At 42.4% G+C, this 108,463-nt stretch overlaps 2 protein-coding genes and 1 long non-coding RNA gene across 18 annotated transcripts; 2 read left to right on the top strand and 1 right to left on the bottom strand.

Annotated features, from left to right (window-relative positions):
• The first annotated feature begins 3,827 nt into the window (after window positions 1-3,827).
• si:dkey-49n23.1 (semaphorin-3D) lies at window positions 3,828-83,655 on the top strand. Of its 2 annotated transcripts, XM_023954800.2 has the most exons (18): window positions 3,828-4,011; window positions 30,199-30,442; window positions 57,191-57,345; window positions 59,994-60,056; window positions 66,633-66,752; window positions 67,274-67,364; window positions 68,500-68,628; window positions 69,728-69,870; window positions 70,284-70,398; window positions 70,746-70,815; window positions 73,183-73,327; window positions 73,578-73,800; window positions 74,716-74,804; window positions 75,857-75,898; window positions 77,198-77,355; window positions 79,736-79,794; window positions 81,968-82,122; window positions 82,341-83,655. In XM_023954800.2, the coding sequence occupies exons 2-18, from the start codon at window positions 30,256-30,258 to the stop codon at window positions 82,821-82,823; spliced, it is 2,427 nt and encodes an 808-aa protein (XP_023810568.1). In that variant the 5' UTR covers window positions 3,828-4,011; window positions 30,199-30,255; the 3' UTR covers window positions 82,824-83,655. The 2 variants fall into 2 exon arrangements, with proteins under 2 accessions (XP_023810568.1, XP_078803094.1); XM_078946968.1 differs by lacking the exon at window positions 66,633-66,752 and having other exon boundaries at window positions 3,849-4,011.
• Window positions 83,656-84,264: 609 nt separating this feature from the next.
• Window positions 84,265-84,647, bottom strand: LOC144992123 (uncharacterized). Its single transcript, XR_013655920.1, has 2 exons — window positions 84,513-84,647; window positions 84,265-84,436 (listed from the first exon to the last, which is right to left on the bottom strand). It is a non-coding gene; the product is annotated as an uncharacterized LOC144992123 (long non-coding RNA).
• On the top strand, window positions 84,522-105,141 carry smpd4 (sphingomyelin phosphodiesterase 4). Of its 15 annotated transcripts, XM_078946960.1 has the most exons (21): window positions 84,522-84,661; window positions 84,975-85,054; window positions 85,142-85,228; window positions 87,554-87,690; window positions 87,777-87,852; window positions 87,938-88,046; window positions 88,206-88,258; window positions 88,401-88,543; window positions 89,304-89,436; window positions 93,097-93,168; window positions 93,266-93,355; window positions 95,755-95,892; window positions 98,509-98,663; window positions 98,771-98,861; window positions 98,958-99,055; window positions 99,159-99,322; window positions 99,434-99,639; window positions 100,383-100,613; window positions 101,508-101,639; window positions 101,726-101,854; window positions 104,456-105,141. In XM_078946960.1, the coding sequence occupies exons 2-21, from the start codon at window positions 85,016-85,018 to the stop codon at window positions 104,774-104,776; spliced, it is 2,604 nt and encodes an 867-aa protein (XP_078803086.1). In that variant the 5' UTR covers window positions 84,522-84,661; window positions 84,975-85,015; the 3' UTR covers window positions 104,777-105,141. The 15 variants fall into 15 exon arrangements, with proteins under 15 accessions (XP_078803086.1, XP_078803090.1, XP_078803088.1 ...); XM_078946964.1 differs by lacking the exon at window positions 93,266-93,355 and having other exon boundaries at window positions 93,097-93,162; window positions 95,755-95,844; XM_078946962.1 differs by lacking the exon at window positions 93,266-93,355 and having other exon boundaries at window positions 93,097-93,162.
• Window positions 105,142-108,463: the final 3,322 nt, after the last annotated feature.

The raw sequence follows: 108,463 nt of genomic DNA, 5'->3' as shown, positions 1-108,463 counted from the left end.
GGTCAGTTCAAGAGGGGCCCAAGTCCACAATTTTTCAAAATAGAGATTTTATTTTTTCTATGGTCTTCAAGGGAAAAGCTATCTGATTATGTGCAAAAAAAAGTCCCAAGTCCGTTGTTATGTATTGACTATGCTTGACATTTAAAATGCATTAAGTGCATTTTCCTGGACTTGGGCCTCTCTTGGATGGGTTTAGCTTTATCCCATAGATGGCAGCACTAGTTATCCAATATGGCAGCACCCCTGTTTAATTCAAGAAGGGTCCAAGTCCAGAGACTTTAGTTTGCTAGTCCTCTAAAATGATAAAAGTGAGGTGCTTCATATTATAGCATTTGTAAGCTATGAACTTGTGCTAAATCTGGGTAAAGTATTCATCATTTGGTGTAGCCTCCCTATAAGCTATGCAATTAAAATCATTTCCTGGAAAAACAAACCTCTTGGACTTGGGCCCCTTTTGAACTAACGGATTCAATTTAATATTGCGACACTTTTCGCACGGTGGATGTGAAAACGAAAATGCAATCCTCTCCTTGCATTTTTGCTTTAATTATGTCACAGATGTTAAAGTAGAAATGAAAAAGCATTTTGAAAGATTGATGTTTCATTTTAATTTTGAGTTATTTGATGCAGTTACATTGTGAAAATGAAAAAGCATTTCTGTTAGTCCATTTTAATTGTCAAATTAGACATTTCTAAATGAATTTTGCATCACATTTACCAGAGAACATTTTGTAAAGGAAATGTCAAAAACCGTTTCATTATCATTTTAATTAAGTGACAGAATGAGTTGTGTTGAAAAAGAAAAAGCGGTTTGGCAGATTGTGTTTTCATTTTAATTTGAGTCAACAAATACAGCTTCATTTTTAAAATGAAAAAGCATTTCTGGTTTTGAATTTTTTTTTAATCTTGCTACAGAAAAAACATGCTTCATAGGTTCATTGGGAACTCTAAATTGTCCATAGGTGTGAATGTGTGTGTGCATGTGTGTGTGATTGTGGCCCTGTGACAGACTGACAACCTGTCCAGGATGTCCCCTCCTTTGCCCGCAATTGGCCCGGATAGGCTCCAGCAGCCCGGTGAACCTGAAAGGATAAAATTAGAAGATTCGAATATGAATCAATGAATGAATGGTTATATAAATATTATCCACTAAATGTTTTTTTATCTCCCACAGATTTCAAAAGGATATCAATTTGAAATAGTCTTCTGGAAACCGTTACACATTCATTTAAATTCAAATTCAAATTAATTTTATTTATATAGCATCTTTCAAAGACAGCTCAAGGTGCTGTACATAAAAACAAAATCAAATGCAATAAAATATAATAAGATACGTTAAATTAGCCCCACACAATAAAATACACAAAGACAAATATCAGTGGAAAATAAATAAATAAATAAATAAATAAATAAATAAAGATAAACCAGAGAAACCAGAAGGCGCCGTCTGCCCTGTCCTCCTATTGGCAGGGGTGTCAGTATAAAACACAAACACCCCAGCCAAGGGTGAGAAAACACTCGTAAACAGTCTAATAAAATAAATGTGTTAAAATATCATAAAAAAAGTATACAAGTAAAATTCTAGATTAAACAGATATGTATATGATAAAATGTCATAAAATACAAGAATAAAAATTCTAGATTAAGCAAATAAAATGATAAAATTATGTGATAAAACATCATAAAACATAAAAAGATTGAAGAATATGATAAAATATCATAATTTAAGATCTGTTCATGTACCACAACATTTTGGACTGGTGTACTAAACTTGCTGGAAAAATATATTCTTCATTATGTTATTTTGTTTTGTTTTTCTTTGTTATAGGCATATTATCTTAGGTTGTTGTGTTTTTTTAATTGAAAACAAGAAGGCCTATTTACTCAATTTAATTTTTCTTCTAGCCAAATTCCATAAATGTAAATATACCTCCATGAAACCATCTTTACTTCTTTTCATTTGTGAAAACAAAAAAACTACAGTGACTTCTCAAAAATTCTACAAATTTAAAAGCTATTAAAACTTGAAATTTATTTAAAAATGTCATCTTAATAACTGGTGACACACTGAACGCTCTTCCATTTGGCGAAAGAAAGGCATTCTGTCTCTCCTCTGGACATGTCCCAGCCATCTCAGTCTGGCCTCTCTGACTTTATCTCCAAAGCCTCTAACATGTGCTGTCGCTCTGATGCACTCATTCCTGATCCTATCCAGGTCACTTCCAAAGAGAACCTCAGCATCTTCATATCTGCTGCCTCCAGCTCTGCTTCATGTATTTTCCTCATTGCCAGTGTCTCTAAGCCCACAACATGACTACTCTCACCAGTTTTCTACACCTTTACTTTCATTTTAGTTGAAACTCTTCACATCACACCTGAGACGTTTCTCCACCCATTCCAACCCACCTACACTCGCTTCTCCACTTCTTTTCCACATCTCCATTCCTCTGGACTGTTGACTCTAGATACTTCAAATCCTCCACCTTCTTTATCTCTTTTCCCTGTAACTTCACTCTTCCACTTGGGTTCCTCTCATTCACACACATGTGCTCCATCTTCCTGCAGATAACCTTCATTCCTCTCCTTTCCAGGGCAAACCTCCACCTCTCTAGCTTCTCCTCCACCTGTTCCCTGCTCGCGATCTTGGGTCTAAAGATGCATGGGCAAACTAAAAACTCAAGGGGGAGCTCTGGTTTTAAAAGTGAGGGCATTTTTTGTTACGTTTACTGACCCAGTGTAAAGTGGGAAATTAAAACGTTACAGAAGAAATGATGTGAAGATAGTTTCAAAAAAGGCAGTTGAACGAGTCAGAAGTCATGATTTAAATAGATCTATAGCAGGCGTGTCAAACTCATTTTCACTGAGGGCCACATCAGCATAGTGGTTGTCCTCAAAGGGCCAGATGTGACTTATTCATGTAACTAAATGTAATGAAAAATAAATGTAACTACTCCTTAATGTTAAATAACTCATTATTTATTTATTATAACTTTTTAAAGTGACAATTACAGTTGCATAAAAACGTATGTTTGCTTGTTACTCTACCATAAATCTTTTTACATTTGATTCTGTCAGGTTAGTTTATATGGACAGTGTTTAAGTCCTAATGTATAGTTGCCCATTCCGATATTTTAAGTCAGATTTCCCCTAGATATGACTAAATACACAACAATTTTTATTTTATTTTAAGAAAATAAAAACTTTTATGCTTGAGTTTGACACATGTGATCTATAGTAAAAGTAAATATGTACACAATGAAGCATCAAGTAATAACACAGTATTAAAAACATCCATATGTTAATCATGGCTCCAGATTTCCATTGTCAAAAAATCATGTTAGACAACAGCACAGTGTTTGATTAGCTTTTTTTTCTGTCTACATACTATCGGTTTCATTCTGCAAGCAAAAGTCTGGAAACATCGTTTTCCCCTCACTGCATTAAAAGAATGTTTCCCTTCAACAGTTGTAAACTGTTTCCCCAACATTGGAGACAATGCTTATTTTATCAGTAGTCCGTTAAATTTAACATTAATACAAATTAACAGTTCAATGCCTAAAACAGACCTCTGGGGTCCACCACAAGAGGTGTCCAGATACACTGACCAACTAAACTCACTAAACTGGACTGTTTATAAAAAATCATTTTTCCAGCATATTCACTAAATCTCAGTGAAAAGCAATAAACCAAATTTAATTTGTTTTCCTTTTTATTTCCTTCTCTTCTGCCCATATGGTTGCTGAATGTAATCATGTAGTGTAATAATTTTAAAGTTCAAAGAAAGGAGGAAAAAAACGTTTAAACTTGGGAATTAGGGGAACTTCCGAGGGTTCGTGAAGGCAGCATTCAGCAGCAAGACGACAGGAATAGACCGTCTGTGCGCACGCGCCCACTGGGATTGCGCTGCTCGAACCTTCAGGCGGGTTTGGACCTGCATGTCAGAAGCCTGTGCATCACTTGCTGTTGTTCAGCTCCGAACGAACCGAGCCGAGAGTCCAGAACCTGCACCTGGTGAGTGGCGCGGATCAGAGATGCGCTCCTGCGCTGTGCAGGAGGTCCAGAGGTTTTGGCTTGGGGGTGTTTTTGTGGGCATCTCGCAGGAGTTCAGGTCCTTCTGCCTGAAGCGCTGACTGAGATCTTCTTGAAGGCTTCAGTTTTTCCTGCTGTACTTTAAATAATCGCATTTCTTCTGGAAAGTTTGGGAACATAGAATGGAAAAGTATTTGAGGGACTTTCAGTTTAATCATTGAAACTTTTAGTTTTTGCTGTCAGTTGGAGTTTTGAGGCTCTCCTAGTAATAAAAATGCTTTTTGTTGCCATGTTGGAATTTTCTCTGCTGAAGTATGTGGAAGTGTTGGAGGTGGAGGTGTTGGTCAGTGCTGCTCTGTCAGGATGTGTGTCACGACTGCGACCATCAGATTCCCAGGGTGACATCTGGTTTAAAGTCTCAGAGTACAGTGTGGAACTGCTCCCACTATTGTCCCAGTCTTTCCGGTTGTGGAGGTCAGCACCCTCACTGCTGTACAGTCAGTCTCTCTGTGGGTCTGTTGCTTCCTGCCCTGCCTGTTTGTGTGTGCCGTTTCCCTACCGTTGAGCTTTGTGTCATTGTGTTTCCTCTGAAAAAGTCCTGCTGCTTCTGCTGCTGCTGTTCATCTCTGCTGCCACCCACAGAAAAAGTTTTCTTCATGAAACAAGAATGCGAGGGACCTGCGTGGAAACTGAAAATCACACACACGCTTCTTCGTTTTAAACTTTACAAACTGAACTTTGACAGTTTAAACTCAGTTTGGTTAAAATGAAGAAACTTTCTCACCTGTACAGCTTTTTTTTTGGTCAATCATAAGATACAACTCCCTCAAAAAGCCCCCCCACTCCCAACCCTTTAACCTGCCTGGACCTCTAGGACGTAAAACAAAGCATTGTGTGCACCATAGAGCGCTGTCTGGATGGGGAGGCAGCTGAGCCTGAAACAGCCCTAACATGGACAGGCTACTGCAGCAACAGATACAACAACTCAAGCTGAAATCAAATAAATCATAAAATAAGGATTTTGGCATTTTCAGCGTGTTCTTGTAATATTTTTCTCATGATTAAGGATGTATACAAAGAAATCTAAGATTAAAACTGAGTATTTTTTTTTTATATTCAAATAGCTGTGAATCAGGAGCCGATGGAAAAAGCTTGTAGGTTTGACGTAGGACATACAACGGCAGGACAAAGTCCCATCCGGGATCCCGCCTCCTCTGCAGTTGGTGTCAGTACAGAGTAAAACCAGTTACATTCTGTAGAAGAGGGATCAGGCTCTTTCAGTTGATCACATCCTCTAGACTTGGTAACATCTGAGGTTTTCATGATATTTCTTTTCCCTGCTCCTCATGTCTGACCAGCTGGCGGCGCCAATGGAGGCAGTGACCCCAACACCCTCCTGCCCCTCCTTCCCACATCATGTGTATGTTGTTATGTGTTGTGCGTTTGGTACAGTGGACGTCTGTTCTTTTGGGGCAGCAGTGGCTCAGGTGGGTAAGCAGGTCGTCCAAAGAATGAAGGGTCAGGAGCTCAAACCCCATTCCCCCTAGTCAAGCATCGCCGTGTCCCTGGGCCAGACACCTCTCCCCTCCTGCCTCCAGTGTTGCTCCACTGGTGTGTGCACGCTTTCGAATGTCCCGGTGATCAGAGGGGCCATAGGCACATACTGGCAGCCACGGCTCTGTCAGTCTGCTCCAGGGCCATTGTGGCAACATCAGTAGCTCACCATCACCAAGTATGAATGAGGAGTGAATGAAAAATGGACACATTGTAAGTGCCTTTAGCGTCTGAAAAAACTCAAATAGATTATTATTATTATTTTCTTGACCTAGACTTTGTCTCCCTATGTGAGCAGAGGGCACATCATCCCCTTTCCTTCAATGTGTTCTTCCCCTTCTCCCTACCTGGGCGTCTTTGCCGTAAAAATTCTGTATCAATGACGATAAAGGCTCAACCTGGAATTCTGGGACGCACTGACAGCATCTCTGCCACAGTCTCTTCAGATTCTAAAAAATGCCAAGACCACTTTTGTGTTTCTCCTATCTGCTCCCTTTAACCCTGGAAAGTTTCCCCTACAGGGTCAAGGAAAAGAGCATGGGAAAAGGTGATAAGAGGGAACCTGTCTGTCAGTTTGAATGGATCCTGGGAATACCTGATAAAGACGGTCATTTGATCGTGGTGTGTCGTAGCATGGAAGGATGGAAAAACATTAAAGGCAGGAAGGCCTGGAGACTGGGATTGGGAGGCACTGCTGGAAGCAGATAGAACTGAGAGGAGAACAGGAGGGACTGACAGGAAAGTGAAGGAAGAGCCGCTTCAGCTTCACACCGGGATGGCAGAGCCTTATCAGAACCCAACCACACTGTCTGAAGTCATCACAGCACCTTCTTGTGTCCGCTTAAGCTGACCGTAGATGACAGTCAATGTATAAAATAAACATTAAAAAAAGTCCCACTTCAGTCCCTGTTCAAATTTGTTCTCCGCATTTGACCCATCCCCTGGGGGACGAGCTGCAGACGAGCTGCATTTGGGAGGCAGTAGTGTTAAGGGTAGCCCAAGGACGATGATAACTATCATTGTGAAGCAGAATTCTAGGTCTCAAGCATTGAACTGGGTTAGTTTTACCCTACTGATAATGTGTTATTGCAATGGTAATTGCCCCATTACCATTGTTCATTCCCCTCCAGGAATCAAACCCTGGATCCCTGCCCTTCCACCTTACCAACCGAGCTACCCAGCCGCTAAACACATTGATGAAAAAGAAGAAACTGGATGAAAGTACTCAGCTGGGGTTTTTCTGGGGTTTTTGTAACTATTTGTTTCATTTTGTTTGGGTTTTTGGAAAATAGTCTGTCGAAGCATGAAAAAGCTCCAAAAAAGTTTCAGATCTAAGTTTGATCTCCATGTTTCTGTTTAAAACTGGCTTCAAATGTCTGGTAGAAATAAACTATGACTCAGATGTGTCTATCAAAAAAAATCAACTGAATAAACTTTAGTAAGTAGACAAGTGGAGAGGATCCTCAGGACAGAGACGCTGATTTGGAAAAAGAAAATCCCAAAAACGACAGTCTGGATTGTGAGCACACTTTTCCTCTGCCTCTCCCTGTCCTATTGTCAGGCCAAAGTTAAACTGGAGAATCCTGCCATGCTGTGATTCTGCTCAGATGCACCCCATCTATCTTCAGTGAGCAGTAGCCAATCATAGTTTCAAAGTTGCTCAGGGTTTCATCATGCTGGACCCAGGGGCTGATCCCCTTTTAACCTCACAACATTTCCAGGCCAGATGAAAATGTCAGAATGGTATGAACACCCACATGAAAACTGTGGACACAGCACAGTTCACAAGCCCAGAAAAACATCCCTTTCATTCTGTGTCACGGACTTGTTTTCCTAAATGAATTCCTTCTTGTCTTTAGCCCACTAAGTTCACCAAAGCTGAGAAAATCCCCACCTTCAGAAGAGACAGAGTGAGGGTTTTCATGAGTTTCTGCAGCCCATCCCTATGAGCACGACAGCTGCTGTCCCACGGGCTGGGCCAGGCCAGGCCGGACAGGGCCAGGTCCCAGGGCGGGCCACTGTGGTACTTTGTGGGTTAAAGGACTGAAATTGAGGGGAATTCAGTTTACTTGCAGAATACATGCACTCACAAAAATTCCCTGAAGTCTATTCATTGTAAGCAAAAAACTCAGAAGTTGGAATTCTACATCCATCCATTCATGTATGCATGGGTTAGGAGGCACACACGCATGCATGCAAGCATACACACATGTATGTACATACACATACATACCTACATACCTACAGATACACACACACACAGACAGATTTTTTAGATAGAGCACTTGTATGATAAAAATGGTCTAAAAATTGTTCAGTGAGTAGAATTATTTCCACTAAATGCATGTAAACAAGTCACTGATGATCAGAAAATTATGGTTTTTGGGATACAAACCAGTTTGATGTCACAGTTCTAGTTTGAAGCTCTCACTGAGAAACTCTGTGCAGTGGAAAGGGTTTTCATGTATGCATCATGCAGAAACTTTGCCCCCAGTTGAAGAATGACACGATGTAAGGATGAACTGAGTGCATTTAGTTTTCCTTTCTCCTCTGCAATGTTTATGGAAAATGGAGTGATAAATTAAGACATTGATATGTGATTTTAGGAATTCAGACACTAATTAACTCCTTCAGCAAATATGGACATTCGAAAAAAGATAAATAACCAGAATAACCAGTAGCTGTTCTTTTCATGCAAACGATGCGGCTGTGCAATTTATAAAAAATGCAAGCATTTGCGTGTAAAAGGCTTAAAAAGACCTTACTTTGAAACTTTTGTCTGAAAATATCAGAATCAGACTGCTGCTTTCAGAAAAACTTACATTTCCTACAATTTCCTATCCTGTCCTGACGTTTTATTTTTCCTCTAAGGTTGATTCCTTTTTGGTCAAAAATTCCCACACTTGTAGATTAGAATCAGGTTGAAGGAAATCACAAAAATGTAATTTGACCCACCAAAAATGTCCAAAGGAGTTTTTTACATTTACATATGAAACAAATGTATGACATGTTAAAAGGGATCATTGTAACTAATACACAGACTTAATGTGAACACAGAAGTACACATTTTTTTTTCTAATTGTTTGCCATGATGTTGGTTAGAGAGACAGGAAGCAGAGCTGGAGGCAGCAGAGATGAAGATGCTGAGGTTCTCTTTGGGAGGGACCAGGATGGATCAGGAAGGAATCCATCAAAGGAACAGATCATGGTGGTTGTTCTGTTGATCAATGCTGGGAAGATGATGGAGACGTTTGGACCTGTTGAGAGGAAGAACATTGATGATGTTGGTGAAAGGATGCTGAGGCTTGAGCTACCAGAAAAGACCAAAGAGGAGGTTCATGGATGTAGAGCAGGAGAACATGAGAAAGGGGGATGCAGAGGAGAGGGTTAGAGGGAGGTGGATGTGTCTCCGTGGTAACTCCTAAAGGGAGAAGCTGATAAGGCAAAGAATATTTTGTGATTTCATCATTAAAACATAAAACAGAGTTTTCAGCACAGTCTAGGCTTTCATTGTAAAAACTTGACAGGACCTGTCAAGGATCCAAGCTGTTGTTGTGAACAGCTCAAAGCCAAAATGTTACTGCTGCTGAAAGCAGAGCAGCCTAGTGGAGTGTCATTTTAATACATTTTGTTTCAAGACAAACACAGAGTCTCAAAGGAGCAAACTGAAAAGAGACGGGGTCACTGAGTGACAGACAGCGTGGAGCGGACCACCCAGTCGGGCTGACATCAGTGTCTCTGCCTCACAGGACACGACAGCAGAAGGGGCTCAGATAGCTGGGTCACGGCTGAGGATGTGCTGCTTTAAGGCTAAGATCAGGGTCCAGAAAGGGTCAGTGGCCCGCTGGCAGTTGGGCCTTTTCCTCAAAGCAGTTTAGCTTGAATTGTCATTTTTACCATGAGAAAGTCCCACAGCAAACATTACTGAAGCACATGGTCTACAGCTGCATCGGTGAAACACTGATGTGAAGCAGGACATGTTCCACCTCTGAGCTGCTGCGTAATGACACGTGATAGAAGCTGGTTTTAGGCAACTGGGTCACTGGTTCTACTGTGGAGGCGAGGTGTGGCTTGTGTTGCAGTAGTGATCTTTACAATATAAACTGTTGAAAAAAAACAAAGGGAACACCACAAAAACACATCCTGTAAATGCTTTTTTCTTTGTATTGCTGCCTTTGTTGACAACACAACCACACAAAAATGATTAATGGAAATTAAATGTATTAGTCTATGGAGGCCTGGATGTGGATTCATACTCTAAGTTAAAGTGGAAAATCTCACTACAGGCTGATCCAACTTTGATGTAATGTCTTTGAAACAATTCCAAATGAGGCTCAGTGTTGTTGTAGCGTCCACGTGTGTGCCAGGATGACGTCCAAGCAACACCTGGGTTTGCTTCTGATGAGCCGGTGGATGGTCTCCTGGGGGATCTCCTCCCAGACCTGGACCAAAGCATCCGCCAACTACTGGACAGTCTGTGGTGCAACCTGGCGTTGATGGATGGACCGAGACATGATGTCCCAGATGTGCTAACAGGAACGGGTGGGCCGGTCCATTACATCAATACCTTTGTTTAGCAGAAAATGCTGACACACTCCAGCTCCATGAGGTCCAGCATTATCTGGCATTAGGAGGAAGATGTTTTAAGGCTATAACACTCCACACTAAACACTTTACCCACTTTTCACAGACATACATAAACATTTTCACACTCTTCTCTCTTGTCTAAATTCTCAAACTTCAAACTTTCATTGAAAAATAAGTGCAGGATTATAGAATGAAAGCAAAGATCAGATCATAATCAAAGATTTATGTAAAGTTGGCAAACTGCAGATAATGGCATAGAGGAGATTGATTGACAAGGTATACGGCCAATGAGAACGCAGAGCACAGTATGCTGTAAGAAAAACATAAAGGAACAGAAAAAAACAGCATGTTTCATCGTTTCCAACTGTGTGAGTTATCATGGACTATAGAATGTAGACTATCATTTTAACATCATATCCGTAGCTTGGTTGAGCCTGACAAGGACACTGCTACAACTACTACCATTAAACATAATGATGATGACTATGACAACTGGATTAATGTAATAATCTTTTTATATTTTCTGATCATAATCAGAGTTAAGTTAAGAACCGGATAGTGGTAACTATGCAAAATTTAAAATAAAGTTAAGTAAAACACAATAGGGGTGGGATTCTATAATTCCCTTCTTTCCATTCCTTTACAAGCATTAAATGAAGCTATATATATGACATATGTATGGTTCAGTTATTATGTGAAGATGACATTGCAAATTGGAGTTCTTTGCTTCCAGTCTAAAGGTGAGCTGCTGAATCCTGAACCTGGCTGTTATCAGGCATTTCCAGTTTCAAATGAAGTAATTTTTTGTTGATCGGCTCTTTATGAGTTGGTGAAAGCTCTTCACAGCCAGACTTTTACAGGTTTACGCAATCACAGGTAAAGATGACAGAGATTTTTCAAACAATTAAAGTAACTCAAATCCTCCAGCAAACATTCCCAAAGACGACTCTGTGAACAGTCGGCTTCCATTGATTCATGTGGCTTTCTAAAAGACTTACAGATTAGATTCATAAATACGTTGAGTTGTTAAAATGAGACGTCTTTTCTGCACATCAAAAGACTCAACAGAGGCACACATGGACAAAGCGTCTGTCTGACAAGGAACCGGGACAGACCCTCTGAACTCTATTGTCTTCCATGTTTGTCTAGCCTGCAAATTAATAACCATGTATCAGATTTAAAACAACAATGAAGTTTCTCTGGAGTGGAACGCTTCCTTCCTTCCCTTCTGAAACCATCTGAGCAAATATGGAGGCTGGCGCCAAGTGACTCACAGCAGGCGTGCCCACAAACGCACAGTTAGACAACGATGGACACTGATGGATCATGGTAGAATAATAGTCTCTACCAGTGACGTGCGGTGAGGTTCTAGACTGGTGGAGCACTGACGTCATTAGTCAGAGTTTCAAACAAATTAACCCACAAAGTAATTTATTCACCATTTGATAGCCAACAGTTAAAGTGTGTGGTTTAAAATCTCATTTCAACATTTTTCTTCCGTTAACAAATTGTAACGTGGAAAAAAAATAATCACAATTTTTTTTTTTTTTACTATTCCTGTCCAGCAACTACGCAAACAGATAAGAGCTGAAGGCCTCTTGTGCTCGACACATTTTACTGTTACAACAGGTGGTTATAACTCTCTCTCTGATTCATAAGGTGTATATTTGTATAAACCCCTTTTAGACCAGACGGAAAAGTAGAGGAGGGAAGAAGAGACAAGGATGTTATGGGGGGTGAGGGGACAAGAGAAAGAAAGAATAAGGGGGGTTAAGTAACTACAAAAGATAATAGAATCATAAAGCAACAAGTTGTTAGAAGATTATAATCATTACTGTTAGTCTCCCTCCCCTCATGACCCTAATAAATGGTCAGAGGAAGAAGGAGGTTAGGTCGGGGACAGCTCCTAGACTGACCCCCTATTGGTGAAACAACCGTCCCTCAGTGTTGGGCCCAGGTCTCCCCAGCCCAGGGGCCATTGCTCGAAGACCTGACCCCCCAGGTCCCACATCTCAAACCCCACACAAAGAGAGACAAGCCAAAAAGAGCCTGTCCTTTGGGCAAGCCCAGCCCCCACCTGGCAGAGCTCTGGTCAGGCCGATTGCCTCAGTGGAAACCCCAGCCCATCAAACTACCAAGGTCACATGCCAATAGTGAACCCACCCCCTCCCACAGAAAGCCCCCCCAGGACAGGGCTAACCAGTCCGCCTTCCCGAGATCCCGCTGCCATGGTAAGTGTCCCCCAGCGTAACCGTAGACAGGAGCGGCGGCGCCCAATCATCCCACCGCCTAAGTCACATGTGTCATGTGACAAGTCAAGGCTCGCAGGCCACATCTGGTCCGCCGTGTAATCTTATCTGGCCCTTGATATCATTTATACCATTGTTATTAATGGCCACTACAAATCCCATAATGCAGCGCTTCAGCTGACCATCAAAATGTAGATCCACAGTCACCAGATCTCAACCCAATAGATCCCCTTTGGTATGTGGTAAAATGGGAGATTGACATCATTGATGTGCAGCCGACAAATCTGAAGCGACTGCGTGATGCTATCACGTCAATATGGATCAAATCTTTTGAGGAATGTTTCCAGAACCTTGTTGAATCTCTGCCACCAAGGATTAAGGCAGTTCTGAAGACTAAAGGGGGTCCAACCCGGTACTAGCTAGGTTTACCTAATAAAATGGCAGGTGAGTGTACTATAATGCAGTGGCGGACTGTGCGTTACACACCCTGGCCTTCATTAGTGCCAGGCCTAAATCACTCAACCCCTCATTAACCATTTTACGATGCAGAAACGAGCCTTACACTGCATGTGGAAAATTCATGTAGCCACAATAAATGCCTCTAAATAAACAGAATAAACAAAACAGGAAAAACATCTCATTATGTAACGGCAGCCAGCAAAAAACATTGAAAATAACCACATATATTTTGAATATTATTTATTATATTTATCATTTCACTCGTCAAAAATCATGTTATTAGAAGACAAAATGCATCCTCCTCTCTCTCCTTGTTATGTCACCCTGGCATGTAGATTATCACGCTTCAGTTCCATCAAGAAGTCCTTTTCTATTGCCATCAATACCAGTGCTGAGAGCCGAGTCTGTCCAGTTGTGTTTCCGCGTAGGTTTGAATTCACTTTAGAGACGAAAATGTCCACTCGACAGACGCATTGGACATGTGGCTGGTCAGCACCAAACACACAAATCTGTATGGCTGCTTCAGGATTCACTCAGATTTTTCTGACGATGAAGTCATGGAGATCAGTGGGAGATTTACAGTCAGTTCTGTTTTTAGCTGAGTCAGATCAAAAAGTGCAAACTGTGCAAGGCTGCATGTGTCTTCCTGAAGCCAATCAGAAGGTCTGAATACTGTGACGTTGCCTAAGCCTGCTAGAAGGCCCTGCTGACACCAACTCAAAATCTGATTAGTAGAAAGAAATGAATGACAGACATTGAATATGCATAAGGGGACCTTCACAATGGATACTGATAGCCTCTTTAGATCTGATTCTACCTGGTAACAAAGGACAGCTGAAATGCGATTGGTTGAATGCTCCGATGTCTGGAAGCAGCATAACATTCATAAATACAATAGAAGGAAAAGGACTGAGCATTTGGAATGATTTAATGAGTATGCATGGACAAAATATAATTAACACACAATTCAGATATTTTTTAGGCCTTCAGAGGCCTGCTATTATGTACATAAATGCAAAACAATCCATAAGTGTTTTTCCAATGGATTGAAAAACTTATTTTTTGTTTTTTTCGCTTCACTCTGTTCAAATATGGCATTCTTCCATTTTCTCTGGAAGCCAGCCTGTCCTTATATAGGAGTGGGGATCTTTCAAACGCTGTTTTGTGGTAACTGTTGCAGGAAATGTTCCACACACGTCCAGCATCTGTCTGCTCCCTGCTGGGCTCCGCTCTGTCTGCAGACAGACATGAGTCAGGAATCACAGCTTACCCATGCCGCCGCATGTAAACATCATCATTGTTTTGTCCCTGTCCTCTGAAGAGGAGTTTATTTTACTCTGCAGACAGTGCAAGACTTTATTTTTGAGAGCATTGTTTCTGCAGTTTTGGGCACTGGTGTTTGTTTGTGTGTCCCATTGTGTTTTTGATTCAACCACAGTTTGGCAGATGTTTGAGCAACCAGGAGATTTGCACTTTTGAGCTCGGACTTTCTGGGGACTTCAAAAATAGAATAATTGAGTGGGGGTCATTCCATGACAGATTTACAGACCCACTCCAATGAAAATTATGCTTTTGGTATTTCTAACATGTCCTTGTAGCATTTTTCACATGATGAAGGACATATAAATACAAAAATTTAAGAATAAAACTGCATTTCTGCATATTTTTTATCCAAACCTTCTGTGTGTTCAGTGTTCCGCTCCAGCTGTTCCTTCACAGTGATGTTCAATCCTGGGGAGTGCATTACTTAAAAACTAACACCTATCAGGTATGTGGCCAACAGAAACAGTCTAGAACCACTACAGTCTAGTCCTGTCCTCAACTGAATTAGTGTCTCAGGGTTTGGGGACAACTCTGACAGGAAAGTGGTGAGTCTTATCATTCAGGTGGAGAGAACCTCTTTGTCCTCAACACAGCATATGGCTCTAAAGTTTGAAGATGTTCTCCTCCATTCTGACTATAAGAAAGAATTTACAATCCTAAAATGAACCTGCGCCGGGGCACTGTCACCAGGCCAGAGGCATGGTCTGAAACCAGTTGGAGGGAGGGCCGTGTCCTGTGTCTGTAAAGATGTTGTAGTGGCTGGTCATCAGTAGAGTACGTTTTAAATCATGCCTGTCCTTCCACCACCTGCAGCATAAAGTCTATAAATCTGAAGCAGAATTTGTTGACAGGTGCTTGTAAACCAGCCTCTTGAAGTCATTCAAACTAAAAGCCTCATTTTGAAAACCTTTCAGAGGCCGACGGTTTTCTGGAACAACGTGAAACTTTCTATGGAAGTGATTGTGTAGCATAATTAAAAATAAAAGTCAAAACCAGAAATGCTTTTTCATTTTCAAAAGGAAGCTGCATTTTTGACTCAAAATTAGAATGAAAAAGCAATCCACCAAAATGCTTTTTCATTTTCTTTTTCAACACCGCTTATTCTGTGCCTTAATTAAAAGGATGATGAAAATGGTATTTGACATTTCATTTTCAAAAGGTTCTCTGGTAAATGTGTAGCAAAATTCATTTAGAAATGTCTAATTTGACACTTAAAATGGATATACAGAAACACTTTTTCAATTTCAAAATGTAACTCCATCAAATGACTCAAAATTAGACAAAGAAAAAGAAGAAAAAGAAAAAAGCATTTTGGTGGATTGCATCTGAAAGGTTCAACCGTTTGCTAGGTTCCAAGTGAAAGAGTTTATGTTTAAGTGTGGAAGATCATTACAGTGTTATGGTTTGACTGTGGGTTGGCCTGAAAGTTCAAAGCACACCAACGCAGCATCAGGTCTCCAAGTTTATTTAGAGCCTAAAGAGTCCTGTTAGACCGGCACCATGTGACTGCCTCTGCTTTTCTGAGCATAGACCTATAAATGTTTCTCTCTTGTCCTCATCATCGGAGTGACAGCTGTCAGCAGGCAGGGCTCAGGCATCTTTTCTTTATCTTGACTTCTTCCCTCACAGAAAAGAGGAGGACTGAAGGGGGAGATGGGGGTTGAAGATGAGAATGAAGAAGGACTGAAGGAATGAGACCATTTTGAAGTTGAAGCTTCACACATATTCACGCCTTTGTTTGCGTGTCAGGAGAAGTCGCAGGGTCTGCCTAGGTGGCGGCCTCCCTGCTGGTTGGCGGTCTTTAAGATGGTTCCCACCAGATCCATGAATAGAAACCTTTTCACTGCACACCAAGGCGCCTAATGAGGGGTGCACTCAGTGTGCCAGTTCGAAAGGCTGCTCTATGTGCTTGGGGGGGGGGCATCTCTTGCATGAGTCTGATTAGGATCATATTAAGGCTTTGTAGTTGCCTGATAAATCACATAATAAAACCAGTTTCCAACCATTTCTGTGATTGATCAGTCAGAGCCAATTTGTTCAAACTGTTGTTTAATTTAGTGATAGTTGTAGTTTATTGCTTTAGTTTTCAGTTTAACGTTACCTTTTTTATTTGTTTGTTTGGTTTAAGTGGGTTGAGCTTTGTGGAATACTCCTTCTGGACATATTAGTCAGAAAAGAATCATTTTAAAGTATTATTAAAAAGTACTTATTCATATTTCAATAACAATTTCCCATGAAAATGCTAGAACCAGCTAAGGATGTTTATTAAAAAGTATAATCCAGATTATTCTAAGATCAGTGTTATAAGAATAACCAAACAACTGAAGCCTACAAACCTATAAGGCAGCACTTACGCTAACTTAGTTATTTTAGGAGAATCTTCAGACATATTCAGGGTAATTCATATTATTATCAGTAGAATGTACAGCAGGAGTTTATGTCCAACCAGAACCAGGCCCAGTAGAATCAAAGGGCCACTATAATATCTTCATAAATAATATAGAACAGACCCACACGAGTTGACTAATGACATTCAACATAACTGATCACTTACCAGATTTACACTGTTTAATATCAATGTGAGAACGAAAACAATACTAGAAAATCCTTTTGTAAAAACATTTGTAAATTAAAAACAACTAGAAGGAGCTGCAATTACAGAAAAAAATACAGGGTGGAATGCTATATAGCTGAATGAAAATGAAACTTGAAGGATAATATTTGGCAAAATAAAATTAAATAAAGAAATGATCAAAGTTTTCCATAAATAAAGTGAAAACAGCATAATATCTAAAAAGATATTTTTGTGAAAAAAGCAAGTGCTGGGTATCGAACCAGCGAGCTTCTGCGCCAAAGATTCCCCCTGTAAATCCTGGAATATCTAGAAAAGTTCAAGGATTTGAAGGACCAAAAGTCATAGCTGGAAAAAGCTGCTAAACATTTTAATAGTTGAATGACTAAAATAGCTTAAACATTGCAGAATGAGATAAGTGCCAAAAAATGGTAGAATATACTAGAACAAAGAAATAAATAAATAAAGAGAAACAGGAAAACAAGGGGTTGAATGCTTTATAGCATTCTACCAATGATCTTCCTCAATAATGACTTATTCAGACCAAACTGGAACCCTGTGTACAGAGAGGATATGAGGACTCTGCTTCTGAAGGCCTTTTAGAAATATTTAGCTCACTTTATCATAAGAATTACCCAATTTATAACTTCACATGTGCAAATGTTGAATCATTATTCATGAAGTGAGGGGCATTAGTAATGATAAATCTTTTTCTACCCTGCACCCCATCCCAGTCTCCTGCAGCTGACCTGAACTTCACTAAGCCTCTTAAATAAAAGCAGCCACACAGTAAACTCCACATGGCTTACACTATGTCCATTAATGGCCTGGTCTCTTTTCTTCCTGGTTCAGACCCGTCTCTGTATACTCCGTTATTGCAACAGATCACATACATTTGGGGCGCCCCGCCTCCTGCCAGGATAGCAATTGGTTCTGTGTGTGTGCAGCAGTAGGTACTCTGTGGGCTTTTTTACACTCATTATTGAAATGGTTTGTTAGGCAGTAACAAGTCTGGGGTCTCTGCCGGGTGCTCCTTTATCCACCACCAACCCCAAACCCTCAATGCAGGGGCCGGACATAAAAGCAGCCATCCATCTAACTCGACAGCAGCCACACACAACTAACACTACATACGAGCTACCGCATGCACAGAAATGCAGAAAAGCTCCTAGTTTCAGACATCCACCCACACAGCCTCACTAAACTTCCAGATTTCAGAGAGGACAAACACACACACAGACCTCACTGCTCTGAACAGAAAGAGCTGCTTAACCGTGAAGCTTTCTCATTTCAACAAAAACCAGCCAGCCTTTTTTTTCTGAAGCTCCTGCTGATAAAAAGAAAAGCCGTGAGAAGAAAAACAAGCATTCACACGGCGGCTGTAGCAGGAAGCCATCAGACTCAGGTCTGAACGGACACAGAGGCTGTCTTCAACAGGCCACCAGCAGCCATCTGCACCATACTTCATGCTATGGAGGAAAGCTGAAAGGAGCAGTGTTGCTTCTCCGTAGACTGCACAGCTCACCGGTTCATCAACAGCTGTCACTGGGGCTTCTGTCGCTCAGAAAACAGCTGGAATGATGGGGTGGGGTAAAATGGAGCGCCATGGGCTGGAAACTCCAAACAAGTTCAGAGAAGCTGAAAATGAGGAATTATATCGAATAAGGATCTGCTTTGACATTTTTCACAGGCAACGTCGTTCAGAGGAGAGGATTCGTTTGTTTGACATTCATATTTCTCTGTGGGCTAAAAAGCTCCAAACTGTCAACCATGTATCACCCAAACAAACCCAGCAAGCAGCTGTACCCCTGGTGAAACAGCCAGAGCTTTTCAGCACCTCACTGTATTTTGAAATTAGAACTGCTCATCAAAAAAAAACAAGTCTGTCTGCCACTTTTTGCAGCAGTTTCATAAGAACATGCAAAAATACATCAAATACTAAAGAAATTTGGAAAGTATTGAACAGTGTCATTAGAAAACACAACGAGAAAACAAATTATCCAGACTATTCAGTTGGTAAAAATGAGATATGCAACAATATTCAGGATATGACTAAGGAGTTCAATTCAGATTTTGTAAAAATAGGGCCAAAGTTACCCGACAAAATAAACTGTACTAATAAATCAGAAAAGGAAACTGTCGAACACTGCATAAAGACGAATCCAAACTCAATCTGTTTGAAACCAAAAGAAAGCAACAGAAATTCTAAAAATCATCAAAGAATTCAAAAACAAAACATCAACAGACGGTAACGGAATTAATATGATGGTGAGAAAAAAGAACCCATACCACAGGGACAAGGATACCCCCGGCTCAGGTTTGATGTGATCCCCGGCTCTTGGCCTTGCCAGAAAGCTCAGGGATCCCTCTCCCTGTGTGGAGAGAGCACTTCCGGGCCCAGAAAACCAGCACCCAGGGAACGCGGCCACCGTTGCCAATGGCCCAGTTCCCCCTACCAGGGATGGGGTAGGGGACAGATGGTCCAAGGTGCCACCTTCCTTGCAAAATGCGTGTGTGTTTGTGAGGGTGTGTGTGTGTATGTATGTGTGTATATGTTGGAATTTATATTTGGAGGAGTAAGGGGTGTGTGTACTAAGGGGGTGCAGTTAAAATTGGCAGTAAGGGCACTGAGGGGACATCTCTTGATTACACACAGTGATGTCCCCTCACCCTCCCAACCAAGGGGCCCTAAATGTCTTACAAGCGTTACAAGCTACTTATAAGCGTCGACATACCTGTTTCCACTGTCCCATGTGATCAACTCTCTGTGTACCCCATTAATTTATGATAACGAACACCTTGCCAGGCTTATCCTTTACTTAATGGATAATACCTGTGGCGTGGTCGTTGGCTTTTGAGTTTATTCTATAAGGACTACAAAGTCGCACACTGACCACGTCACAGCGGCAACACGGCTGAACTCAGCTGAGTTCAAATAAAACGTTCATGCATTTAAACAGTTGGACATTGTTTTTTATTTTAGAACCTGGCAGTAGTTGTACATTAAAAATGAGATTAGGGCAATAAAAAGAAAAGGCTGTAATTAATTAACTGTAACTAATGCAGTAATAGGAGAAACATTTACTTTCATGATGTTTTCCCACATTTTGGCCAGATGCTCTGCAAAAGAGGCCAGGATTTGCTATCTCCAAGATTCCTTTTATTTAAAAAAATGTTTATTATTTGAGGAAAACTGTAAAATAATCTTTTAGTCCTCGTTTCATGAAGTATGAGTGCAGCCTTCTGCTCCACGGGTTCTCGACACGCTTTGAAGACAAACTGCTGCTGCTTTGACTCAGACGGTGAGGAAGCCCTGGAGTGTGACTGAATTTGAGGACATGGGCTTTCTGTAGGAATGGTGGGGAGGGGGCTGTCTACTATTTGTCTGTGGCCTCATGCTGTCATCTGGAAGTGCAGGACATCAGCTGTTTTCCTCTTCCCAGAAACCCCTGGAGAGGAGAAGAGGAAGAACTGGGACCAAATTCCTGAGGCCTTGGTTTAAAAACGGGGAGGGGGTCATGGAGGGAAGTTACAGACGGAGCTCATCCATAGTAGTTCAATCCTCACATTGATGCTTGTTTGTCTGGACAGTTGCAGTCATCTTTGTGGGAAAAACGCCCCCCACCACAGACGTGTGTGTCACATGACCACACAGTCTTCCCTCTGAGGAATATCCTACAGGCTTATTGAAGTGGCTGAACTGTTTATCAGAATCTTAGTGGACTGAAGAAACGTGGATGTTTTCTCTGCAAAAAGCCCTCATGAATTGTGGGGTTCCATGCAGGTCAGAAAGTGGTCCCCGTTTACTGTTTTCAAACCAGAAGACAAGCCTTCTCTGGCATCTTAGTCAGTGACGCAGAAGAGACTGGGAGGTCCAGCACAGCGAAGATTCATTTCTACAGTTTGTCTGATTTATACAGCAAAGGGAGCTGCAGGTTTTCTGAAGCCAGTTTTCTGAATTCAGTCCAGAAACAAATTCTTAAAAATGAGGTCAGGTCTCAGAGAGGACAGAAGCCGACCATCTCACCAACGGCAGTAAAAAGCCTTCATGTCTAAAGGTTCATGCAGAGCCTGGTTTCATGGATCGTGTCAGACCTGTAAGTATTTCTATCAAATGTGTTGAAAATGAGGGGAAATCTGAGACATAAAGGAGCAGCCAGGCCTCACCAGGCTGCTCTCCAGACACACCCAAGCTTGATGAAAAGCTATGGAGCTGAATTTATTGGCTCATTGGGTTTAAGTTTATGCCTCAGAGCTCCTGCACTCCTTATCTCAAAGTACAACTAATCTCAAAGGAGGATTTGAGGAAGTCCCAGCTCTCCTGCATCAAAAGCTTGTTCCATGAGGAATCGAAACGACCTGCTGAACTTTAAAGTTTGCTGTGAGCAACAGTCAATCATAACTAAGGAAGCAGAAACCTGCGAAAGAGATTTCCCAAAGACCCTCTCCACAATTCCTAACCTGTCTTAAGTATCATATGTATATGTATATCATATGTATCATATGTGCTGTTGGTGTTTCCAGCAGATGAAAAGATCATCTTTATAGGTGGACTAATAGGTCTGTCACAAACACTAAAGTATGATCAGCCAGTTGCACAGCCTTACAAAATGATGCTTCATAAATAAACTATAACCTGCTCTCCTCAGATCTTAACCAAACTCAGAAGTAGTTTGAGACACATAATTGTGTAAAAATATCTAAATAAACTTCATTTTTCAGTTACAAAGTATTTTGTCACACTGAACAACAGGGATTGATTGATTGATTTTTAATTTTTTACTTGTCCTGTCCAACAGCTGAGAAAAAAGATGAGAGCTGAGAGCTTATTGTGTTGGACCTATTTTACTTTTACAATAGGGGTTATGAATCTTTTACAGTAGGTGTATATTTGAATTAACCCCTTTTGTCACACGGGGGGAGCCTTCTTCCCCCAGTTGTGCCCATCTGCCTGCTCCTTCAGCTGGATCAATTGGATTTGAAGTAGGTGGAATTTTGGATCCAGTAGGCTCCTCTTCCCTACACGCCTCTCTTGGAGCCTCTGGAACATACGATACATAACTTTAACAAAAGCAAACAGTGAAAAGTCAAACAGTCCAATCAAATTTACATAACAGTTACTGTGACACTGGAAGCAGAATGTTGGAAAGAAGTGGCTTCACTTTTGTGTGTGTGCGCACATGTCTGGCTTTCTTTTAAGTAATCATGAAACTATAAGTTTTATTTAGGTTCCATATTGGCTAGATTTGAATTTACCAGCAGCAACATCAACATTTTCCCTTTCAACAGAATATGTGGTGACAGGAGTTTCTTCTGCAGCTAAAAAAAACAAGAACTATTATTATACAATAATCAATGATAATGGACTTTGTTTGCTGGCATCCTGCAGTGGGACTTACATCACGTCTCTGAGGCCTCCAGAAGGCTGCAGCCTCCTTTTCTGGAACCACAAATAGCAGACAGCTCTTTCCAGACATGGCCAAGAGTGCAACCTAACCCAAACAACCACAGAGTGCCGAGCAACATCACTTCAACTGAAACAGACCCATGTGCCAATGTCCAGGAAAACTAGATTGTAGATTTGAACCAAGGTGGAGTGGAGGAACGTGTTCCATGACTTTAAGATAAACAAGTTTTTTGCAAAAAAAAACTCCCTCAAAATTGGAAAAAAGAGTGTTTTATGAATAATATCCAAACTGTGGTTATGATTCCTATTTCTTCATACATAGTCCAATTTTTTAAAGTCACACTTTGTTCAGTTATAGATTTAGCTTTTGACACGGCAGTGCTGCAACATGAAGCCCTGTTAGTACTTCCTCATCCTTAATGCTTGTATGTGTAAAGGGGGAAATGAGCTGAAATGTTGCTGTGAGCTGCATGATTTTGAGAGCTGGACAGAATGGTGAACTCTTTTGGAAGGTTAAAGTTGTTGCCTTGTGACTGTGCGCTGTTTTTCTAGGTTCATTCATGTCTTCACCTTCAGCAGCAAAGCGAGTGACTATGGAGCAGTGATGGTCATAGAAAGATGCTTAAAGAACCTTCATACAGTGCGTAACAAAGAGGAGCAGTGAAATAGTTGGATGCAGATATTTGACCTTACAGCTGTTGGCCACAGACGCCAGCACAATGTCAGGAGCTGTTCAGAAAGATGAAGACTCTGTTTGGGGGGAAGACTCACTGCTTTTCCTCTCAGATGTCGAGCCAGTGCTTGCAAACGTTCAGGCTTTGCTTTCAGAGCTCAGTCCATTTTACAGAAGTGTTGTTTCTCATTTGACGCGGTCTTTTATAAACATATGATGGAAATGCATTTTCTCATTTTTCTTTATTCCTGCTGAAAGTTTCTGCTTTTTTAGTGGCTGTGTTTGCTTTGTGGACATTTGCACCTTCTCTTTTTACTACAGCCTTCTCAAAGGGATTCGGAGGAGTTGTGGAAGATTTTATGTCTCTCGTTTTTATTGTTTCTATCCACCTTAAGGCTTCCTTATGTTCTCCACCAGCCAAAATGTTGGATGGTTCAAAGTGTTTTCTTAACCCTTGTGCTATCCTAGGCACTTTAACATTGGGATTTGGGTCATCTAGACCCACTAGACAGTGCTCTGAACCTTTTTTCTTCAATGATTTGTGATCTTCACTGGTGTCCATGGATTACATGAAATCTTTCCACCTTTATCCCCCTTTGTCACACTCAAAAAAAGGAAATTACCAGCCAATTAAGTTAACGAAAAAGTAACTTGTCATTTCAACCAGAAAATTTTATGTTTGTAAATCTTACGTGAATGAATCATGTCGATTGTACATAAAAATAATCCATTTAAAAGTTACTAATTTCAATCATGTTGATCCAACATGATACCATTAAATTGGATGTATTAGTAATCGCAAGGAATTGTGGGATACCATTTTCTTTGTCTATCTGGGCAGATTGGGGTCTAAGTGTGAGTTTTTGTCCATGGGTTTTATTGTCTAGCTGTTTTACTCTGTTTTAACTAGTGATTTAAACTGTTAAGTTTATTTTTTTTTGCACCATGAGTTAAAGTTTGGTAGAGGATGAAGACCAACCCCCTTGTGTGGCAAACTGTTAATGTTCCAATACTTAACACAGAGTTCGCGGTAATTGAGCTCCTGTCTTGTGATGTGGGACTTTGCTGGGTAATGCATGTCTTTGATGTGAAAATTAAAAGACCCATTGGTTGTAACTTTGGAACGACATATCAATTACAGATGAATAAATAAAATTATAGAAATAAATAGAAATACAAGTTAAATAAACTTAATTTACTTATGTGTGACCAATTGAAGTGATTCAATTAAATTGGATCAACTTTTTTCTTTTTAGAGTGAGCAACAATATCAATTTAAAGTTGGGTGCAACTGCTCTATTTAAATTGAATCAACTTAAATTTATTAGTTTGAACCTAAATACATTAAGTTGACCCAACCTAAATTCATTAAGTTGAGCCAACCTAAATAAATTAAGTAGGACCAACATGATTCATTTTTGTTCAAGTAACGCAATCTAATCATGTGGAAATCCTTTCCATAATTTTTTTATGTTCATTCAAAGTGAACGTTTTTTGAGTGCATGGTAGGGAGAACACGTCCTATGGTCATCTGGAGACCATAGGATAACACAAGGGTTAAAAGAGGTTCCTGTTGGGTTGATGGATTCCCTGAATTGCCTTTTGTTTTTACAGTAAGAGACGCTGTTATAAAGCAGGTGCTTGAGAAGTGCTAATTTGATCCAGATGTAAAGATGAGACATAGGAATGTTCTGTACTTAGCTAATGCATTGGCTGGTTTTTGATGCTGTCAGTTCTGTCCGGACGTTGCTGTGTGCTTTCTATCTGCGCTTGTCTGGTTCTTGGTGTCGTTAGGAGCATCTGCAGGGCAGTGGGGGAGACCTGCAGATCCCCCTCACATTGACTGATGGTGGCCCTATTTCCAAGTCGGCATCCATAGCCAGTTTTGTTGATCATTTGAATTTGGGAAGTCATAAATTGAGGAAAGACGGCTGATTTTTTTCCCCCTTTAGGGCCATGACAGGAAAAGAGTCAGGGTTGCATATAAGAGAGAGTTATAAGGTAGATTAAGATTCAAAGGAGGAGGAAAAAACTGGAGCTTGTTATTGCTTAAGTAATAAACAGGGAAGATCAGTATATAAAGAAAAGTTAGTAAATCATGGTGAGGATTAGCTGTTTGGCAGGGAGAAGCTGTAAAGCCTCAGGGCTGGACGGATAAAGATGAAAACTATCAGAGGTGGGGAATAAGGAAAGCAACAAATGGACAGATGATTGAAGCTGTCACCAAAGACACAGAGTTAAAAGGATTGAACCGAGAGGATCAAGGGATAGAAAGTATGAGTAACAGGGGGGGAAAAGTAATATATGGAAAAGATAGCAGCCACCATATCTCTTTGCTAGTAAATCAGCCAAAAAGTTGAAATGAGATTTTTCTGGTTTTCCTCAAGTACAGCCACCTTTTCACCTTATATCATCCTGTAAACATCATAAAACTGCTTAATCCTTTCCACCAGGAGCGAGGCATGCTTTATTCTCCTGAGGGATGAAGGTCACAGAAAGCATGTGAGGCATTCAGAGAAGGGGCAGTAGTGTGTACAGTGCTGTAGCCTGACCCTACAGTACTGCTTTGAAAGTCTCCTGGTCTTTGAAGTATTACTGCAGTTTTATTGCACAATAGACTGGTGTGCAAAAAAAAAAAAGTTCTGTATAAAATGTTACTGTCTTTAACTTAAAGTAATGAGTCACAAAATGCAGAACATATTAGTTTAATTTGGCTACAGAGGGGCAGTTATCCTCCAGAGCAGGCAGGCAGAAGAGGAGCATCAGCGGCCCCTCAAAGGTGTCACAGCAGCTGTGTGGTAGATGCATGAACTTCACCAGGAAAACAGAATCCCTTTTCTCTGGATAGTTTCCTCTTTATTCAAGCACCAACTTTTTGTGTAAATCCTCAAACATTCCTACTGTGAAACAATAAAGACTTTTTTCAGACATTCTTTGGTCTTTATTTAAACCAAGGGGGGGTCAAACTCATTTTCACTGAGGGCCACATCAGCATAGTGGTTGTCCTCAAAGGGCCAGATATAACTTATACTTGTTACTAAATGTAATGAAAAATAAATTTAACTACTACTTAATGTTAAATTACTCATTATTTATTTATTATAACTTTTTCAAGTGACAAGATATGAATAAATACACACCATTTTTTAATTTTTATTTTAAGAAATCAAAAAAATTAAAAGCTCACACGGGCCACATAAAATGACATGGAGGGCCACATTTGGCCCCCGGGCCTTGAGTTTGACACATGTGATTTAAACAAACGTTTCCTTTCCTAACAGCAAAAGGGTCACACAAAAAGCTGCCTATTTGTTGGTTGTCTCATTTCAGGATTTTTTTTTTTTTTTGTAAACTAATAGTTTTAACCTGTCTGCATTCTTCCATTCAAGTAATTCAATTGAATTTCTCTCTTGTCTTAAGTATTACACAAGGAAAAAGGAAAACGACTGTTGGAGGACCACCAAGCCTCACCCAGTAGGGTTCTTTTTCAGTCCCAAGTATGCTCCATCAGGTGCGTGTGACAAAGTTTGGGTTTGCTCCACGTTAGACTCCTGTAGCAGACAAAAAACCACTGATCAAGCTGCTGAGTGTGCACAGGACCCAGAACCACCAACATGACATGAAAGGATCACAGAATATAAAGCATGTATTGAATGAAGTCATGAATGTTCACACTGAATATTTTCCCATTGATTACGCACAGTGTTTTGTCAGTGAAAAAAGCTTTAAGGATTTCCTTTTGTATTCGTAGTGTCTGTGTTTCTGACACAATAAAGAAAAACAATTCTTTTTAAAACAATTGATTTTTTAATAAACAAAGATTCCAACAAGTGCTCCGTGCCATTTAATGTGACATGGCTGGACTTTGAAGATGACTTTATGGATAAAATGAACGCAATAAGATCTAACCTTCTGTCTGTGCAATACACTGGCTTTAATAGATCACTTGCAATGAGGAAACATTTGGTAGTTTTGTCCTGGTTGATGCTCGGTTGAGTTATATCCCTAGTAAACTCCACAGCCTGCGTTTTAGATCCTGTTCCCTTTTCAATTTTGTCATTCATTTTTTGAGCATTTTATTCATCCTGATATGTAATTGATCTAACAAATCTATTTTAAATCACAATGAGTTTTAAAATAAATTTGATGAGAAAGAGAAGAGAACATTAGAGGGATGAAATGAGACACGAGGACGTAACACCATGGAGGAATCGAACTATTTAGACCAGGGGTCGGGAACCTTTTTGGCCAAGAGAGCCATAAACGCCACATATTTTGAAATGTAATTTCGAAAGAGCCATACAATAATGTAGTGTCTCTTTCCCACACTGAGGCACGGAGACTTAACCTCTTTTAAGGTTCTTTGTTCTTGTTATTGCAGACCGCAACAAACGCCGAACAATTCATTCAGCAACTCCTGAATCTCTCCCGCCGAGACGAGACGAGAGCGCGTCTCCCAACTTTATATTCACCTGCTCCCGCTGCAGCCCTCCCCTTTCCCTTATTCGGCCCATAGCTGAACCCCATTGGTCCAAACTACCTAACAACAGGCTGAGCGACAGAACTGAGAGCCAATCAGATCTCTGCTTGATGCGGTCAATGAACTCCAGAACTTTTAACGCGGCCCAACAGCCATCCAACTCAGTCCGCGACAATATGTTTAAAACTAAAATACAAGTGAATGTGTGCATTTGATGTAATTTCAACCTTTTTAAAGTACAATAAGTCTGTGGATTCTTTTTAATAACATTGTTATGCTGTTTCTAATAAATGATGAGTATTTCTCGTGGTAGTTTTGCTGATGGTCTAGTCTGGTTGATCCGTGGTGAGTTTCTGCTTCGTTCAGGCGTTGAGACTTTAAACGTGATCTTAGGTTGGTATGAATGTTCTGTAGATGTGACAAAGACTGCTCACATGCGGACCTGGAGCCAAACACACACTCACACGCTGCAGTGAGTGACAGGCAGCGGGTTTTACCTATTTACAATCCCTGCGCGATTCACCTGCTGCCTGTCCCCACAACACCTCAGCCCCACCCTCTGCTTTCTTCCTCACACATCCCCTCCCCGCATCTGCGCGCTCTTTCTCAGAGACGGGAGCGCGCAGTTTTAGGCACGGCAATTCACAGATTTCCGGGTGGTACAAACTCTGTGAATTAATAGACAATTTTAAACTTATACTAGTGCTGGCGCAGATTTGTCTCTCTAAGCACCGCTACTACTGCGCGCCTCTGCCATCGCATCGCGCACGAGAAGGACTGGTCTAATGAAGAAAAAAAATTTGAATTAAAGATTTGTCTGTGAGCCACATGTGACCATCAAAAGAGCCATATATGGCTCGCGAGCCTTAGGTTCCCGACCCCTGATTTAGACTGTTTTTAAACCTTTTTCTTTTCATCATCTGGACAAAAACAAGTGGGAAGACGTGAACTTTCCCATCTGAAGTGATGCTTTTTTTTCTCATGACGATCACTTTCCTCAGAGCGAGAAAAGACCGAGGTCGCTGCAGGCGCTGTAGCTGTTCCCATAACAACACTGGACACTTCGAACAACACCACTTCGGGAAGAGTGACACAAGCTCTGAAGCCTCTGTATCGTTTAATCCTCACTACTTTAGATGCAAAGAACGCCTCAGCATCTGCACATACAAGGACTGCCATCCTCTGCCTGGCTGCCTTCACCCTCCCTGCTGAACCTGGGACATCAGAGTCATCACATCATGTCAATTACCAATATTTGATGGAACGCAACACCAGAGTTCTGCATAACACTAACATGTTACTTTGTCCTGGATTTTCTTTTTACAATATATTGAGGGCAAATGCACACAGATAAGCACCACAGCTGGACTGTGAGACATTGATCAGTGAGCAAAGACAGTAGTATCAATGGGTGTGAGATGGCGGAGATAGACAGATTCAGTTTGTGACATTCAAGAACCTGAAGCAGAGATGCTCAGAAGTAGCAACTCCAAGTCTTTAGTTTCTAAACATGAGTTCAGGTTAAGTTTTGGAGATGAACTTCATCCGCAGGCCTAAGTCTGGGTCTCCCTGTGCCGGTCCCCAGCTCGGATAAAATACAGGGTTGTGCCAGGAAGGACATCCGGTGTAAAAAAAATCTTTGCCAAACTCCTTGTGAGAATCAGTGAAAGCTGATTGGCTGTGGCGACCCCTGAGAGGATATGCTGAAAGATGAACAACGGAGAGGCATCAGAAGAGGAGAGTTCCTCAGAGATTTAGTTTAATTGTGAGGCACACACATGCTCACAGACATGCATGTGCGTCTGTTGGATGAGCAGAGAGGAAATAACAGTTTGTTCTTTGTCGATCTCCATGTTGACAGTCTGAGGAGGCTGCTTCCTCCCGTCAACTTTGGACAATTGTAATGATCATGTGACGTTAAGATTTCACACAAGGTTTCCATGTTCTGCAGTTCACAGCTCTTCAAGCGGATCTTTGTTTAGATGTTTTTATTTCAACCCAAGTACAGATCTACAGCTGCTGGTTGATTGCTTCATTTTAATTGAATAACATAGTCTACAAAGAAGAAACCCCATAAATCGAGGGTATCCAGCCCAGTCTTTGAGCGTTTTCCATTCATGCTTGTCTTGCTGCCTCTGTGTGTGACACCCACAGGTGGGAAACACCTGATTCTGTAGTCAGTAGTTAAGGAATTATATAGTGGAATATCTGAGACACTGAATGGCAGTTTCTCAGAAGGCAATGTTCTGCCTTACTCTTTGTTTGAGTTTGTCTTTGCGTGGTGCTCTCACCGACACAGTGGCTGTATCGGTCACGTGACTTCTCCTGGAGTGAAACGCGCACTGACATGGGCTTTAACTTTATCAGCTAGTGATGGCAACACCGACATGTCAGTGTTGCCATCACTAATTTGGATAGGATTTTCTGCTTTCTGACTCTGTTTTTTGCATGCCGCCTGCCCCGACTCTTGCCTGATCCCTGACTATCCCTGCCTCTTCTCTGATGCTCTCATGCTCGTTATTGACCTCTGTCTGCCTGACCCTGAATTAGCTTTTTGTGGATTTCTTGCTGAGCTAATAAACCTGCTGCACTTGGAACCAGCCGTCTGCCTGTTCTTGTGACAGGCATGCTGATCCAAAGATGTGGTGCGTTATTCAGAAATAGTGCCGGTCCATGGAAAAAAGAAAAAAAAGAAAAGAAAAAGAAAAAATTCCTGCAACCACTTGTTGGGTCTAATACAGGAATTTTCAATGGGGTTCAAGCTGAACTGTCTTTGCTTGTTTCATGTTTTGCATGTTTTGTGTTGTGAAAAAGCAGAACTAAATTACAGCTGATGTTACTGTTGTTTCTGCTCTCTACCACCAGCTGAAGTGCTGTGATGCCTTCCATCAGTCTCTCTGTGGTGCAGAAGATTGACCAGAGATGAGCGTAATTGTTGCTGCTGTCATGCAACCAGTGGGAAAACTGCAATCCAGGAGGGGTGCTCGTCTTCAGATGCTGCTGGTGTGTCTCTTGCCTCTCCTGTGGCTGCAGCCTGCAACAAGTAGCGTTGCTGCAGACGCCAAGGCGTGGAGACAGACAGGCCCACGACTGCAGATCTCATACTCAGGTAGGAGTGGGCGTCCTCCTAACATGACCGTGTCACATTGATTTCCTTTTCGCTCTCATTAAGCTGACTATGATCTCGTCTGCATAGTGGAAGTAAATGCAAGCGGACCAGGGCCCCTAGACACGATTAGCCGGAACCGGAAGAATGATTAGCCGGACCCCCCCCCCCCCCCACACACACACACACAAACACACCTACCCCCCCCCCCCCCCCCAACCACCACCACACACACACACACCTTTTTTGGGGCCAAAAACTTTCCGGCATGTTAGAGTGAGTCTATTTGGGAGTTGGCGTCGTTGGTGTGAAAGGGTTAAGAGACTTTGCAGATGGGGATGAAAGGCGTTGCTGTAAACACAAATAAACCACACCTTCAATCCTTTCTCTGTCTGTTGAGGTTTTTGTAAAAGAGGTGGTGAAAGAGACTTGGAGTATTTGTAGTTTAAAGTGACCTGACACCTACTTTGGTCATTTATCAGATTTAATTATCTATGCACAATTACAGACACACAAATTAGATGCATAAAATGAAAGACAACATGAAGATTGAACTTTCACAGTTGGCTTTTCTTCCTTTTATCATAACTACTTTGGTTTATTAAACTGTTATTTTTCCTTAAAACTATGTTTTTCCTAAAGATTGTCCTCACTCCCTCTTTAAGTTGATGAACTTAATTTGTAATAAAACAGACCTAGAGCTGGTAGTGGCCTGCACAGGGAGGTCTAGATGGTAAATGAAGTATTGGTGGCAGACAGCTCTCTGGGACAAAAACATCACTTCATCCCGACCCATCACAGCTCAGCGTTATAAATAAAGGGGAAAAAATGGTTGTCCTCTGGACAACCTGGCAAGTAATATTTGGTTGTCCTTCCCAATTTTTGGTTGTCCTACGATATCAATATTCAACAGCAACGAAACCTACTTAGATGTCAGTACTTACATCTTTTTTTCTTCTATACATCTAATATCAACTGCCTCTTATGATGGCCATTTAAAAAACTCTTCAAATATTAAAAACAAACATTTTACTAAATATTGAGGCATCTGGTGACACATGGTATTGCCATGTAAAACAAATACTGTTATGGTCAAATGAAAATACTTCATCTTACCCTATAATATATCAGAAAATTGATTACATACGACGGTTTCCCAAAAACTTTGAAAAATAGTCGAAAAATACCAAAATGTTGAATAAAAGACCAGGTTGTCACACGGACAACCATCAGGTTCATTTTTGGTTGTCCTCCGTGAAATCTGGTTGTCTCGGACAACAGGATAACCGCTTATTTCGAACGCTGCAGCTTCATCACTTCAGAGTGATGGGACAGCTGGAGACTCGCCTCATATCATGAGTACTGCCTAAATTAAAGAGCAACAAATTGTCAAACCTGTGTTGGGCTTTGAAATTGTTTTCCTTTTGGTGTTTTGTCTGCAAAACCAACCACAAATCCTTCAATGTTTCTTCTACAGAACCATTCTCAAAAACACAGTGTTTTGAACAAAATAAAAACAGAAGGCAAGGATTTAGAAATCTTGTGAATTCAGTTTTTTAGAACATAGGTGACACTGACATCAAGGAATGCTGAGTATTCTCTTCCATTGGAAAAGATGTCCAGACAGAGATGCTGGTCTACAAGTTGTCTCTTTTATCATTCCTTTGGTTTCATGATGCTCCAAGTGCTCCCACATGGTGAAGACCTAAAGTGCAGGCATATGGAGTCCCAAACTGTTCATAATTAAATAAATAAATATGACATTGTGCAACAATCAACCAATAAATCTCTCATAAATAAATAAAAAGATCATGAAATTGTGAAAAACCAGCACACAGATTTTAAATTAGCCATTATATCATTAAATATATTTCATTTTGCTTCAAAAACCTGTTCCTTTTTTTAAAACAGCATTTTAAATTATTCATTTTTAATCATGTTGAATATTATTATAATTCTATGTTTTTTCAGAACCTCAGATTTCAAAATCAATATTTTCCAAAGTAGCTTTATTTTTATTTCAAAGCTACTTCTTTTCTTCTACCCTTGTTATTGTTATAAGATATATGTGAAGTAATATTTATGCCACCACATTGCCAACAAAACGTTCTAACGTCTACATTTTAAAAATCTTTTTGATTTTGCAAGACAAAAGTTTTCACGTTTTGTCTCATCTCGCTTTTTCCCAGTCTTTGATTTTTGTTATTAAGTTTCATTTTAGCGTTTTTGAAAGCAAATGTTTGTGTTGCAGACACAAATATTTTTGAAAGCAAACAGTTTTTAATAGGAAAAAAATTTTTTTGAAAACAAATATTTAATATTTTCATTTGATACTTTGAAAGTTTTGTTTGCAATGTGGTGGCATGAATATCCCTCCAAAGATATGATGTGAGAATGGCATGGACGTTATGTTGCATCCTCCCTGGAACCTTTGTTACTGATTTGATGTTTTCCTCAGGGATAGTAGAGAAGCTGGCCGGGGATGTTGAACATACAACAGTTTCTGAAAACTGAATCACTATTTTCTGTTAAGGTGAGGGATCTCCTGTGTCAACAAAGATTGCAGGCATTATTAAGCCCATAGTCACATGCACCCGTACGGGGGATGCTGCAGGTTTTTGTGTTGTCCAGGTCTGGGGAGGGTCGTAGAGAGGAGTGGCCGCTTCTTAACAGGGGGGCAGGTGTGTCTGCAGTTCCCTTAAGGCTCGTGTCACCACCTTAGGGGACGTCATGAAAATGGAACAAACCATTGTTGTGGTGTGGTAAATGTGAAGTATTTGTGAGGTCACGCACTTGATACTGACGTTTGGGTGATGTTGTTGTACAGTATCCTTACGCCACACTCTAGTCGTTAGTGAATTGTGATTTCTGACTCCTAGGTGACTGTGCGAATGCTGCACGCACAGAGTCTGCATGTGATCCATAAATGCCCATAGGATGTCCACACAAACTACTCTCTGATTGGATAATTTCTTCATTTCTAACGATCTGGCTGCAGCAAGGAGTGTGCACGGATCACGTGAGAAGCAATAACAATTACCTTACAGAGATCAAAAGTAAAGGAAGCCGTGTCACCCTACAGGTAGTTGATTGGTTGCCTGTTGGATGTCTATGCCTTGCACAGGTTAGACTGTCTGTTTTAGGATTTGTATTTAAATTTTGCATGTTTGAATGAAGAGACTATTGTTTTGATGACATTAGAGTCCCTCTGGCCCTTGTGCTTTCCTAGGCACTTTACCATTGGGCGTTGGGTCATCTAGACCCACTAACCAGGGTACTGAACCTTTTTTCTTCAATGATTTGTGATCTTCACTGGTGTCCATGGATTACATGGCATCCTCTCCACCTTTATCCACCTTTGTCATGGTAGGGAGAACACATCAATGCTCATCTTGACCCCATAGGATAGCACAAGGTTTAAAAAACAAATGTTTTAGGTTTTCTGCAATGTTCTGCTGATCCTCCCAGACTCTTTGCCAAAGACTGCTTCACTGTGCCGTCGGTGCTAACACGTCTGTAACTCCATCCTGAAGAGAAGAGGGGGTTACTTTCAGCTGCGCAGCTCTCTCTTAAGACTGCCATAAGAACTTCCGTGCTTCTCAGGTCAGTCACCAGAGGATTCTGTTGAGAGAATGTAAATGACTTTCTTTAGGCAATAAATCAAACTGCCAACAGCAGCCCATTTTTTAGTAATCTAAGGTAAATGCGTTTACGGAGCTCCGCGACTTTATGATCGCATTTCAGTTCAAATCAAAGGCAGAACATGTATTTTTCTCCATATTTTATTGAACCTGTGTAAATTTCTTGAAGGTAATATGAGCACTTTAACCTTATCAGAGTTTTTAAAAACGACGTTGTGCATTTTTTCCCCTTCACAGTTTGTCAGTGAAACAGGAAAAGGGAGTAGCAGCTCCAGAAATGCAGCATTTAATGGATAAACAGTTGAGCATCAGTCACCCGGAAATCTTTCACTTGCTTGCGTAAATGCTTACTTGGAGATCAACAGCTCCACAGGAGTTTTTCCAAGCTGAAGTTTTTTCAGAGGCTTTTCATTCTGCTTCTGCTATCTATCTGAGATTTGACCAATGAGTGTCAACTGGAACAAGTGCATAGCATTGAGAATGGGCTGACATTTACACTCATTTTGAAGTCTGTTAGGAAAATTGTCCTCCAGCATCACAAACAAACACCCCAAAAACAGATTTATGTTATATGACTGAATCTTTGGCTGCGGGAGACAGGTACCTTCCAGGAAAGACCCTTTTAAATTTGTGTGGGTGAATCGTGAGACAGAGAAGCCAGCTCCCTCAGCACCCTCCCTCAAGCATGTTGACTAGTTAGAATTTATCATAATCAGGTATTTAAAATCTTTCTCTGAAAAACATGTGAAATGGAAATGCCTTATAACCTGCTCATAGTGTCAATCTGCAGAGTCTCAGGTTTTGGCCCAGTTAGTTTGTGTTCAGCTCAGTTCTAGCTCTTGGGTCAGCTTGGTTGGATCAGTTTTCCATCCTAAAGAGATGAGATGTTACAGTAGTATTGCAGTGAAGAAGTTCATGTTGAGGACCTCCGGTAAGACGGCGTAGAGCAGGAGTCCCAGAAACTACTACACGCCCACCCTTTTAACCCTGCCCCCTGAATGACACCAGATAGAGTCCCTTTTTTTCTTTTTTTGCATTATTATTTTTTTAGGCTCTCCACAGAAGCACGGAAAACCGAATCCCTATCCCTGGTATTGTTTCCTCACGTAAATAAAGCCTATTTGAATTAAAAAGTGAGCTAAGCTAAAAATTTTGCTACAGCAACCTCACTTTGCCCCAGTCATAGAACTTTAACGTGACCCCGCCCCCCATCAAAACGGCAAAAAAAATGACAACAAGGTTAGGTAAGGGAAAACATTGAGGGAAACATAGATTCAGAATGCCGGTATTGAACCTAGGAAATTGATCAGAGAGAACGAACAGTGGTGTCTACTAGACTAGCCTCCTGGAACCTCAAAAACTGGATTATAAGGAAAGAAGACAAAAACCTAAAGAGACTGCTCATACACTGACCAAAAACATAAATGCAACACTTTTGTTATTGCTCCCATTTTTTATGGTATGAACTCAAAGATTTGAAACATTTTCCACATACACAAAATAACCAGTTCTCTGAAATATTGTTCACAAATTTGTCTAAATCTGTGATAGTGAGCACTTCTCCTTTGCCAAGACAATCCATCCCATTTCGCAGGTGTGCCATATCAAGATGTTGATTAGACAGCATGATTATTGCACAGGTGTGCCTTAGACTGGCCACAGGAAAAGGCCACTCTGAAATCTTCCGTTTTGTTTTATTGAGGGGGTCAGGGGACTCAGACAACCAGTCAGTATCTGGTGTGACCACCATTTGCCTCATGAAGTGCGACACATCTCCTTCGCATAGAGTTGATCAGGGTGTATATTGTGGCCTGTGGAATGTTGGTCCACTCTTCTTCAATGGCTGTGCGAAGTTGCTGGATATTAGCAGGAACTGGAACACGCTGTCGTATACGCCGATCCAGAGCATCCCAAACATGCTCAATGGTTGACATGTCCGGTGAGTATGCTGGCCATGCAAGAACTGGGATGTTTTCAGCTTCCAAGAATTGTGTACAGATCCTTGCAACATGGGGCCGTGCATTATCATGCTGCAACATGAGGTGAGGTTGTTGGATGTACGGCACAACAATGGGGCCCAGGATCTCGTCACGGTATCTCTGTGCATTCAAAATGCCATCAATGAAATGCACCTGTGTTCTTCGCCCATAACATATGCCTGCCCATACCATAACCCCACCACCACCATGGGCTCCTCGATCCACAACATTGACATCAGAAAACCGCTCACCCACGTGACGCCACACACGCTGTCTGCCATCTGCCCTGAACAGTGTAAACCGGGATTCATCCGTGAAGAGAACACCTTTCCAACGTGCCAGACGCCATCGCATGTGAGCATTTGCACACTCAAGTCGGTTACAACGACGAACTGTAGTGAGGTCGAGACCTCGATGAGGACGACGAGCATGCAGATGAGCTTCCCTGAGACGGTTTCTGACAGTTTGTGCAGAAATTCTGTTGTTATGCAAACCGATTGTTTCAGCAGCTGTCCGAGTGGCTGGTCTCAGACGATCTTGGAGGTGGACATGCTGGATGTGGAGGTCTTGGGCTGGTGTGGTTACACGTGGTCTGCAGTTGTGAGGCCGGTTGGATGTGCTGCCAAATTCTCGGAAAGGCCTTTGGAGACGGCTTATGGTGGAGAAATGGACATTCAATTCCCTAGCAACAGCTCTGGTGGACATTCCTGCTATCAGCATGCCAATTGCACGCTCCCTCAAAACTTGCGACATCTGTGGCATTGTGCTGTGTGATACAACTGAAGATTTCAGAGTGGCCTTTTCTTGTGGCCAGTTTAAGGCACACCTGTGCAATAATCATGCTGTCTAATCAGCACCTTGATATGGCACACCTGTGAGGTGGGATGGATTGTCTTGGCAAAGGAGAAGTGCTCACTATCATATATTTAGACCGATTTGTGAACAATATTTCAGAGAACTGGTTATTTTGTGTATGTGGGAAATGTTACACATCTTTGAGTTCATACCATAAAAAATGGGAGCAATAACAAAAGTGTTGCGTTTATATTTTTGGTCAGTGTATGAGCCATTTAAGAGATTCGCCACATTCTGCACGTTTACCTAAGATTGTGCATGGACAACTGAAGCTTTATTTCTGTGAACAACCCACAGACATTTATTTGGTTATTATTCATTTGATTTTATTACTGTTACAATGATAAAGTCCCCTGCCTGTCGTGAAAGTACGGAGCCTGTGTCCTGACATTAAGATATAAAAATATATCTTGTTCCCACAGATTAATATCTTGTTCCCACAGATTATCTTGTTCCCACAAGATACTATTGCGATCCCTCGAAATACTATCCCGTTCCCTCGAAATGATTAACTCGTGCGAACGCAATAATTATGTCGTTCGAACGCAATAATTAAACTTGTTCGAACGCAATAATTATTCATTAGTCATTCACGTGGACATGCTCTCTGTACGCCGGCAAAAGTCGCTTTCAGCGGTAACTTCCGTGTCTCTGTGACCCATATTCGTTCAAAAAAGGAACATGAAAAACAAAAATGATCACTTTATTACCGTCATAATGAATATAAGAGAAATATCAAAAGATTTATAACTAGGCTGCTTTGTCATACGATAGCTCCTGCTAGGCTACTACTAGCTCCGCCGCAGAGCTCTTTGATGTATGCCGGCATTTGGGCAACTGGCTGGTCGGTTGACAGACAGCTGATATTGTAGTTTAGGGTCCAATAGGAATAATAATATTCAGGACTTGTCTTTTATTAACTTTAGCAGTCAGTCGCTTTACATTCGAACGCTATTATGCTACATACTAACTAACTAGCCGATCATTTCCTGTTATTAATTTACGTCATAGATTTACAGCAGATACCTTCACATTTCTGTCTGTGTGTGTCTCATTACATTGCATTGAAGACACGGAGGATGTTTAGAGAACAGATTTATTTATTTTAAAAAGAAGAAAAGCATCCATTGTATTCACGTTCATTCACATCATCATCATCTGGTATGCCCTCCGTCATCTTGCTGCAAAACCCGCTTCCTGCCGCTACTTCTGTGTCTCTGTGAGCATTCAATAGGGGTAAAAATAAAAGCAAGAATGGTCGATCTGTTATTGTCTCGATGAAAATCTGAAAAATATCATATTAAGCTGACTGCTTTGCCTAATGCACTTACCTTTAGCTCGTAGCACAACAACAAAAGCACTACGTCACTGTTCCCAGCATGCTCAGCGGCCAATCATTGGTCTTGTTGTTAAACCTTAGTCACAGGGACACGGTGATTGGCCAATGATTGGCTGCAAAGCATGCTGGGAAACGTGACGTACTGCTATTGTTGTTATGCTACATGCTAAAGGTAAGTGCTTTAGGCGAAGCAGCCAGCTTAATATGATATTTTTCAGATTTTCATCGAGACAATAACAGATCCACCATTCTTGCTTTTATTTTTACCCCTATTGAATGCTCACAGAGACACGGAAGTAGCGGCAGGAAGCGGGTTTTGCAGCAAGATGACGGAGCCTAGCAGGAGCTATCGTATGACAAAGCAGCCTAGTTATCATAAATCTTTTGATATTTTTCTTATATTCATTGAGACGGTAATAAAGTGATCATTTTTGTTTTTCATGTTCCTTTTTTTGAACGAATGTGGGTCACAGAGACACGGAAGTTACCGCTGAAAGCGGCTTTTGCCGGCCTACAGAGAGCATATCCGCGTGAATGACTTATGACGTGAATAATTATTGCGTTCGAACGGATTAATTATTGCATTCGAACGACATAATTATTGCGTTCGCACGAGTTAATCATTTCGAGGGAACGGGATAGTATTTCGAGGGAACGGAATAGTATTTCGAGGGAACGGAATAGTATTTTGAGGGAACGCAATAGTATCTTGTGGGAACGGAATAGTATTTCGTGCGAACGAGATAATAATCTGTGGGAACAAGATATTAATCTGTGGGAACAAGATATATTTTTATATCTTAATGTCAGGACACGGGCTCCGTATGAAAGCTGTTTTCTCACGATCTTCCTCAACCACTTCTACTTGCCAGTGACCATTAGAAAAATCCAGTGTGCTGAACCACATGGAACCGTAAAGCACATCCAGGCTGTCGTCCATTCTTGGCAGCGTGTGCAAGTCTTTGATCGCAAAGAAATTTAAGCGCCAATAATCTATGCAAAAACGCCACTGGCCTCCCTTTTTCTTTACCAATACCACAGGATAAGGCCAGAGACTGCAGCCCTCCTCAACCAACCTATCAGCCTTCAGATTTGACACTTGCCGTTCAATTTCAGCTTGTTTATCCGGAGAGACCCTGTATGCAAGTTGTTTGATGGGAGCATGGTCACTTGTACGAATATGATGTTTGACCATCATGCAACGACCCAGATCTCTGTCGGAGGAAAAGAAGAGAGAGCAAAATCTCCCCAAAAGAGTGGAGAGTTTAGCTCTCTGCTCTTCAGTAATTGGGGAGTTTTTCAGAGTGAACGGCATAGCTGCTGGTTGGGGCTGAACAACATTTACATTAGGGACAGTTGGAGTTGGCGCTAAAACTCACCAAAATGGAGTCCCTGTTTCAACTCAACAGTGTTACCTGGACCTGGGCAACAGTAACTCCCTCTTTAACTGCTGTCACCGAATGCGCGAACACCAGTCCAATCTTCTCTGAAATATCGGGCTCTAATTAACCGTCAAAGTCCGTAGCCGCAAGACTTGTGCCTGTTGAACCGTTAACAGGAGACCGTTACATGGACTAGAGCTTCACTCAGTGGTGGAATAGTGACAACGTTGGCCAGAGACACGTTACAACACACAGGAACCATTTACTGACCTTGCAGCAGAGGAACACTCACATCCCATAACTGAAGCAGACCGCGTCTGAGGTCTAACAATGCGTGGTGCTTGACCAGGAAGTCCATTCCCAGGAGCCCAGCCTGTCTGGATTCACAAAGCACATATTATGTGTGTTCCTAACACGCAGAACCTAAACGAAATGCAATGATCATAGTGCCCAGGGTGTCCAACATTTGTACATTAACCGGGCGAGGGTTCAGCTCCTCAATGAAGGCACTGACATGCAAAACCCTTCACTTATGAGTGACATTGAAGCCCCTGAATCAATCAAGATGGGAACCTCTGCACCTCCAACCACCTCTCTCACATAAGACACAATGCAGTTAGCAGCATCAACCTCAATCACAGTCTTATTGTCATCCTGATGCATGCAGTCTAAAGAAGAAGAACTTGGGGTCTGGGTGCCGACTCCCACCTTAGAAACATCCCTGCAGTGTTTGCTGTCGTCCTGATGTCTCTGAGACAGAAAACGCACACCTTGTTTTCTGGGAACTGAATCCTGAGAGGCTACCCATCCTGGGCTGGGGGTCTGTGCTCTCCACCATCTTGAGTCAGAAGGCGATGAGTACCGTTGGCGCCTGGGACCCCGTACACCAGGCTGAGGATTCATTGGAAAGAAGACGTCCAAAGTTACAATACCGGGATAAAAGCTGCACGGGACAGAAAGAAGAGAGGGATTGATGTTAGTTTACCAAGCAACGAAAGTGTCAGCGGACCTGGCCATATCCAAGCAGGAGACGGATGGCAGCTTGTCGGCGGGACAGTGCGGGGTGCACAAGAGAGGCTTCAAGAACACTAAAGAAAATATTCACAAGGAATCTGCTAACAGAGCTGATGTAAACGAAAAAGCCACAGGCAGAGCTCATAGACTGAAGATTAAGGAATGTCGGACAATGTTAGATTTGTGTCTAGGGGCAGACCTCCATCTGGACATTCTGCCCACCCACCAACAGGGACAAGAGAGGAGAGATGGAACTTTTCTTCATGTGGAAGTCACAGTTCAGGTTAATGTTCAGGTTGGACAGTTTCTTAAATTTGTTCATGAGTGGGTAATTGTTTAGGTGCATTGATATGATTGTTATAATAACAAAATGTGTAGTCTGAGTATTGCCTTGCTGAATGTGAATGGGCTTGACTGAAGGCAGTAACGCTTGCTGAGGAAATGAAAGCTGAACATTTTCAAGGAGGTCCGTCTTGGTGATTTCGTTTTATTAACCCTTGTGCTTTCCTAGGCACTTTAACATGGGGAGTTGGGTCATCTAGACCCACTAGACAGTGCACTGAACCTTTTTTCTTCAATGATTTGTGATCTTCACTGGTGTCCATGGATGACATGAAATATTTCCACCTTTATCCACCTTTGTCATGGTAGGGAGAACATGTCAATGTAAGGGTGGGGTCATCTAAGATAGCACAAACGTTAAACGGGCTATCTTTCCATCCAGACGAGAAGTACAGCGCTGCAGCAACTTCCAGCGATGACAATGAAAAGCTGTTCATGCTCCGCTCCTTTTACTGTGAGGCAGCGCCGGGCAAGTTACGCCACAGTTTGTGAATGGATTGTAGAAACTTGGGGTGCTTGCACTGCTGTCGAAGTGCCGAAAAGCCGGCATCATTAATGAGAAGCCGCACGGCAACGTGACGGACTTTGACGATGATGAAAGGGAACCTGTGTTTGATAGAAGTTCAGCCCAGCTGTTCATTTCAGATACAGAAGATGAGGACTTTGATGGATTTTTAGATGCTGATTGATGACTGAAAAAATACAAAATAAATCACAACTAACTCAGTTTTACTCCCGCTGACTTTTTTAAACACACACTAGCATGCATGTGAAATACAGAAAAAGCACCCATAACTGAAACTGCACCCTATGGTCGTGAAAATACGGGTACTGTGGCTCTTTGCCTCATTTCATTTTTCGTTTTTTTCACCTCTTAAACCAAACTCAAATCCATCAGAAAGTAATAAAAACAAATAATAAATCAATTAATTTGGCAGAGTGGGTGTTTTGACACTATGTGTCTGGAGCAATGTTTTAAAATTCCATCAATTGTAAGTTTTTCGTGCAAATAGTCGATTATCAAAAAAAATAGAAAAAGAAGTTAGAACAGTAACACATTTTTACTGAAGGTCAAAATTTAATTTATGCTTCACACATTTGAAATGCAATGTATTTAGTGTGTTTATTGTGAAAAATGAATTACTTAGACACCAGAAGGATGCTCTGTCCAGATGTTTGTGTATTTGTTGTTGCAAGTGTCATTGAAAGAGGAATGTTGAGATACAAAGAATTACCATTTATGGCCAGGCGGGAATTTAACGGGAACATTTTAATTGGAAAGATCTACTAGGCAAGGTTGCAGACTCTCTGACTCTGTTTGCTCTTTTTATTGAGCTTCTGGGACTGGCGACTCTTGAAAAACCTGAAATAAAAGAAGTCTCAATGAATGGCTTTGAACATAGAATAGGATTGTTTGCCGATGACTTAATAGCGTACCTTGAACAACTAGAAACATCAAGTCCTCCTTTTATGAAAATATTAGAAACATTTGAACATTTACTGGATATAAAAGAAATATCCTCAACACACACATTTTTAAAATTCAACTACAGCCCCTCTGAATTTATTAGAAACTACTTTAAATTCAGCCGGAATATGAAAAGTATTAAATATCTATCTGGGTGTGGCAATAACATTAGACTTATAAAATATTAAAACATTAAAACTTATTCAGTAGTACAAGAAAAATATACAAAAAGACACTAGACTTCAGCTCTAGAACTGAAATAGTGAAAATGAACATTTTGCCCCGTTTTTTATTTTTATATTAAGCTCTACATACACAGGTCTCTAACACGCTATTTACAATGTGGGACAAGACAATAACCAGATTCACAAGGGACGGTAAAAAATCCAGAATAAAATATTGCACCCCTAAGGCTTCCAAAAAATAAAGGAGGTATGGCACTAAAGCTAAGAGAAAACTGTATCGCTTCACAACTACGATACTTACGTGTAATCCCTATCATACTGGAAAATGGAAAAATATAGAATGTGAAACTTTACAAGAACCTGTTCAAAATATTATTGGAGATAAAGCTTTATATGAGACAAAGAAAATGCATCTACATCCCATAACAAATCATACACTAACCATATGGGGTTCAAACTATTGCAAAAAAACAAAATCTAAAATAGTGCAAAAAATTTAAATGGGTAAGACAATTTAAACTAACAGAATATGATCAAACTTATAAACATTGGACTATAAAAGGAATAACAGCATGCTGCTTGTTAGAAAAGGAGGATGGGCAGTTGGAGATTTTTGAGAACTTGACTTGACTTAGTAATTTCACCCTGAAAAACTGGATTTTTTTAGATACTTACAAAAGAGAAACTAGTATAAGACTGTGATACAGACCGGCTCTTCTAGGGACGAGGGTGAAATTGTTCAATCAAAAATATTGGTACACTTTATAAATCTTTAATGGAATATGACAAAAAGACAACGTTAAAAGTAAAAGATAACTGGGAAAAAGAATTAAACACATAGATAAATGAGCAGGATTGCTTAGATACGTGGAGACACCACCATACCACCACTGGATCTCAAATATAGAGAGAGTTTGTCTGGATAAACCTTAAACAATTTTTCCCAACACCTTGAATAAACAGTTAAAAATGAATCAGAGCTGTTGGCGTGAATGTGGAGAAGTAAATGTAGACCATACTCATGTATTTTGGAAGTGTCAGAATGTAACAGGATTTTGAAAGATGTTGGGTGATAAAACATGCAAAGTGCTGGGATATACAATCCCTTTGGTACCTGAACTGTTTTATTTGTACACGTTCTCAGGAAACTCAATCCACCAAAGTGACAAATACTTATTTAAAGTTAAACCCAACACAGACATGACGGACGTGTTTGTTGCGTTTTGGCGACATCTCCATTCGTGTGTGTCAGTGCGCACTTGGGTTTGTTGGTTTAGGCCAAGGACAGACGTCTGGGCTGGTTTGCCGTTGTTTAACCCTCTCTCTCTAGGTTTCTGATGTTAGTTTTTAACGCTCATGTGGAAAAAATCCAACGCCAACAGTCAGACCTCATGTTCGGCTACGAGATGGAAAATGACACAAACAAAAGTAGACTCACAGTGGGATGCCAACAGTAAGTTACCCCACTCAGCCAGATGGGATTGTGATAGCTGCTCACTCAGACCTAAAAAATACAAGAGCTGGGCCGTTCATTTATATTTCAATTATTCGTGTCTGTGCAGCTCAGGTTGAGTTGTGTGCGCAGCTCTTCTCAGTGTCAGAAACATCCAGCATGTAGCTGCAGGGAATCTGTTAGAATTGATTTACATCCTTAAGCATTCACAGACCCCCAAGCTGTGACTCAGATATGAGGTTAAGAATGTAACCTCAGTGTGTGTCTGGGTGTGTGGGTGTGTGCGTGTGTGTGCACGCAAACATACTGCAGTCATGTGTGTGGGTTTGTGGAATGAGCAGCATCCCTGCAGGCATTGCTGTGAACACTGACCTTTAACCACACTGATTACCTTCTGTAGACTTGGGAGAAAGGGAAGAGCAGATAAGGAAAACAAAGATGACAAAATGATGCAGTACTATGTCAAGACGAAGAATTGAAGCGGTGAGCAGGATTTTGAAAAAAATGAAGGAGAGATTTTGGAAAGAAAGGAAGGTTTAGGAGTGTGAGGGATGTCAGTCGGCTGTGGCAGCTTGGTGAGGTTGATGAAGCTGTCAAACACCTGAGACAAAGCAGAGTGGAGGAGAAGCAGAAACCAGGACCAAACTGCTCTTTTCAGGTAGAGCTTTGACTGCTGGGAGCAAAAATGTGTTGACACAGTTGCATAAAGAGAGGATCTGACATGTTAGTTTAAAGGGAGATCATGCCTAATCAAGGTTAAGTTGAAGACTTCATTTGAGGCTTGTTTTACAACAATCTGATAGCAATTGAATAGGTTTGGATTCTATATTTTCCTTTCCAATCTGATTAAAACCGAGTTATTGCATAATGTGGAATCAAATTATTATTTGGTCCCTCTCCAGTCTCCAGCTGGTCCAGAGCGCTGCTACTCGTGTTCTGGTCAGAGCGCGTAAGAGGGACCACGTCACTCCCATCCTAGCTACCTTTCCTTGGCTGCCTGTGAATTTGAGAGTTCATTTCAAGATTCTTTTATCTGTTTTTAATTCTTTTAATAATTGTGCACCACCATACCTCTCTGAAGTTCTCTCTCCCTACACCCCAACCCGGTGCCTCAGATCAGCTGATCAGCTTCTCCTGGAGGTTCCATAGTCAGAACCTTAGAGGTAAACAAGTGTTATTATTCTGGGCACCAAAGCTGTGGAACGCATTACCACTGAGTGTTCGGCAGAAATCCTCACTGTCCAGTTTTAAAAAACTTCTCAAAACCTGTTTTTAAAGCCAGGCTTTGGACACATCATGAGTGTCATGATTATGATGAGCAGGAACAGACCCAGTTCCTGGAACCCAGAAAAATCACGAACACAGGAGTGGATGAAGTGATAGATTTAATGTCCAGGGCGAAACAATAATGCGTGGAAGAGTTCTTGTGGTTGATGGAGGAATTGGCGTCGAAACCCAGAGATGATGGAAGAGCGCGTGTTCCGGAGGTAGAGGCGGTGAGAACAGGATGAGGCCCAGACGGTGAGTGAGGTCTTCCTTTTATCTGTTGCAACAAGTGGCACATGTTTGGAGAAGCCAACGGAGTTGGGCTTGTAGGTAGATGGTGCGGCTGAGAGGACCCCCAGGAGTACCATGACAGCACCCTCCCCCCCTCAACGACTGCCTCCAGGCGGTACCGGATGTCTGTCAGGATGGGCCCGGTTGAAATCAGCGATAAGGGAGGGGTCCAGGATGAGGGAACGGGAGACCCAAGACCGTTCATCAGGGCCCAAACCCTCCCAGTTCACTAGAAACTGAAAGCCCTGACGCCAGACGCCCAAAACCCGGCTAACAGTAAAGGCGGGGGAGCCGTCGATGATGCGGGCGGGAGGCGGCAACGGCGGGCGCAGCAGGCTTTTTTTGACTGGCTTGATCTGGGAAACATGGAATGATGGGTGGAGTGCTGCCGGCAAACAGAATTGAACACAGGAGGGAATTGATAATTTTGTCTATGACATATGGATCGATGAATCAGGGAGTGAGTTTGCGTGACGTGGACTGGAATATTCCTAGATGAGAGCCAACCCCTTTTACCAGGTTGATAGGTGGGTGCCACCACTCTATGTCGATCGGCAATCATGTGATTACTCTCCTTTGTCCGTAGGAGAGCAGCCCTGGTATGACGCCAGAAGTGTCTGCACCGTTGAAGGTGGTGTTGGACCGAGGGCACCACCAAATCGACTTCCTGTAACGGAAACAGAGATGGCAAGTGCCCGAGGGAGGCCTCGAAAGGAGAAACATCAGTAGCAGTAGAAGGATGGAAATTGTGAGAGTATTCTATCCAAACCAGATGAGTGGACCAGTCAGAGGCGTTTTGCGCCTGGAAAGCCGGCTCCAACTCCTGATTAGTCCTTTCTGCTTGGCCTAACCCTAACCCTAACCAGATGATAGACTGACTGTGGCTCCCAGGGCGGAGCAAAGGCTCTCTAAACCTGGGAGATGAATTGCACTCCTCGGTCGGACACAATATCGGCTGGTATCCCATGGTAACAGAAGACGTGGTTCACAACCATGTTTGCCGTCTCCATGGCAGTAGGAAGCTGAGGCAGGGGTATAAAGTGGATCCTGCAAGCAGTTCTATGGAACAATCGTATGGTCTATGAGGAGGTAATGAGCAAGCCTTGGATTTACTAAAGACGGGTTTGAGGTTGTGATAGCAGGTAAGTACTCTAGATAAGTCAACGTGCTCCTGGCAATCCATAGCAGGAGGTGAGACTCAGGGAATGTCAGATTGGAGACAATTAACCATACAGAAAAAACTCCAGTTAGTTTCACATCGTTGTCCCCAATCAAACTGGGGATTGTGCAATTGGAGCCAAGGAAAACCCAAGACTACGGGAGTCTGAGAAGTTCAGGTGATGTAGAACTGTATGTGGTTGCCGGAGGAGATGAGTAGAATGGGGGTAGTACGGTGAGTGATGCGGGAGAGATGTTGTACTCCCAATCCTGCTGCCTCAACTGGAGAGTCCAGAGGTTCTGTGGGTAGTGACAGTTGAGACACCAGATCGTGATCAATGAAGTTCTGTTCCACACCGGAATCAACCAGAGCTTGAGGTTTGATGAAATCTGCCTGTAAACATAGCTTGACGGGTAAAAACGGGCCTGTTTTCTAGCGGGGGTTTTCTGCCTTTTAAACGGAGCTGACATTGGGCGATGAAATGATCTGACTTGCCGCAATAGAAACAGGACAGTTCTTCCCTCCTTTTCTGTCGTTCCTCTGGTGTGAGTTTGGAGTGACCGATCTGTATGGGTTCCTCCATGGTCCTCCGAGATGATTCCTGTACTAGGGAGGGGGATGGAGAATTAGGCATAGTAACATGACAGCTGGTGTTGACTCTTTCTGCCTGTCTTTCTTTAAGATGGATATCAGAACATATAGCGGCTGAAATCTTTGAACATTTGAGTTTCAGGTTGAGAGTATAAACGATCCTTGATGTCCGTGATCACTCACAGCACGGTTTCTCTGTTTCAGACTCATGTAGCCTCGTCCTCCTTACGAGGCTGATTAAAAAGCAGCTTGAATTCTTCCATAAATTTATCATAGGGTACGTGGGAAATAGGATGAGATGATAAAAGGCTTGAGCCCACTGCATGGCTCTGCTCCTGAGGGAGTTAACAATCAGGGTTATTTTACTGTGATCAGACTGATAGTAACTTGGCGCTTGTTGAATAATTAGCTGACATTGCAGAAGGAAACAGGCCTCCACCTCTCTGTAGAAGGTCTCTGGCTGCAGGCGGATGTTTTCCTGTGACCAGGCGGAAGGAGCGGTAGCCATGTTCCCTGAGGGAAATGGGGCAGTGGACATGGGAGTTATCGTTGTCATTTGGCTGGTCAAGTCCAACAAGGCTTGTGAGATCCCATCAATTCTGCGAAACAAGTCCTGTTGCGTTGAAGTCATCTGAGTTAAGGCATCGACTTGAGGACCAAGGAAGACTCCCTGCTTGGAAACCGCGAATCGTAAACTTTCCGGGTCAGCTCAGTCTTGAGTATGGCCAGTACGTTACGTCATAATTACGATGAGCAGGAACCAGATGGAGAGAGAATTGATGAGTGAACCAAGGTTGGCACTTGTGGTGAGATATCCTGTTGACAAGAAGGTAAACGTGAGTACATGTGAATGCGTCGATCAAGAGATAACATAAGATGACTAAGAAGCATGAGAACAGGAACTGCACCATAGAGGAACAACGAACTGGTGGAGGAAGAGCAGAGAAGGGAGGGGGGAAGGAAAGGACTCCCAGGAGTACCTTGACATTGAGACAGAGAGACTTTTAAACCTGAAGAAAGAAAAGGAAAACTTCTACAAACAGGTTATCCATGTGTGTCTTCAAAAGGAGCAGAGCACGGACTGAAATTAGAAGTCAAAGTGAGTCAATAACAACAATTTTGGAAAAATTTCAAACAACACATTTTAACTGTTGCCAATCAAAAGGTGAATAAATGACTGTATGGGTGAATTTGTTTGTAAATGTGACTGATGATGTTAGTGCTTCACTAGCCATAAACCTCACCGCACGTCACTGCTGAAACCTATCCTGGCTGTATCCTGCCTTCAGCACATAACATTCAGCAAGCCCTGCGGCTCTGGTTCAGAATGAAGTTGTTCAGAAATGTCATTTCTAGGTATAAATTGATTAAAATAGAGATGAAAAGAACAGTGCAGGGGAGGAAAAAACTATTTTGATAGAAAGTTAGCATGCAGGCAGCATCTTATCCTTTTGGTGATGGCTTAAAACTCAGATGAGAGTAAAACATAGGTTGTCCGGTAAACCGATGGCTTGGCCTCCAAATAAACCAACCACATTCTTGCAGCTGCTGCATATACCTGTCTGTCAATCTCACACTCTGATCTTCTCTCACTCATAAACAAGATACCCCAAGATAATTAAACTGGGGCAGGAACTCTATAGCTACTCGGAGAAGACAATGAAACCTTTTGTCTACAACTTGGTGGTGTTAATTCAAATTCAAACTGGCCAGGTGTATATTAAAAGTCATGGTTCCATGAAACCAACAGGACATGCCTCCCCATCTTTTTACAACAGTACTATTTTAAAAAGGCTGTAAAGTGCTGTTTTGGCGCTGATTAGTCCTAACAGCAGTATTGTTTGCTTTAGTTCAAATCTGTCATGTTAAATGTATGCAAATTGCCTTCCTTCAGCCCTGCCACAGCTCAAATCTGGTTTTCCTCTGATTTTTCCATGTCACCACAACTAAGATCATCCCCATCACCTGTGTCCCTCTGCATGTATAGACTTCACACAGATCTCTATGTGCCAAATCATAGTGGTGTTTACTACTTATCCAAACCAAGTTATGTTGCCAATAAGCACAGCATCGCTTTCGAACATAAATTCAAGTCTGGGATTATGACTTTGTCCAAAGGTCACAAAGCGAGTCGGTATGTAAAGTATTGCTTTCAGATGTGCAGATTCTGTATTTGCTAACTTGTTTAGCGTGTTCTGTCGCCTAGGAGATCACATCTACTGAATCCTTAACAGATTATGTCCTTTTCGCCACAGTAGAGTCATTGCGTCTTTGTTGCTCGTAGCGCTTCTTACCAACCACCTCACGACCTTGATTTAACCACTTTGGTCGGATTAATTAAAGATACATATTATGACTGCCATGTCCTTTCACAGAAATATCTTGTTTTCATGGATGACGTAACTTCTTTTGGTGTGAGTTTTGCTGTGATTATAGAAATGAAGGGACTAACCAAGCTACTGGGAGTAATGGGATGTTCTTACACAGGTGTGGAGAGCAGGAAGTGAACCTGCAATCTTCCAATCAGAGGTTAGCGCTTTAAGTCTTTAACTCACAACAATCCAAGTTATGATGAACAATCTGATGACCGTCTTTCAGGACTTTCTATGGAACCTTAGTTAGCGGCCACCAAAGAAGAACAAACTTGAGCATACATGCACCCACTTCATTATAGCAGAGTTGCTGCTTATCTGTGCACCATTGTTTTAGATCTGAGCACTGAATAATCTTCTATCCCACAGTCTAAAAAATGCTTCTTTAGGTGGATTGGTTACTCTAAGATGTGCATGTGGGAGCAAATGTGTGGCCCTGCTATAGACTGGCAACCTGTCCATTTTATGTCTTTTGATAAAACTCAAGCTTTGAGGATGCACATCGTTTTTGACCCACTCAGAAGAAAAAAATTCAATGGGTTTTATGCACAATTTTATCCTGCTTTTCTTTGCTACTTGTGTCTCCATCCATTCATTTTTTTTTAACCTGGCATATACCTTTCGGGATCACGAGGTCACCAGAATCTGTCCTGGCTAATGTTGGGCGAAGGGGGGGGGGGGGGGGGGGGAACACCTTTCGCCCAACAGGGTGTACCCTGGACAGGTCACAGTCTGTCCAAGGGCACACAATCACACACACACATATGAAAAGCAGCATTCAGCTGTTTAACTGATTTACATTCAGACTTGCTGAACTAAAAAGTTGCTCCCAAAAAAAAAAAAAGCTAACTTACTTTTGCTTCCACACACTTTTTCTGTCTCTCAGTTATTTGAACCTGGAAAGCCTCTTGTCTCTGCAGATTTAAATGCTTTTTCTGGACAACTTCCCTTAAAAACAAAAAAACAAAAACCTTCTCTTTAGAGGTGGACTTATGATGATTGTTTAATATCAGAGTAATAAGTTGTTTGACCGAAATCCTTCTTTCCGTATTTCACATTTTAATTTCCTCATTATGGATGAGATAACCTTTGCTATTTTATTTTTTCATTTTGTGGTTGACTTCTAATCACATCTGCTGCATTTGAAGAATGAGATATGAAAGAGTCAGAGCCGAGTGCCACAGAACCAGATGTTAGTTCCTTCTCTGCAGATCTGCCGCCAGCTCCACAACTTAGATCAATCTTCACTATTTTCATTTTTAGGTCGACACATACAAATGAAATCTTGTTGAAAAATAACTACACAACAGCACATTTACAGTGGGTCAAAAAAGTGTTTAGTCAGCCACCAATTGTCCCATTGTCGGATTTTTCAAGAGATTACTTTCAAGACCTGTAACTTAGAGGATCCTCTCTTCTCCACTCATTACCTGTATTAATGGCACCTGTTTGAACTGGCTATCTATTTAAAAGACTGCTGTCCACAATCTCAAACAGTCAAACTCCACTATGGCCAAGACCAAAGAGCTGTCTAAGGACACCAGAAACAAAAGTGTTGACCTGCACCAGTCTGGAAAGACTAAATCCGCAATAGGTTAGCAGCTTGGTGTGAAGAAATCAACTGTGGGAGCAATTGTTAGGAAATGGAAGACATACAAGACCACTGATGATCTCCCTCAATCTGGGGCTCTCTGCAGGATCATACCCTGTGGGGTCAGAATGATCACAAGAACGGTGGGCAAAAATCCCAGAAGCACACCGGGGGACCTAGTGAATGACCTGCAGAGAGCTGGGATGAAAGTAACAAAGTCAACCATCAGTAACACACTACACCACCAGGGACTCAAAACCTACATGCCAGACGTGTTCCCCTGCTAAAGCCAGTACACGTGCAGGCCCGTCTAAAATTTGCTAGAGAGCATTTGGATGATCCTGAAGAGGATTGGGAGAATCCTATGATATGATATGATATGATATGATGTCCTATGATCAGATGAAACCAAAATAGAACTTTTTGGTTACAACTCTACTTGTCGTGTTTGGAGGAGAAAGAATGCTGAGTTGCATCCAAAGAAGACCATACCTACTGTAAAGCATGGGGGTGGAAACATCAAGATTTGGGGCTATTTTTCAGCAAAGGGACAAGGACGACTGATCCATGTAAGGGAAAGAAAGAATGGGGCCATGTATCATCCGTTTTTAAGTGAAAACCTTCCATTAGTAAGAGCATTGAAGATGAAACGTGGCTGGGTCTTTCAGCATGACAAGGATCCCAAACACACTGACGGGTAACGAAGGAGTGGCAATGTAAGAAGTATTTCAAGGTCCTGGAGTGGCCTAGCCAGTCTCCAGATCTCAACCCCATAGAAAATCTTTTGAGGGAGTTGAAAGTCCGTGTTGCCCAGCAACAGCCCCAAAACATCACTGATCTAGAGGAGATCTGCATGGAGGAATGGACCAAAAAACCAGCAACAGTTTGTGAAAACCTTGTGAAGATTTAGAGAAAATGTTTGACTGCTGTCATTGCCAACAAAGGGTATAAGCTGTAGTGTCTTAGTTGAGGTGCACAGTCAGGCATTTAAAGATAAAGCAAATGGGCTATGGTGTACAGTTTAATCGAGAAGCTGAATGATTGATGAAGAGTCAATGATTTACATATGGACACTCTGATTAGGATCTAAAACAATCAGAAAGTCTTTTACTTCCAGATTGAAGTTCTTTCAAAAAGCTAAAGTGACGGGAAAGAACGGGTTAACCCCTATTCATGCCGAGAACTACACTCCATTACGTTCCATTTTTAAAACCTTTTTTTGCTTTTAGTGAGATCATGATTCTGTGACAGCTGTACCTAAGGTGAATATCTAAAAAAATAATTCCTTTATATTTTATTTGACCTTGGAATCTGTGCAACACCGTGGGTGTGGCCTCAGATTAAAGGGTCAGCTTCAGTTCTCAGCTCTACACGCATCAATTTAGGAATGTTTTCAGCAAATGTCAGGAGTCTTTGGTGTGGCTCTTATGGTGGAAATGTTTTTTTCTCATAATTTCCAGTCAAGTTCCTGCATACAGTCATTAATGAACTCTGCATATCTTATTTACGCTTTTTTGTACATTTTCTGAATGAGATCTTATTGGAGCTCTGAGCGGATATGACTTAGACAAAGATTATTGACCTTTTTTCTGATCCTTAAGGTAATTTAACAAAAACTCCAATGACAAACACACTTCAGAGCAGCAGCACACAGCTTGACTGTGGACTTTTTACCTGGTGCATTTTTTAAGGAACTGCACCAGAAAACAAAACTTTTATCCAGATACACTCAAGCATTTTTCATTGATTGCTGTTTATCCATTTTGTTCCTGTGACAAAGTAGTTGTATCGACTTGTCACCTGTCTGTTATAGCTCATCACTTTTAGACAGGTCATGTATGAACAACACAACCACCAAATGTTTAGACTTGTTTGTTGATTTTGTCACGTTTTTTACCTTTTTCTTCCTGGTGCTCAAAGAACAAAACAGTGGCCAAGGCGTTCACTTCCTGTTTAGGAGTTGGGCATAGGAAATGGAAAGGATTTGGATTTGCTTGCATACCTTTTGGTTGTAATGATTTGAGTTGTTTGTTTATGTTATTTTTGTCTTTTTTTTCCAGGACTTCTACTGTATGGTTTCCAAGACATTTCTATCTTTTGTTGTATATTTTCTATTTTGTTTGGTTAAAGAAGCTTCCTTCCCGGGCGTGGTCTGCCAATTAACTGGAATAAATCAAAGGAAGGAGCTCAGTGTGAAGGAGGATGATCGTGTGTGAGCTGTAAATAAAACCTTCATTTCCTGAACTTTAACATCATCTGCGTCCTACGTTAACCCTTGTGCTATCCTAGGCACTTTAACATTGGGAGTTGGGTCATCCAGACCCACTAGACAGTGCGCTGAACCTTTTTTCTTCAGTGATTTGTGATCTTCACTGGTGTCCATGGATTACATGAAATCTTTCCACCTTTATCCACCTTTGTCATGGTAGGGAGAACACGTCAAAGTAAGGGTGGGGTCATAGGATAGCACATGGGTTAACCAGGCCACTCCAGTCACACCACGTTGTTACAGTTCCTCAAAAATGCTGTTGCAGGAAGGCTATATTATGCTTTTGGAGCTGTTCACAGGTTTTCTGTTAAGTTGCGGATTCTATTCAAATTTCTTCAATCTGACATTTTCTGTTATTGTTTTACAAACATTTACTGATATGTTTTGTTGAAGATAAAGAAAATCAGTCTTTAAATCAAAGTTAGCCTCTAACAGTCTTGTTCTGGATTTGAACCGAATGGATACATCCAAGTACTCAGCTTTGTGTTTTTTGCCCTCAAAACACCAATAAGTCAATCCTCATACTAGTCCTACATAAGTCCTTCATCACACTAGTGTTTTCTATAGGGAGAGCCCTTGAAACTCTTTAGGTTTAAGTAACATTGAAGATTATGCAAACAAGGTGGGCTGCAAAGCCCAGATTTTCTTTCTTCATGGTTGGTTGGCTAACAGAACATGTGCCGTCACCTGGAACTTCCACTGAATGCAGTGAGATTTTCAGAGCTTTGATTTATTTCTTATTTTGCATTTTTGTGGTGCTGAAACATGACAAATGTAGCATGCAGCATTCAACAGCACAGCTCAGCCTTGCACTGGACCGGCACAGAGCAGGTGTGTTTCTTCACCTTATGCACATTGTTGGGTCAAAGTTCCAGGCGTATGCATCACAGACATTTTGACAGTCCTTCAGAGTTTCATGGTCAGTTTCCTTCACACCTCTTGGTAATTATTTCCAGCCGTGGCAGGACATGGATGCACGCTGTGCTGGGGCGTATAACAGCCACAGTAAAATGCAGAGAATTTCATGGTTAATTAGCTGATTTCACTGAAGCTGAATATTACAGCTTTAAAATGTACAGATCAATTACAGCAAACATCCTTCACTACAGATGTAACAGTAGAAAAACAGGTTCTTGCAAACAAAGACTTTAAGTCTAATAAAAATAATAAAATATATGTAATAAAATATAACAGTCTGCTTTCTCTTTCGGCTTTTCCCATCAGGGGTCGCCACAGCGAATCATCGTTTTCCACCTCACTCTATCATGAACATCTTCTACCCTAACATTAGCCAACTTCATGTCCTCTGTTAAGACATCCATATATCTCCTAAGTTAAAATATTTATAAAAAATATTTATAAAATATAAAATATTTATAAAATATAAAATATAACAGTAAAATGGTTTAATAAAGACAAAAACAGGTAAATCTGCAAATTCTTTAGTTTGGTCAAAGCTGATATAAAGAACTTTTTTTGTGGCATGTCTGAAGAACCAGCTAAGCAGGAGGTTCCTCGTTTACCTACGAGGAACAGCCAGTGGATGGTTTTATTGAACTTCTGGATGCTTCTGTTACGGTATATCAGGATTACCCAAATGCAGGACCAGACTCCAAGGTTGAGGGACGATCCAGAGTTCTTTTACATTTTTTGGCTCATTTCTTGAAACAAAAATTACATTCTGAAAATTCTAAGATCATTTAGCAAAACAGTCTTACAGTTCAGCAGTTCAGCACACCACTATAGCTGTAAAGCTGTAAAGAGTAATTGCCACCAAAATGGCAAAGATCCTTCTTAATTGCTTTGGCTCATTTCTTGATCAGACCGATCGTTCTCAACACTCTTGGTGCTTTTGTCAAAAGTAATGTGGATGGTTCGGCACAACACCATGGTTCACCTGCAAAAGCTCATATCTCCCCCGAAACAATTCACTCATTTTACAAAACTAAATTTCCTTCTCATTTAAACAGTCAGTGCCCCCAAAATACTTTGTCCCTTTGGCATTGTGTAAGCACTGCAGGTCAAAATGATTGTCACTATAGCAGAGGACCATTGAAATGTCCCTCATGTCCACCTTTCAGTCTAATGACAATGGTAACTGTACTGTTTTTGTGTAGCTAATGGAATACAATTTTGTATAAAACTGAAAAAAAGAAAAAGGATTTTAGGGTAAGAGTAGCCTCTTAGGTTTAACAGCACACATTGCACTCACACTGCCAAGGAAATTGTAACCATCATTATTCACACACATAAAGTAACTTTCATACATCAGAGTAAAAAGAAAATGTATACAGCATAATGTACTTTATAATATAAACACAAACAAAAAACAAGGAAAATGATATGCAGCCTACAGCGCTGTAAATAATGCTTGAGTTTCACAGCTAAAAGTTCTTCACTGGTCGCTGTTCCTCACCCTCCCTCTCCTGGCCATCGTCCTCACCCTGCTGGCCATCGTCCTCACGCTGCTGTCTGTCTGGCCACAGATTCCTGTCCACATCACAGCGTATATTCTCCCTTGTGATGCAACGAGGGATAAAACGGGGTGCATGTTGCAACCATCCCCACACTGATCTCCTGTAATATCCTCACACGCAGCATCCATTGCATGGAGCAGGGACTTCTGATCTTGAGCCCGATGCTCATACACTCGCTCATACACTCTCCACCTCCAAGCGGAAAAAACTCCTCAATAGGATTGAGGAAAGGAGAATAAGGTGGTAGGAAGACTTTGACCATCCTTGGATGAGTAGTGAACCAGAAATTCACATTGTCCCATACAATAACATGTAGTTTTAGGTGAGGCCCTACGAGACCTCTCTCATTTTCAGTCATCAAATTAAAATAATAATAAGTTTATCAAATGTTCCAAGGGATTCATATATCGTATTCATGGTATTATGTTCTTGACTAATTTTGACAATTGAACAGACCATTGTGCATGTGATGACTTACACAATGAAATGATGCTGACTCATTTTGGAGTGAACAACCATTAGACTGAGAATCAACAATCAGTTTAGATCAACAAGATCTATTCACTTGGAAATTGTGCTAAATGTAGGCTACCTGCACTTAATCATTTGCAAAGATGTACTGAGACATTGTGACATGTATTAAGACGTTTGCAATTTGATGAAATTAATGAGAAATACCGTTTTGTTGTGAACAATTGCCAAGTGGTTTGGAGGTTTGTCCATGTTGTTTAGAAAATGCAATTTCTGTTTCAAGAAATGAGCCAAACCAATGGAGAAAAACTACAATAACAAATAAGCACCACAAACATAACAGGACTTGAAACCAGCATGACACATTAGGACAAGCAGACTGAACTAAAGCAACACTCCGACACAGACAGCAAAAACGGACCCACTTAAATAGAGCACAAACAAATTAGCCTAAAGTGCAGACAGCTGTGTGCCACTCATGGAGCATCACAGGAGAGGGGGCAGAGCCCTCCAGGAGAACCCACATCCAACCTCCACAGAATACACAACAGGTAAAACAAAACAGAACAGAAGGTTGTGACAGCTTCTGCCTCTTTTCCTGCTTAGATCTGACCAATGGTTCAGCTGTAGTCTGGGAGGGAGGAGTCAATGGCAGCTACCAGGCCCTGCTGCTGGGTGAGGATCACGGCTGGCTGCTGGTGGGAGGGAAAGACCACATCTATCTGCTGAACCCAGACAGCGTGGATCTGCCCACACGGACGGTGAGGCCCCCCCTGTAGCTTCTCTTCCTGATTTTGAAGTTGGCTTAAGAAAATATAAAAACCCTGATCTGGTCTGCACCCCACACAACAGGTTTGAATTTACAGAATTTAGGACATTTTATTCCAAGCCTTAAAAAAAGAATATGCAAACAGTAACATATCTGACCTAATTCAGGCAAACAGTCATGTACAATTACAGGACTGGCACACGGAAAACAAGGATCTGATTCCCAGGAGCAGTGTTGCCTTATTGGGGGGTGTCCTGCCAAACTGAATGGTTTTGGTTCTAAATTTGTGGCAAATATTGCTTTTGGCGGGTTGACTCAATTTGGGCAGGTTTGGGTTGATTTGGCAGTTTTATTTCGCATCAAAATACTTTTCAAACAGGGATTGCAGATAGACCACACATAGTCCTCATCATGAGCAACTATAATAATCTTGTCTGTCTATATATGCAGTTTATATGTATCATTTTAGTCCTTATTTTCCCCAAAATCTGTATATTTTGTGTATTTCTTGTTCAGTTACAGCACAGACTGAAAGCAGCACACAGAGTGTAGCCTCACGGCAGATCTTGCAATCTCATGTAAACTGGGTTGAAGCTGTTCCTTTAGGGTTCTTAGCGTATGCTGATGATGTGATGACATTATTGGCATTTTCTATGACATTTCCTCACTTTCTATTTAATACTTAATATATTTCACATTTGTCTAATGAGAAAGGTGAGCTAGCTTATAGGGGCGAAGTTGAAATTCCATAAATTTCTACCACAAACCCACCTATTTTCTGAAATACTGAGTGACATATGGTATTTCCCCCCTATTTGTGGGGGTTAGTGACCAGAGAGACCCACGAATATGGAGAATCACCCCCACCCCCGCAGCTGAAGAATGTCCATCACCAGTCCTTACTCATTAAAAACCCTTCTCAAACATTTCTGATGCTTTGTAAAATAATTATTAAAGAACACTAGAATATTGTTCAACATAAAGAGTTTTTTTTTATTCAGACCAATAGACTGCACTATAGCGTAATTTATAACGCATATAAGGAGTGTCAATATGTCTCCCTGTACCTTAAAGCGAGGAGTCTGTACTTCCTCCTTCATCAGTTAAGTGTGAGAGGTCATCTTCTTCCGGAAGAGGCTTGTTTCATCCATCATTCATTCATCGAGATGATAATTATTTTTCGCGATTATCATCCTCAGCGTATCAGGATATTTTCCGGCAGCTGATGCCGTTTCTCTATGGAAGGGCACAAACTTCGGTTAAAGAGATTCAGAGCAATCTGGATCTAGAAGGATCCTTCACAGGGTGCAGTGCCATCCAACTACCGGCCAATAACCTGTCTCTCCACAACATGGAAGCTCATGTCAGGCGTTATTGCAACCAAGATATGGTGTATGGATCAATACTTGAGCATCACACAGAATGGCACTGTTAGACCAACTCCTGTTTGACAGAACAGACCCTTAAGTATATACCATGGCCCAGCTCTAATGCACATTTGATATGATCTCGCGGGCCAATTATAATTACACTGTGGGCCAAATTTGGCCCCCGGCATGAGTTTGACACGTGTGGCCCTTCAAGAATAAAAACGATGACAAAAAGGAAGAGATGCAGACCACAGATGTTGAGACACGAAAGCTCCTCACCACACATGGAGGGTTACATCCCAAATCCAGTATCCCGGGACTGTATGCTAGCTGGAGGGAAGGAGGCTTATCGTGGAAGCCACTATCCAGGATGAAACATCCAAGATGCATGAATACATCAAGCTCAAGTCCCCAACTGACAGTGTGCTCAGTGAATGTCTCAGGCAATGGAGAGCAGAGGATACAGTGCTGGAGGACAGATCCTCATGGGAGGACAAACCCCTGCATGGGATGTACCACCGGACCATAACTGATATCAAGTAGTCCTACAAATGTTTAGAAAGGACTGGCCTACAGGACAGCACTGAAGCGCTCATCCTGCCAGGTCGGGAACAAACCTCAGACTTAGATCTACCACACCAGACAAGACCAAAGCCCTAGGCTGTGCAAAGAAGCGCCTGAAACAATCCAGTACATAACTTCCAGTTCAATGCAGGGCCACTCAAAAATACACACACACACACACACACACACCCACCCACACACGCACACGCAGACACACATATTTACACCTAGGGGACAATTCAGAGTCCCCAAATAACCTTTGAAACATTTTTGAACTGTGAGAGGAATCCTGTGTGCCTATAGAAAACCCACAAATGTACAAGGAGAACATTTATGCTTCGCACGGAAGATCCCAGCGAGGATTTAAACCAGGGCCTTCTGTGAGGCTATTGTGGTAACTATCACACTACCATGCAGTCTTCTTCTTCTTCTTTCACTTTTGGCTTTTCCCACCCCTAATATGTTTTTTTTCAATTTCTTCAATTGATTGGTATAATAAGACATGAGATTTGTGTAGAATTTTGTATAATATATCAGTTCCATAGCAGAATATTCATTATAGTAATAGATTTTAATAAATTGCTTGTTTTCATACAACCTAAGTGAATACACCTATATATTCAGGATGTGTTTGGTTGAAATGTTGCCGCTTAAAGACCTTTAAATTGCGTAAATGTTTCAGGATGTTTTTTTTTTCCTCCATCAGATCTACTGGCCTGCAGCACAAGAAAATGTGGAACGCTGCAAACTGGCTGGAAAAAGTTTGGAGGTAAAAGGAAATTTCAGTGCTTTTAGAGCTGAAGTGGGTATGATACTTTGCAAAATCATGAAAGCGCTTGAAGTATGGAGCCCCAAATTGTTCTTAATTAAAAAAGCAAATATGACCTTGTGCAATCACACACAATCAACCAATTTATCTCTTATAAATATATAAAAAGATAATGAAATTGTGAAAAACCTGCACACAGGTTTTAAATTAGCCATAATATTATAAAATATATTTCATTTTGCTTTAAAACCCGTTCATTATTTTTAAAACACGATTTTAAAATTAATTTTTTTAGTCATGTTGAATATTTTTATAATTCTATGACTTTTTTCAGAAACTCGGATTTCAAAATCAATATTTTCCAAAGTAGCTTTGTTTTTATCTCACATTGCTTTTTTCAGAATGACTTATTTATTTCAGAATGAGTCTGTCGGTCAATCAAACCAAACAAGGCGGAGACACTTTTGTGATTGGCTACTCCTTTACTTAGATATAAGCAGCAGCAGCCTAACTTAATTGATTGAAGTTGCTTCAGCGAACGTGCACACCCCTCAACACTAGGTGGGAGAATGCACCTCAACACATAAACAGTGTTGCCAGACAGTAGTAGCCGCGGTTACATGGGCAAAATATCTTGATCGGATCAATGGTCGGGTTAAAATTCAACCGTGCACATGGGCACAGAAAACCTTTTTCCGATTAGAACAAACGTTCACATGGGTCACACTTTCGGTCGGAATAAATCATTTGGGGATGCGCAGTCTGCTCGGACACATGGTTCTCCTGAGTCGGGCAGCCGCTAACCCAGAGTGGCGGGACGGCTTGCAGTCCGAATTCTCCCACACATAACAAAACAACAAAACACACACGTAACAAAACATCGTCCCTTCCCCTCAAACACACATTAATAAATCCGGCTGCTCTGCTCAGAGACACAGTTCACTCGGTCCACTGGCACCCAAGCTCGGGTGCAGAGCTCCAGACGTCAGGGGGCACGAAGCGCTCCTCCCACACATCCCACTCATGAGGGGTGCAAAGGAAGGGAGAGGCGAAGAGCTAGCGGGGTGAGAGCGGAGCGGCGCTTTGCACGGGGCGTGCGCAGAGCAGCTGGTCGGTACCGTATGCGCTCCAAAGCTTTCTCTCAGTCTATGCATGACGTAAACAAGGGCAGTAGTGACACACGATCAGAATGAACCGTTTACATGCACAACGATCGGATAAACAATCGGTATAACCCACCTTCCTCAATTGGAAATAAATTTTGATCCTAACAAGTCTGATCAGGGCAGACTATTCCGAACAGTGTGTTTACATGACACATTTTTCTTCCGAACAGGCGTTCTTTCCGATTACTTTTGTCCATATAAACGCAGCTAGTGTTGGGTGGCTGTTGGAGTTCCGATAATCATCTATGTACTGGAGCTCCATGAACACACCAGGAAGAGTCGGTTAATGGCCCGTGGTCTGTCATATAACCTGCTGTTGGGGGTTTGCCGCCCCGCCTGACCAAAATTGTGTTCTTTAAAGCTTGACACCGCGGCCATGTGTGGGAGGAGCTACCAGCTAATGTTTTTGGGCTGATCGCTACACTGTGCAGTGTCTGTGTTTATCTCACTTACAATGCAGGAAGACACGGATGATGTTTTGATATTTTGAAGAGTTCTACATGGCAATCAAGTTTCCATGTTTGAGTTCATGAGATCATTCAGAGTTTCTGAGTCTGAACTATCTATTTTACTACCGTTAAACAGATAGGACCTGAACGGACCTGGGTGATTAATTAGTCCAGTAGGGAAAAAAACAAAACAACTTGTATTGTTGATTCTTCGGATCCTGTTATTTTATATATACCAATATATGCTGTATTTTCATGACCATAAGGCGCACTTAAAAGTTGTAAATTTTCTCCAAAATGAATGGAGCTCCCCATGGTGCGGTCCGCCGAAGGTGTTGTTGTGTGACTTCTATATAGAGGATGTAAGAGAGGAAAGCATGAGAACGGTAAGGAGGGCAGAGTGGACGTGAAAGAAAACACACACCCCCTAATAGTACTAAAGTGCAGGTATGTGCACTATGCAGAAAAACATTGTTTTTAGAAACCCTGAAAATGCTGTAAAAAGACACTTATGCTTATGAAGCACAGTTTAAACTGCAAGCCTCCGCTATCAGCTACGCGGAGAAACATGGGAGAAACAATAGAGCAGCTGCGAGAGAATTCAAAATTAATGAATCCATGGTTCCCAAGCTGGAAAACGAACTCAGAGAAGTTAGGAAGACTCAGCAGAGTTTCCACGGAAACAAGGCAAGGCGGCCCGAGATCAGCTCGAGCAATGGATTAACGATCAGAGAACAGCTTGGAGAAGCGTCTCTACAGTCACCACTCGACTGAAGGCGGTAATGATTCCAGAGGAAATTAAAATTGAACATTTTCAGGGAGGTCCTTTTTGGTGCTTTTTGTTTTATGAATTGGTGCCATCTTTTCATCTGGGCGACGACTACGGTGGCGCTGCAACTTCCAGTGGATTACAATTAAAATCTGCTCCTACTGCAGTGAAAAGATTGTGAACAGGGCGTTCAAAGTATGTTGCCAACGGCGTGGGAGCGATGGAGGACGGATGCCGAGCACACTTTTACTAAGACTGGGAGGCAGCACCAGGCGAGTTACGCCACAATAGATTGTAGATGCTTGGACTAACATGTCTGCTTGCACTGTTCGTCGAGCTTTCGCAAAAGCCGGCATCAGTGATGAGGAGCCGCACGGCAAGGAGACAGACTCTTACGATGATGGAAGGGAACCTGGCGTGTTTGATAGAAATTTAGCCCAGCTGTTCATTTCAGATACAAAAGATGAGGACTTTGATAGAGTTTTAGATGCTGATTGATGACTGAAAAAATAAAATATTTAAAACACAACCAACTCAGTTTTGCTCCCGCAGCCTTTTTTAAAACACATGCGCCGTAAAACCTGTTGCGCCTTTTGTATGTGTTAAATAAATAAAAAACACCCATAACTTTCAGACGTCTTTTGGGCTGGAAAACCGGGACACTATCTGGCAACACTGCACAGAGAACGAGAGTCGGGAGTATTTCAACGGGCACTTAAAGACGTGGACGACCGGTGTGGGTACCGGATGTTCTCGGGTTGCCGGATGTTCTCGGGGTCCTTCGGGGTCCTTCGACCAATGATGACGTCACACTATTTGATTGGCTGTAAGTTGCCACGACCAATGAGTTAACGTCACTAAGTTTTTTAAAAAACTTTATTGACAATTGCGGTATCATACATTAACAATGACATTAACGTTAACAACGAACAATAACGATGTAATCAATATTGCCTCGAAGATCAGTCACCATTGCCAAATATAAAATATTGACATAGAAAATAAAGAATAGAGGGGAAAAAAGAAACAATGAACATAACACACAAATAAATAAAAACATAAGTAAAATAAAATAAAGGAACATAGAAATAAATCTAAGTAGTCTAATACTAGTTAAGTTAGGGGTACTCGTGAAGTTTGTATTTCTGAACAAAACTAAGCAATTTCAAGCCATTCTTCTTTTTCATATAATGAAGTGATTGAAAGCAAAAACAGAGCTCTTTATTAAATGTTATAAAAGTGGTTTGGGCTTCAAAACTTGACCTCACCAAGATGGCGGTGCTCTCCTACCATGAGGAACCGCGTGATGTCTCCTCTAGTGATATAACTCATTTGAAGGACCCTGAAGGACCCCGAGAACATCCGGCAACCCGAGAACATCCGGTACCTACACCGGCACTTAAAGAAATCTCCTCTGTGGTGTGGTCCACACGAAACCGGTGCTCAACTGCTCTCAAACTAGTAAAAACCGAGTCGTCGATGCTTGCATCTTCTACAGCAAATATCAAGCTGAGCGTTTCATAAAAGCCATCCAAACGACTCAAAATAGTGTCTGCAGACAGATTGTGTCTCTCTTGAATCGCTAATGTCAGCAGAACTGTGCAGATGTTGCCGACATATGTCATCTTTCCAACTGGCACACCACAGAGCGGGTATCTAGGAAAACGAGCCGATTTCAATGGATCAGCCAATGTGCGTTTAGATCCCGCCCACTTTCACTGATTGACAGACTCATTCTGCTGAAAAAGCTCATATCGAAATAAATAAATTATTCTGAAAAAAGCAATGTAAAACAAATCAATCAATCAATCAAGGCTCTTGCGGGGGGGGGGGGGGGGGGGGGGGGGGGCATGCCCCTTCCCAGTGCCTAGAGCCGACCAAAAAAACAAGGGTCTTCCAAGCTTTCCGGTCTTGTGCCAGAAGCTCAGTATCCTTCATAGCAACCCCATAAGGTTTAACATCCCCTGCAATAACATCTGTCCACCGAGTACGGGGTTTGCCTCGAGGTCTTTTCCAGCCCGCAGCCCCTGGGTTAAACTCAAAGATGGCCCGCGTCGGATGGTAAGAGGGAAAACGGAGAACATGGCCGAACCATCTGATGCGGCGTTGCGCAACAAGGCAAGAGGCTTGGGGCTGGCAAGTTTGAGCTCTTAAGGCTTTGTTAGAGACATGTTGGGGCCACTTGATGTTCTCAATGGTCCTGAGAGCCCGGCTGTCGAAGCCATCTATTCTTGCGGCTAAGCTCTCATTTAAGGGCCATGTCTCAGAACCATAAAGCAGAATGGGAAGTATAGCTAGGTTGTAGATCCGGAGCTTTGTCTTGCGCGAGATGTTTTGATGACGCCACAATGGTTTTTTGAGAGACTGCAGGGCTGATGCTGCCAGTGCCCTTCTGCGGGTGATCTCTGGTTTTAGGTCACCGTTAGCCGTCACTATGGACCCCAGGTATGTAAAGCTCTTTACAGGCTCAATGACATTGTTGCCGAGCTGGAGAGGGGGTGGGTCTGGGCCGTCACCAACGTGCATGAATTTGGTTTTTGTCCAGTTCACCATGAGACCATACTTTTTTGCCTCTCTGCTGTAGATGCTCAGAGCAAGTTTTAGCTGGCTGAGGGATGTGCTGAACAGGATGGTGTCGTCGGCATACTCCAGGTCAGTCAAATGGTAATTGCCAAGAGACACTTCAGGGACTTGCTCACAGACCCGGGACATCAGCTGATCTATGATGCAGTTAAAAAGATCGGGAGCTGCCACACATCCCTGGCGAACACCACTGGAGATGGGAAACCAATCTGAGTCTTTGCCATTTACGCGGATACAGCTTTCTGCATTGCTGTAGAGCAGACCAAACAGAGAGACAATCTTGGATGGTACTCCAAGGGTCTTTAGGATATTCCACAGTGAGGTATGGCAGACGGTGTCAAATGCAGCCTTTAGATCTATGAACACCATATAGAGATGGCGATTTTTACAGAATTCATAGGTCTTCTCTATGAGTAGACGGACGGCAGAGATGTGGTCTGTTGTGGAGCGGTTGGGCATAAAGCCAGCCTGTTCGGGACGTCGGCTGCTTCTGATGGCTGGGAGAGCACGGTTGAGCAAGATCCTGGTGAAGAGCTTGCCAGGAATGGAGAGAAGTGTTATGTAAAACAAAGCTACTGTGAAAAATATTGATTTTGAAATCTGAATGTCTGAAAAAAGCCATAGAATTATAATAATATGCAACATGATTAAAAATGTATATTTTAAAATGCTGTTTTCAAACAATGAACAGGTTTTTAAATCAAAATGAAATATATTTAATATAATGGCTACTTTTATTATGAACAATTTGGGGCTTCATAGTGAAAGCATGAAAAAAATGGGGAAATTCTACATTTACTGCATAATATGTAGTTAAGTATAAACTGTTGAAAAAAAATGCAAAAATGTGTTTAAAAACCTTTGTTTAATTAGGAAGATGTGCAAATGTAAAATTACTCTATAACACTATTCCGTTGGTAGTATTAGATTAAGTCAGGAAGACATCAAAGGGTCTGGCAGGCAGGTATTTAAAAAAACTCGGAGCACAGGTACACCTTCTCTCCCTAAAAAAGCAGTTAGATGTGGGCCCCTGACACGCCTGTAGGACCTCTTTAAAAAGAAAAGTCCTTGAAGACCCCTGGGCGTCAAACTCACACAGCATAACTAGTCAAACTATTGCCTCTTCTGTTTTCTTCTGTGCGTATCTTCTGCATACTTCACCTGATTTCTGCCATTTACGTATTCAAATGTTTTGCAAGTTAAGGACATTGTTGCTCTCTTCTGCAATTTCTTCTGCAACTTGTGGTTCTGCTGCAATTCAACAAAGCTGCAGCATCTTTTACCATAGAAATACAGTCCTAACTTCTGCATACTTCATGCTATTTTTAAAAACTCAAACATTCATTTGTTCTGCTTTTTGTGGACTTTTCAGCTGTCTTTAAATAATTTTGCAATTTTTAAAATTACTGAAGTAGTTTAAGTTTTAAATATAGTGGAGGTCAACGGGATGTCGCCTTTTACTTCACTTTTTTTGAAATGTACTGTATCTCCTCCTAAACCCAATGTACGTGAATATGATGTAGATTCTACTTAATTAAAATGCGCCAAAGCTTAACTTGTCCAACAATCCAGATAAGAATCTGCGGGAATGTCCTTTTGTCCTTTTCAGAGGGACTGTGCCAACTTTGTGCGTCTGCTGCAGCCTTTCAATAAGACCCATGTCTATGCGTGTGGTACCGGAGCCTTCCATCCACAGTGCACGTACGTGCACCTTGGTTACAACTCAGAGGCAAGATATTCTTTATCTATGCATTTTTTCATTCACACCATACATCAGGTCTAGGCATCTGTCAATCTTCAGTTACAAAAGTTACTGTAAAAAAGTTACATTTCCCAACAAGTCAGCAATTGCAGAAGGTTTTCAGTCATTTTTGTGTCTGTGTGTACTTTTGTTCTACACTCTTTAGGATTAGCACACTAAAATGCAAAATGACAACACAAGTCTCCTTCCAAGTCTGTCGCAAGTGAACACGAAGCAGATAAAACAAAGGATTTGAGGCAGCGTACAAGATTTCATGCAAAGTAGTGTGAAATAAGTGTTCTGCTTTTCACTGGGGGCCGTTCACCCAACTGCATGCAGTGCTTCTCCATGAGATTAGACTCTCAAAAATCAATTGTGGACATCTGTTTGCTGTTATTCCATAATAATCCATCAGTTCCTCTCTGACCATATGGGAAGAGGCCAGCTCCATCTCATCATTTCATCACTTAGTGTGTGTGGTCCCCCCACCCCTCCACTTTCCCCTGCAGGAGCCGCTGTTTGTGCTGTCCGGTTCAGACGAGTCCGGCAGAGGAAAGTGTCCCTTCAGTCCCAGAGAGCCCTTCGCTGTCTTCCTCACTGGTAGGTCTCACACAGCTGCATAATGCAGAGGTCAAGCAGAAAATCGGAAATGATTATTCTTTCACTCCTTCGTTTTTAACGCCCACCCACCCCCCAGCAGTGAGGGGTTTGTGGGCCATCCGAAATATAAATCACCTGTTTCCCAGCGTCACCCCTCACATATTGATCCGGTCCTCCAAGATCTTTACTCTTAAACAGGCAGGGGGGGTGAAAGATTGACTGGAGAGTTTTGGAACAAGGATTTGGTTGTGTAGAAAACGACCAAAAAAATAGCCCCAACACAACCCTACCATACTCTAACCCTGATCAATTTTGGTGTTTAATATATATATTTAATTTGTTATAGTAAATATATAACAAATACATTTATGGTTTTTATAGAATTTAGTAACCCTGGTCCTTAGTCACATTAAATTTGATATAAATAACTAAAATGTATCCATTAAAATCATTAAAATCTATTTCATAAATAATTGAAATCAATTAGTTAATGACTAAATTAAATTTCATTGGGTTTTGTAATTTCGTAGAGTAAAAGTAAATGATAAAAGTATATGATAAAAACTATTTTTATTCGCTTAAACAGTTAAAATCTATACATTTAAACCATTAAATTAAATTGATAAAAAAGTTTTTTCATATAACTGTATATTTTTATAAAATTTTGTTTTTTCCATTTTATTTTATACATATATTTAAAAAAAACACATTAAATATCTACACAACAAATGTTTTAAACATTTATAAAATCATATTTTATTTTCACATTATTAAATTAGAATAACGCATAAAAAACTAAAAAGGAAAATGGGAAATGAGTGAATCTTAGTCTGTTCACGCAGGGGACATAAACAGACCTTTCAACAAAACCCAAAGGGCAGAAGTGCAGATACCCACCTTGGGATGGACCGTGCACCTACTAACTTCCATGGAAGGGGGGGGCAAACCCTTCGTCCAACCCTAACATAACCCAACCTAACCCTTACTGTAGCCCTTAACCAGCTGTGTTTTAAATGTAGAACACAAAATGACATTAAACTCATCTGATTCACATTTTCACAAGAAAACGCGGAAAGGTGTGCTCTTTATGGCAGTCCTGTTTACGTTTAATCTCTAATTTTTTAATCCTCTTTAGATGGCGAGCTGTATGCAGGCACATCGGTGGATTTTATGGGAGCCAATGCTGCGATCTTCCGGACGTCAGTCATGGGGAGCAGTCAGCATTACATCCGTACTGAAGCCTATGATCACAACTGGCTCAATGGTGAGATGCTCAGGTTAAGGGGTCATCCAAAATCTTTGTTCATCTTCTTTCTGGAGGCAGTTTTAACCCCATTAGACTCAAACACTGTTCTGCTGCTCAGGTACTGCCAACATCAGAGGTCCACACATTTACTACATATTTGACCCAATGAATGTGGGTCCACTTTACTTTTTGTTTGAGCAGCAATTAAGGACACTTAGATAATCATCTACTGCTGTGCACATTTGACAAGAATTGTATTAGTTTATTTTAAGCAATAAAAACAAAGAAAAAGGCAACAAAATAAGCAGAAAAGTCAAAACCTTTTTAAAAATAAATTGATTGGAAAATGAGGAAAATATCAGAACAGGATGCTGTAATCTTGACATCATAAATGCTCCAAATAATAAATAGGGCTGCACGGTGGCGCAGTGGTTAGCGCTCTTGCCTCACAGCAAGAAAGCCCCCTGTTCATGTCCTGGCTGGGGGACCCGAAACAGAACACCAATGGGGGACCTTTCTGTGTGGAGTTTGCATGTTCTCCCCGTGCATGCGTGGATTTTCTCCAGGGACTCCAGCTTCCTCCCACCGTCCAAAAACATGCTTCATAGGTTAATTGGTTACTTTAAATTGGAATTTGAATGAATCATAAATACACTTTATTGCTCTTATAGATATAGTACTTTCATGCGAAACATTGAATCTATTGAACGAAATGATTGTCAAATAAAGTTTGATTAATAGCATGAGAAGAATTGAATTTATAGTTTCCTGCTGCTATTATGTTTAACTTAACTTGTTTTTTACATTGTTGCCATAGTCTTTTTATTAACCTCTATTCAAAGTTATTACTACTTTGTCAGTCTAGGGGTAGATAATTTATCAAGTAATAAAGATGAAGTGCATGTAGTGTAAGGATGAGAGAACGAGCTGTGACAATACTTTTTTTCCAAAAATGATTAATAATGTTTTAACTTCACATTGTTTTGTCTATCTCTCTTCTTCATGTAGCACTTCTCTGATTATTTACGAATTTTGTTGAGCTAAATAAAAAAAAAAGGAATTCATTTAGCCAAAGCTACACTAACTCAAAGCAAAATGTCTGCTTTGTCTCCATCAGAGCCAGACTTTGTGAGCTCTTTCTCCATCCCTGACACCCACAGTCCAGATGACGATAAAATCTACTTCTTCTTCAAAGAGAAGGCAGTGGAGGCTGAGCAGTGGGACAGAAGGGTCTACAGCCGTGTGGCACGAGTCTGCAAGGTAGATAAGCAGCTTCAGCCTTCTGCAGCTGCGTTTCACAATCCATCTGTGATGCACCTTCACTCAAAAGTCTTATGGTTGTAGATATACTCATATCCTAAACATCATGCTGGTGAGAACATTAGGGCTCCCTGTTGAACTGTTTGGTCACAGTGTTGGTCTCTTCCACAAGCCATTATGATTAAGTAAAGACAATCTGACCTCATTGGAAAGATCTGGACTCAATTAGTTTATAGAAGTGTAACTGAAAAAGCTCTGTCTGTTTTGCTTTGTAACCTGGAGCTTTACAGGCTAAATTAATCTGGATTAATCCTTCGGAAACTGTACTGAAGTCAGCATCTGCTGTCCGTTTTTGTATAGTTCTGCTCTCATCCTTCCCTTTTCTGTTGTTTTTCATCTCCCCTTTGGTCCAGAATGACCTTGGGGGAAAAAGGAGTCTGATCAACCGCTGGACCACCTTCCTCAAAGCCAGGCTGGTCTGTTCTGTTCCCGGTCCGTCAGGAGTCGACACGCACTTTGATGAGCTCCGTAAGTGGCTTCTCTGCCTCACAGGATCTTTGTGGAACATAAACTAGTGATACCATGTCTGCCCAAAAACGTCCTTCCCTTTCTTGTCCGAATACATCTACAAGCTTTCAGCTTTCCTTTTTTGTGTTGTTTGAACCAATGCTTCTGTTCAGTCACAAGTGTAACAGATTTTTTCAAATTAAAACGAGAAAACAAATAAATAAATTCAGCAACAAAACAGGTTGGATGATACTTGAAAATAGATTGATAACAAAGACTGACCTCAAGGCTCAAAGCTCTTTCGCATGAAGGATTATCATCATAGGGATTTGTTCTAAACCTAAAGTCCATCTTTTCTGTGTTGATAGAGGACATCTTTGTTCTGGAAACCAAGGATCCTCAAAACCCGACCATCTACGGTGTCTTCAGCACGTCCAGGTGAGTGCTGGGCTTTATCAATGAGATTCTGAGTTGGGTTATTGTTACAGTTTCAAAACCCAACAAAGACCTGGATGAAACAGAATTTAGTGCTAGTTTGTGCTCAATAGAAACAAGTTTGGGACACAGCCCCCTTTACCGTCTGCAGGAGCCTCAGAACCATCGGTTGTAGCTGTGTACTGATGCTGTAACGTCCCCAAAGGTGTGTGGGGGTGTGGCTTGTGGCATCAGGATGATTGTAACCTCACTGCCACAGGAACAGAAATAATAACAACATGAGATAGATAAAGATGTTTTCCAATTGCCTTCTTAATGCAGAAGGACGGCTTTAGTCCATACAGCAGTGTCAGGTGTTTCAGTTCAATGATGGTATGCTGACGCTGAAACTCAACTCCAACATAAGAAAAAAGAGGAGCACAACTCAGACATGACACAACCCAACACAAGGCAGAAACGTGGGGAGACAACAAGGCACAACGGCTGACACCATGGCCTCAAATAGGACGGACAATTAAGAAATGTGATCATCATCAGCTAAAAACAGGTGAACTCATAACTCAGGAAACATAACCTTAAGAAAGTACCTGAAAAAGGGTAAGTGGCAAATATTGATCAAATAAACGTGAACAAAAACATTAAAAACTAAGAAGTCTGAACACAGATTCTTAAAAAAACACAGGCATTTTAGGAACGTTTTTTAAATGATTTGTTTAAGTTCAGTAGGTATTAGATCAGGGATGGGCAAACTACGGTCCAGGGGTCATGTGTGACCTGTTAAACTGGAATAAGTTATATAGATCCTTCCTGATGTTTTATTTTCCCTGTAGTTCTGGTTTCTCCCCATAGATGGTGCTCCACAAATACATTGACCTTTGTTTAGGAGCAGAAAGTTGTTCAGCATTTATGGAAGATTTGTTGTATTTCTGACATTCATGCATGTTTTCCAAGTCAGTCATTTTTCCGATTATTCCAAAGCCACATGAATGCAGCATTTCTCTGACTCTGCATTTTCCCTGATTTACATCAACCACTTGGCACTAAAATGAAAACTAAAGTCACATTTTCTGCCATGAACTGGTCCGTTTTGAAATATATCTTTTTATTTTTCATGAAAAAATGCTTTCACCAAGATGACATGTTATTTCTTTCTTTAATGAGGTGGATTACCAAAACACTGCAAAAAGCGCTTATTCTGTTTCATAATTAAAAACAAAAATGCAAAGAGGGGATTGCATTTTCATTTTCACATCCACCCTGCAAAAGGTGATGCATAACTCCCTCCTGGAAATGCTGAGTGGGATTGAGTTATGCCACACCTTAAAAGGAAAGAGCATTTTAAATGATTTTTTTCATTTTTAGTCATTTGATGCAGTTACATTTTGAAAAGGAAAAAGCATTGTTTAAATTAGACATTTCTAAATGAATTTTGCTACACATTTACTAGAGAACTTTTTGAAAATGAAATGTCTAATACCATTTTCATTATCATTTTAGTTAATTGACAAAATGAGCGGTGTTGATGTAGAAGAAGAAGAAGAAGAAAAAGCATTTTGACGGATTGCTTTTTCTTTTTCATTTTGAGTCAACAAACGCAGCTTCATTTGGAAACTGAAAAAGCATTTCTGGTATTGATTTATTTTTAATGATGCTACAGAAATGCTTCCATAAATCAGTTGCTTGCACACAATGTTAAAAGGGCAGAGATTTTATTAAGAAGACTTGGATCGAAAAGTGGAGAAAGAAAAAGTGGTTACGCGTCGCACAAAGAGGGCAGTTATCCTACACAACAGAGACTGAGCAACAGGCTTTGAAGTTTCTACTTCAACACTGTGTGTATTGAAAGTCAGGGAGTATCTGTCAATCAAACATTCGAGGTGGGGGCCAGCGGGGACTAAATGCTTTTACTGAACCATCTGATTGGGCAGATTTTAAGTCAAATATTTTGGGATAAAGATGAAAAAGAGAATTATTGAGAAAATGTTAGACAAGGTATTTATTTTGACCAACAGAATGACTGAGTGAAAGCTGTTTATTTCTCTATAGAAGTCTATGGGATTTTGGTTTTTTGGAGCCAGCAGATACTTCCTGTTTGAACGGGGGGGGGGGGGGGGGGGGGCACCAATTTATCCTTTATGGTTATTGGTCCATTTCCTCTTCCTTTTATTCCTCCAGGAAGTTCTGCTTTTCCTATTTTGTCCTTCCGTCTTTCTGCTCTTTTTTTTTCAATTGTCTCGCAGCTTCATTTTCATTCTGTCGACTTTGTTCACAAACTCTGATTCTGTTTTAGGATTTGGTGAAAATGAATGCTTCAGGACTTGTAGACACTCGTCTACAGCAGCTGTTAACAGCTCTGTGTCTCTCCCGTAGCTCCATATTTCATGGTTCAGCTGTGTGTGTCTACTCCATGGCTTCCATCCGTGCTGCTTTCAATGGACCGTTTGCCCACAAAGAAGGCCCTGATTATCGCTGGGTAGAATACAAGGGCCGCGTCCCCTACCCAAGACCTGGAGCTGTAAGAGTGCAGAGCCACATGAATTTTTACTGTCACTTCATGAAAGAATTTTGTTCCTGTTGGTTGGATACATGCATGGTTTATACTTGTGATGCTTTTCTGAGTTTTTTTTTTTATTATAACCAAAGTTTGTTACTGAAAAAAAATGTTTTTTCTTTATCTGACCACAAACCAAACCCTCCATCACAAATGCCACAGAGCCCTTTACTTCAGTTTCCCAGCATTCATTTTTCTTTTATCTGTTTGTTAGTGTCCCAGTGAAACCTACGACGCCCAGCACAAGTCCACCAAGGACTTCCCGGATGAGGTGGTGAGCTTCATGCGGCAGCACCAGCTCATGTGGGAGCCCGTTCTTCCTCTGGGCAACAGGCCCGTCATAACCCGGGTCGGCTCTTCCTCCCTGTTCAGGAAGGTTGTAGTCGACAGAGTTGATGCTGAAGATGGACCTTATGATGTCTTACACCTGGGCACAGGTGAGGGTGGTGGGGTTCAAGCCTTGAAGCTTCTGCTCATTTTAAAAGACAAATTTCTGTCGTTGTACTACTAAAGTTTGTACTTCTTCTCACCCATTTACGAAAATGTGAAAACATTTCCCTCTGCAGGATCCCTAAGCCATGATGTTATGTTTCATTCCTTGACTCTCAGAATTGTCTCCAGCACCTGATTTTGGCTCGGTGTGGTTATCAATAGGAGGGAAAAGTGTGTGGTTTCAGCTTTGGTGTTTGGTGTTTGCTGCAGGTGTCATCAGAAGGCCTTCTGTAAATCTTTTGTGTGGTTTGAGGAGAGTTTCCTTTCAGCCTTCCTCCAACTCTCTGGTCATTCTTGGTCGCTGGAGCAACGTACTTCCATCTCAAATCTTTAGATATCGAGAATGGCCAAAACAGCAGCAGCTGATCAACATACAATTGCTTGTGCTTCTCTATTTACTTTTGCAGTTTTTAACAAAGACATATTTGGTGTTTTAGAGTTTAGTGTTTAATGTGATAAACAAAAGCAGTTTGCCGAATAAGCAGAAAAATCAGCAGGACTGAAAGCTTGAAGCTAAAGATGAATCTTCATGTGAGTGTTGCTCACTTATATATGTTCTAACATGATGAGTTGAATAAAGTATAGGTTGAAAGATCATTTTGATAGGCTTTCTGTTCTATTTATTTTTTGACTCGGGAACCTGATTCAGGCCTTCTTGTTGAACGCTAACAAGACGGCACACAACCAGGCCATTTAAGGAAAATGAATCAAAAAGAATGCAGGTTTCTATGTAGATACATTGTTTGAAGTGTAAAGCAACAGCATTTTTCCAAAATATGTAGAGAGATTTTTGCATGATAGCACTGTAGATATCTACTATCCTGTCAATCAATGCTCTTCTTCCTCTGATGTTTGTCCAGATGATGGGAAGCTGCTGAAGGCAGTGTCTGTCAGTAAAGACAACGGGGTGACAGAAGAGATTCTTCTGGAGGAGCTGACTGTTTTCCAGGTTGGAGTCGTGTCCCCCCCCCCCCCCCCCCCCCGTAACAGCTTATGGGCTCGGTGGTTATTTTTTGGGTTCAAATGTCATTTTTGCAGAAAACTGTTAAAACTATAAAACCTTCAGCCCATTACTCATAAAGCTGCAGAGGACTTTTTTGGAAGGAAACTGGCTAGATTTGTTGCTTTTCCTTCTTTTTTTTTGCCAGCTCTGCACCAAGTGAAATGCCAGCCCAATAATGATGTTTGTTCGGCTGGGAAAAAATAGTCGCTAAATTGCAAGAAACCGTTTAATCCAGGATTTATGCAGAAATTTAGCAAAGAAAAGAAGACTGTTTAAACAGCACTTTAGAGTCAGATGAGTAAACCTACACATTAAATAAATAAAACCATTTTTATCAAGGGGCTGGTGTGCAACCCCTCTGTGCTTCATTTGCTACTGACAGCATGACGAGCAACCAGATCTGTTTCTGAGTCGCTCCCATTACAATCATCAGTTATTCATTCATACAATGACGTATCAAACTTGGGATAATTAGACATGAAATTAATTATTGCTTGAAAGGGAGTGGAAGGAAGCGAACTTAAATAATCCCACCCCTGTTCTACCATAACCATTTTATTACATGATTTATCATTATCCGGTTCATAACTTTATCAGACAGAATTAAGAATATCAATAAACCACATGACAAAGATGAGTTACTTAAAATATTATATAAAAAATAACTAGAAATCAACATGGCAAATGCAGATCATTTATCCAAAATATATGCAGATTATGTTACTTATAAAAGTAATTTATAAGATAAAAAAATTAATACTATATCAGTAATATAGACACAATACTGTTTCAGAAATCTTCATAGAAAAAATTGATCAAGTATCAAAAGTTAAAAATATGTGCAAATGATGTTTCATTAGGAAAAATCATGAATCAATTTTTTGTTCTGACCCCAAAGCCAAACAAAACTGTGAAACGTTGCCAGATTTTTCCTACATCCTTCATGTCCTGTACAGATTTTATTTCACATTATTACTTCTCCCTCTTCTATACCACAGAGTCCAGCTCCCATCTTGAGAATGGAGCTGTCCACCAAGAGAGTAGGTCCTTTTCTGTGCTTTCTGACAATTTCTTTATTGATTGATTCTTCTCAGTCTTTTTTAGCTTTTGATAAAAACTTTGAGTCAGCAGGCAGGAAAATGAGTTCATGACATGGAGGTTCATTGTGTTTTTACTGTTTTAATAAGAACCATGCTTAACTTGTGGTCATGCTCCTGCATTAGGTAAGAAGCAGCAAATTCTGACTCCAGAGCCAACACAACTAACTAGAACATGGAGAGAAGATATCACTAAGGTCAAATGTGACTTAAACCATTCCAATGCAGTCCAGAATCCAGTGAAGTACTAAACTAAACTGAAATGAAATTATTTTATTGATAAAAAAACAAGAAGAATAAAAATTTGTACATGACAGATATTTATAAATGTGACAGAGGAGCTAAAGGTGGAGGTGGGACTACACCAAGGATCATCATCTTGTTAGCCATGGGACTGGGTGGAGGAAGGTTTCAGATTTCATGTGTGACCAAAGAGTAACATCAATAATGAAAGGAAGGGTGTGGCAGACTGGTGAGAGCAGCCATTTTGGTTTAGATTAGGGCTGTCCAATCCTGGTCCTTGAGATCTACCACCCTGCCTGCTTGCCTTTCTGCTGATTAGTGGACTCAGGTGTTTCCTCATTCTGACTGACTAAACTCACCTGATCCAGGTAAAAAACAACAAGAAGTGCAAGGAGATATGGAAAGAGGTACAGGACCAGGATTAGGCAGCCCCAGTTTTGACTCTGACGCAGAGACAGGAAGCAGAGCTGGAGGCAGCAGAGGTGAAGATGTTGAGGTTCTCTTTGGGAGGGACCAGGATGGATCAAGAATGAATCAGAGGAACAGATCGTGCTGGATGTTCTGAAGATAAATGCTGGGGAGCAGATGGAAATGTTTGGACACATTGAGAGGAAGAACAGTGAGAATGTTGGTGAAAGGATGCTGAGGTTGGAGATACCAAGAAAGAGGTCCAGAGAAAGACGAAAGAGGAGGTCCATGGATGTAGAGAAAGAGGATATGAGGGAGGTTGGTGTGACTATGAAGATTATCCAGAGGGTTAGATGGAGGTGGATGATCAGCCGTGGTGACTCCAAGAGAGTATCTGAAAAGAGGAAAAGGAACTGATGAGGAGGACTGTTGACACTGGGAATGAGTTCTAGGGAGGGGCCCTGTGTGTCCACAGGTATCAGTTTATAGTGCAAACAGTCAAGATGTCCACCCTTAAGAAGCAACGACCAACAGAACTGTAATGTGTGTCTCTATGCTTGTCTGCTGTCCCCCCCACCATTTCCTCCACAGGAACAGCTGTTTGTGTCCAGTGAACTTGGCGTGGTTCAGCTCGGCCTGCAGAGGTGTGCACTGTACGGTCCAGACTGCGCCCAATGCTGCCTTGCCAGAGACCCCTACTGTTCCTGGGATGGACATACGTGCTCCAGATATTTCTCCACAGCCAGGAGGTATGTGTGTGTGGAGTGGGAGGTGAGGGGGGATTTTCTTTTACTCTTATGCTACAAACACATTTGACATGTGATGCGCATCCTTGACAGCGTGTTCCCATGGTAACCCAGGGCAGACAGTCGCTATCCATTATCCCTTAGCGCATGTTGGCCACCTACAGTTGGAAGAGTCCTGATGTGAAATGTCAAAGCGGTGCAAATCTGGTGAACTTTGTTCTAAGCTTTTTCTTTCACAGCTCTATTCTGATATATGAAAGACTTGGTTTAATAGAAATTCAAGCCGATCACAAACCCCAATTTATAATTTCTTCTCCATGATCAACTTTCAAATGATTGGCAATTCCATGACTGAAAAGAGACCCCCGCATCACTGATTCTACCAAATCCGAGTTCTTGATTGGTCAAAGTTCAACTGGTTTAACTTTCAAAGCGCATTGAATGGCCATGCGTTGTGGACGTAAAGCCTTAAAACGGCCTCCATCTATTCTCACCTTGTTAAGTCCTTGGTTCAGATCAACTCTGTGAGCTTTTGAACAGGTAAAGGTAACAATCCTCTCCTAATGGCTGCAGACACTGGATTTGTGTCTTTTCTGGTTTCTTAAGGCCCGTACACACCGGGACGAATATTCGCCAGGCGTTATTCGCCAGCGTTTTTCGCCATGTTTTTTGTGTTCACACCCAGGCGATTTTTGCTGACGATGAGCCGAACGAACATGCAATTTCATTCCCTGACATTAGATGGAGCTTAATGTAAACAGAAATACTCCTGTACACAAGGTGGCGCTGCGCAATTTTACGCTTCTTAAACTTACTTTTCCCTCAGAAGAAGAGAGCAAGTATTTACGCGCTTGTCAGAATCATACAAAGAAAACATGAATATTTCAAGCACCAGTTGCTCCAACTCCAACAGTTCGGGGATATTTTAGAATGTCCGTCATTATTTCTTCGCGGCAGTGTAGATGCAACTCGGCGTCTATCTTCTTCGCTGGTATGTGTGCTCAGCAAGGCAGTTTTGTGTTTGAGCGCCCCCAAGTTGTGTTTTACTGTAACTTCAGAAGCTCCAGACATGTGTGCAAAAGCGCCATTCTCATTGGTCGAATAGATTTCGACGCAACGCGTCAAAAAAAAAAAACGAACCCGAGTCGTTTTTTTTTTTTGACGCTTTGACGCGTGTCGTTTTTTCGCGTCGGTGTGCACACTCTCATTGGTGCCCTTTGTTTACTCACGAGGTGTTAAATGTCGGCGTTAAATGTCGGCGAAAATCGCGCGCGAAATTCGTCCCGGTGTGTACGGGCCTTTAGACCTCAGTGCTGCATTTGACACAACTGATCAGAACATTTATAGGATTACGTCATTGGTTTGACAGGAAGTACTTTAAATTGCTTTAAGCAATTTTTTATCTTATAGGTTCCAGTTTGTTCATGTAAGTGTCCGGTCTTCCTCACAGCAGAGACAGCGTCATGAAGTACCATAGGGCTCTGTGCTTGGTCCAGTCTTGTTTTGTTCAAACGCACATCTATCATAACATTATCAGGGAGCACAGAATCCATTTCCACTGTTATACTGATGATACTGAGATATATGGATCTATAAACCAGCAGAATTCTCCCAGTTTACAAGACGCTTGATAGATTTAAAGACTTGGAAGACTTTTAATTTTTGTTTAGTTAACTCCGATAAAACAGAGGTTGTTGTACTCGAACCCAAGGGTTTCAGAAAAAACGAAACTTTTACCTCTTACATGAATCAAATTTCTAGAGTGATCTTCTTTCCTCTCCTTATTTCTTGAATAAATAACGTCTTATTTTAAAATGACTTAAAGAAATGAGTTCAGACATTTGTTACCTCAGGATCTGACTGTTGTCATTCTTTACCAACAGTTGCCCCTAGTGTTGTATGCTCACGCTCATTGATAAGAATTTAGCTGTTATTTGAATTTTTGCTCTCAGTAAAGGTTAGAGCACTAACCAAGGTCAACGCACAGAGAAAGGTTTGTGATCTCAATTAAGAGTTTATTTGCATTTAAAGAAATGATGAAGATGTGAGGGGTGGAGCACTGAATCCTGCAGGTTCACTGGTTTTACTGAAAAATACACAAAAACGCACAAGCAATCTGGGAAGAAAATGAGCACTGATATCCCTTAGAATACTACGGTAAACATGTCATCTAAACATTTATTACATTTAGATATTTCCAGACTGTTGCCACTCTTTTTATAGATGTTTAGACGTTTTTACAAATAAAGGTTTATAAAGTCACATCAAAGTTTGGTTGCCTTAAAAGATTTACATTTCAATAAGTTAAATGTTAAATGTAAAACTTGTCAAGCATAAAAGTAAAAGGTACTTTGTTTATCTGATGTGTGTGATTACTTGTCAGGCGTGCACGGCGACAAGACGTGAAGTACGGAGACCCCTGGAGTCAATGCCAGAAGTACGGTAAGAACTGAAAAATCTTTGTCCTATTTGAACGTGTCAAATGAATTATAAAGAGTTTCTTTCTCTTACTATATGATCAACGAAGTCATATGGGGGGGGGTCATGGTCCTCTTATCAGAAGATTGCAGTTTCAATTCCTGCCCTGCCCGCCCATGTGTCACTGAACCCCACATTGGTCCTCGTGGCTTTCATTTCATTTAACCAGGAAGGTCCCCTTGAGATTAAAAACCTCTTTTCCAGGGGAGTCCTAGCCAAGAGGCAGCAATTTGTAGAACAGCAATACATAAAACACATAGCACAATTATATTACATAAAAATGTCTAGATTTATAAATAACTCTTGCATGTTAATGAAGCAGTCTCTAAGTCCTTTAGTTGCATTTTAAAAGCATTTAAAGGGCGCAGATATGTCAGCTTTCAGTCTTTCTGTAAGATGTTCTACGCAGCAGTAAAGAAACGTTTTTTTTTCCGCAGTGAACAGAATCAGTTCATTCGATCTCAATGAGTAAGGCTTCAGTTTCTCCTCTTGAGTAAGGAACATATATAAGGGGGTGGCAAACCAAGCAGGGCCTTGTAAATAAAAACGTACCAATGGGACTGCCTCCGAATCGGCCATTGCACCCCATCTAAAAGTCACAGTGGTGTATCATTAATTTACAGTTAGATATGAACCTCAAAGCAGGATGAAACATCGTGTCCAACATTTGAAGACTTGACAACGGAGCATTCATGTACACGATGTCACCATAATCCATCACAGGCAAAATGATTGCAGTGACAGTGTCTTTGGACCGTCATTCCTGCCTTTTAATTGTTTTTATCATTTACGTAACATAGCAAAACTGCGGGCCTTTTTATCTAACTTAGTCTTAGAGGTGGTTATCCATGCTTTGATTTCTTCTCGTTTAGATTATTGTGCTTCTCTTTTTACTTGTTTTAATAGATCTGTTCTTCACCGTCGTCAGTTAGTTCAAAACATGCTGCAAGGCTTTTAACAGGATCAGACAAAAGGGCACATATTACCCCCATTTTATCCTCCTTGCACTGGCTCCCCATCTAGTGGCGTATTGATTTTAAAATTTTAGTTTTAACCTATAGAGCTTTAAATGGACAGATCCCAAAATATTTATCAGACTTGCTCTGTCTCGACACCTCCAGCCGTGCCCTCCGATCCTCGGATCAAAATCTTTAAAGATTTTTAAGACCAAGTAGACCAGACCAGACTCTGGAATGCCCTCCCCCTGTCCCTTCGTGTGGCCGACATAGTCGATTCTTTTAAAAGTCAACTGAAGACACTTTTATTCAAAAATACTTTGAGCTGACTGTTTTCATTGTTAGTTTTATTCTATGTTTATTTTTCTTCAATTTAGTTTTGCTTTACATTATATTTAATTGATTGTTTTTCTGCTTTTACTGTATTGTATGTTTTTTATTGTTCAGCGCTTTGTGATTTTATCTGTGAAAGGCGCTATATAAATAAAACGTACTTAGTTACTTACTTACAAGACGCTTTTTTACTTCAATAGAAAGCCAATGCTTATTGCGAAAGAAAAAAACAAATTTCAGTTTTAATATCTTTACAAGTTGTTTACTTTGTGTAGTTTAAAAGTGAGGGAGTCATTAATGCAGACACCCAAACTCTTATATCCATGACCTACTCTGTGATGTTTTCTTCGAGGGTGGACACTACAGGAAGAACTTCGGGAACTTTATAGGTTGGCGCCAGTGTTTGGCAGTGGAGCTGGCATCAGTGTGTGAATGTGTGTGCGTGGATGAATGGGTCTGTAAAAGAACGGCAGTAAAGCTGAGCTGGAACTGCTCAGCCAAAAGACGTTTTCCCTTTCTGCCATCTGTTTTGTTTGTTCGTGCTGAGATCACAAACAAAGCCCTACCATGTAATCTGTTGGACTCTACATAAAAATCTGGGTTATTGCAAGGATCTGGATTGAACTGGATTAGAGCAATCACAATAAATGCATCTCTAAAGTTTTGGTGGTTGTGCTTTAACGAAACCTCTGTTAAAAATAGTCAATGTATTTTATTTTTATTTTTTTTTCATCAGGTTCTGATGTAACGCCCTCTAGGGGAGAAGCTGTGAAACCAAGTGTTTAGATTTTTAATTAAAGGTTCACCTTCTCGAATAATTTTTGGGTTTTTCCTGCTCCTGGATTCAGATTCTGTGGCGGTGAGGCCGGAAAAACCAGTGTTTGCAGTCGAAGGGAACTCCACCTTCCTGGAATGCTCCCCTCCGTCTCCGGAGACCCGGCTCGTTTGGTCGGTGCAGCTGTCAAACAGCCAGAAGCAAACTGTCGGTCAAAAGAGCAAAGAGGTGAGTTTCACTTTTTTGTGCCTCTCCGGTCTGGAGCCACTAAATTGCTAAGTGGCCAAGTGAGTGATCAAACCACTCGCTTGCATTGGGAAGTAGAGCGATTTCCCAGATGACTAACGTAGATGTGAAGAGACTTTTCAAAAACAGAGGAGAACTTTCCGTGTATTTTGTTTGCTTGTCAGAAACCCGAATCGCCTTTCATCTGTTTCTCCTCTCAGCTCCTTCAAAGTGAAGACCATCGCTCCCTTCACATGAAGAGAGGGTTGCTGGTTCAGCACCTGCAGCTGGCTGATGCAGGCCTCTACATGTGCATCAGTCACGAGCAGTCCTACAGTCAGGTTCTGGAGCGGTACCGTCTTCACATCATACCTAACCACCACGTCCCGCCTCCCTACTACCACCACCACCACCACCAGGACCTGTTAGTTCTAGGAAAGACCAGCTCAGCTGGGGGCGGAGCTGCTCATCCAGGGTCTCTGCTGCTGGGACACAGGAACCAATGGCAGCCCCAGCGTCTTCCTCCGAAGAGCTACAAAGACCTGCAGCTGGTGGGGGGCAACGGCTTGAGTGTGGACGAGTACTGCGAGCAGCTGTGGTACCGTGAGAAACGCAGGCAGCAGAAAATGCGCACTCTTAAACTGAAACAGGAGAGCAGGAGAGCCCGCGTCCGGAGGAATAACCCCCCTCTGAGCCCCATTTAGTCTCCTGGAGGAGTCAGGGACATCGTCAGGAGCTCAGATCCTGCTCATGCTGAGGACCAGACTGGCTGGCATCAGGACACCGTATTAGATCTAGGGCTGCAAATTCTGACTCAAAGGTATAATAGATAACCTTTTCTTTAACATCGCACAGGTTTCTACACTGATGACAAAAATTTCAGAATTGATTTCCAGTTGAACCTAAAGGTTTCCTCCCTACACCAGATAGATTCACTGCTTTCAGTCAGAGGACAACTTATACAGCGCAAACCTTCAGAAATGACGGTCAGACAAACTTCTTGTCATTTCTTTTAAACAGCGACAAGTTTGGAATGTTTAAGTTTTTACTTCATTCATTTACTTTTGTCATGTTTATATGGGAACTTTTTTGTGACTCAGCTTGAAAGTGCAGATAAAGTGACAGACAGACTCACCTTTATGTATTTATATGTAACTTAATGGCATACAGCTAAGCAGAAACAGTCTTTTTAATTGTTTTGTGGTTTGTTTATTCTGGAATTTCCGTGTTTCTACAGGACTGAGGCCTCACTGGGAACGCACACGTTAAATGGACTTTGCTTGAAATCTTGTGTAAACTACAGCTTTGTCACATCAATGACTATTAGAAAATTGTACCTTTATTATTATTATTTCTGGCTGTCCAAGTTAAAGAGAACATTTGTTATATGTATCTGTGTTATTTGTTGCTTTTTGTATCATGATGAGCCTTGTCTTTAGTAAAAATAAAAATAAAAACACGCCACAGCAATACATTTAACACACAAACTTTATGTGAAATAATCCACTAGTGAATAAATAAGAATAAAAAACAAAATCACTCCTAAATTTGTGTGTTTTTTCCTTTTTCAGCACCTGAGTATTGATTCATTTAATGGCTTACACGACAAAATATTACAGCTTCTTCCATTTTAGTACAGAATAAATAATGTTAAGAAAACAAATTACTCGTAAAGGCATCTGCAGAACATGTCATAATAAACAGCATTGATAAATCCTCCATCCATCTTCTGTTCGCACTTGTCGGGGTGAAGCTTTTCCCGCTTGCTAATAGGGCAATGGCAGGCCACGCCATGGACAGGGACATCATCACTCCATCATAGGGTCACCGACAAACAGCCTACCGTACAGGCTGACCCATATCCAGTAGACTGCTTGAGTCTGGGTGAGGACAGTTGATCTAGAAAGGCAGCTAAAAAACCTGAACACCCCTCACCCAGTCCACACTCAGACCTGATATCTTAGCCTTGGAGGCCAAAGACGACCTTGTGTTGGCAAGGCTGAAAGCTCCCTTGGAAGAAGAGGGAGAAATACCAGGAGGTGGTGGAGGAGCAGGTGTTTGCCAGTAGACGTGGACAAAAATCAGAAATGATTAGGAAGATGTTTAAAAAAAAGGTATCAGATCAAGAATGGTTATTCTGACCAATAGAATAACTAACAGTTGTTTCTTTCTTTATAGAAGTCTATGGGATTTTGGCTTCTTGGAGCCAGCAGGTACTTCCTGTTGCTCAGTTCAGTTTCATACGCAGTCAATGGAAATCATCTACAGGGCTCTGGCTGAAGAAAGGGGAGCAGGGGGGGGCACTGGGTCGTGATACCTAGAAAAGGGTGTCCAAGGTGAGACCACGAGCAATAATAACATTATTATTAACACAACAACAATAATTATAATACGTTTCTGGAGGTGCGTTTGTTGTCCAGACGGGGGCAGCAGAGCGGCCCGACACCACAGAAGAAGAAAGGCTGCAGCTCTCTGCCTATGGAAGCGCGGTTTTGAGGGGGGGGAAGTTGCTTAAACTCACTTTGATCTGTCAAGAACAAAGGTAAAGATGAGCTCGTTGAAAGTCCAGTGTTTGTTCCGCCGGTCAGGCGAGGTGTGCCGCCCGCAGTGCGTACCGTTTGTTCAGACAAGTCTGGTTAGCATAGCTCATTAGCCAGCCCTCGCTAGCTTAGGTTAACGGCTGTGTCCGCCGTTTTCTCAGTGTGGTTTGTTTGAAGTTAACAGTTCCTCTGACCTCGTTAACATTTGTTTTGTCGCTGTCACGTGGCTTACTTCGAGTGTGTCAGTCACAGTAGGAGTTCGCTAGTTCTCCAGTTAACTGAACTTAGCTGAAAGTCCAAACATGTGGTTTGCAGCTCCGGCGGGGTCCAGGCGTCAGCAGCCTGACTCGGTCTACATGGCTGCTCCAACTATGCCGCAGCCCAGCTTCCTCCTGGTGAGTCACTCAAGTTACTGAGCTGGAACAGTCCGAACCACCGTGTCTGTCTGTGCTCAGGAACGTGCTGTTATGTTTCTCCTCCAGGCGAACCTCAAAGCGGACTCCACCACCAAGCCTCTCCTCCAGCGATGCCAGGATCTGGTGAAGATCATTGATGAGTATCCTGCCAAGGTGCAGCTGGTTCTGCTGTCTGTCTGTCTGTCTGTCTGTCTGTCTGTCTGTCTGTCTGTCTGTCTGTCTGTCTGTCTGTCTGTCTGTCTGTCACCACCTCCACGGGGCTGCTGGGGGGTGATTGATTGATTGATTGATTGATAGATGGGGAGGGATGATGGGTTGGTGTCAAGACTGTCCTGCTTGACCTATTTCTGCTGCTAAGCCACAGTCCAGCTAAGAAACCAAATTTGGTCTTAGAGCTTTCAGTTCTGAACACAGAAATAAATAAAATAGGTCAATATACCTAAAATTAAGCAAATTATTAATCTGTTACGTCTAATACAATTATTCTAGGATTTTTGCCTTCTATATGCTACATCTTCCCTATCTATACTCCAAACACCATCACGTTGCTTCAGGACATCATTCATCTGCAACTTTAACTATATATATGTTTTTAATCGTTCAGTTAATGTAATTACAGGCTTTATTTCTGCCAAGTGCAGTTTATTATTCTGTACCAAGTAGGGTTGTGCCGATGGACGATATCATCGTCCATCGTGATGGGTGACTGACATCCCGATGGAGAGACCACCATCGTGATGCCACGCCCCCGCCACGTTGCGCGTCGACACCATAAGCCGCGGTTACATGTACAAAATATCTTGATGGGATCAATGGTCAGATTAGAATCCAACCGTGTACATGGGCCCAGAAAAAATGTTTTCAGAATATAAAAACGTTCACTAAGGTCACACTTTCGGTCGGAATAAATCATTCGCACATGCGCAGTAGGGTTTGAAAAACGGAAGGATATAAACTCCGCCGAGCGGCTTTTTTTTTTTTCAAACTTTATTGTATGTAACAATTCAATACAAAACATTGTTAAACAGCGCCGAGCGGCTATATACATTGACATGCCAGCTCGGTAATATACGAGACGATCTTCTAAACCTGCTTTTAATAATGTTACGGTTATTATGAAACACCTGTTCGCTCATCATTTGAATTTTAATCCGTGTGGTCAGTGCTTTTTCTGAACGAAGCCAGGATTAGCAGTATGCTAACACGGGCTAACAACATTAGCTTTGGGTGGCGCTGCATGCTGGCTGCACGTAAACATGTAAGAATAACATCAGCCTTTATTTAGTCGGGACACGACTGGAAACACAAATCCACGTGATTGTTTGAATGTTTTCTAAGGACTGAGCGACATTTCTGCTTTGAAGCTCAAACCGCTGTGTGTGCTGACGATCCGAGCTGTGCTCAGACACACACTTTTAGACCCGGTTCTGAGTTCGGATGCTTGTACCCCTAGAGCTGCGGGACGGATCGCAGTCTTAAATCTCCCACACATACCGCTCATGTACCCCCCCCCCCCCCCCCCTCCCCTGAAACACAAAGCTGTAAATCCGCGCTCCGCCGGTCCACTTCACTAGTGAAGTGCGGGAGCGGACTACTTCTTTTCTATTTTGTTTGTTACTTTTTTGTTAAAGTCACTTCCCTCAGTTTATACTGGATCATCGCGGATTAGTCATTAGTTGGGAAATAAAATGAAAAAAGCAAAAAAACGAATAGCAGTTATATAAGAACGAAAAATGTGTAAATACCCCCCCCCCCCCCCCCCCCCGACGATGTCATCGTCCATCCCGATGGTTGACAGCAAACATCGTCAACGGCCAATTTAAGGGACATCGCCCAACCCTAAGGGCTTGAGCCTGTGGGCGCTCCTTTCCGCGCTCATTAACATAATTCTTCCCGGTGTGGCGTGTGGGACTGGGCTCCGTTGTGCATTTCAGCACTTATCCTCATTCTTTAGGGGGACCGAAATCATCCTGTACCTTTTACAAAGCTGTCAAATTGATCCAAATTCATAAGAAAGCTGCCGTTGGCTCTCAAATGACCGGATAGGTCCACTGTACCTTGGTCCGAATTTTAATCAAAGTATAAGCCGTCCCAGAATGCACTGCAACACGTATATTAACACTGTAAACTTACCAAGTTCTTCAATGGCAAAGTGAACGTGTGCGGACGGCATGCGCAGTGACACTCTTTGCTTCATGTTTGTACTGTCCAGTTTTTTGTGCGCCCCCTCTGAGCGTGTCTGGGATGCAGATGGATGCCCTCTCCGTTTGTGTCCTGCTGTGCCACACATAAGTGTTGTGTTCTTCTCAGGCCAGCTGGCTTTACTCCACCGTGTTTCCGTTGTGAGGGGCACCTGTGGGGACCTAAGGTTTTAGTCAGCCGCTGTTTTTGTGTTTTCCCTCACTGTCAGACGGTGGGGGTGGGGTTCCCCCATGAGCACCACAGGGTTTAGACCTGCTGCTGCTCTTGTGTGTGCAGGAGCTCCACCTGATCTTTCCCTGGCTGGTGGAAAGTGTGTTCGGCAGTCTGGATGGCGTTATCATGGGTTGGAGTTTGCGCCTTCTGCATTCGCGATGCAACGAGTACAACGTTGTCTTGGATTTCCTGAACCCCAGGTACCTTACCTGCAGCCGAGGTAAAGTGCTGTCAGTGTGGCTCCAGCCAGGCCCAGACTGTTTCCTGTCTCTCTCTCTGTCTCTAGTGGCCCAATGATGAAACTGGTGTATAAACTTCAAGCAGAAGAATACAAATATGAAATTCCTATCAACTACCTGCCGGTATGACCTTTTTATTCTTTCCTTGTACATGATCACACTTAGGTTTGGATGTGCTGCAGTCTTCTTCTTCTGGTGTGTTGTTTAGGGTCCTGTGAGAGCCTGCATTCAGGAGGGAGTTCTCCCAGACTGCCCTCTGTTCCACAACAAGCTGCAGTTTCCTCCGTCTGGCATCCTGACCCCCAACATCGCACTCAGTATCCTTCACCAAGCAACACACGCCTTTACTTTCAATGGGGAAAACCTTAGCAGTTGAGCTGTTTTCATGTCTTTTTACTGTGATAAATATTCTTGTATCAAGTCAAGCCAGGAAAAACGTCATCAGCCAAATGTAAAGGTTCCTGAACGTTCCTCAGATCCCTTTGAGTTCTTCATGTTTAACTTTGCCTACTGCCTAATCACGCCAAAGGTGGGTTCCCCGCCCCAATTAATCAGTAAATGTATGTTTCATGGAGTTGACTGCTGGTTGTAAAGCAGAAGGGTGGAGGATGTGTGCATCTGTTGCAGCAGAACCTTCAATTCTAACCAGTTAGTTCTGTGCATGCTTTCAGAATTTCCCTCAAGGCCAGCAAGGAAGCTGCACGGACAGTGCCTACTTTGTGTTGGTGGACATGTACCTGAAGTATTTCCTCCCCAGTGAAGGAAGCGTGCCTCCTTCTGACTCCAGAGGCTCTGTCACCGCTCCCTCTCCACGGTATTATGACTAAAATCTGTTTCAGGAACCCAGCCCACACACTAGAAAACAGGACAACCGTATTCTGAGTTTTTGTTCTTTTTTCAGAATAGCAGTACATTTATTTTAATTCTGGCTTTAAAAAAGTTTTAGCTCTGTCAATGTTCTGCAAGTTGTTCCTCCCTGACACTAGACATTTTTTTTTTTACTGAAGATCAGATTTAGAATTCAAATTCCAGATTTAAGAAAAGTTCTTCTCTCACATGAAAAGGCTTATCTGTTCCGCCGCGAAAAAAATTCCAACGTCCAAAAATTAGTCCGTCCATCTTTCGTTTAGCCATTTTTGAGGAAGGTGACATTCAATGACTGTCAACAGAAAAAAGGAGTGCTTGGCGGTTTCGACTGCGCGCCAAGATACTAGCAAAGCATTGTGGGATTTGTAGTATTAGCGGTACAGTATATACCGCAGGCCAGCTCTAATGCACAATTGATATGATCTCACGGGCCAATTATAATTACACATTTTGAGTTTGACACATGTGTTGTAGTGTGTAGCAAAGGAATGAATGACACCCTATCTTTATTTATAACTCCTACAAAAGGCTGCTATTAATCAAGAGGTAGAACAAACATTAATCTTTGTTCTAGAAAGAGAACCCAGATGATGTGAATCATTCCAGAGACCTTAAACAATCCACATCTGTTGTAACTATGTCTTTTAATGTCATACAAGTGTCTGAATAGTAGTAGTAGAAAGCTGATTTTTGCTTATATTTTCCAGACCTTCCAGTGTGTCCTTTGCTGGTTATGGTGTTCACAGCCCAAGTCTGCTGAAGCATCACATTTTCCATCAACCCTCAGTGAACGCAGACCCTGCAGCCCAGGAGATCTGGAGGTCAGAGACTCTGTTGCAGGTGAGACTCTAGTCAGGTGGCAGATGCTGGGAACTGAGGTGACATGCAGGAGTCCAGCTAACATTAGAAACCTTTCAGCTAAAGGTCTGCACTCTACTAGGTTTGATTTTGAGTTTGATTTTTTTTTTTTTTTTTTTTTTAAGCTCTTCATCAGAGCAGACTAATTCCAGAGTAGAGAATGGTTGAAGCTCTTTCTACTGGTTTCTTGACATGCATTCCGCCCTTTTCGTCTCATCTCCAGAAGGCATGTTGCCATGGCATCAGATCCCACATCCAATGAATGTGTTGGCCGTGTTAGTTTTACATGTAGTAACTGTTCTAAAAATGAAAACAGCTGTGGTGACACGGGCGTCCCAGCTGCTTGCTGAGTTATTACGGTTTGATGCTCTCACCATGTTAAAATGTACCCAAACTTCTGTTGAGATGATAACAAGGTTAAGGTTAAGTCTTTAAGCAGGTACAACCACATAGTGATGGTGCAGGAAGAGCTGTATTGTGATGGTGCAGGAACAGCTGCATGGTGATGGTGCAGGAACAGCTGCATGGTGATGGTGCAGGAACAGCTGCATGGTGATGGTGCAGGAACAGCTGCATGGTGATGGTGCAGGAACAGCTGCATGGTGATGGTGCAGGAACAGCTGCATGGTGATGGTGCAGGAACAGCTGCATGGTGATGGTGCAGGAACAGGTACAGCTTTATGGTGATGGTGCAGGAACAGCTGTATGGTGATGGTGCAGGAACAGGTACAGCTGCATGGTGATGGTGCAGGAACAGCTGCATGGTGATGGTGCAGGAACAGCTGCATGGTGATGGTGCAGGAACAGCTGCATGGTGATGGTGCAGGAACAGCTGCATGGTGATGGTGCAGGAACAGCTGCATGGTGATGGTGCAGGAACAGCTGCATGGTGATGGTGCAGGAACAGCTGCATGGTGATGGTGCAGGAACAGGTACAGCTGCATGGTGATGGTGCAGGAACAGCTGCATGGTGATGGTGCAGGAACAGCTGCATGGTGATGGTGCAGGAACACCTGTATGGTGATGGTGCAGGAACAGGTACAGCTGCATGGTGATGGTGCAGGAACAGCTGCATGGTGATGGTGCAGGAACAGCTGCATGGTGATGGTGCAGGAACACCTGTATGGTGATGGTGCAGGAACAGGTACAGCTGCATGGTGATGGTGCAGGAACAGCTGTATGGTGATGGTGCAGGAACAGGTACAGCTTTATGGTGATGGTGCAGGAACAGGTACAGCTGCATGGTGATGGTGCAGGAACAGCTGTATGGTGATGGTGCAGGAACAGCTGCATGGTGATGGTGCAGGAACAGGTACAGCTGCATGGTGATGGTGCAGGAACAGCTGTATGGTGATGGTGCAGGAACAGGTACAGCTTTATGGTGATGGTGCAGGAACAGCTGTATGGTGATGGTGCAGGAACAGCTGCATGGTGATGTTGCAGGAACAGCTGCATGGTGATGGTGCAGGAACAGGTACAGCTGCATGGTGATGGTGCAGGAACAGCTGTATGGTGATGTTGCAGGAACAGCTGCATGGTGATGGTGCAGGAACAGGTACAGCTGCATGGTGATGGTGCAGGAACAGGTACAGCTTTATGGTGATGGTGCAGGAACAGCTGTATGGTGATGGTGCAGGAACAGCTGCATGGTGATGTTGCAGGAACAGCTGCATGGTGATGGTGCAGGAACAGGTACAGCTGCATGGTGATGGTGCAGGAACAGGTACAGCTTTATGGTGATGGTGCAGGAACAGCTGTATGGTGATGGTGCAGGAACAGGTACAGCTGCATGGTGATGGTGCAGGAACAGCTGCATGGTGATGGTGCAGGAACAGGTACAGCTTTATGGTGATGGTGCAGGTACAGCTTTATGGTGATGGTGCAGGAACAGCTGCATGGTGATGGTGCAGGAACAGCTGCATGGTGATGGTGCAGGAACAGGTACAGCTGCATGGTGATGGTGCAGGAACAGGTACAGCTTTATGGTGATGGTGCAGGAACAGCTGTATGGTGATGGTGCAGGAACAGCTGCATGGTGATGTTGCAGGAACAGCTGCATGGTGATGGTGCAGGAACAGGTACAGCTGCATGGTGATGGTGCAGGAACAGCTGTATGGTGATGGTGCAGGAACAGCTGTATGGTGATGGTGCAGGAACAGCTGCATGGTGATGGTGCAGGAACAGGTACAGCTGCATGGTGATGGTGCAGGAACAGCTGTATGGTGATGGTGCAGGAACAGCTGCATGGTGATGGTGCAGGAACAGGTACAGCTGCATGGTGATGGTGCAGGAACAGGTACAGCTGCATGGTGATGGTGCAGGAACAGCTGTATGGTGATGGTGCAGGAACAGCTGTATGGTGATGGTGCAGGAACAGCTGCATGGTGATGGTGCAGGAACAGGTACAGCTGCATGGTGATGGTGCAGGTACAGCTGCATGGTGATGGTGCAGGAACAGGTACAGCTTTATGGTGATGGTGCAGGAACAGCTGTATGGTGATGGTGCAGGAACAGGTACAGCTGCATGGTGATGGTGCAGGAACAGCTGCATGGTGATGGTGCAGGAACAGGTACAGCTTTATGGTGATGGTGCAGGTACAGCTTTATGGTGATGGTGCAGGAACAGCTGCATGGTGATGGTGCAGGAACAGCTGCATGGTGATGGTGCAGGAACAGGTACAGCTGCATGGTGATGGTGCAGGAACAGGTACAGCTTTATGGTGATGGTGCAGGAACAGCTGTATGGTGATGGTGCAGGAACAGCTGCATGGTGATGTTGCAGGAACAGCTGCATGGTGATGGTGCAGGAACAGGTACAGCTGCATGGTGATGGTGCAGGAACAGCTGTATGGTGATGGTGCAGGAACAGCTGTATGGTGATGGTGCAGGAACAGCTGCATGGTGATGGTGCAGGAACAGGTACAGCTGCATGGTGATGGTGCAGGAACAGCTGTATGGTGATGGTGCAGGAACAGCTGCATGGTGATGGTGCAGGAACAGGTACAGCTGCATGGTGATGGTGCAGGAACAGGTACAGCTGCATGGTGATGGTGCAGGAACAGCTGTATGGTGATGGTGCAGGAACAGCTGTATGGTGATGGTGCAGGAACAGCTGCATGGTGATGGTGCAGGAACAGGTACAGCTGCATGGTGATGGTGCAGGAACAGCTGCATGGTGATGGTGCAGGTACAGCTGCATGGTGTTGGTGCAGGAACAGGTACAGCTGCATGGTGATGGTGCAGGGACGGGTACAGCTGCATGGTGATGGTGCAGGAACAGCTGCATGGTGATGGTGCAGGAACGGGTACAGCTGTATGGTGATGGTCGAGAAGTCATGTGCTTCTGGAAAACTTGAGCTTTGGCCGTTCTTAGTGTAAGGTATTCGCGTCGAGTCACACTTTGGTCATGTCATGCAGGCGCATCACATAACAGTGAAACAGGTGGTTAAATGGACAGTCAGGCACGTTGATGCGCCTTTAACCATCATGGTCAAAGTACAAGTGTCAGCAAAAACGTCTATATCTGCCAAGTGCAGTTTTATGTGTCTTTTATGTGTCCCACAACTTTCATTGCATAGCAAAGCTTTCAACACTTTGATGAATCCAGATGGAGGAAACTATCGATGTTTCATTCTTTTTCAGATGTTTGTGGAGGTCTGGCTCCACCATTACTCACTGGAGATGTACCAGAAACTGCAATCTCCACAGGTAAAGGTAAGACAGAAATCTCCTGCCCTCATCTTCTGTGCTGCAGCATTACACGGCTGGCTGCCGATTGGCTGAACACGTCCCCTCCCTCGCTTTGACTTAGCAGGAAAACGGTCCTGGCCGAACATGCTGCCCTTGTGCTACCATGACAACAGATAACCCATTCCGGACTTTGAACTGGTCAAATTTCAGGGTAAAGTCGGCCCCCTTAGCAGACCAGAATGAAGTAGTTTTGCTTTCTCAGAGAAAAGTCTGATGTATGTGTGTTCACACTCCAGGCAGCTGCAAGTCTGCCACATCTAGATGCATCCTTTAGTCTTTGAAGTGCACCACAGGAATCATTGTGGAACACGTCAGGCTCCCGGGTTTTGCTTGTAGAAGTAAACACGTTAAAGCTGCAGAGTTTGTCATGCTGCTTTTGGTGGCGCTTTTGCTTCTTTTTGCATGTTTTGCATGTTGCATGAGCTCGTCAGCCGGGTCTGTTGTTGCCATTGAACCCCTTTGTGGTTGCATGTAAAACTCCAGCATCCAGCCAGATGTTGACTAATAAGAAAAGTTAAGCTGAGCTGAAATGAGAGAAAACAGACACTGAAGCTACGTTCACACTGCAGGCTGAAACGACCCAATTCCGATTATTTATTTTTTTTTTTGCCCCCATGCGACCTGTATCTGATCTTTTCATGACAGTCTGAACGACACAGATCTGATCTTTTCAAATGCGACCCAGGCCACTGGGGTATGTGGTCCTGAAACCGATACGTATCTGATCTGATCTTTCCCGTTCTTACCCAACACACTTCCGCTGCCCCCCCCCCCCCCCCCACCACACACACCCACACACACTCCCTCCTGCGCTGCACCTGCTCTCTCCTCTCTCTTACATACGCACGCAGCCCCAGCACATACACATCCCCATTCCACAACAGTGGGTACAGACGATCCTGGCTCCAATGCCTTCTTAAAATGAGAAGATTGTTATTGTGCTGGCTCCTTTGTGAAAATAAATGTAATAATGCAAAAGAGCTCCGCTGTTGACATCACTGTTGTTGACATCCGTTGTTAACGTTAGCTACTTCCGCAAACAACAAGTGACGTTGTTCACTGTTGAGTACTCTTCTGTGCATGCGGGTCAGTTCTGGGTCATTCCACGGTCACACAGGAGTTCACAAAAGTTCGGATTTAATTGGAAATGTGAACAGCCTTGCAAAAAAATCGGAATTGAGCATTAAGCCCTGCAGTGTGAACGTAGCCCAAGCTAATGAAATGCACATCAAAAGCTGAGAGTAGTGGTACCCGAGCTGGGCGTGGACCACAGACTGGACGCTGGTCCTCGGGCCATGGCTTTCTCACTCACTTACTGTTTCTTCCATGCTGCTGATGCCACTTCTTAAGTAATTAACACATTATTTGTTCAGTGTACTGAGCTGTTTTTAGTGTTGGGCTGAAAGAGGAGTTCCTCTTAAAAACAAACAAGGTCAAACATTTGAAGCTTAAAAGCACTAACGGGGCAAATCTGAAATGATTCCAGGTTCTTTTTCACATAAAGGATTGTTATTACGTCCTTCATCATGTTGCTATAAAATCTCATTTGTCATTTCACTCCCTGCATTTTTGCTTCTTAGGAAAAAGTTTGTGAACGCTAACAGGGCCCCCTCCTGCTGACACGGAGGTCTGCATTTATACAAACTGCTAGTCAAAAGTTTCACAACAGCCCAGTTATCTAGGTTTGTTTCCGGTTCAAGGTGGTCGAGTTTAGAGACGTTTTGAAAGGGGCTTCTCCCAATGACCGATTCTGGTCCCTGTTCACAGCCGCAGACACGCCCACATGCACATGCATGCTTTCTTCCTTCTGCTCGCTCGCATATCCGGACAGTGTTAAAGGCACTTTGACAATCTTAGACCAATCTTAGTCATTTTACAAAACCAGAGAGCGGCAGGTTGCCAACCCCGTATATAGACCCTTTAAAGTTTAGGAAATATTTGGGTCTATACAGTGTGTCCTTGCTAAAACACTGTTCACCTTTAGAAGTCTCGTGGTATTTCCAGTATTCTTTTTTTTTGCGTTTCTGCTATTTTTTTTTCATTTAACAAGCACATTGAGTTCTACATCCGTTTTCAATAAAGCATTGGATTGTTCTGAAACTTTTGACCGGTGGTGGTGATTGAAGAAATAACAAACAAAATCTAACATTTAGAGTTCTTTCTCTTGCTGACAGAAACCGTAGGTATTCCAGGTCTTCATTAGTTACCATTGAAAGAACTTCCTGGTAAAGTTCTGTAGGAAGCAGTTTTTGTTTGTGACCTTCCTTCAGCCCTGCTGTGACTCGGTGTGGACAGAGGGAGGCCTCTTCATCTGCCAGCACAGTGGAAGCCTTGTGTTTGCACAGTTTTTGATTCCTGTTTGTCTCCTCTCCTGTCGTCTGCTCTTCTCCTCCTAAATCTCTGGTTGCTTTCCTGTTTGTGCTGCTTCCTCTTCTCTTGTTGTCGTATGCACCAACTTCCTGCCACCTTCTTTTCTGTTGTTTCTTCCTCACGCCCCCTTTCCATGCCCCCCTCCCTTCCCTCTCCTTCCTGGTGGTTACGGGTGAACAGCTGGCGCTGCTGCAGTACCGCCTCAGTTTGTCCAGCATGCCGAGCCAACCCCACGCCCCACCAGGCTCTGGGACCCTCCACACCTACCAAGTACTTTTACCTTTTAACTCTCCCCCGCCCCTTTGGGGCCTCCTGGAGGTAAACCTTCAGTCAGATAGGTTCACAGTCAAGGATCCTTCTCTCCTGCTGGGGGCCACAGTTGATCAACTGTAGCTGAACGTGTGTTTGGAGGCTGCAGCCCTTTTCACAGGGCTGTTGTGGGGAAAAGCTGCAATCAGGCTCCACCTCTTGACGAATCATGGCGTGCCCAAGTGTGCCCAACCATAGTGCGATACTTCATTGTGAAAATATGGGGTGGGGTACAAAAAAGATGTGGAGATGCACCCATGTGGTCATATTGTATTTAAGGCTCATAGTTGCGCAGAAGTCCAGATTGAACAGTTTGGATGCCGCGATCAGTCTTCAAGACAAACTCAAACTGATCAGACATGGAGTCTGAGTCAGGATTCCCTCACTACTTACTGCACTAAATGGGTCTTCTCCAATTTGTGGGGGTGTCCGAATCTACATTTCCAAAATCCAGTGCCCTGGAAATTTCCCAGAGATCTATTGAGTATTAATGCCCACTAGATCAAATATAAACCACAATACACTGCATTGTGCTTTGATAAATAGTCTTTGTAAAGTCATTATACTTATTAGGGTGTTGCTTCAGCAAGTGGATGATGTCATCTTTCTTTAAAAAAACTAGTGAGCATGTGTCTGGGTTACATTAAAATTCAGAGCGTGGGATAGTCCCAGACTATATACGGTAGTCTTTTAGCAGTTAGGGAAGGGGTGTGCAATTCCAGGCCTCAAGAATTTGTGTTTGGGGTGTTTTCTAACCAACCTGCCACTGAAGCTCCTTATTGGCTAAACACACATTCGATCCAGGTAATCATCAGCAGATAAGCAGGATTTCTGGAAAACCAGCAGGAGGCCGGCCCTCCAGGCCTGGAGTTTGACACCCTTGATGAGGGAGTAGTGAGGGAATTAGACATAGCTCATATCTGCGTCCTGGACCGCCACTGGTGTGTCTTTCATGTTTTTGATCACGCAGGCAACAGACTTTCAATTCCACCAAAACACTGAATTGATGAAGGTTTTTGTGAAACTTAGCATTGGCCCAACCACATAATGATGTGTAGACATCTCATCATGCTGCGCGCCCACTGCGCCAGAGGATTACGCTGTTTCAGTACAGCTGTACAGAGGCGGAATAGACCAGCACTCTGAAAATAGCTTTGGACAAATTGTGCACACTGCAAAACAACTCTAACCTCCTTAGTACAGATATTATGTGAACCATCAGATCTGTGTGTGAGTGACGGACGGTCACATCTTAATTCAGTCAACCTGATAATAAGACCATGGATGGATGGACTAAGATCCCGGCACCTGTGTGTCCTCTAGGTAGAGAAGTATCCTTGACAACAGATGATACCCTGGAATGGCTTTGGAAACAGAATCTGCACAGACCTGGATTTGGCTGTCTGCATTGTGTTTGGAAGCATGTCTTAACAGTTGTGTGGTGGCTTTGCTGTGCAATTGTTGCTTAATCAAACTCAGAGCTGCTGCTCAGCCCATTTCATGTTGAAGGATTTTCATGCAACCCTTCTAGCTGTAATTTATGTGCAAACACACAAAGGTGGATTCTTGAATCCTGCTGCTTAGAAACAGAATGACAAGGCGGCTTTGGCATGAAGGTAAACTCCAGTGTAACACACAGGTCCCACGCATCAGTTGATGACTAAATAGTTGGATTCTAAACAGAGTTTGACATTTTCAGAAGTTCAAGTTTCAGCTTTATAGATAAACGTAAAAAATGGAAGTTGGAATGTTTACCTGAGTTAAGCATCAGTTAGACAACATGTTACACCAAATAAAAACGGCACGTTTTAGGACCAAAACTGAGCTAATGTGACTCTGAGAAGCAGAGTCCATCCATGAAACTATAGACCATCCTAAGTCAAGGTTTCTGCAGGACTACGCCATCATGGTAGAGATGAGCAATCCCCCTCTGATGTGAATAAATAGAAATAATGGCGTACATGATAGGAGGAAAGTGGAAAATGTTTAAAGCAAAGAGCAGAATAATTGGAGCTCAGCATCATCTCTGAGCTTTGAGTCTAGCCTCAAACTTAAAGGGGTCTGTCTGCCATCTAGGTCTGAAGGAGCAGCAACAGATCACCCAAATGTGGTTTACTCTATTAGTTGGTTGGAGATGCGGGGCTGTGCTTGGAATCATTGTCCTGTTTTGTGACTGTATCCATTTTCCCACAGACTGCATCCCATTTGACCTGAGAAACCTGCAGGTGTTCAGGTCCTGTAGATGCACACCACCCCACACCATCACCACCCACCGCTCTGTTCACACGTTGAGTCTTCCTGTCTGAAAGATATCCACAAGTCTCGTGTTTTTTTCCAAACCAAGATGAAAGAAACAAAAATCAGCTTTTCCTGTTGATATGTAGAGGCGTGTGCGGTCCTTTTCTCATGACGTGGGTCTTTTTGGGCTTGAAATGAAATAACCGGGGTCCAGAGTAGCGTGGAGTAGTTGCTGCAGTGAGTGGAGAGCGTGGGACCCTTGTGTTCAGGGGGCTGAGAGCCTTTGGCTGCTTCTGGTCTGGGACACGCTGAGGCTGGCTTTTCTGGGAAGTTGGGAGTCTGTTCTAGTGCTGGTGTGGAACGCTGTGTGACCGCCTGCATTTTCAGGAGCCCTTCAGTCCGTCAGAGGAGCTTGTTTTGGTGGTGCGTCTGCTGGTCAAGCATCTTCATGCCTTCTCCAACAGCCTAAAGTCCGAGCAGGTGTCGCCTTCACCCCCAGCCCAGTCGCACGCTCACACCAGCCCGCTGGAGGAGTTCAAGAGGTCAGCCTCACACACAGTCCTGTTGCTTCATGGAAGATCCTAAACATTCCTTGTTTAGGAAGTTCTGTCTTTGTGGTTGGTCCATGTGCCGGTCTGTACTCTTGCAGGGTGGTGGTGCAGCGGTTTGTGCAGCAGAAGCTCTACCTGTTCCTGCAGCACTGCTTCGGTCATTGGCCTCTGGATGCGTCCTTCAGAGCAGTAGGTTTTCCCTGCCACTCAACCATCCCCTTGAACTGTTGTCTGACTGCAGACGGATGGTTTCACCTCAGCTGTTGTTTGCACTGTGTGGTTCAGGTGTTGGAAACCTGGCTCAGCTTCATCCAGCCATGGCGATACACTGGGGAGAAGATCAACCCTCAGCCCGACCAAAACAGAACCATTCCTGACAAATGGTGAGACCCGTCTTTCGGTTTTCCCATGTCCAGCTGGGTCAAAGTTAGCGGCAGATGTTTGAGAGAAAATCGTGCTTCTCTGATGGAAACGTCTTCTCTGCAGGGAGCCGTTCATTCAGGAGAACCTCCTCATGTACACCAGGCTCTTCCAGGGGTTCCTGAACAGAGCCGTCAGGATGGACTTGGTTAACGGGAAAAATGCTCTCATGGTGTTCAGAGTGGCTAAAGTGTTCTCCCAGCCCAACCTGTCAGAGATGATCCAGAGAGGTGAGACCCGTTTCATGTGTGCAGAATCCTCCTTGAGTGAGTCGGATCCGTGCTGAAGAGACGCAGCGCTGCTTTCAGGGTTTTCTCTATAATAAACTTATGCTTCTGTAGTGGAGCAGCTGTTTCTGGAGCCAGAGCATGTCCTCCACCACCGACAGCCCCGCGGCTACCTGACGCCCAGCCACGGAGGCAGCTACCTGTCGTCACGGCAACGAGTGGTGACAGACATGGTGTTCAAAGTGAAAAGCCATGTCTATGCACTGGAAGGACAGGACTGTCAGTACACACAAATGTTTGGCACCGAGCTCAAAAACGCCGTAAGTTTACCAGAACTCTCAGGAGAGATTTGACTTGTTTACCTCCAAAGGTTCGATTCCAGTAGAACTGTACAGTGAGTACAGAAAATATTCAGTCCCCTTTAAATGTTTCACTCTTTGTAATGTTGTAGCCATTTGCTAAAATCAGGGAAATGCATTCTATTTCTCAGTCATGTTCACTGACTGAAGCATCTTGACAAAAAAAACCAGAGTAGAAACCTCCCTTTGAGCTGGTGCAGCCACGAGTCAACTTAAAAATGAACAAGTTTGCCACTCCTGGATTTGTGGGAGGGACCTGGCTGCAGACAAGATGGGGCCCTGCCATCATCAGCTGAAAGTGGAAATTTAGGCTGATTTAAGGTCCATCTGTGGTGCGTTTACAGTCCGCCTGCGTTCCATTTGCGGTGTATCTGCGGTCCGGCTGTGGTGTGTCTTTGGGCTGTTTGCATTGTGTCTGTGGTGCGCTCTGTTGCGTTGCATGACGCAAAAAAAAAGTTCTTCTTCTCTTGTAAATTTTCAGAAATTTCTACTCATGTTTCTTTTATCTGTCAGTATGCTTCAGTCTGTGTAAATTACTGAGAAATAAAATGACCTTTCCTGATTTTAGCAAATGGCTGCAAGGATGCAGCGAGTGAAACATTCAAAGGGGGCTGAATACTTTCTGTAGCCTTTGCATGTGAAAGGGTCACTGTGGGGCAGAACGTAACGCTGTTGGTGCTCAGTGTGGAGGTTTTTGTCTGCAGGTCATGAAGTTGATCCAGATCATTGCTCAAGCTCGTCAGACGGCCAAGAGAATATCGGATCACTCCACTGAAATGGCCACCAGCAGCTCCTTCCTGTCCTGGTTTGGGTTTAGCTCCTTTGATCCCAGCAGCACGTTTGCAGGTGCAGAGGCTGAGGACAGTGGTGAAAGTCTGAAAAGAACCCATGAATACCTGGACAAAGCTCTGGAGAACCTGTGTCAAATCTACAAGGTCAGATGTGTTTGGGTCATGGTCGGTTTTTAGTCTTTCTCATATTGTCACACTAAGAGCGACCGTGGTGCAGAAGTAGAGCGGTCGACTTCTGATCGGAAGATGACAGGTTCAGGTCTCGTTCTGGCTGCCCATGTGTCAAAGTGCCCTTGGGCAAGACACAACCCCACCTTGCTCCTGGTGGTTATAGGTCGGTACCAGTGTTAGGCAGCCGTCTCATTCAACGTGTGAATGAGGCTGACTGTAAAGTACTGTGGGCCTTGTAGAAAGGTAGTAAAGCTCTTCACAAGTATACGCCTTTTACCATTTTACTTAAGTACAAACCAAAAATGGAAAACTGTCAGTAAAATGTCAGTAATGTGCAGTTATGACTGAGACTTCCAACATTGATTTTGTAGTTTTGATCTATTAGCAGTGCTACAATGAGCAAAAAATCTTTCTACATAAATTATATCAAACTGCAAATCTTGTTACCAAAAAGCATTTAAACACTAAAAAAGTAGGAGGTTAAAACTCCTATGGGTGTGTTGGAGGAACCCAGTACTGTTCAGAAGCGGTCAAGGATTCCTCTACAACGTGAATGCAGAGCAGAAAAGCTTCTAAATCTCCCAGCATCTCCAACCATCAACACTTACTGTCATCATAACCCGCATCTGAGGCGTTTTTATCAACTATGCCAACAAGTGGTAACAAACCTACAAAAACTCCAACACACACGTTACAGGGGGCCTCTGATCTTCTGTCCTGTACCCATCCCTGGTGGGGGGAACTGGGCCCACTACCTTGAGTGTTGGCTTCCATGGCCCTTTCCCCCTCACCATTTATTTATTTTGGCATGGGGGGGTTGTGAGTGTCTGCTCCCCTCCTCATGCGGCCGTCTCATTCTGGTTGCAGCTGAATCAGGGCCAGCTGACGCAGCTTATGATCAGCGTCAGCTCCTCTCAGGATGAAGCTCAGTCCAAGCAGCTGCCCGACTGCATTCAGGAGGCGGGGGGGCTCATCCTCACAGAGTTGGGCAGGAGGCAGGTGAGATGTGGCCGTGACACCGGAGCTGCCTGGGAGCTGCAGCAGAAACCCACGTCTGACTCTCTCTCTCTCTCTGTGTTTTTAAGATCATAAATGGACAGCGCCGGTTTGACGTTCAGTACCAGGGAGACCCAGAGCTTCAGCCCATCCGGACTTATGAGAACGCCCTGCTGGTCAGGCTGCTCTACAGACTCTCTTATCTGCTCAACCAGAGGGTGGGTGTCTGGTCATGTGACCTGCTGTTTGGCTCAGAAAGAAAAAATGCATCTGAAAGTTTTTTTAAAGTTGGGATTTAAAGCACTTGTTGTAAATCACACTATATTCCTCTATTCTAATACAAAGCTTACAGTTATAGAAATCAAACTTTTTAAGGTGACATTTTCTGACCTAGTATTAATAAATTTAATACTCTATAACCTTTGATTTTAAATAGTTGGAGCCACAAAGAAGTCTTCATCACGCACAGAACATCATCATTTCTGTGATTTTTCTGCACTTTAAGTTTATGGAGGCACCTTCAATATTCATAGTCTTCGTCACTAATAGGCAGTGGTCTGAACACAGTTCCCTGAGGATCTTAGGAAGTCTTAAAAGCAATGAATACCTTAAAAGGCCTTCAAAAGGTTTTGACTGTTGATCTGAGCATTCAAAATTGTGCTGTTTGAAACTTCTCTGTATTACATTTCTCGTCAAAAAATGACATTTTTCAACCACAATTATTTTGACCAAATGCAATATGCTGTCAGTGATCAAACAGCAAATCAACCAAAGCATCATTTTCATTTCACTGCAACAGTTTAATTTAAATAAGAGTCAACATAACATAACTTAAATTACTCTCCAAATGACCCTCATCGACATAATAATATATGATAATAATAAACTTTATTTGTATAGCACCTTTCCAGATAAAAATCACAAAGTGCTTCACAGTACAACACGATAAAACAACAGTAAAACACAGTAAAAACACATGTTAAAAAGAAATTAAGAAAAAGCCATTTTAAAAAGATATGTTTTTCCACAGTCCACAGATCTGAGGCTGAGAGGAAGAGAGTTCCAGAGGGATGGGGCCACTGCGGCAAAGGCTCTGTCACCTTTAGTTTTTAATCGGGTTCTCTTCACAGCCAGCAGACCCTGGTCACATGACCTCAGTGACCTGCTGGGAGTGTATGGCTGCACCAGGTCTTTTATGTAGACTGGTGCTTGGTCATTAAGAGCTCTGTATGTTAAGACCAGGATTTTAAAATGCACTCTGTAGTGGATGGGGAGCCAGTGCAGCTGCATTAACAACGGGGTGATGTGTGAGAACTTGGATGACTTGGTTAAAAGCCTAGCAGCAGCGTTCTGGACAACCTGGAGCCGTTCTAGAGATTTTTTACTTAAACATGTGAAGATAGAAGACATAGAAGGCGAGCATCTAACATCAAAGGGCTCCATCCGTTGGTCAAATGCATAAATGGATTGATTTGATTCATTAGATACTTTAAGCTGGCCATCTTTTGCGATATGGATATTGCACAGCTTGATATCGCAACATTGATAAATTTGTGATTTATTGTGCAGGCCTTTTTCTCCCAGAACCTCTCTTGTAGTAGGACAGTAAGGTGAGGATTAGCTATGACTGAAAACTTGGCTGGACTTCTTGAGTCGTGTCCTCAGGGGGCCGTCGAGTCGCCCTAATGGGGGCCTTCTTTAAAAAAACTGCCAATCACGGCCGAGCTGCAGTGGACAGAAGATTATCTATTAACAAAGGGGTGGAGTTTGACAACACGCATGGGGACACTGTGGTCACATGGTGTGTGACCACGTCATCCAACATAGAGGTGATACCCTAGTGATCCCTCTGCCTGGCCTAGAAATATCCTGTTGACCGACTGTAGATTAACTTACTGATTCTCAGTCTCTGTTTCCAACTCTATACCAAAGCACTAAAACAGCTCCTGGTAAGCTTAGGGGGAGTCAGGACCAGACATTTCCATTTGAACTTAGATAGGTAGAAGACGGAGGCAGAGCCCCAGAGGAAGCGAATAGAGCATCAGATTAACCCTTGTGCTATCCTAGGCACTTTAACGTTGGGAGTTGGGTCATCTAGACCCACTAGACAGTGCTATAAACCTTTTTTCTTCAATGATTTGTGATCTTCACTGGTGTCCATGGATTACATGAAATCTTTCCACCTTTATCCACCTTTGTCATGGTAGGGAGAACACGTCAATGTTAGGGTGGGCTCATCTAAGATAGCACAAGGGTTACAGAGCCCAGGCTGAAAAGGTGTCTGAGGTTCTGGTCAGGGATGCAGACAGACCAGCAGAGGAGGCTGAGGGAAAGGCAGGGAGTTTGACTCTAACGGACGACCAGAAGACGTGGCTCTAGTGGATAAAGAGATGGAACCATGAGTGCCGTGATCAGAAGTTGACTTTGTTTGGGAATACTTTTGTTTTTATTGTTCTGAATTTCAAGGATTTCATTTTTCTTCTTTTTTGGGAATTGGGCAGAAAAATGAATCTTCATTTTTTCAGCTTTTAAAAATGTCTTAAATTGAGCTTATAAAGATGTGTGAACATCTTTATACATAATGCAGACTCTGACTTCATGAAACCCGCAAAGTCAAATTCATTGAAATACTAAAATGTATTTTGGGTTTAAAGTATTTTTAGAAACCAAATCAGTTATTATATTTGATCAAATCCACATTTTTCAGAGGTTCCTCCAAACTTTTAGACAGTTACTGACCAGTAACTTTAGATTATACGCACTCGACCAATGCGCTTTGGTGTCCTGCTCTGACCTTCACACCTGTCTTCTGTCATCAGCTTGGGGGCTTCATGAGTGCGTTGTGCTCGCGTCCCGACTTCCTGGGTCGCCTCGGCCGCCATTACCTGACAGACCCCGATGCCACTGGCCGGCTAAGGCAGAGCCCGATGTCCCGGCAGGTGCTGGAGCGGCGCCGCCAGCCAAGGCTGAGCCTGCGGCCGCTGGCCAGCTACAGGACGCTGCTGCTGCTGCTGGTCTTCTACATGCTAGGGGCTGTGCTGTCGCTGGGCCCCCTCTCTACCACAGCGCTGCTCCTCACTGGGGGGCTCCTGTTTGGGGTGTTGATGACGCTGTGTGGAGATAAACTGAAAACACACTGAGTGGCGCCCACGGCCAGCGTCTGTCTGCAGCTGCTTTGAACTCTTTCAGGGCCTCACATTGACCTCCTCGGTGCTTCATTTCAGATTGCTCTTTTAAATAGAAATACTTGTTTGTTGTTCAGCGAACCTGCATTTACTGTGGAGTAAAATGTCAGTGCGGTTTCTGCAGAAGCTCCACATGCTGCCCCCTGCTGGAGGAGCGGTGCACCTGACAGCTTATGCTTTGTGATGGTTCATAAAGTTGTGTACCGTAAATAAAGGGTTTATCTTTTCCTCCAAACAACGGCGGCAGCCAAAAACACGTCAAATACACTGAGGGAAGAAAATGTTTTTTTTGTTCAATAAACAGTTTTCACTCATTTGTACAGTCACGTCCCAGATGCTCTTATTTATTATATTGCATTTTATAAGATTCTGTGTGTGAATAAAGTGAGATCTTTCTTTCTTGTTTTTAACCCTTGTGCTATCCCACGACCCCCCCCCCCCCCCCCCTTCAATTCAATTTTATTTGTATAGCCCAAAATCACAACAGTCGTCTCGATGGGCTTCGAAGTAAAACATGAACTCAAAAGGATCACGAATACAAAGAGTTCAATAGAAAAATACTAAAATGAACTAACAAACTGACTAAGCTATACTTTGACGTGCTCTCCCCACCATGACAAAAGTGGATAAAGGTGGAAAGATTTCATGTAATCCATGGACACCAGTGAAGATCACAAATCATCGAAGAAAAAAGGTTCAGAGCACTGTCTAGTGGGTCTAGATGACCCAACTCCCAACGTTAAAGTGCCTAGGATAGCACAAGGGGTAACCCTTGTACTAGAAAACGTTGTGTTCTGCAGAAGCATTTGTCCTCCTCCATGTCTTCCTCACTAGTGTCCGTTGTCTGTCATTTTAAATTCTAAAAAGGGGTCAGTTCTTGATGTGTGTGACGCGTTCTGGGGGGAGATTCAGCATCAGGCTCCAAATACTGCAACATTTGCTCAATTCAGAACTGCCTGCATGTCTGCTGTGTGCAGCAGTGGCCACATGGAGGCAGTGTGGCACAGGAGTGCTTGGAACCTCTCACCAATGAGTTCTACAGGCCTATAACATAACTTAGGCAAGTTTCTGTGCAGCGCCTCCAGAGGCTGCAGAGCTCAGGACGGCCTCTGCTTGAAGGTTTCCCTCCTGCTGCTTCTGAAACAGTTTAGAAACATTCATGGCCTCAATTTGGATCAAAGACCACATTTCAGCACTTTTGTATCCACAGGTGATCCTCACGGTCACAGCCAGGGGGAACTTCTGTCTATGAAAATGAGTCTTCGTCTCTATGGCAACACTGCATCACACGAGGAAACAAAGCCCCTGAGGTTCAGGAAGTGATGTGGATTGAAAGAGTTCTGACTCAGTTCTGGATGAAATCACTTCAGCGGCTTTTGTTGTTAACAAAAAAGGGTCTAAACTTTTAGCAGGAACGTCTTTCCTCATTTTTCTTGACACGATTATTGGTAATAATAAAAACAAAAAGAAAATAAAAGGGGGTAAGATGGCGCCCCCTGCCTGCTGTCAGAGCTGATGATCTTCCCTCCAAAACCTGAATGCTGGTGTGGAGATGGACATGGTTCCAGCTCTGAGCTTTTCTAAGTATCCCTGGTGCTATCCTAGGCTCTTTCACGTTGGGATTTGGGTCATCTAGACCCACTAGACAGGGCGCTGAACCTTTTTTCTTCAATGATTTCCATAGATTAGAGCAGGACATAGGGATCAGAGGATCTGCTCTCCAGTGGTTTAAATCCTATCTGTCCGATAGGTATCAGTTCGTTAATGTAAATGGCCATTCCTCTCAGTGCACTCGAGTCAACTATGGAGTCCCACAGGGCTCAGTCTTGGGACCGATCCTGTTTACGCTTTATATGTTACCCCTAGGAAACATAATCAGGAAACACAGCATTAATTTTCATTGTTATGCCGACGATACGCAGTTGTATTTATCCATGAAGCCTGACCAGAATGACCAGATAGAGAAACTGAACGCCTGCATCAGTGACATCAAGACCTGGATGACAATTAATTACCTCCTCTTGAACCCAGAAAAAACTGAGGTCATTATACTTGGTCCTAAAAACCTCAGAGATACTCTGTCTGCTCAGATAGTCTCCCTGGATGGCATAAGTATAGCCTCCAATTCCACAGTTAGAAACCTTGGGGTTTTATTTGACCAGGATTTATCATTTAAGGCTCACATATCTCAGGCATGTAGAACTGCCTTTTTTCACCTGCGAAATATTGCTAAGATCAGAAATATACTTTCTAAGAGTGATGCTGAAAAACTCATCCATGCATTTGTTACGTCGAGGCTGGATTACTGTAACTCCTTGTTAGCAGCGTGTCCTAAGAGTTCCTTAAGAAGTCTCCAGCTTGTTCAGAACGCAGCTGCTAGATTGTTAGCTGGAACCAGCAGAAGAGATCACATCACTCCTGTGTTAGTTTCGCTCCATTGGCTCCCAGTTGATTCTAGAATTAAGTTCAAGATCCTCCTGTTAACCTATAAGGCCTTACATGGAATGGCCCCGTCCTATATTAAGGACCTCATAGTCCCTTACCAACCAATCAGAACACTTCGCTCGCAAAATGCAGGACTGCTTGTGGTTCCTAGAATTAGTAAAAGTACGGTTGGAGGTAGAGCGTTTAGTCACCAAGCCCCTGTTTTATGGAATAAACTCCCAGCTCATGTAAGAGAGGCCGACTCAGTTTCTACATTCAAAGCTAGACTGAAAACATTCCTCTTTGGACAGGCTTATTATCAGACTAGTTAGTATTCAGAGATTATTTAACTTAATGTTAATTTGTTTAAATTAAACTTAATAACTATTTCTTTTAAAAGGCTGCTAGAAGTTGAAGCTGGGGTAACTATGGTACACTGGGGTTCTGTCCTCTTTCCTTTTTTACTTCTACCCTTCCTCTCCTCTATTCTTGATCATAATTTATCATTTAGTTCTCCATGCCTCTGTTTGGTACAGTGCGATTCATGTATTGTCCCTCTTTTCCTCTCCCCCCCTGGGGAGTGGGAGTGCTTCCAGACTCCAGTTGGCTCATCCGTGCTCCAGTTCCTGACCGTTTACCTCGTCTCTGCTCCTGCTCCTACACCTGGCTGTGGTTCCTGTCTCCGGCTCGACTCGCGCCTTTGACTGTCCCCACAACCACGGCTGGATGAAGCTCGTCTGCTGGACTTTTATATATGTAGTTGTAGATTTAGATAAGTTAATTCTTCTCTAAGAGTTCTGGTAACTCGCCTGTCCGTCCTGGGGGAGGATCCCTCCTTCATGTGGGCACCCCTGAGGTTTCTTCGTTTTTTCCGGAATCTGGTTTTTTTGGGAGTTTTTCCTTACTGCGAGAGGGGTCTAAGGGCAGGGATGCCAGTATAGCTTAGTCAGTTTGTTAGTTCATTTTAGTATTTTTCTATTGAACTCTTTGTATTCGTGATCCTTTTGATTTCATGTTTTACTTCGAAGCCCATCGAGACGACTGTTGTTGTGATTTTGGGCTATACAAATAAAATTGAATTGAATTTATGAACCTTGCTTGTTTCCATGGATTACATGAAATCCTCTCCACCTTTATCCACCTTTTACACCAATGTAAGGGTGGTGTCATAAAGGGATAAATCATTAGTTTGTGCTCAGAACCAGACCAGTACCTCAG

This window comes from Oryzias latipes, chromosome 5 (genome assembly GCF_053564925.1).
Source record: "Oryzias latipes strain Hd-rR chromosome 5, Olatipes_Hd-rR_3.1".
Taxonomy (NCBI): Eukaryota; Metazoa; Chordata; class Actinopteri; order Beloniformes; family Adrianichthyidae; genus Oryzias; species Oryzias latipes.
This window is presented reverse-complemented; position numbering and strand designations above follow the sequence as displayed.

Bases quoted from the DNA above. Each gene is read 5' to 3' on its own strand.
- smpd4 (XM_078946958.1), top strand. From the start codon at position 84,962: ATGTGGTTTGCAGCTCCGGCGGGGTCCAGGCGTCAGCAGCCTGACTCG. The intron at 88,544-89,303 runs GTATTATGACTA...TATATTTTCCAG, and splicing joins GTCACCGCTCCCTCTCCACG to ACCTTCCAGTGTGTCCTTTG. The intron at 89,437-93,096 runs GTGAGACTCTAG...ATTCTTTTTCAG, and splicing joins GGTCAGAGACTCTGTTGCAG to ATGTTTGTGGAGGTCTGGCT.
- si:dkey-49n23.1 (XM_023954800.2), top strand. From the start codon at position 30,256: ATGAGCGTAATTGTTGCTGCTGTCATGCAACCAGTGGGAAAACTGCAA. The intron at 66,753-67,273 runs GCAAGATATTCT...TTTCCCCTGCAG, and splicing joins ACCTTGGTTACAACTCAGAG to GAGCCGCTGTTTGTGCTGTC. The intron at 74,805-75,856 runs GTTGGAGTCGTG...TCTATACCACAG, and splicing joins AGGAGCTGACTGTTTTCCAG to AGTCCAGCTCCCATCTTGAG.